Below are 110,305 nucleotides of genomic sequence, written 5' to 3' on the forward strand. Positions count from 1 at the left end.
GGTGCTGTCTGTGTGGAGTTTGCACGTTCTCCCTGTGATTTCAGAGGTTTCCTCTGGGTCCTTTGGTTTCCACACCCCAAAGATGTGCTAGTTGGTAGATTAATTGGCTACTGTAAGTTGTCCATGTTGTTCAGGTGATTGGTAGAATCTGGAAGGAGTTGAAGAGAATGCAGGGAGAATAAAAAGCGGGATTGATGTCGGATTAGTGTAAATGGGTGGTTGATGGTTGGTGTGAACTCAGTGGGCCTGTTTCCATGCTGTACCTCTCTGTGACTCTACCTGAATGGAGTCAATGACCTGGAATGAAAGATCTTATTATTTTAATTGATATTAATGTTTTATTTAACTTATACCAGTTAAACATGTTTTAAATACCTTTCAATAATCATTCTTAATTTTTAATTTATTTAAGTCTACTTCAATTCTGTTTAAATATCTCTGATTACTGGTGTTAGTTGGAAACAGTTGAAAAAGCCTTTAATAACCCAAGCTGTAGGGAGACTGTCAGAGAGGTCTATGTGGAAGGTGAGGCTCAGAATCCACTACCTGAAGCCTAGTTGCTGCTCAGGGACCACTTGTATTGTAGGGTGACCATGACAGTGAGGTGTCCAACTCAGTTGGACCGTGGAACCAGGAAAGTTTGGTCTGGCCATAAGGACTGCATGTCATCTCCTGGAGGCTCGGTGGGATTGTGCTAATGGACAATTCCTTGGATGGACCTATCTGTGTTATTTGTGGAGGAATCAGCCCATTTTGACATTTTATTTCTAGTTTCAGCTATGGCTGAGCTTCTGCGTCAACCTCCACTTTACCTAGGCTGGCACACTGTTGTAGTACCAAGGGAAATGCTGCCTGTTCGAGGTGCCATCATGCAGATGAGATGTTAAACCAATAACCCATCTGGTCTTCCATAAAAGATCCCATACACATGTTTTGGAGAGGAGCAGGAAAGTTATCCCTGGTTTTTTGACCAATATCTATTACTCATTCAACATCACTAAAAGAAGGTTATTTCATTATTTGTTCTAACTATTCATCTTTCAGGACCTGGGCATAACTTGCAAAGGACAGCATTCATTGTTTATTAGTAATTGCCCTTGGGAAATTGGTGGCAAGCCACCTTCTTGAACTGCTGTAGTCTTTCTAGTGAAGACACTGAGATAGTGTAATTGGATAGGAAATTCCAGAATTTATACCCAGTGACAATGAAGAATTAGTAATATACTTTGAAATCAGGTGATTGGGAGGGGAAACTGAAGGAGATAGAGTTACTATGCACATTCTGCCATTATTCTTCTTGCTCTGAGAGGCGGTGCTTTTGGGAGGTGCTGTTGGAGTAGCCTGAGCAAGTAGTGAATTTTGTAGATGTTATACTGTGTGCTGATTGTGCGGAAATGAGTGCTGAGGATGGCTGATGGGGTATCATTCAAAAGGGCTGCTTGTCCCAGACAGTGTTGAGTTTCTTGAGTGTTGTTAGAGCTGTACTCATCCAGACAAGTAGAGAGTGTTCCATCACACTCTTGACTTGTGACATGTAGATGGTGGAAAGGCTTTGGGGTGTTAGGTGGTGAGTCACTCACCACAGGTACCCAACCTTCTGACCCTGCTCTTGTAACCACAGTATTTATGTGGCTGGTCTGATTGAGTTTCTGGTCAATGGTGACACCCCCACCCCCCCATCCATGATATTGATAGTGGGGGATTCAACGATGGTAAAGCCATTGAATGTCAAGCATAATGGTTAGACTCTCCCTTGTTGAAGATGAATTGAACATTGTACAATGATGAGCAAACATTTCTGACCTTATGATGGAAGGAAGGTCACTGGGGAAGCAGCTGAAGATGGTCTGGCCTTGGATATTGTTCCTAGAAACTCCTACAAGTGCTCTCCTGGGACTGGGATGTCTGACCTTCAAAAACCTGACACACTCTCTTTGGGTGAGTATGACTCCGATCACTGGTGCTTTCTCCTCCAACGCCCATTGACTACAGTTTTATCAGAGCTCCTCGATGTTGCATTTAATCAAATGTTGCCCTGATGTTGAGGGAAGGCACCTCATTATCATGTTACTCTTCCTGGCAACTTGATAGTGTACAAGTAGGCTGCGTGTTCCCTACATTCCAATAGAGGCTGCACTTCAACAGTAAAGTACTAGAAGTCTCCATGTAATTGTCAGTCTTTTTGAACTGATGACAGCATTATGCCTGTTAACGTTGTTACCAATTCCACAACTTTTGTCAAATCTGCCAACCCAGCGGATATCTCTTGTCTCATTTCTGCAACACAGTGTATTTTTTGTGAACTGTTTTGCTGGAGCTTATAAAATGATTGAAAATGTCATTTTACCAGTTTAATTTATTCTTTTACTGGACGTGGGTGTCACCTGATGATCCCTGTATTTATTATCCAAACATAATTGCTCCTGAACTGATTGCTACACTGGGCTGTGAGAGGGTGATAGAGTCAACTGCAGTGCTGGCTGTGGATCTGCAAGGCTGACCCAGGATGGTGAGCTAATTTTCTTTCCATGAGAACATGAGTGAATCAAATGGATTTTTACAACAATCCACTAGTTCCACGATCACCATTAAAGATAGAAGCTTTATATTCCAGGTTATTTAATTAACTGTGTTGAAGTTTCCCAAATGTTGGCATTTGATCATTAGTCAGGATAACTGGGTTGCTAGTCCAGCAGTTTAACTGCCCTGCCACCATACCCTCATTACCTATGTTAACACTTTTCCCTTTCTCAACTCTGTCAGTGATGTGATGTATCCCTGTCTGAAAAAACAGATTCAATTTGAACCCACTTTATAAGCTATCATCAAAATATTTAAAGTAGTCAAATTATTTAAAATTATTATACAGAGTAATAAATTTTCATACGAAAAGTCTCTCCACTCTCTATTGGGCCAGCGTCTTTGCTTTCTTAGGAGCTTAAGGAGTTTCAGTGTGTCACCAAAGACTATAACAAGATTCAACAGACGTACTGTTGAAAGTGTCCTACCTGGTTGCATTATGGTCTGGTACAGCATGAAGCTGCAGGGAGTAGTTGACACAGCCCAATACATCATGGGCACATCCCTTCCCACCATCAGTAGTATCTACAGGAGGTGCTGCCTCAAGAAGGCAACAGCCATCATCAAAGATCGTCGCCATCCAGGTCATGCCATCTTCTCACAGTTGTCATCGGGCTAGAGGTACAGAAACTGAAGTCCCACACCACCAGGTTCAAGAACAGCCATTCGGTTCTTGAATCAACCTGCACAACCTTAATCACTACAGTATAGCAACACCATGACCGCTTTAATCACTTTGCACTAAAATGAACCTTGTTTTTTATTTGTTCTAGTGGTGTTCTTCCCTGTAAAAATTGTATATATGTTTAATTTGTTTTTCTTGTCAATGTTGTGTATTTGATGCTATGTGCCTGTGATGCTGCTGCAAGAAAGTTTTTCATTGCACCTGTGCACACATGTTCCAAGGTTCTGAAAGCCAATTGCACAACACAAAATGACCTGCAACTAGTTGTTGATTAGTGCATATTTCAAGGGTTATTCAGCAATAGCCACAGTTTGCTGACATGAGAAATGAACATCAAATTGGCATCATTGGGCATTCTCTGAGGTTGGATCCAAAGCACATTGTTGGTCACAGCAGAAGGAGCTTTACTTGAATGTTACTGAATCTGGAAGTGCCTCATGTTGACACCAGCTGCTTGAAAATGAAGATTTCCATTTCTCAAGACAAACACCTGGTTGAAAATAAAATTCACAAAGAATGAAATAAAGGGAAAGACAATCTCTTTATCAACCTGGTCACCACTAGCACTGAAACATTTGTGCACTTTTCCTCAAGATTTTATCACTTATAGAAACACAAGGGGCAATTTTTCCTTTGATTAGCTGTGCGAATTATTTATTGTCAAGGTACCTTTCATTTTATTGCCTCAGGATTTCCTGTACTGTCCAGAAGAGGTGAACACCATCAGATGCAGACTAGGTGGAATCATTCCTATGTGAAGTGAGTGAGCATTCCCAGCCCTGGCACTTTGTTCATCTGTTTCCTTGTCTGTCAAATGCCATTTTGAAAGCTGCACAGAAGTGGACCTTTTAAACAGCTCCTGAATCTTCTCCAATCACAGCAGGTCTTGGATTAAATTTCATTCATGAAAATAAAATTACTCAGCATTATCCATCCCAATCAACTTGTGCCAATGTAGGAATTTGATCAAATTGCATTCAAGGACATGGAGATAGAGTAGGAAACTGGTATCTGAGCAGAGTTGAGCGGCCAAATGGCCTGTTCAAACTCCTATTTCTTATGTTCTTACGTAATTATTATAAGTATGGAAAATGAATGGCCTTTCAGCATGCTGGATATACAAAGCATTAGGTAAAATGGTTTTAAGATTGCGTGCAGATAAACCCAATAAGTAAATATCTCTAGGGGCCATGTACAGGAGTTAAATAGAACCAGGTGTGAGACTGATTGTTACAACAGGCTGTGGGACTTGGAAGGAAGTTTTTTTTTAATTCCATTGGGAAAAGGAACAGAGCTGACTGGATGCAAGTGCTTGTAATTTTCATTCTCAGTATCCAGTCTTTAAGGAACCCCAAGGAAAATGTAATCTGAAGCACAGCATTCATCTTTTATTACCTGGCAACAGCACTCTTGAAGAAGTAGAAATGCTCTTCAAGAACATCATTTAGTTTCTCATCAATAGAAAAAAACACATTGTGCTGTCCTTTTCATGGTTGTCCCTTTGCGGCTGGGATCTGTGATAATTATATTGTTATTGAGGGTTTGATGGCAAACAAAAACATAACATGTGATACCTTGGGGTTTGTGACTTGGATGAGAGTAGAGTGGTCCATTCTTAGTCACCGTCACAGCACATTCCTGAATTACTCCTTCTTCACCAACCATATTAGAATGCAGAACAGTACAGCACAGGAACAGACCCTTTGGCCCACCATGTCTGCGCCAACCATGATGCCAATCCAACTAATCCCATCTGGACATCAGATAATGAGTGGGAGACCTTGATCTTTCTTTTCGAATGTCATTAGTCAGATGTGCTCAGACCTATTCACTATTAAACCTTCCAGAAACAGTAAAGACTTCTCACCCAGTTACACTTTTTCCTTCCACCTCTTAATCATGTTTGTTTTCTCCATTCTTCAATATTATACCTTTCTGAATACTGATAATTCAATCAAAAATTCAACCAAATGTCAACATTATTTAAGAAGTAATGGGCACATAACACAAGTAACGGGGGAATGAACTCGGGCAACTTTGACTGAAGGGCAGCCTTCAGTGAAAAATTGACTCCTTCAATCAAACTGCCTATTTTCAATTACCACCCACTGACATTTTAAAAGTGTTTTTGCAAACTATCAAACATACCCCAGCAGACACTTGTTGGCTATGATATTGTCAAACATGAAATGGTATTTCCTGAGAATGAAAATCTGCTTGAAAGGTAAACAATTCATTTCCCTATTAATGTGACTGTGTTAAGGGAAAGCATCTAAACAGCTAAAGAATTGAAAATGTTGTTGGACTGGAATCACAGTAATTATAAAGTGGTATTCTAACCTATTCCAAACAGTTCTCTCTATGTTGTGACATCAATCAAAGTATGAAGAAAAGTAAACTCTGCAGCAATTTCTATTTTCTATTCTACGATCTAGAAGAATATTTTCTATTCTGGCATAATGTATTTGAAGGTAAATTGAATCCTTTAATCATAGGTGATGTGCACAGTATTGGATGCTGAACATACTGATGCATTTGAGGATAAATTGGGCTACAAACTGTGTATCTAATAAATATACTCACTTATAAATTATTTCAGACAATCAGTTTAATGAATACATTCATAACAAACACAAGCAACTAAACCTTTAATGAATAACATTAAACAGAAATGAAATCACCAGAGGAGAAAGCACGGAAAATCTTAATAATGTATTATAAAATTCATCTTCATGAAAGATAGTTATAAATAATTCTCAATGGGGATGTTTGGTCTTTAGGTCCCATCACAGCACTCACTTCCTACCTTGACTCCACTCAAATTTTTAGAACTATGTATATCTAACAAATTATTAATTGATCTAAGATCAAAGACTCACATTATACTAATTTGCACTTACCATACAAACTATTGATACAAATTTAATCTAAAAGGTCATTTACATTACTTGCCAGTCAAGAGCAACTCTGCAGGTTAGATTCATTCCCTCGGTGTTACTCCTGAGATAATATATAAAACTTCCACCCATGAAAGTTTATTTACAGTGAAAGCATTCCAGTATTCACAGTCAGGACCATGCCATTCCCTATTTTCTTTAGTTTCTTTCAAATAAACTATTGTTTTAAAGACAGCAATGGATTTACTTGTCAGTCAGAAGAATTGAAACCAGCCTACCCCTTGGGTAAGTGTAAATCATATTGCGGGTATCTTATTTAAGCAGATATTCATATAGTCAGCAAAAATCCTGAAACAGATCATTCTAAAAATGTATACATTGATAAATGAGATTTCATAAAAATTGTAATGAACAACACTGGTTAGATTGACAAACACATAACAACCTAAACCTTACATCTTAATTTACTTGTGTTTCTCTCTTCAAACTGTTATTATTGTGCATTTATCACTTTTTAAGAGGGTACTTACTGGCTTTGAAGTTCTTTTGATACCCATGCTAAACTCCTGTTGGAACCCAGGTGAGTGTACGACTGCATCCTCCAGAGAATAGCAGGCACCAGCAGCTAGAACACCAAGTGAATGGAGTTTTCCCTGGCTCTATAAAGTTGCAGTTTGACCTGAGGAGAATATGGTCCCACTATACATCCAGGTTCTGACCCTGGACACTGCAGAAAGTGAGGGTAGGGGTACCACCAGTAACATATTTCTCATCCATGAATATGGAAACTCTTCCACTCATCAGGCTTTTTGAGGGAGTGCTTGCCCGAGCTTTGCCCAGATCATGGTTATTCTCCCCAGATCTTGGTCATTTTTTGTCCTACTTAACTAGCTTAACACCTGAGTGTGCCTCCAATCACATGACAATGTGGTTGCTGTAGTAACCCCACCCTTTGCTCCATTCCATGAGAATGATTCGTCCCACATAGTTATACTTACAAGGCAGGCAGGATATTACTGTCGATGGCAACAATCTCATTATAGCTGTGAAGAGAGGAATTTAGGGGCTTTACATGAATGGGGAAAGAAATAAAAATGAAATATAAATATGGACCAAAGATTATTTGGAGTACAGAGTTAGAGTGAAGCACTTTTACAGTAAATTATTTTAAATGAAAATGAGATTTCAAACATTATTGACTTTTACAATAAAATTCAGATTTTCATGGTTAAATTGAGCTGTTAAAGCGTAACAGATATTCATAATCAAATTGAACTCTCATGACTGTGTTTTTGTGATATTAAATAATTCTGTAATTAAGCTGAAATGTTTAATGAGATGTCAACATTATAGTAAATTTGATTTTAATGGTAAAATAATTTTTCAATGAGATTAAATTTAATAGCAAAAGTTAAAGTTCTGTTTTTGAACTGAGCTGATTTTGTAAGAATTCCTTTTAAGAACAAGGATGAATTTATGTTGATAAATATTAAGATATTGTTTAGTTGATGAGAGATAAACAAATGGTGTAAATTCAACCTTAAAAATAAGGTCAATATTGTTGTAATCTCACCAATTATTCATAGAGTGAACCTTTGAATCAGACAATGTGCTACAATCTCTTCTATTTTGACTCAACAAACAGTTTCCTGTGCAGACCTTACATTGACCAGATGAGGTGGAATGAATGATTTAACCTAGTTTAATTAGGCCAGTAATCAGACAGAGATTAACTGCTTAAGGATTTGAGGCAGCTGTTTCCATTGATGTGGAATTTATCCCACTGCTTCTTATGGGCTAACAATATTATTACAAAGACATTCACTAACAAGGAATAGTAATTTTATTACGAAATGAGTGTCATTTCTAATTCTGCATTATGGGAGAAGCGTAGAATCAGAAAACTTCCTTCCTGAAGACAGGAGTTTTAGTATACTTGAGTTCAATAAAGACAGACTCCACTGTACTGTTGTGACCTTGCACCTTATTGAACTGCACTTTCTCTGTAGCTGTGACACTTTATTCTGTACTGTTATTGTTTTTACCTGTACTACCTCAATGCACTCTGTACTAACCCAATGTAACTGCACTGTGTAATGAATTGACCTGTTCGATCAGTTTGCAAGACAAGTTTTTCACTGTACCTCGGTACAAGTGACAATAATAAACCAATACCAACACCAATTCCATTTTACAGTGACAACAAAGTCACAATGAACTATATCCAATTATCCATTGTCCTACATACCTTTCAGAATTTCAGAAGAGACAGCTTTAGTGCTTATAGTCATAGAATCATAGAGCACAGAAAAAGATCCTTCAGCTCACTGAATCCCATGTTTCGATTCTTCTTGTCAGTCAGAAGGTCCCAAGGTCAGGATTGAACCTGAGCTGCAGGTGTTGTCAGGCACCAGCTGTACCAGCTGAACCACTGTGCTAATGCAGAACCATTTCTATTTCATCTTTCCTTAATGAATAAAGCTCCATAGTTATTAAATGTGTTTTAATTTTTGTTAAAGGATATCGCTGCATCTCTTGAATAAGAGCAAAGTTTGTTAATGTGATTGCCTGCAAAAGTTCCAGTATCTATCAGATGGGACTTCCCTTCATTGTGTTTGGCAGGAAGGCTCTAGGAGCAGGAGTAGGTCTCATGGCACCTCAAACCTGCTGCACCATTCAATTAGATCATGGCTAATCTGATCTTGGCCACAGTTCCACTTTCTTGCCAGTTCCTGTAATTCTCCTCTATAGATCAAAAATCTGTTTATCTTGACCTTGAACATACCCAACTGTTCAGCCTTCACAGCTCTCTATGGCAAAGGATTCCAACAATTCTCCAGTCTCTGAAAGAGGAAATGATTCCGCATCTATGTCTTAAGCGGACAACCCCTTATTCTGAACCCATGCCTCCTAATTCTAGATACCCCAATGCGGAGAAACATTCCCTCAGCAACTAACCTGTCAAGGCCCCTCAGAATCTTATACGTCTCAATAAGATCACTTTCTATTCTGTACACTCTGATGAGTTTAGGTCTAACCTAGCCAATTATTCATCATAAAGCATCATTTTAATCTCAGGAATTAGCCTGGTGAATCTTCTTCGCACTATCTCAATGCAAGTATACCCCTGAATAAATAGAGACCAATATCTCTCCAGGTATGAGCTTGCAAACTGCTTGTGAAATCCTACAAGAGATTTAATCACCCTGCTGCCTTCCTGTTCTAACCCACTGTCTTAAAAAAGACCTAAAACCTGTCCAATTTATGAGTGAAATTGTATTTTACTGATCACCAAGGTTTAGTCCCCAGTCAGGCTACAGAATTAAGGTTTTTTTTAAGAGACCGGTGGTGAGGACTAAGGAGTTCAATGCATTATTCAGCTTGTCTTAAGTTTCCCTGGGCTACAACACCAACTGCAGCCGAACTGTCAGGAATGCACCTGATCCCAAGCTTCTGCCAGTGCTGATCTGAGCCAGTCGCTAGGAGACCAGAATGTTGATGATCGTCTCTGTGTCTCGTCCTCCTCCTGCAGGGAGTTGCTAGGCTTCAGCAGAGAGTGTGAACAGAACAATCAGAGTTCTAGGCTGGGCACATTGTTCAACCAGCCATGATTTTTTTGCCTGACAGTTTTAATTTCCTAAGTTAATTGTTAGCTTCTCAATATTTCATACATAGTTCATCAGGTAAAAACAAACCTATATTTCTCAATTCTTTCATGATCCAGTCATACATACAAATGGCCATTTCCATGACAATTATGTTGCCTGCCGGCTGTCATTGTACCCAGCTACGCTCTATCCTTTGAAGGTCCAATGGAAGACAAACACTCTGTCTGAGGTTGCCAAGGAAATCAAGGCAATTCAGAGAGGATTGATCACCAGTTTCACCTCCAGTTGTCACAGGCCTGATCCTGCTGTGCCTTGAATGTCTCTATTCTTTAAGGCTCCTGGCTGAAGGTCCAATTTCTAACACTCCTAACTTCCCCAAACCTGGGATCCATTCCTCCAATCACCAACTCAACATCTCAAGCCAACAAATCCATCTACGTAGTGGGAAAGGTAGAGTCTCACCAGAACATGGCCTGGATGGTGTGGGACAGTGCGTTAGATTGATGATATGTGGCAGATTGGACAGTGAGAGGGGGAAGAATCTAAGCAGAAACAGAATAAATAAAATAGTTGGGGCTTTTTACTGCTAATTAGATGTAAATGCCAATAGCTGCAAGTATTAACTAATCAAAACCTTTCAGAAAGAAAATGAGATCTTCATGGATAGAAGACAATGGAGATTTTTGATGTCAAATCCACTATTTCAGAACTCTTACGTTCACAAGATGATCAAAGCATTATCTATGACAGCTTCAGATAACATCAAATTATGTTCATTTCACCCAGCTAAATCAGATTTAGTCCCTTTTGAAGTCTGGCTGTGAAGAGATAATTCACTCTCTTCACCTGTGGAGTGCAGTAAGCGTTTGTTGTCTTTGTAACTGCTGCACTGAGAATGGGCTGAGGAACTGCTGCTGTCACATCACAGTCAGGGGCTCCTGTGCTCCATTTTGGCTCACTCTAAATCAGCACCTTCTTGCACTTGTCCAAACGCAAACTCAGAACCAAATCAGGTACCTGCTGTTATACATTTCACTCAAAAAATTGCAAGGCTCAATGTTTGCCCCATAAAATATTCTTGTAATACTAAAATTAATTCTGCATTAGATTTTATAATGTAAGATTCGGCCTGTGTGACCATACCGGTCTTTCTGTGACACTGAAAATATTTGCTAACTTTGTACTAAACTTGCAAAATGATGGATATGGTTGGTTCACTGAAACAATCTCCTTCTCAGAAACAGAGTTCCGGTTTCAGAATCAGGATCTCTTTCACCTTCAGATTCAGATTCAGATTAGTTTATTGTCACATACATCTGGGTGCAATGAAATTCCTTGCTTGCATGAATCTCAAAGTGTAAACAGTGTACACGGTAACAATGAATACAACAATAAATACAGTGTTGAGCACAAAAACAACTAAATGGTGCATTGCAATGCAAACTGCAGCAGTGCAACAAGAAATGCTAAAGATAACAGGAGGGGCATAATTAAGGACTCGAGAACATGGCAACATCACCGGGAAGGGGATGTGAAAGAAGTGATTGGTTCAGAAGACTGAAAGGAGTTGGGGGAAAAAGCTGTTCTTGAGTTTGGTCACCTCCCCATCAGAGATGTGATAACAGGCAGAAATAAGAAATAAGCAAAAGCCATCTGTGACTGGGCCACTTTGATTTTACCTGACTGAAATGTGATCTTTAGGCTGATGATCTGGCTCAGAGCTTGAGAAGGATTATCAATCAGAGGACTAGGGCTGCTAGGAGTTGTTTGGGGGCTTGAGGGGTTGAGTTGGTGAATGGAGGAATAGTGCCAGAGTTGTAGAGGTGTGCACTGTTAGAGATTGGACCTTCCATCAAAAGTCTTAGAGGATAGGGATATTCAAGGCACAATAGGTTCAGGTTGGGGACAACAGCAGGTGAAACCAGTAGATGTGGGTGATCAGGATTGTGGTTGGGGGCAGAGAAGAGAAAGTAAGCATAAAACTTACCATGAGAGGTCCTGGTCTGGAACTGCGTAATGAAAACATGGAGTGACCAACGATGGCCATTCCCAGGATAATGTGATCTAACTTCTTTGCAAATGCTCCTAAAGGAAGATCCTATGGGAAATTACATCACTCAATGCATATCTGGTACTCAATGTAAATTTCTGGAGAAACACGGAAATGACGATTATCACATTTCACTCTATTTGAAGTGCATTTACAATCATACATCACTCATTTCTACAGCGCTACACTAGTTAATATCTCAGCCACTGAAAGTTTCTGAGAGAAACAGAAGCACAGAAAGGTTACAGTGCAGAAGGCCATTTGGTTCACTGAGTCCCTGCAGGCTGTCCACAAGAACAATCCAGCTAGTCCTATTCTGCTGCCCTCTCCTCAACACTAAAAGCCTCAGGGCAATCCCCAATCCAAGGTTTGGATGGAGGATTGCCATGAGACCGTGTACTTGTTTCTTTGATAAAACAGGGTGTTGGATATGACTAAGCCATGTTCTACCAATTTTGTCAGGAAGAGGACTCCAATGGACTCAGTTTTCCTTACTCTTTCCTTGCCAATCCCACCACTGAACTCACCAAGGAGAATCAGTGTGCTTTACCATTGGATCTGCTAACCTTGGAGTAGATTTCCTCTTTGGCCATATCCTCATTTCCAGGGTCAGGATGAATGAGCTGATGACCGCATCATGCTGCTTCTACATTAGAGTGAGAATTATTTATTTCACGAGGGGTGGGAGTTGGTGGGGAGCAGGTTGGGGGTGCATGGGGATGTGGTCATTGAGATGCCAGACTAGGTTATCCTTCGTAACAAAATCAGACTCATGAAGACAACTATTCTCTCCCAGTATTCCCTTCCAGAAGGTGTACCCACCACTTTATTCTTTGAGCTAGCCATCTCCCGCCCATTGCATGCTGCTCAGACTGGTGTTATCAATGTCGAAGTGTCTGAGTCCCTGGGCTCTGATAGTGCAGTGGCATTCAGTTGGGATTGTCCATCCACTCATTGAATGGTGTTGCTGGGGAAGACTTTCCTGTGTATTCAGAAAGATTATGAGTTATTCCCTCTTTTGCATTATTTATTTATTTTTGTGATTTATAGTAATTTTACGTCTTTGTACTGTACTGCTGCTGCAAAGCAACCAACCTCACATTATCTAAGTCAGTGATAATGAATCTGACTTTGATTCTGACAATTAGTAAAGGAAGCTCATTCTCTTTCTTTGGAAGCACAAATACTTCAAATTGCTCCAGTCCAGCAGTCTAGCCGTTCATTGATAATGCTTTAAGCTACTGATCCTCCTCATCAGGTCTTCTCTTTCATTGAGAAAAGGGCAGAGCTGCTTCATTAAAGAAGTTGCCTTGAATTTATATCTCTGCTGCAAAAGCTGGTGATGATAAAGAAAATGGAAATTTCAAATAGCAGAAAATAAAAAAAATCAGGTGCAGGAGTTTAATACCAGTTTATGTCCAACAATGAAAACAAAAAAAGATGTTAATATTTTAGTTCTTGTGCTAGCTTTCGGCTGACTAAAGACAAGAGTACTTGAAGAACCAAGTTACCGGTCTACCAAGCAGTGACCCTCAGTCTCCTGTATGATTCAGAGATACAAACAACCTACAGTAGGCTCCAACACAGTTTCCACATCCATTGACAAAATAGATAACCCAATGCCATTGTCCTCTCCCAGGCCAACATCCCCAGTATCAAGGATCAGATCATACCCAATCAATTCCCATTGGTGATTCCATTGTCCATAACTTGACACCACCACAGGCACTCTACTCTGAGCTCAGTCATAACAAGGAAGACACAGGAAGCACTTTAAGAATCTTCCCAAAGTCGCCTTGTAGAAATGTCAACATCTAATCAAGCTTATGGGAATACCTGGCTCGCAATTGCCCAAAGGAAAAAAGGAGTATTGATAAAGGCACTGAGGACCTTGGGCCTCTATGATGGGAGAAGGTGGAGGAAGAAGGAGCAGGCAACTTCCAAAACATCCACCAAGCTGTTCTACCAGGCACCACCTACCTCACCTGTAGCAGAGTTTATGGATCCTGCAAAGGATTCTTCAGCTACCTCAGAAACCAGAAATCTGGAATGAAAGCAAGTCACTCCAGATACTGAAGGACTGTTGAGAACTGACTGTTGTTGAACACTTAGCACGATGGTCTGTATTTTTCACAGAGGCATTAACCCCTTTATTTCAAACATGTTAAAGCACCATTGGTTTCATCCCCTAATATCAGTAATGATAATCCCTACATTTTAGAAAATCAGTTCTTTGTAATAATTTCTTTATTTTCCAGCTGGAGGATTTTTAATTCAGGTATGATTTTCGCCAAGACTCCACACCTGAGCAAATAACATAAATAGGCCTCAAAGTAACTCAATTCTGGAAAAAATGTCACTGAAAACTTAGTGTATGCTTGGAGGTCCGCTTGCTCATTGTGTCTTTTGTCAGCCAGGATCATTTCTGTTTCACCTTTGTCCAACACTGCCTAATTGTCAAATACTCCTGAGGCATTCAATTCACTGGGAGAACAAGCAGTTGAATCAATTCCTCAACTGGTATAATTGAAACAAATTTAAGAAACATTTATCCCATCGCTGTTAATGGAACCTGACATTTGCCTACATAATTAACAATGATTACATGTCAAAAGTACTTCATTGGTTTACAAAACTCTTTGTGATGTCCTGGAAATTTGCTATGTAGATGTAAGTTTGTCCCTTCCATTCTTCTAGCTTGGGATATGCCACTCAAGTAATTTGGCGTAATGTATAAATGTTCATCTTTGAGTCCTGACCTGTAGTGAGAATACTAATGTACATTTGAGGTAAGCAACAGAGATGTGAGAAGTGGCAAAATTTACCATAGTTTTAACTGATCAGTTGTAGATTCATGAAATCTAGAAAAAAATGCCAGAAGATTAGTGTAGATGGGTGTTTGATAGTTGGCATAGACAGGGTGGGCTGGAGGACCTTTTCTGAGCCCTATGACAAATTATTTTGTGTTTACTGCTCATCAATTTCAAAATTCAGATTTTCTTAACTATTAATCTACTTAACCCTGAGGTTCATTGCCATAGTGTGAGGTTAAAACTCTTCATTTTATGAGTAAATGAAGATCAGTTATTAAAAGTTAGAATTACGTAACACAAGAAAGTGTGAGGGGAAGATCATAGCATAATGCTTTTATCGTGACCACACATTTTCAAAAGGAGTCAGTAAGTCACAAAGTAATGACCAAATCACTTGCCATTAATGACAAAGATTGATTACTTACACTTAGATGAGATGTACTGCTTCATTATTTTATAAGTCCTTTCTTGGTAACATATTATTGACTATGCCTGTTGCCAAGGTGTCTAGCATGCTAATCATGGTTTTGAGTGTAGAATGAATTGGAAAATGTTGTGCCAGTGTTGTGATGAATATACAGAAATGGAAAGCCTGTATCAAAAACTTTAATCATCCTTTTAGTCTGACAGTACCACATAGTTCCTTTCTCAACTGTTTCTTGTAAAATCAGGATGGTACAAGTCATGAATGTCTCTCTGGTCACCATTAATGCTGTTCTAATACTGGCTGAAGTACAACATCTTTCTTGTGTTGGAACACACCTTTATGTGGAACTCTTGCCTTCACAAGTTATATAACTCTGTATCATGACCCGCCCCTGAGGCAGTGTAGCTCATCCATCAGACAGCAGGGAGATCCAAATACTGATCCGTATAGAACATATACTTCCCTGGGTGTTCGACATCTTCATCAAAGCTTCAGTTACATGAAATGTCATACACCCAAATATGATTGTGTTCAAGCTACTGTCAATGTTAAAGCCAAAATTGGGAACCTAGTCATTTTATCATTCCACAGCGATAAAATGGATTGCCTTTGGGTTTTAGTTAATGCATCTTTAACTTTAAATTAGATGCCCAAAAAGACCTATCAATCAATTCTCCTAACAGCCAACCCGGGAATGACCGTAATTTTCAGCCCAGCTACTTATAAGGGTAGACACAGCCATTCATATCGAAGTAAATGTTCTTTTTGTTCTTCTGTCCCCACTCAAATAATTGAGCTATTCACCCATGGTTGACTGTTATGGGACATAGGCCACAGAAGTTTGTATAGTTATCAAAGAGGTTGTGCTTCTGCTCTCAAGGTAATCCTACCAAGTTACTTGTTTTGTGATGATGGGTGATTTAAGCAAAGGGAAATACTTAAACCAGCTCACACCTTTTTACTCATTCATTTCCCTTCAAAAATGTACAACTTTTGATTACTCCAAAAACGTTGCTCTGAAAAATTCTTATATATAACCTACATTTCATATTCTAACAGTTAACATTCAATATATTTACACAAACTTGGCTTTCAGAGTTCAAAAATGGTTGCTGCCTTCTGGCTGACAAGTAAAGATTATTTGAAAATTATCTCCCTGACCCTGGAGATTCTGCGTGAACAACAGGAGCACACATGGACATACAACAGAGACATAACATTTTACATACACTGGTGTGGAGGAGGGATTTCTCAGTGCAAACAATGGCATTATTTATAATAGCTGAAATACTTGTGCTGTGGTTTGTACTCACATCCTTCAAGTCTTCCTTCCAAATCTTCTTTGTTATCACATGCAGCCAGTAACAGTTCAATAGACCACATCCCTTTTTAACATCTGTGTGCCTTTCTTGAAGAAGTACTAAACTCAAATTTACAGTTTTCTTTTTCCCAGTTCTCACATTCACATAGATAAACTAGAAGTCTATTGTTAATTGTGTGGCAAATGGCTCCTTATGTTCAGAAACATCAGCTGGTTGTAAGATTCCAAGGTGGTTCTTGGCAAATGCATCCACAAACCAACACTGTTCAAGTAAGCAAGAAGTTAAAAGATGGGAAGGAATCTTACAACGTTACAAAGAGAAAAAAAGCAAGCATTGTTACTGACTGAACCTGTTTCTGCATCTTTCTTAATGGTGAGATTCTCTTCTCCTTTCTAAATGCCATGATAAATAATGTAATATTAATTTTGCCTGACCTATAAAACTGATGCAATGAAGACAAGAGGCACATCGGGGACCAGGAGAAATGGAAATTATTAAACAAGACATGTTGGGTGAAAGTGGTTGAGACATGTGGGCACTTTGCATAATATCCATAATTTGTCAGTGTCTTCAGCTAATGGAGGAGGCAGTTATTTAATTATTCATCCATTTTAACATTGATCTAATGTTTTTTTAAACGTAAAATGACTCATAGGTTTCAATATTAAATGTGATTTTAGATGATAATTACAATAATGATTGATCTATCTTTTGCTCTTTCAATATGAATCTGAACTGCCTCTCCTAAATTGATTGCTGATACTGCAGAAATAGATATCAGATGTTGCAGTGTTCCTGGAAAGTTGATACTCTGCATTAGCCTGTATGAGTTTTTTTTTGTGCTGGACATTTTAGATATTTTACTCCCATTTACAGATCTGTCGAATGCTGTAATAACAGGCACGGAACAACTTAACAACAGTTATTAAACTGTAATCACCATGAACCTCAGTTTATGAGCTAACCTGCCAATCACTCCATCTCAGCACATTAATAAAATAAAAGGAACAAATCTCCCCTCCCAAAGCTTTCAACCAGAGGGAAAGTAGGGAGTGTCACTATGGTAATTATAATCAGGACACACTTTCTGCACCAGCCTGTAATCCGTGCTGTAAAATGAAATGTAGATACATATGACTTTAAAGGGCTTGGAACAAATCCAGGACACATGGCTTTGGGTCTGTTCCTGGTAGCAAGTCTTGGACGGGTCATAATTACACAGCGCAGTCTTCTTTGCTCTGTCAATCTTTTCATATTCAATGCGGCAGTTAAATATCTTAGAATCTTTGGCATCAATCGCTGTTTGTTGAGCCAGGTCAAATTCGACCGCTTTTGTGGGTGGCACAAGGCTAACTGATATATTTCCCTGGCCAGTAGAATTATGGCGGAAATACACACTAAAAGTGCCATTTCCATGGTCTACGATTTTCCCAGTGATGAGGAGGTTTAACTTCACGGTTTTGATGTTTGAATAAAAATCACCCCATCCAAACATTTTCTTAAATTTCCCAGTTTTAACAATTGGTCTTCTCTTGACTCTGGAGTTGGGGTCTTCATGTTGATCAGAAATATTTCCCAACCAGTCCCAAATATCCTGCTTGGAGTAGGAGACTGGTGAGGAGAATGGAAATCGCAGAAGTGTCGAGTTCCCTGTGCTTGGTAGTGCGTGCATGACCCACTGACTGAGGGCAGACACTCTGTTGCTCTTGATTAAGACATGCTTTTGTGTGCTTTTAGAGCCACTGGACTTCACATCTTCAGCATCATTTGATGTATTCCCAAGTGTAAATGCAACCTGCAGAAAAAGATAGTAAATGTCATTAAAAGAAGCCTTTCTTAAATGGGCATGATTGACACAATAACTTGTATTGAAAGCAAAATTCTGCAGGTGTGGGGAAGCTGAGTGCACTTGCTGAAAGTGAGGTGCAGGTACATAAGATCAAAAGCTCATCAGAAATAGCAACACGTTGGGCTACATGCTCCCTTGGGAACTGTTCTGCCATTCAATAAGGTCACGGCTGCTCTGAACTTGGCCTTAACTCATCTTCTACCTGATCCATATAACCCTTGTCCCCCCTATAGTCCAATAGTCTATCTCAGACTTGAATATACAGAACGACTCAGTTTCCATAGTCCTCAGGGTAGAAATTCCAAAGATTCCCAAATATCAGAGAAGAGATTCCTCTTTATCTCCATGATTAAATTGCTGAACTTTGATTCTGAAGCTATATCTCTTCGGTCTTATAACCCTGACTAGAGGAAATGTCGTCATGGCATCCACACTGTCAAAGCCTCTCAGAATCTTAAATGTTTCGGTAAGATAGCAATCATTCTTCCAAACATTAATAAATTGTCCCAACTCAGTCACAGGACAACCCTTCATCCCAGGAATCAACCAAGTGAATCTTCTCTGAACTACCTGGAATGCACATACCTCCTTCCTTAAATAAAGAGGCCAAAACTGTATGCAGTACTCCGGGTATGGTCACACCAATGCTCTGCAGAGCTTAGCAAGGATTTCCCACTTTGAACCTAACTCCCTTTTGAATTCAACAGGAATTATCAAAGGGGATTGGATAAACATGTGAGGGCAAAAGTTTCAGGTCCATATGGAATGAGAAATAAAGCAAGAGTAATTGGGTGGTTCTCAAAAAGTTAGCAAAGACAGAATGGATAAGATGGTTTCTTCATCTGCTGTATCATTCAGTGATGCAGCAGAATTATCCAAGCCATATTGCAAGTAATCTTTACTTGAAAGAAACCTTCAGATTCCCCCTTTGATTTACCCTGCCCCTTATCTTGCACAGCCACAAACCAACAAAAACATAAAGACAAATTACTATCAGTGTCCCATAAAACCCTTTCTCAATTGGATGCTGGGTCTTGGGTGGACTGGCCTGTTAGTGATCAGCTGCAAACCTACCTGCTCCCTGAATGCAAATCACAACAGGGCTGTTGGTGCATGGCTGAGATGGGAAACTACCCAAGAGTGCAGCACATTAAAGGCCTGATTTAATTTTGCATTGAGCAGATGCTGCATCATCTTAAGACAACGTGGTGTTGACACTCAAGAATATCTTTTGCCAAACTAACTCAATTACAGGGCAATAGCCCCTGCAGATGGCATTTTTTGTGCACTTCTATTTCATGGCACATTTCTCAGAGAGAGAGAGAGAGAGAGAGAGAGAGAGAGAGAGAGAGAGAGAGAGAGATACATTTTGGAAATCCCACTTCCAAGTATCTGTGTGGGTACATCTGAACGCCTCCCTATTCCTCATTCTTCAAATGGTATTTTTTAGTTTGTATTCCGTCTCCTTATTTCTCTTAGGAAAATGAATCATTTCATGCTTCTCTACATTAAGCCATATCTAGTATACTTCTGCTTGTTTTACTTGTCCTTCAGTGTCCTCCTCTAGTCCATTACCATCATCCTCTTCCTTGAGGAACAACATCTCATCTTCCAGCTGGGCACATTGTGACCCTCTGGACACAATACTGAATACTTGGACTTTGGGTAACACTCCTTCCCGTCCTTCCTCCCTTCCTTTCTCTCTCGTTCTCTATCTCTTTCTTTCTCTAGCTTTTCTCTGTCTGTTTCTCTCTTTCTCTCTTTCCCTCTCTCCCTCTTCCTCTCTCTCTTTCTCTTTCTTTCTCTCTCTTTTTCTCCCTCTCTCTTTCTTTCCCTCTCTCTTCCTCTCTCTCTTTCTCTCTCTTCCTCTCTCTTTCTCTCTCTGTTTCTCTCTCTCTTTCTCTCCCTCTCTCTTTCTCTCTCTCCCCCTTCTCTCTCTCTCGCTCTTTCTTTCTCTTTCTCTATCTCTTTCTCTCTTTCTATTTTTCTCTCTCTCTTTTTCTCTCTCTCTTTCTCTCTCTTTCTCTCTTTCTATCTTTCTCCCTCTTTCTTTCTCTCTTTCTCTCTTTCTCTCTCTCACTCTTCCTCTTTCTTTCTCTCCCCCCCCCCCCTCTCCTTTCTCTCTCTCTGTATCGGAACTGGACTTCTCTGCTTGTTTTCCACCTGTGATTTTGGCTTTTTTTCCCCTCTGCATTGGCATAACCTGAACTGCTGGGCATATGCCACAGCGCTGTTAATAGCAACACATAACACAAACAAAGAAACATAATCTGCATCTAAACGTCATATTAACCCATTTGGTCTCACTCTATCAGAGATAATTCCTTCATCCTTTCCATCACTCTCTCACCTTCTCTATAACTTGAAGCAAACTTGTTTTCTCTCTTTCCTAGTTGTGGTGAGGAGTCTTGGACCTGAAATTTTGAACTGCTGGATGTTTCCAGCATTTCTGTTTTTATTTCAGATTTCCAATATCTGCAGGTTTTTTTATATTTACCACCCTCTTCGTCATTGAGCTACCCATTTGAGTTCTGTTGCAACTGTATGCTGAAGTCTGAGACACAAGTATCAAAAACAGCAGTGATCTTAGGAATGAACAGTGGACAACATCACCGTATACTCCCCCTCCAGTCTGATAAATGATCATTTATCTGCGCTCTTGGTACTTCACCCAATTTCATATCCCTGCAATAGCTGCCTCTTTAATTCTATGGATTTCAATTCATTAACAAGTTTATTGTGTGCTGTAGTTTATCAGAAGCCTTTTGAAGTTGCGCATAACCATGTAAACCATATTACCCTCATCAACCTTTCCATTACGTCACAGATAACTCTATTAAGCAGGATGCACTCTTAGCAAATCCTTGCTGGCTTTTACTTTTATTAACCCACACTTTTCCAAGTGCTACTTCATTTTCCCATGGATTATTGTCTCCAGAAATGTCACTTATCTCCGTCTGGCTGGTGTGGAGTTATGGGATTTCTCTTTCTTTGTTATGAAACAAGAATCCAATTAAACTGAAGGTTTTACAGTCGAATGAATAGAGTGGATTAATAATAGATTGGAAAAGACCAAGAAATAAGCAAAGAATTGAAGATCAAAGAGAAATGGCATTACATCAGAGTCCAAAAATGTGAATGAACTGTATTTACTTTCTGCAGCACAAACTGGAGTTAGCTTTTTAAATTAATCGTACATTTATAAACAATTTATGCAACAGATTTCCTCTCACTTGAACCAAGAGAAGAATTTTTGCTAAAGCGATTAGTCCTATTTCCAGCTCTATCATCTTGCGTACTGGCTTGTCTGTGGAGACAGATAATACCCACTATCTCCTCATACAGTGCATCCACTTTTACTCTTTTGCTGATGATTCAGATTGGCCGTCTGAGAAATGGGGTATGATTAAGTTATGCTGATAATCAGCAAAACTCTTATGGCTGAATTTTATTGGAGGTCATGGCAGCACTAGTGCCAATTTTTAAGCCCAAATGCAGGTATGATTGTATATGTAAACATTTTAATTACTGGTCAGTCTACCTCTGTGCTAATTTCAGCTGTAGTGCAGGATTCAGTTAAAAACACCTCACTAGATTAAAAACATATAAACAATTTTCAGTCCTATTGTATGTTCTCACCCATTGTAGCTAATATTTTGTGTACACCTAAGGTCAGATATAACAACTCAGGACCCACTATGTTCAAAGAAGCAAATGTCATATATTATCCAGCATAATTTGACTAATTATATTTTTTACTCACCAATACTATATAAAACATATAAAATGGAAAGAAAACCTGAATGAAAGGGTTTCACCACAGTGTCGTTTCTGACAGGCGAACTACATGACTCTTGTGAGTGAAAAGAAAATATGCAAAACATCTAAAATAAAAATAAAATAAAATGCTCAGCAGGCCAGGCAGCATCTGTGGAGAGATAAAATCAGAGCAGCAGATCAATGACATTTCATCAGAACTTGTGAAGATAAAGGGGAAGTCCATTTCCATGGAGGGAGAACATTGTGAAGAAGGTTCCTGGCCACAACTCTCATCCCTGCTGTATCTGCCTAAGTACATCATTCACATGGAAGCCCATCAGGGAAGCTTAGTTTTGCTCCAGAATCACTAACCAGGAAAAACAACTCCTCATGGTTCCCTCATTTAAGGAAGCATGCCAAATACAAAAGGCCAATTGCTCTAATCTATAGCTGGCAGTTCTGGAAAAAATTGGTAATTGGTTTATTATCATCACATTTATCGAGATATATTGAAGAAGCTAGTATAAAATGAAATAAAACAGAATGCAGAATAAAGTGTTACAGTTACAGAGAATATGCTGTGAAGGTAGACAACTAAGGTGCAAGGGCCATGACGAGGCAGACTGGGAGATCAAGAGTTCATCTTTCAGTGTATGAAAGTTCCTTTCAAGAGTGATAACAGCAGGATAGAAGCTGTCCTTGAGCCTGGTGGAATGTGTTCTCAAGCTTGTGTATTTTCTGCCTGGTTGGGGGGGGGGGGGGGGGGAGAAGAGAGAATGAGTAGGGTGGGAGAGCTAAAAGTAACACAAGGGTAAGCCCTGCTGAAGTCAGAGACAAACTTGAGGTCAGAAACCAGCCTATCTCACCTTCTGCTAGCCCTTGGACTTAGGACAGAATCCAGGACAAAGCACTTCACATCTGACCCCTCAGCTTTCCACCAGAGATGGCAAACATCAGTTGTGTGACCTAGTCATTTGAATGATTTTAGGAGCAGACATGAAAAGGTAAGTGTAGGCATGTGGTTTGTCTTTTTTTATTATTTATCTTATTGAATCTAAACCTTGTCATTTAATTTCTAGCCCTGTTTTTTAAACAAATCTATTTCTTTATTTTTTTAAATATTTAAATCCATGTGAACAATTATAAATGTCTTGAATCATCAGGAATGTTTAAAAACATTTCAAAATTCTTTTACAGCAGTGGACTATCAAAAGGCCACCAGGGTAGTTCAGGACAGGGTCATGATTTGCCAACTGAGGCCTAGTCACCACTCACAAACCATTTTACTTCATGAAGTGGTTCTGACGGCCAGAAATCTGGCCCACTAATTTAGTCATGAGATTTGGTCAATCCAATAGAATCATCAATATCAGTTCAACGTCCTGCAACATCCATTGTTTATGGGAAGTCTTGTGTACTGGTGGAACATTGTATTTCTCTCTCCAAGGTCACTAAGACGCAAACAATTAAAAGCATCACTAAGAACGGAACCCACAATCAAAGTAATTGCACAACCAGTTTGCCATGGTTCCCAATGGCACAGATTTCCAGATCATAATAAATTTTTCTAACTGTATCTGCCTTTTCCTTTGCTATTCTTCATAATTCTAAATGGATCGCTGAGAATTATGACACTCATCTATAAGCATGAACGGTACAACAGGTTCAAGTGAGGGGCAAATGCTTGGTAAAAGAGGAATATCCTAACACTCTTGTACAAGTCGCACTGTTAGCTTCATGAAAGTGATGTTTCACTGCACATCTCCAATGGAGCTCATTGGAATGCTACGAATTTGCTGTCTGTGTGCAATGGAATGTAGCATATGTACGGTATATAAACGCAACCCACAGATATTTTATGGCTAGCAATTAGTATCATAAATGCCCTCTTAATGATATACTGATATTTGTTCCTTATTGCAAACCAAACCTCCCTAAGCACATAGTGTGTTTACGTTTACTTTTACTTTTTCATCCTTGTTTTCTTCCTCTTTTTGAATCTTTCTTTTCCATCTGTTTATTTCTCTTTCCACAACCGGATTTAACATTGAATTCAGACCCTTTAGTTCAGACCAGTTTAGTTCAGACAGGACCTGGTCATTTCTTCCGTTTAGATGTGATTTCCCAATCCTTCACCTGCAGTGGTGTAAGAAATTATCTCATTTGTTGTCCTGTTCACTCACTGCCCTGATGCCGGTTGCTTTTTGGACTGTCATTATCAACTTGCTCTTTTGACAAGATTGTGGGAATATTGTCTTTCAGCTGATGGAAGTCTAACTGAAAGCAAATGCCATTAAATGCCCTGATACCGCAAAATCAGGCTCAATAGTTGCATCAATATTTTTTTCCTGTAAACCATGGAGTTAAGGAATCATATAGCACAGAAACAGGTAAATCAGCCCATCGAATCCACACTGACCATCGAGAACCCATTTACAACAAACTTACACTAATCCCATTTTATTTTCTTCACATTCCTATCCTGTTACACAGGAGGGAATAAAAGTATTTGAATTATATCATTATATTTTCTGAGTTAAGAAACAATAATTTAAATACAATGCAGGGATTTGGAAAAAGGTGCAAGAAGGAGATAAAAGAGTTAATTCTGCAATCCTGGCAGAAAAGCAAACTTGCTCTGTGACAGGGTTATGACATTACTGGAGCTGAGTGCCTCAAAGGAAATGGAGAATGGCAGAATTAACAGTATTTATCAAAATGATATGTGGGCCGAGATTAAACAAATGGAGATGGAAATCATCACAGACACTTGAATGGCTTTATAACAGCTGATTTAATTGTTCCTATGAACTTTCTAATAACTGGAACTAATCAAATTTTTATAACACCAATATTAAAGTGTTGGACCTTCTCTTAGATTTAATCATCTGCTTATATTCAGTAGTCATATAAATGTTCAGCTCATTTAAGCATTTAGAATGCCAGATAGAAGGTTAATTAATTATAATCACAAAGCAAAGTTTCAGGGGAGAGAAAGGTTTATCCAGAATAATTTGACTAATTATATCTTTTACTTACCAAGGCTTTTACAAAGGACAACTCTAGCCGTGATACATGGACCTGTGAATGATGTTAAAGAACTTTCCAAAGTACTTTCCTTTGGAACATGTAGTTTGTCATGGGGGAGCTGTCTATACCAATGAGTGTCTTGGGTTGAATCTGGATCAATCCAGGCCTGAGGTTAATGCCAGAGAAACAACTGATATTTGGGGACCTCAGTCACATAGGTGATGATGGGGAGGACGGACAATGGGGGCTGTAAGTTGAGCATCCTTCATGGGTAATGGGGGATTGCAGAGGGGCTGGGGGTGGGTGTTGGGGTTGGCTGTGGCTGGTGGTTGAGTTGCTCAGGAAGATCAGAAGTTGCAGGATTGAGGCTTAAACACTATGGCTTAGGAGTGACTTTGGAGGGGATGGGGAGGGGTCAGTGTGGTGTTTTATGGGGAGGGGGTCAAAGGTAAGTAAGGGGCTCACCTTACATGGGTCCCAATCCACTGTTGCAGAATAAAGATCAAGTTATCTCAGGAGGGCACAGTGATGGACCACTCCAGGCCACTGTGCTCTAGTTTCCCCCTGCAATGTTCCAAAAGGAAGTGTTGCTTGGACAATTACATCAGCTTGTGCCCAACTGACTTGGAAATCATATCATGGGCGCAAAGAGTCATCCGTGCCAGGGTGAATTACCTTAGTGACAAGAAATGACTTCGAAATGCCATTATTGCATTTTCACTATGGGAAAAATGATTTCAATTGTATAATACTGAAGGAAAAAACTACAATGTGCTAATGAATTCAAGTCAGACCATTCCTAAATTGTGATATGTGCTCAAATATTCGTGTTTGTTTTGACGTGGAGGATCAGCCAAGTCTGATGTCTTAACTTTTCATCTATGTCACATAGGTCACGCCTTTATTGTTTTGGATGGTACACGTTTCTTTATGACAAGAGAGAGGCCCTGCAGCCCATCAAATCTAAACTGGCTCAAATGCAATCCGTTCCCCCAGTAATTTTCCCTGTAACTTTTCCTCCCCCAGATTCTACCACGCACCTATACATTAGAAGCAATTAACCTATGAATCCACATGTCTTTGGAATATGGGAGGAAACAAGAGCACCTGCAGAAAGCCATACAATCATAGGAAGGACAGATAAACTCCACATAGGCAGCAATGGAAGTCAGGATAGAACCTGAGTCTCTGGAGCTTTGAGGCAGCAGCTCTATTAGCTGTGCTACTGTGCCACCCCAGAGCTCCCCGAAATAGCTTCTGCAACAATGCAATAATGCATTAAACTCACTGACACATATAATTAATAATACAGGAATATGATTATGTGAAAAGTCATGATGCTACATGGTGAACTAAAAAGGTTTCTGACCTTTTGCTTCTAAATTTTACATGACGGGTTTCAATCTGTGATCAATGATTTGAGGTGAGCAAATGATTTCAGCAGTGTTAATTGGTGAAAGTGTGGAGATGCTTCCCTACATCACTACTTTTTGCCCTGATTTTATTTTCCCAGCTACTGTAAAACCAGTGGAAGCCATTTTATGAAGGGATTGTGGACTAGGATTACAGCAACCCATCACAGGCTCTAGTCCTTCCAAATTGGTTTCTCAACTGGAATTTCAGAATTAACCCTTGCATCTCCTTCATGAAGTTCCATCCACCAATGTCCTTTGGATTTCCCCATTAATTTCAAAAGTCAACATAGAGCACTTCTTCAATACAGCACTACTCTTGGGAATTAATTGAAAATGATGTGTATGTGAAAACCCATATATAAATATTTAATACACAAGCACTAGAATGTAAGTTAAAATCTTCTGCGCTGTTGGAAATCAAGCAAATACACTGAGATAAAATTTACTCTGGAGTTTTTCCCAGGCTCTGGCTTTAACTTTCATAGGAGGGGTGGAGAAATATTTAGCCCTTTTCCTTGGTTTTTCTGCAAAGTTGTAGAGTCACACAGCACAGAAACAGGTCCTTCGACCTACCAAGTACCCATCTGTAATTATCTCATTTACCAGCACTTGGTCCACAGCCTTCTATGCACTAATGATTCAAGTGCTCATTCACATACTTTTTATATGTGGTGAGAGTTCTTGCCATCACTACCTTTTCATTCCAGTTTGTAACCATTCCCTGGATGATCCCTTCTAACTCTTTTACTCCTCACCTTAAACCTCTGCTCTCTGGTTTTAGGACATCTCCGTGATGGGGAAGAGTTTCTCATCATCCACTATGCCGCTTATCATTTTGTATACCTCTATTTGGATCCCCTCAGCGTCTTTCTTTGCAAGGAAAACAAGCCTAGCCTATTCAGTCTCTTATCATAAGTAAAGTGTTCTATCCCAGGCAATGTGCTGGTACATGGTAGCATAGTGGTTAGCATAATGCTTTACAGCGCCAGCGACCCAGGTTCAAATCCGGCTACTGTCTGTAAGGAGATTGTACGTTCTCCCCGTGTCTGTGTGGGTTTCCTCCGGGTGCTCCGGTTTCCTCCCACATTCCAAAGACGTACAGGTTAGGAAGTTATGGGCATGTTATGTTGGCGGCGGTAGCGTGGCGACACTTGTGGGCTGCCCCCCAAAATCACTACGCAAAAGATGTATTTCACTGTGTGTTTTGATGTACATGGACTAATAAAGATCTTATCTTATCTTATCTTACATCTCCTCTGCACCCTTTTGAGTGCATTCAACATCCTGCCTGTGGTGCGTTGATCAGAACTGTACACAATATTCTACTTATGGCTGAACCAAATTTTATGGCAGGGGATTGGGAAGATTCCCATGAAATTTCACTTCGTCTGTAAATTTGGAACCTGAATAAAATAAGAGATGCACATGAAAAATCTGTAAACATTAGGAATCCAGAGGCAGTTGTGGTTAATGAAAAACTTCCAAGTTTGATGGCAGCCTGCATTTATATATAAAAAAGGTTTTGTATGTGGATAGGTGGATAGTGCAGCGAGTCACTTGGAATCAAATGCAAACAATGATGAAACAATGATTCCACTATCTGCAGGGTCCACTTGGAAACTGGTTTGATCAGTCTTAAGGTCGGTAGGATGAACTGGCCTCTAACTGGCACGAAACTGCCTCATGTGCAGTGGCACGCTGTTGGAAGTGGAACATTGTCCAGCTTCTGCAGTAGGGAGCCTTGCTCAGAAGTGGGGAAAGGAGCATCCTGCCGAGAGAGACGAGGGGCTTTACCGCCCGAAGTTGGGTGGCAGTCTCGACCTGGCTGTGTGATTTTCCTCAACTATTAGATGTATTCTATTCCCCAAAGGGAACCTTTCTCACCATTATAAAAGTAATGGCATTACGATGTTTTATGTTCTTTTCTGTATCAAAACAATGCATGTTTTTGTAAGCTACTGCTGAGCTGATAACTAAAGAAGATGGCACAGTATTAGTTTCTCTGTCAGTCTCTCTCCTCTTAAATAGTACTTTGTCTTATTTTTAGATTATGAGTGATCAGTGGATGGTGGGAGTGCAGAAGCTTGTGAAGGCACACAGGGACTCACACACAGAGACACTCACATCAACATGCACAGCCATTCAACACGTGCACATGCATACCAACAGACACACACATGTTCATCCAAACACACACACACACACACACACACACACACACACACACACAGTCACACACATCTACTCACACATCCACACATGCATTCAGGCACACAATCTATACTTGCAATGACGTACACATCTACACATGCATCCCCACAAACAAACTATGCACACGTCTACACACGCGCTCAAAGACACATCAACACACCCACCCATACATTCATTTTCATACGTGTCCATACTCCTACACACACACCCTCCCACACAGAAATCCACACACATACCCTGGTACACATTCATACACACACATGCACACCCATACACACAGATCAACATATGAAGCAGCACACACATCCACACGTACGCCCTCACACACAAACCACATGTGTTGTTACACACACAAACCTGAAAATACATCCATACACACACCCAAACACACATCCATATGCACCCACACACACCCATATATGCACCCACACATACATTGAAAATGCAGACACATGCACACCCATGGACACAGATCCACACATGAAATGATACACACATCCACACACACACATCCACATGTGTGCCCACACACAAATCAACACACATCAACATGCACACCTACATGGTCAATATTGGCTTATCTAGAAAGGCTTGAATTCAATGTTGAGCCCAAGGGTTGCAGTGTACTTATATAGAAGGTGAGATGTTGTTCCTCAACTTCACTGGGATTACATGAGAACCAACCCTGAGAGTCTTGACAGGGAAGAATTGGAAAGGGTGTTCCTCTTGCATCTGGAACAAGAAATCATTGTTTAAGAACAAGGGGCTCAACACTGAATTAATCGATTTCAGATAACCAGCCTTTCCAGTTTGTGTCAGAACCTGCTAGTTCTGGGGTTACAGCAGGAAGTGCTGGGGGTGCTCAGTGGATTGGATGCTGTCAATGGGAAGAGGACAGGGTTGCATTTCAGCTGGATGACACTTTGTGGGGAGGTTGTTGATGTGAAGTGTTAGCTCTGTTTCTTTGTTCATAGTTCCAGCACAATTGCTTTTTTTGTTTCTCCCTCTGCTTAAACCTTCTCCAGACAGATTAGGTGGCACTAACAAGCTTTCTTCACCCTGTCGAATGGAGACCCATCTGTCATCCATTTTGTCTTAGTTTCCATTTGGTTACAGATGATTCATTTGTCCTCCCCACCCCTCCCCATCTCTGTAACTTACAACATTCAAGTTCTGATGAAAAGTCATCAACTCTCTGGCACTCTCCAATAAATGTTGCCTGACCTCTGAGAACTTGTAAGATTTTCTGTTTTTATTTTGGATTTACAGTATCTGGAGGGTTTTAAAATCTTCTTTTCAGTCTCTCTGCTGTGCATTGGGCTTCAAAATGAGTTGCTTGACAGCTGCCTATTGGACCACAGTTGGTTTTCTGCAGCAGACCACATTCTACAATATCTGAGACTCCCAAGCATTGTGAACCAGATAGCTTTGGTCATAATAAGACCTAGAAACTAAACTTGTTACAACAGCAACAATCTTCCCATGTCATCCCTGATAGCTCTGAAAGCCAGGTCCCAGGCAGTATCAAACAGACCTGCTCTCTGTGGCTTCAATTATATAAGCTCTGAAAGCAACTGAAAGGATCTTTTCCCATGCCAGCCTGCATCTAAATTCATGGCAAAAGTCAGTGAGGGATCTCTAGAGGGAGAGAATGGGTTCTCCAGATCAACTGAGCAGAAGCAATATTTGTGTTATTCAGTCATTCAGCGATATTTAAATATGTTGCTGTGTTTCTGTACGTGTCAGACACCCATCTGGCCAATACAAGCCAAGAATATTATGTGTGTGTTCATAATTAATGGCTGTACATTCTCTCTTGAATGAGTTGCACCATCAGAGAAATATTAAACTTGTAAATGAAGGTAATGTGTTTCTCTGGCAAGGGACTAATTCTATTAAAGGCCAACTTTGTAATTATTTTTTAGTGTGTTGTCAGAATGAGAAGTCAGCAGACATTTGAGGCAGAGTTATTAGTGGGTCCTGTCTGTCTGTAGCTGAGTCTGAAAGCTCTGTTTGAAAATGATTTATGGCTGCATTGCCTTTAGTAAACCTTTGCATTTGGTAGGAAGTACAGACTGGCTGAGAAAGCTGAAGCCAAAACCATTGCAATTCATTTGAAAAAGCAAATGAAAATAATTTACATGATTTTGGTACATTTTAAATTGTATATCAAGACTACTCGATTGTCACTCAGGACTGTTGAAGATAGCCTTATGCAAAATATGTTATCCATATGTACAATAAAGAAAAGTTAAAGCACAGTCCTAGGATAAAAGATTGGGAACAAGAAACTCTCCATGTTTCTGTTTAAATACAAACACTGACTGCACATTGGAGTTCACCCTTTACTGGTGCACTAAACATGCTGTGTGGAACTTTCTTGGCCAATTGGACCAAAAGAGTCATGGAATTACCTCAAAATACAATAAGAAACAGCTTTAGGGCCACAATCACTTTATTGTGACGAGACCAATAAACAATCTGCTGGAGGAACTCAGCAGGTCGAGCAGCATCTGTGCAGGTGACACACAGATGCTGCTCATTCCACTGAGTTCCTCCAGCGGATTGTTTATTACTCCAGATTCCAGCATCTGCAGTCGCTTGTATCTCTGTGACAGGACCAATGTGATTACCAACAACAGCTGCTTAAAAAGCTCCCAGCTGCTGTGCCTTTGATGTACTGATCTCTGGAAAGGGCAACAATCCCGAAAGGAACTCTCCCCATGGCAGCCCAGAACTGCTGCATAAAAGATGCCTTGGAGCTGAAGGAAAGTACAGGAGAAGGGGAGACATAAGAATCTTCCATGTGTATGGGCAATCATCTGCCCTGTCTGCCCCCATACCTCCAGTCCTGTGTGCCACTGCAAGGTGCAGGATGAACAGTAAGGCAGAGACACAGCATGCAGTTGTTGTATTCACTGTATGAAAGGATTGGATTCAGTGATGGAATAGCAGTCAAATACCCAGAGCATTGAGAACTGAGGCTGGTGAATGTGGCATGCAATATTATCGACATCAGAATGTTGAAACTTTAATTGACAAGTCATTGCCCATCTTGGTGTGAAGTGCTCCTAGTTCTTCTGTTAATGGTCCATGAAACTCCTAGCTTGCAAACAAAAAGCTACAACTTATGCAGGAGTTGAGAAAATCAATGGTGTGTGACCTGCATCATCATTGAGTGGGTTACAGGTGCCTGAAAAATGCAAAGGGTCTTCAGGTGAATTGCAGCTGGAAGTGCCCAGGTTAATACGTGTGACCTTACCCAAGAATAATTGCAGGCACAATTTCTAAGCACTGACTTAGATCTGTAACTGGTTGAATTCTTCAATCATTAAAAATACCTTCAATTGGTTATTTCCATTTTCATTTCAGTTATTTGTCCTGTTAGCTCCATCACTTTGACACCAACACTAGTAACATAGCAACTACACTGTATCAGGAAGCTGTTCCATATCAGTGCCTTTAGTCAAGACAAAAAAAAATGCTTATAACAAAAAATGCTGGCATGTGTTAAAAAAAAAGCAACACCATTCTGAAATAAAATTGCGTGAATTTAGAATTCTCTTGAGCTGCAAGTTGAGTTATATGATTTCCCAGGCCTACTTAAAACTCCTCTGTCAATGCACAGTGAGTGAATCAGGCAAGTGGTTGGTATTGCAGAATTGCAACTCAGACAGATCCTAAACTGTCCTTCTTATCACTGACGTGACTGCTCTCGGAATTTCATCGCTCCTCTAACAATGCCACCCTGGCAAGCAACCTTTACACCCAGCTCCAATATTTACATGATTAATAATTCAGAAGCTTCAACATAAACAACAGAAAACATAATTCTTCCTGGGTTAGTTACAGGGTGTCCAGGAAATCAGCCTGGGGATTACAGGACACTGGAGAGCTGCCAGCCTGTTGTAGTGAGGAAAGAGGTGTCATGCTGATAGCTCTGGGGCTGCAACAGCAGAGGTTGGAGTCAATTTAAAAAGGGTGTAATACCCCCACAAAGACTTCAAAGTATCTGTCTGCTCTTTTATCTAATCTCAGTGAAGACCCTGACTGAGACTAAAGCCTTTAGGAGGCTTCTGCCAAGTTCATTCACTCCATTTGTTGCATGAGAGGCAATTCCCAAAGCAACTTTGTGCAGGCAGTACAGTATTGACAGATTCCTGCCAGTGGATTGGGCTAAAATTATCCCCCAGGTCAGAAGTTTGGTGCCGTTTATCCACAGGCATTCAGACACTGGACCTTAGGGAGCGTGACTTTGTGTCATTCCCTCAACAATGATACAATGGATACAAATGTTGCCTAAGTGACAGACAACTGAGAATGGATATGAATGATTGTTTCTTGGACTGGATGAAGTTGAATCGTGCCATTCCCCAGGGGTTGGTGTTAGAGCCTCTGCTTTTTTGATCTATAACGTGAAGATGTAAGCCACAATTTCTAAATTAGCAGATAATGCAAAATTTGGAGGTATTGCAAACTCTGAAGAGGTTAGTGATAATTGGAACAGATTATAAGCAGGGTAGGGGAATGGGCAGACTTGTGGCAAAGGAAGTTTAATGTAGGGAAATATGAGAAGATGCATTTTGGTAGGAAGGATGAGGATATACTGTATAATATAGAATAAAGGATACCATGATATCACGTTCTGGATTTTTCTTCTAAACCTCTCCAACTCTTTTCCATCTTTAATATCCTCCTTAAAATGTACCTTTTTCACCAAGTCATAAAATGCAACCAGTGTAATTTTTTTTTACTATCTCTCCTCTTAAGTACCTTGGGCCATTTAAACTTTGAAAGTGCCACATCAACTTTTTCATGTCAGCTTAATGCGTAATATCAAACATAGTATATAATATTATAGTAGGACAAATGGCAACCAATGAACAACAACAAGATTGGTTAATGCACTTGGTTAAGGAATAAGCAATGCCCAGGCCACTGGAATGAATCCTGTTCTCTTTCCTTAAGTGTGCTAAGTTATCTTTGACATTCACCTGAGGGCAGATACAGTCACGGTTTATCTGAAGAACAGCACTCTTTACAGCTGCACTCACTTGAGTGCCACAGAGTCATAGAGAAATACGGGACTGAAACAGGCTGGTATTGGTATTGGTTTACTATTGTCAGTTGTACCAAGGTACAGTGAAAAACTTGTCTTGCACACCTTCCTTCATTACACAGTGCTTTGAGGTAGTACAGAGTGCATTGAGGTAGTACAGGGTAAAAACAATAACAGAATACTGAGTAAAGTGTCACAGCTACAGGGAAGTGCATTGCAGGTAGACAATAAGGTGCAAGGTCATAACAAGGTACTGAGTTTGTGCTGATCATTAAGCACCCATTTATACTAATCCTTCGTTAATCCCACTTTATTCTCCTCACATTCCCATCTACTCTCCCAGGGCTCCATCACTCACCTACACATTAGGGGCATTTATAGCAGCCAATTAACCTACCAATCCACGTGTCTTTGGGATGTGGGAGGAAACCGGAGCACCCAAGCAATCACAGGGAGAATGTGCAAACTCCTTACAGATAGCACCCAAGGTCAGGATTGAACCCGGGTCTCTGGTGCTGTGAGGCAGCAGCTCTACCAGCTGCACCACAGTGCCATTTGAATCCACAATCTTTGACAGAAACAAGAACCTTGATGCTGCCTAACTGGCGGTTTTCTGTTTTATTTCATATTTCCAGCATCCGCATAATTTTTTTGATTTTCATTTATGAGGAGAATGTCTGCACTGCACTTATAACTCATTCCATCACCATATCACAGCACTGCAACATATGTGGAGAGAGATAAGTAGAATGGAAGAAGTTGACAGGCTTCATGTGTATGCTTTTCAAGAGTACCATTCTCTCTCTGTTCTTCATTATCAGCCAGCTCCAGCTATTACACATAACCACACTCTGAAAAATTCCTCTTTGGTCTCCAGCATCAATCACTGGCAAGAGTAAAGGCTACAGCTGCACTCACCTCCCAACATTCAGTTTTACACTTTCAACAGAACCAAGCATGTGGAGGTGTCTATAACCAGGGGACATAACTCGCACAGGTGTTTAATATTTGTAGCCACAGAGGAATATTTCCCTCAGGATGCTTCAGTCAGTGTTCAAAGGGAAGCTGCCAGCTTCCTCTTCTTGCTCCAGATCCTTTCCTTATGTTTTTGGTGCAATTACTGGAGTACTATTTGTGGTCAATTCAGATTATTAATGTTGTCAGAGTTAGCTGCAGGCAAGCTTACAAAATTCAAATTCTCTTCCAAATTCTCACAATTACTTTGATTCTTGTATTCCAAGCTTCTATCAGCTGAGTTTATGGCATCTTGGCAGCAGTACCAAAGTCTGAAGTTATTCAAAGTTAGGAAGGTTAGGTCTTTAATTTCAGTCAGTAAATAATGTGCGCACCTTGGATCATGATCTTTTCAAATAATTAATGGCTTGTACATTACTTTTTTGTCATTACTAAATATACCTTGTCCAAACAGAAACCAAACAGTCTTAAGATTCTGAGATTGTCATGGTTCAGGAATCAGTTGAACATGTGACTCACGGAGCAATATTTGGAAAGCTTAGTGTCAGGGATTCCACAGACATCTAGTCATGTAATAATAACACAAGCCAGCATCAGATTGTACTGGGTGACCTGGGTAGGTGGAGCAGAGTCCACGGCCAGATCAGCCATGATCTTATTGAATGGCGGAGCAGGCTTGACGGGCCAGATGGCCTCCTCCTGCTCCTATTTCTTATCTTCTTATGCTCTCATGTAAGATAACAGGCTGGGTAGAACAGCAGTTGGTGTTAGGAGGAAACCAGCAAAACCAAGGGAGCCAGGTGAGTCGTCAGGAACTAAGCGGAGATGGCAAAGGGGAACAGAGGTGTTAAAAGTTAAATTATGATGAAGCAGTTTTCGGAAAGTGTTAACATGAGCCCGAAATACATGAGATTTGTTTCTTTGGTTTATTTTAAACTGCTGGCAATAATAACAAAAAGTGACAGCCTTTAAAAGTAAATGTCTCAAAATTCAGACTGTATGCTAGAAAGAGTAATAAGGACACACCTGATAGTGCACAGAGGAGTGAAGTGATTGTGGCTGAAGAAAAGAAGAAGTGATCACTGATTATTCACTTTGGAGCTGACCACTCTGAAGGGGAGTGTGAGTGATCTGAGTTCTAATTACTTCTGTAATGTAGCAGACAAAGAATTGTAAGTCTGAGGTTTTAAGGCGATAATTAAACCTTAATTAAATTTTCAAATCAGTAGGAAGACCTTTACAGGGTCATTGTCAGTCACACATTGAGGAATGTGCTTGTACCGAAACTTCAGGTCTGGGAGAAGACCACAAGGGAAATTTGGATTTCAATAAATGACTTCAGTTAAGATAATGAAACTGGAACTGGAAATGTCTTCTTGCCTCTGCTGGTTCTTGATAGAAGCTCTCTGCTTCAAGCTGAGAACGTGCCCATGAGAGAAAATTCCTTCCCAAGCTTCATTAGTAGTTAAGAGGCTAAAGGAGTAGTGTGAACAAAAGAACTTCCTGCTCCAGGTTCAATACCCAGCAATTTTGGCAGTGATGTGTAGTCAAACAAAATTCTGACAATGACATACAGTAGCTGAAATGGCAGTGTACTAACTGAAACATTTATATAAAAGCAACAGACTTGTTTTAATTCACATGGTATTGAAAGGTTACATGTTGTAAAAAATATTTACATCTTTCCCATATGTATGCACTGCTCACAGTTTGGTAGCCTTGCATCAAACTATATCAGCCCTGCTCCCCTACACACGCCAACCTCCACATACACTCATCAACTTCCATCCCTTCCCATTCTCCACATAATCAACAGCAGCACGCCCCACCTTCAGCATCACCAATACCCCCAGGATCTAAAATGAAAATAGAAAACATTCAGCAGGTCAGGCAGCATCTGTGGAAGGAGGAACAGTTAAGATTTCTGGTCCAGGACATTTCATCAGAACTGGGAAAGAGAGGAAACGAGTCAGTTTAGATAGCAGAGCGGGTGGAGTGGAATAAGGGGAATATCCCTGATGTGTTGGGACAGGATGTGGCAATTAAGGTCATATTAAGCTCCTATATTTATCTAATGTGTTGTTACTGCTAAGCAGGCTGGACTGCACAGAAAATACATCTGAGCCAAAATGACAGGCAGAAATGGCCAGTTCTGATACAAACAGAAAGAAAGAGTGAGTTACTTAAAGCTGGAGAATTTGATACTGAATTCCACAAACTGCTGGAGGAACTCAGCAGGTCAAGCAGCATCTGTGGGAGAAAAGGAATCAAAAGTCAAAGTCAAGTTCAAAGTCGAGTTTATTGTCATCAGCACATGTGTGCACAGGTGCAGTGAAAAACTTACTTGCAGCAGCATCACAGGCACATGGCATCAGATAAGCAACATTCACAAGAAAAACATAAACATAAATTACACAAAATTTTTGCAAGAAAGGACACAATTAGAACGAAAAATGAGTTTCAACCTGAAATGTTGACAATTACTTGGCCCCCCCCCCACCCCCCACATATGCTGCTCGACCACTGAGCTCCTCCAGCAGATTGTTGCTCTAGATTCCAGCATCTGCAGTCACTTGTGTCCCCTTTATATTGAATTCAGCAGGCTGCAACATTCTCAGATGGAAGATGAGGTGCTTCTCCTCAAGCTTGTATTGGCCCTCATTGTAACAGTGCAGGAGGCCACAGACTGATAGGTCAGAGTGGGAGTGAGACTGTGAATTAAAGTGACAGGCAATGGGAAGCTCACAGTCACTTCTGCAGACTGAGCACAGGTGCTCCACAAAGCAATTAACCAATCTGTGTTTGGTTTCTCTAATGGAGAGGACGCCACATTGTGAACTTTGAATGCAGTACACTAAATTGAAAAAAGTGTAAGTGAATGGCTGCTTCACTGAGAAAGAAAATTTAGGTCCCTGGATGGTGGGGAGGCATAAGATGTTGCACTTCCTATAGTTACATGGGAAAGTGCCATGAGATAGGGGTGGTGGACAGGGAAGGAAGAGTGGACCCAAGAGTTGTGAAGGAGGCAAACCCTTCAAAATGCTGAAAGGGGAGGGGAATATATGTCTCGTAGTGCAATGTGGAGGGTGATCTGTTGAATGTGGAAGCTGGTGGGGTGGAAGGTGAGGACCAGGAAAACTCTGTTCTTGCTCTGTCCCAGAAGGGAAAGGGTAAGAGTAGATATGTAGGAAATAGATGAGATGTGGTCGGGGTCTCAGCTCACTGTGGCAGAGGGGCAGCCACTTCAGAGGCGCCTGTGTGGAATGTCTTATTGTTGAAGCAAATGTGATGGAGGAAAAGGAACTGGGAGAATAGAGTGGAGTCCTTACAGGAGGCAGGGTGGGAGGAGGTATAGTCAGGGTAGCTGTGGAGTCTATGGGCTTGTAGTGAATGTTGGTAGTTAGCCTATCCCCTGGAATGGAGATGGAGGGGTTCATAATGAGAAGGGAAGAGTCAGAGATGGACCACGCAAAGGTGAGAACAGGGTGGAAAGGTGGCTGCAAAAGCAATGACATTTTCACGCAACACCAATGTACTGGAAAAAGAGCTGGGGAGTGGGTCTGAGACTGAAACAGGGACTGTTCCAAGGATCCCACAAAACGGCTTATGTTGAGCGCATGTGAGTGCCTACAGCTACACCTTTCATCAAGATAGAGTGAGTAAAATTGAAGGAGAAGTTGTTCAATGTGAGGACAAGGGCAGCTTGGCAGATGATTGTGTTGACGGAGGGGAACTCATTAGGCCTCTGTTCATGGAAGAAGGAGAGGGTGGTCAGATCTTCCTGATGTGGGATAGTACACCCGTGGTGAAGGTGAACTGATTAGGACCAGGGAACTGGATCCAAGTGGTGAAAGGCATTGAAGTATCATGGATGTAAGTGGGAAGGGACTGGACCTGGGAGAAAGGGTGGAATTGTCCACCAAGATCTGTCTGTGACACACGTTCATCAACCATGGAGCTCCAACGTCAGCACAGCCTGATTCCCACCCAAGCCACCAACCAATCACAGCTCCATAGACCAAAGTTCTGGGCGTGTGCAGATCTGACATTACCCAACCCCCTCTTCTCTGAGTGATGCTGGGCTCTACTTGTTGGATAACATGGACATTTGTTCTGTGCCTGTATCCATGCCTGAAAGGTCCTGATCAACTAGAAAGAGACTTGGCCTCACCAACTACATGTACATTTTGGGTGTTGCCCAGAACCCACTGGATCTCTGGTTCCTCCTGGTTGATGAGGATCTATTGAGTAGCTGAGTATCCAGCAGACCCCATGCCTGTGCCCAAAGTGTCCCTGTCAACCAACTGGGTGGTTGATGGTCAGTGCAGACTCACTGCCCTGTTGTCTCTGTGACTCTATGACGAGATGGAGCTGAGGATCCAGCAAGTCCACCAAATCCTTCTCAGAGAAAAAAAAACATTGGGAAACTTGTCAAAGGTTTAGTTAAAGGCGGGGAAGCTGAAGGGAATAACTTATAGCTATCTACGGAAACCCCCAAATTCACAGACCAGTTATTTGTTTACGTATGGCTTATAGGCATGACCCCACAGTAGATTCTACTTTTTCCCATTTTATTGCCACAAATTTGCAAGCAAAGAGCTGGGATTTCAGTCAAATGTCACCTCTGCACGTGCGTAATGTGTGATTGGATTGAGAATAAGAAAAGGCAGTGCCAGATTATGACTATTTCACATGTTACTGAGTCATCAAGCACTGGAATTGAATTCAGCTCAACAGCTATGAGGTGCAGTGTCAAACTTTTTAGTGTAAAATCACAATGAAATAATTTTGGTTCTTTCTACCAAATATAATTTGTATTATGTAAAATGTTTATTGTAAAAATATGAAATATTAAGTAATCAAATACAAATTAAATTTTAATTTTCGTTAGGTAGGTGCAGCCTGCCCTGACCACACGTCACTGAATTCTGATCACAGTCACTTCACCTCACCCAGAAATCCAACACTTTTGCTTAATATCTTTAACATTATACAATATTTCTTCTTTCATTGAAAATGACTTTTCCACTGTCCTGTCTCTTGACATCAGACAACATGCCCCAGCCAGAATTAATACCGTTCAAATAGGACATTAAACCAAGACTGCTTTCTGCTAAAAGGTCCATTGGCATTATTTCAGAGCAGAGGAGTTATCCCTTGTATTACAGCCAATAATTATCCCAGCAATCAACAGCACTAAACCACAGCTATCTGGGAATGATCATACTGTTTGTAGAAGAATGCCGTGTGCAACTTGGCTTCTCTTTTTCCCTCATTACAAGAGTCTCAGCAAAGCACATTGAATTCCTGAAAGGTACCACTCAAATAGAAATCTTCCTTCTTTATAAGATAGATAGATAGATAGATCTTTATTCGTCACATGTACATCGAAACACACAGTGAAATACATCTTTTTGCGTAGAGTGTTCTGGGGGCAGCCTGCAAGTGTTGCCACTCTTCCGGTGCCAACATAGCATGCCCACAACTTCCTAACCTGTACGTCTTTGGAATGTGGGAGGAAACCGGAGCACCCAGAGGAAACCCACGCAGACACGGGGAGAATGTACAAACTCCTTACAGACAGAGGCCAGATTTGAACTTGGGTCACTGGCACTGTAAAGCCTTATGCTAACCGCTACACTACCGTGCCTGCCAATAAGGTACTTTACAAAATGCATAGCAAGTTCCCACACGCAGTAACACGACAATGATATTATTTATATTTTGTGGTGTGGAGTGATGAATAAGTGTAGGCTATAGCACCGGTGATAACTGAATGACTCAATGAAACAGCACAGAAACAGGTCATTCAGTCCTCTGAGCACTGACCATCACACACCCACTTAATCCTAATCCTACCCACTTTATTCCCCCCATATTCCTATCAACTCCTCCCCCCTCAGATTCTATCACTCAACTACACACCAAGGACAATTTACATTGGCCAATTAACCTATCAACCTGTGTGTTTTGGGATGTAGGAGGAAACCCAAGTGGTAACAGGGAGAATGTGGACAAGATTGAACACGGGTCACTGAAACTGTGAGGCAGCAGCTCCACCAGCTGAGCCATTGTGCCACTCCACTCTTCTGCTCTGCTTCAAAATAGTGTCATGGGATCTTTACATCATCTGGGAAGGTGGGCAGGATCTCAGCTTTAAGTCCCATCCAAAAGTCGGGACTGATGACACTGTGATACTCGCTCAGCAATCCACTGGTTAGAGGCTTGATTTTTGCACCAAAGCCTCCAGAGGTAAACCTACAACCAACCAACTCTGAGGCGAGTGTGGTCCTCATGGAGCCAGGGCTGACAGCTAGCTGCAAAGCATTCTGGGACGTCCAGAGGTCCTAATGAACGCCACATACTTCTTCTTAATGATTTGGAATGTGTCAGCATTGGGATGAAGACTGGGTAGGAATTGGAGCAATTAATCTCCTTTACAGCCGAGCCTTTTATTCAGTGAACATGATGGCCTAGATATTCTAATGAAGCAGATGGGTGTGCTAGGTGGTTGTAGCCATGGGACATGGATTACCATTTCAGTTGTGGTGCCTGAGACACTGGGCAGCTACAGACTGAGACCTGGCGCCTGGGGTCAGGTGGATGAGTAAGGTGGATGCCCTGGGGTGGGATTTGGGAGGCTGGGGAATGGAGTGGAGTGGAGTGCAGTGATGGTTTGCATGCTAGTTGGCTGCTGTGGGTGGAGGCAAAGGGGATCTGTGTTTATGTTTGGGGATACTTGTGGCAGGGAGGTGGGTTCACTGCAGGCAAAATCAGGTCAAGGAATAAAGTGGGTGGGTCTGTAATGAAATAGGGAGGAGGGTCTGCATCAAGAACACAGGTAGGGAGAGGGTCTCCAAGCAAGATCATGGAAAGCAGAGGCACAAGCAGGCAAGAGACTAGAGCAGGATATAAGGATTGGGGCTTCATCCTGCGCCTGGGATTCAGTGAGTCAGGGTTGTGGGGTTTTGGTGCCTTTTGGAGGGGGGGTGAAGAATCAAAGCTCACTCATCCTTATAGCTGTCGGGATCCAAGGTTGTGTTGCAAAGACCTATTTGCCCCAGGAGTGTCCAATGAAGGGTACTCCCGATACAACTTGGTCTAAGTTCTCCCACAACTCTCCAGAAGGAGCATTGCAAGGGTAATACAAGCCATTGACAAGGAAATTATGTAGGCCCGCAAGAGTAAATCACACATGGAAGTGTCAGTTCAAATTTCCAGAGTGATACTAAACATCCAGGACATGCCATTGTCCTGTTTCACTCCATGAAAAATAGATTTCAATTGTGTAAGGTTGAAAAAATCAGAATTAAGTGTTCAAATTTCTTGGCAGGTCCACAGGAGACCCCCACATTATGGGAGAGGGGAGATGCATTCCGAGAAAATGGTCCGTACCATGATTTTCCATGTGAAGCTGCGTCATTTGTGCAGATGTCAAGAAACAGGAGTTTTAAAAAGAAGTGTTTATTTTTTTCACATGAATTCTGTGAGAGTGAATTTTATTCTGTATCCCAAATTTTTGCGTGGTGATTTATGAATTCTGTAAGGGCAAATTTCCTTTACCTGAACAGCTGTAATACAGGGATCACCTGTATTTACACAGCACGCTGCAGGAAATAGTCTACAGTGTCTATTTAAACTGAATATCTTCAAAGTACAGCATAGAACATTGAACATTATAGCACAGTACAGGCCCTTCAGCCCACAATGTTGTGCCGACATTTTATCCTGCTCTAAGATCTATCTAACCCTTCCCTCCCACATAGCCCCCCCCCACCATTTCTCTATCATTCATGTGTCTACCTAAGAGTCTCTTAAATGTCCCTAATGTATCTGCCCCCACAACCTCTGCAGTCAGTGCATTCCACACACCCACCACTCTGTGTAAAAAACTTACCCCTGACACTCCCCTTATACCTTCCTCCAATCACCTTAAAATTATGTCCCCTCATTATTAGCCATCGTCGCCCTGGGACAAAGTCTCTGACTGTCCAATTGTCGCTCTGGGAGAAAGTCTCTGACTGTCCATAAGAAAGCTGTTCAGCAAGCTGAACTTATGACTAACAATGACAGCACGGTCTCCTAATGCGCAGTAAAATTTATGTGTCTTAATTTAGAGCCCAGTTACTTACAGCAGTGCCGTCTTCAGGTGTGATTGAAATTCCTCAATCACCCCCATCTAGTCAGGAATATTGGTGTCAGTATATACAGCCAAAAATAATCAAGACATCCCACTATACAATGGCTCTGAAGCAGAAAGCAGCAAATTTCTACACCAATGAATCAGCTTATTCTAAAGAAAACTTCACTCAGCACAAACATTGCTGAAGGCAGCCACAGTATCAGAGCAGTTTCATTTTAAAATCGAAGAGGAACCCTTGCCATTGATTCTAAACTCAATAGGGACAGAAAATTGGAAGTTCCTTTTGCAAAAACATAGCACTGTAGTTTTAACGTTTCATGGGCTGAGTTCACAGGTACGATCGTATTATGAAGACAGAATACTTTGAGATGCCAATGTCTTTTGGATTTATTGCAAGTAAAGTTCTAAATTTATAAAGCATGTGGGGCGAAAAATTGTACCAAAATCCAGACAAATAGGAAAACAACTGTACAAGAGGTAGACACAGACTAATTACATTACTGACTCCAAAAGGAACCTCCTAATTTGTAAAACTGAAGATAATTAGATACTTAATACAAAGGCAGAGACTTATCACTTCATGTTTAGCAACAGAAAATATTAGTCTGGTTCTTATCTGTGAAGCAGAGATGATTTCTATTGAAACTGCAGCAGAGTTGTAGCCTTATAGATATGGACACAATCTGAGCTCTACATGTGACGCATATGCCAACAGGCAAAATTCAACTGAGACGTTTCTGTTGATTAAAAAACAAAGTCTTTCCCATCCCACTTCTGCATGGCTTGGCATGAGTCTTGCCTTGAGACTGAGCTCATAATTTAAACTGGCTTTCTGGTGCAATATTGAGGGAGTGATTCACAGGTTAAAATGTTAGTGGTAGCTCTCTTCAAATGAGCCCTTACACCAAAGCTCTGTGTTCCTATTCTATTAGGTGGATATTGAATATCCCATTGCACCCTGAGGAGTTGAGGTTCCTGGCCTTACTACTCTTTTAACCATCATTGCCAAATATGGATAAATTGGTATTTAGTTTCCTTACTACATTCTGCAAATTGCTGTGCAAAGAAATAGATGTTGTATGCGGATAAACAAAGAGAAACTTATCTCACAGTCCTGTTTGCCAGGCAGCCACTTGACACTGCCCAGAGAGTGCAGAATTTCAAAGGCAAGGTTTCAATTGGTAATTGGTTTATTATTGTCACATGTACCGAGGTACAGTGAAAAACTTTGTTTTGCATGCAATCCATACAGATCCATACAGGGAATAGCAATAACAGAATGCAGAATATAGTGTTACGGAGAAAGTGTAGTGCAGGCAGACAATAAGGTGCAAGGCCATGACGAGGTAGATTATGTCAAGAGTCCATCTTAACGTACAAGAGGTCTGTTCAATAGTCTTATAACAGTGGGATAGAAGCTGACCTTGAGACTGGTGGTATGTGCTTTCAGGCTTTTGTATCTTCTGCCTGATGGGAGGGGGGAGAAGAGAGAATGTCCAGGGTGAGTGGGGTCTTTGATTATGCTGGCTGCTTTACTGAGGCAATAAGAAGTGTAGACAGAGTCCATGGAGGTTGGTTTTCGTGATGTGCTGAGCTGTGTCCACAACTCTCTGCAGTTTCTTGCGGATGGTTCTTGCACTCTTGCAGCCTCTTCAGCACCAGAGAGGCTGAGGATGGGCCTGAGATGTCACAGAAGTAGTAACCTTGGCAGTGTATAGAGGTGAGCGGAACAGCTGAGGGTTTACTGTGGCTTGATTGTTAGCACTCTCACCTCTACAGAAAGTCTGTGGTTGAAGCCTCACTCTAGAATACTTCTATTAGACTGCTATGTTTCAGGCAAAGTGTTGAAACCAACGCCATTTGTTTGCTGAAAATCAATGTGGAAGGTATTATGACACTATTTCAGAGTGCCCAGGGTCAACATTTATCTCACAACAAACCCCACCAAAATATATATTGTCTATTTATCTTATTGCTGTCTGTAGGAATTTGCTGCAAGGGATTTGGCTCATGGGTTCAATTATATTTAGAATTCCAAATTGATCGGAATCTGCAGAGATTTTGAAATAAACATGAGCACCGATACATTACTGCATATAAGGAACAGAAGAGAAGCAGGTAATTTGGCCAAACTGGTCCATTTTAAATTGTTACAATTCGCAACTATTCGAAAGAATTTGACAGGCAGAATGAAATCAGCTAAAGCTGTTGGAAACATTGCAATCTGTTATTCATGCCTTCGTTCAGCAAAGTGTGAGGAATGTTGCTTGAGGTGCTTTTTACACCACAGGAGTGCAGCCAACTGAGACGCAAAAGAATCCTTCAATCAGCTGCTTTACAGTGTAGTTACTTTTACGTTCAGCATTTCTTTAGAGGATCTTTTTGTATTATCGACCATATGGCCCTTGATCTCCCTGTGCACCAATAGCAAAAAAGGAAATTCAGACAGAGAACCACTAATACAAATTGACCATTGCACATGAGGAGTAGACACAGCATGTGGAGAATGGGGCATTGTGAGGCAGCATGTTCTCTCAGCCCTCACCTTCTGTGCCTCCAGATTCAGATTCAGTGACAGAATTTATAGCTACTTTGATGCTATATGTTTGAATTTTCTACCTAACTCCTACAAATCCTTCAAAAGCCTCCAAACCTTTCTGCCTCGAATGCTAACATTTCTGCCTTGAATGCTCGCTTCATGTCCAAAATTCCTTGACCTGTTTTCTCTACTGTGAGGTGCTATATGAATGCAAGGTTTAAAACTGAGGGGTTGCCCATTTCGGACAGAGATGAGGTGATTTTTTTCTCTGGGGGGGGGGGTGTGAGTTGTTGGATCTCTTTCCCTCAAAGGGATTTGGAAACAGAGTTTTTGAATATTTTTATTTTTAATATTGATAAGCAATATGGTGAAAGGCTACCACAGGTAGATGGGAATACAGAGTTAAAGGTAAAATCAAATCAGCCACAATCTTAGTAAATGGTAGAGAAGGCTTTAGAGATGGAGTGCCCTACTCCTGCTTCTAATTAGTATGCTTGTATCTTCTGCCATTGGATAAAGAGGAATGCAAATATGGGAAGCCAGAACGTATTCACTCCTGAACCAAGCATGCAACAAATTTAAACATATATTTACAAATTCCTGATTCCAGGGAACAACATCATTATCAACCCCAAAAATGAGAGGTCCTTGCAGCACACACATCTTGGGTGTACATGGAGAAACAAGGTGAAAAGGTGTCACTTAATTGAATTCCAAAATGTCAAGTAAGACTGTACTTGGAAATATTAGAACATACAAGAACATAGAACAGTACAGCACAGTATGGGCCCTTCAGCCCACGATGTTGTGCCGACCTATATAAACACCTACTCCTTGATCGATCTAATCCTTCCTTCCTACACAGCCCATAACCCTCCATTGTTCTTTCATCCATGTGCCTATCTAAGAGTCTCTTAAATGTCCCTATTGCATCAGCCTCTACCACCACCCCTGGCAGTGCATTCCAGGAACTCACCACTCTCTGTGTAAAAAACCTATGTCTGATATCTCCCCTAAACTTTCCTCCTCTGACCTTAAACTGATGACTTCTGGTATTGGCCATTGCCACTCTGGGGAAAAGGTGCTGGCTGTCTTCTCTATCTATGCCCTTCATGATCTTATACATCTCTATGAAGTCATCTCTCATCCTGCGTTACTCCAAAGAGAAAAGCCCTGGCTTGCTCAATCTTTCCTCATAAGACATGTTCTCTAATCCAGGCAGCATCCTGGTCAATCTTCTCTGCACCCTTTCTAAAGCTTCCACATTCTTCCTGTAATGAGGAGACCAGAACTGAACACAATACTCTAAGTGTGGTCTAACCAGAGTTTTATAGAGCTGCAATGTTACCTCATGGCTCTTGACCTCAACCCCACGACAAATGAAGGCCAGCACACCATATGCCTTCTTCACCACCCTATCAACTTACGTGGCAACTTTGAGAGATCTATGGACTTGGACCCCAAGATCCCTCTGTTCTTCCACCTTGCTAAGAATCCTGCCATTAACCTTGTATTCTGCCTTCAAGTTCATTATTCCAAAGTGTATCACTTCACACTTTTCCAAATTGAACTCCATCTGCCACTTCTCCGCCCAACTCTGCATCCTGTTATATCCCATTGTGACCTATGACAGCCTTCTACACTATCCACAACACCTCCAATCTTTGTGTCATCTGCAAATTTACTAACCCATCGCTCCACTTCCTCATCCAAGTCATTTATAAAAATCACAAAGAGCAGGGGTCCCAGAACAGATCCCTGTGGAACACCACTGGTCACCGACCTCCATGTTAAGCAAGTGAAATAAATAACAAGCTTTCATTGATATGTGCTTTACAAGTTGATGTGAAACTCCTTTACAAAGAGAGGGTTTACTACAATGAACAGTTGAATGGATTTGCATTGAACACTGTTAAAGAAAAAGTCATTAAATATAACAAGGAAGAAAGTAATAGGGTATGTTGAATGGGTTAGATGAAGACCTGTTGGCAGAGGCTAATGTGGGGAATAAACACAGGCATGGATCCATTGGATTGAAATGCCCATTTCTGTCCTGTAAGTGCAACAAAAAGATGTCCCATATGCCATAAATGAAATAAATGATGTTAAACTTTATTTTTGGTAGAATCAAGATAGATCCTTGCTCTTTGAATAGCTTTGACTTCAGATGAGCACTTGAAGCACCACAGCATAGAAGGCTATGGGCTGAGTGCTGGAAATCATGATGAGGATAGATGGCTGGTACTCTCAGAATGAGGTGCAATGGCTGTTTCCTTGGTGTTTGGCCATATGACCATTCACTATCCACTGAAAAGGCTTTGGCTTAACATCCCCTATAAAAGACATCACATCCAGCAACGTATTGGATTCTTACTGCCCTGAATCCAATCCTGAACGAGGATCATTATCCACAACCCTTTTGAGTTTATAGAGTTATCCAGGCTAGTAAGATTCTGCAGTTGACTGTCTACATAATATGGAAAGACTTTCAGTTGATTCCATCTGGCAAAGAAGCAGGATCTTCATCGTTCAAAGCAATCTAGGATGTGTTGTACTGTTGTACATGTTGTACTATTCCTGATGTAAGCTAGACTGACTATTGTCGGCTCTGTTCCAGTTATAACGCTATAGAAGATGGACAGCTTGGCTGTGTTCTTTGCATTTGGCATGGCAGAACACAACCTCATTATGTCAACTGGTCTGCATGCCTTTGGAGTGTATTGCGTCCAGTGACAACAGATGGGTTTCCACTGCAGCCTGCCAAGCAGCATTGCAGTGTTGTACCACTGAACAGATAATTAGCTTTGGTGGAAAAATATAAACTGGCAGGAAATTCTTATCCTTTAACTATTACAGCACCACTGACTTAGTAACTTGTTTTAATGGAAACCAGCTCAATAGTGAGCTCTCATGATGTGAAAGTTAGGCTGAAAACACAAAAACTCAAATACACCAATTTTAATGTTCAGCCTTCTGATTACCCCTAAAGCATACAATCTTTTGGTTATGTGGGCTCTGGTTCAACAGAAAATGGTGGTAAGCTGGAAAATTAATGTGCAATTGGAAAGTGTGCAGCTCAGAATTCCTTCGAGCTAGCCATTTAATGGTTAAGTGAGATTGCAGTGATCCTTGCAGATGCTGTTGGTTATGTTACTTTTTTTACCACCATGTAATGTCAAAAAAATCTGATTTTAGGTCACACCACACCCATATGCCCCCCACCCCCAAACCCACCAACATCCTTAAAGTCCACAAAGATAAAACATTACTGAAGCTGTCCAGGTAGGGATCAGCCTTCACTTCCAGCTCCAATGAGGGCAGGAGAACTTTCCCTGTATTATGCATTGCTACTGATGAGAGGCTTTTAAACTTTTTATTGTGCTTTGCAAAAGAATCATTGTATTCCAGGGGCTTCCACAGCCTTAATACAAAATCTGATCTACATTACAGACAAATTTCCAGCACTAGATCTTACAGACTCACCTTCAAGGTCCACCTGCAATGCAGTTTGCCACCTGGTTTCAACAAAAGGATTTCTGTGCTAAGTGCTGAGGTTGCCTTCTTCAGCCTGTGTGGCCATTGTCCTTTTATAGGTGTCTTATCCTGCTGACATACCAAGTGTCAAGTCTTATCCAATAAGTTCCAGCCCTTTCATAGATCAGCAACAAACCAATGAAGGAATGTTACAAAATGAGTGATAGCACATGAGAAGTACCTTTTACACTTTTTCATTTACTTCAATTACTTATCACTGATTATCAGCCAATGTCTAAGATTTATTTCATCCCCAATATTTAGCTTTAGAAGTGCTGAGTATCTGATCTGGTTTAGGTTGCAATTCAACAGTGTAATGCAACATGCTTATTATCTTTCAAAGAAACATGGTTAAGTATTACTGCGCCGTAACTACAGAGCACACCGTTACTTTTGCTCACACTCGTTGACAGTTCAATAAATCTGGTTGGCAGTTTATGGCCTAATTCACTTTAACAGAATTGATTTTACCACCTTCTGAAATCAAAGACCATTAAGTGAATGACAGAAGAGAAGTCAGTACACTGAACTACACGATTGGTAGTGGTGGTGAGCGGAGGGGTGGGGAGCAGTGAAGGACAGGGAGGGAGAGTTTAATCCCTGGGCAAGAAAAGACAAATCAGTTTCTAACCAATAAAGTACTTCTGAAGTACAGTACTGATGTTATGTAGTTAATTTGTGCACAAATGTTGTGGTTACTGTGCAATTATGTTAAATCATCGAGACTTACTGTATCTGCTGGGTAAGTTCTGAGACATGAAACAAGAGAAAGAATAGCTGGAGAAACCCAAAAATACAAGAAGTTTTAAGTCTCCACCATCAAAAGATTTTGTCTTTCTTTCTTTTTCAATCTTTTTATTAGTTTTCAAATTAATACAGATTAATATATAACATCAATGTTTGTACATGTAATACAAAGAGATCAGGAGAACAAGATTTTGTTAGCTATAATTCAATTTTTGGGTAATTCAATTTTCACTTAGCTATAATTTCAATTTTCACTTTCCACTTCAGCACATTGTCTGAAATCCATTGAGTCCACCAGCCCAGTGTTCCTTTAACTTCCAATGATCATTTATCAGAGTAGCTTTCTTAATCTTTTAGTAAATTCTTAAGCTCCATTATTCCCCAAAAATTGACTTCAGTGTCAGATAAACCAGGGGGCAGGAATTCTGCTTCAGCAACTTGCGCCAAATCTGTTATATGACGGTGACTGTGTGTTATATACAATCTCTGAAATTTGCTTCCATTGAAGGCAATGGAACTGAATTTTATGAGCGGAATACATATGTAGTCACTGCTGTCGTGAGTGCTTAGCACAAGCAACTAGGGGTGGATTTTTACTCCAGGAACTTCCTCTGTGAACGGCATGAAAAAGGGACTGGATTTGGTGTGGGATCACAGAAACATGGCAACAGAAGAAGGCCATTCCGCTCCTTGAGTTTGTTTTGCTATTCAATAAAATAAATACTGATCAGTGTCCGAATTTCAACCAACCTTCTTGACATCCAATCCCTTAAAATGTCCAGCTACCAAAAATCTACAAAACTCAGATTTAAAATTAATAACTAGCAGCCTGTGGAAGATCATTCCACATTGCTACCACTCTTTCCTAATTTCCACCTTGAATGCACTAACTCTGATTTTAAGGTTTGATCTTCCTGTTGTAAGCACGCCTACTAAAGTCTCCCCATTGGCTCAAAACTCATCTGCAAAATCTGAAAAATCTGTCTAAAGAATCTGCAGCCCTGACGTCCCAAACGTGCCAAATTAACAGAGATTTACTGCATCTTATTGATTCCTTTAGAAGTCCTATCAAACTCAACAAATCAACCATTAACACAGTCCAGGGGCAACAGCCCCCTATATAACCTCTCCTCATGTTCTAACCTATGAAACCCAGTTAATATTGTGCCAAATGTGAGCTTCACTCAATCCAGGGCAAAATACCCTTTCTAGAGTGCAGTGTGATATATTTGGTATTGCTTTGTCATTTAATAAGTACAATCTTTGAGGTCCTTCAACATTTGTTTCAACACTTGCTTTTCTACCAGCTTGTGCAATAGATATCCTGGACATTTCCTGCTGTTGTCATTTCATTTTTTATCTTAACTCTTGTAACCCTCCTTGCATTATGCTAATGTATTCTTTTCATTTTTAACTCTATAATTCAGAAATAATCTTGTTTGTTCTTACTCTCTCTGAAATGTTATCAGAATCAATCTAGAATGTTGGATACCTAAGTGCATGTCCTTGAAATGCAACCTGGTTACCTCCATAGGTCTTAGAACTGAATTGCATCAACATAGGGACGTAACTTGGAGTGCATGCCAAAAGATACTGACAGTAGTTTTACAGGAAGATAAGATAAGATTAAGATTTCTTTATTAGTCACATGTATATTGAAACACACAGTGAAACGATCTTTGCGTAGAATGTTTGGGGGGCAGTCCGCAAGTGTCGCCGAACTTCCGGTGCCAACAGAGCATGCCCACAACTTCCTAGCCCGTACGTCTTTGGAATGTGGGAGGAAACGGAGCACCCGGAGGAAACCCACGCAGACACGGGGAGAACGTACAAACTCCTTACAGACAGTGGCCAGAATTGAACCCGGGTCGCTGACACTGTAATAGCGTTACACTAACCACTGCACTAATCATTACATTTCAATAACACTGACGAGTCAGGATGTTAACTGCAGACCCAACACAATTCATCAGTTGTGTGGAGTGAGGGAGAGTAGGATTTGCTGGATTAGATGAGTTGATTTAATCACTTAAATTCAGTTAAATGTTCTGGAAAAGCAGACTTAAGACCAGCTTCAAGAAGACCAGGACCCCTAACCATTATGGTATATGAACCACTTCTGGCATAGACTGAGTATCACATTCCAAATTGGATCCTATAATGTCTCTGTCTTGCCCAAGATACAGCCACTGATTTAAATTTCTTCAGTAATTAGTTCTTCAGGAGTTGCATCTGCATCAAAGAATGACCTACACAAGGAAATTTGCAAAATAAGCCTCAAGGAAGAAAGATGCTAATCCTGATGACATCGAGTAGGAAAACTGTGACACATTAGTTATCGCTGCTGCCTCATAGCTTCAGTGACCCAGGGTCATTCCTCACCTCAGGTGTTGTTTGAGTGGAGTTTGCACCTTCTCCCTGTGACTGTGTGGATTTGCCCTAAGTAGTTCACTTTCCTCCAGCATCCCAAAGACGTGCGGGTTGGTCGGTTGCTGGGCTGATGTAAATTGTACCTGGTGTAGGTGGTTGAAAGAGAATTGGAGGAAATGGACGGGAGTATGAGAGAAAACAGGAGTTACTGTGAAATAAATGGTAGATTGATCTGAAAACTGGCAGAAACTTGATGGGCTAAATGGCCTCTTTCTATGTTCTGAGAAATATGAAAAAATGAGAATTTCTGCATTAGCTGAATGTTATTCATTGTTTTTTAGCATTTAGCAAACGTGGAAAAAGACAGCATGTATTGCTCAACTCTTAACTGCCCTGGCGAAGGTGGTAGTGAGCACTACCATCCCACGTGGTAAGGTACTCCCACCGTGCCATGGGTAGTTTGTGCAACACTTTGACATGGCGCCAATGAAGGACCAGTGAAATGTTCTAAGTCAGGTTGGTGGTTATCTAGTGGGGAAGTTCCTCGGCTGGCTGTCCCACATAAGGTCCTGATGCAGGGTCTCCACCCAAAATGTCGACAATTCCTCCCCTTCCTCCCACCACCCCCCCCCCCAAACAGATGCTGCTCGATCCGCTGAGTTCCTCCAGCAGGTTGTTTGTTGCTCCATGTGCCTTGTCCTGCTGTGGTTGAGATTGCGGGTTTGTGAACTGTTCTTATGACTTTAGTGTTTGACAGTAGACTGGCGGGGCAATAACTAGACAGATTTCATTTGTCTTACCCCTCATGGACAGGGCATGGCATTTTTCCTATTGTTGGTTAAATATCATTGTAGTAACTGCACTGGAAGAGGTGGCTCGTTCTAGAGCATAAGTCTTCGCAAATGCAGCCTCGATAATGTCATTTGCTCATCACTTGTGTTGTATCCACAGCATAACTATTTCTCAATCACCAAAAGTGACCCAAATTGGCTAAGGACCGAAGTGGAATATGCATGGTTGAACAGTACCTACAGGGTAAGTAATTGCTACACTTTAATAAGTGTTACAGGCATGATTGCCAAAATAAATTATATTTTAGCACTCCTGATATATGCCTTTGTCATAGCTGAGGTCATTATCAGGTGGCCTGTCTAGTTTCATATTTATTGCTTTTCCAGGTGGTTTGATACAACTATGTGGCTTGCATGGCCATTTCAAGAGACTATTAAGAGTCAATCAAATCAACGAAGTTCTAAAGTTACATTTAACTAGACAGGGCAAGGTCAGCAATTTCGCTCCCAAAAGAATATGACTGAACTAGATGACTTTCACATCCTTTCTGAGTTTCATGTTCACAATTAATGATACTAATCTTTTGTTGCAGATTTATTAAATTAACAGAAATTGTATTCCAGAGCTACCGTTATAAAAACATAAAATTCTGAAAACCCTCAGTGGGTCATGTGGAAAGAGAAAACGAGTGGAGACACAGGAGACTGCAGACGCTGGAATCTGCAGCAAAAAACAAACTGCTGGAGGAACTCAGCAGGTCAGGCAGAATCTGTAGAGCAAACTGGATGGTCAATATTTCGGGTCAAGACCCTTCATCTGAACTGAAAGGTAAAGAAGGGAAATGGCCAGTGTAAAGAGAAGAGGAGAAGGGGTGGAACAAGGGCCTGCAAGTGATAGGTGGATCCAGCTGAGGAGGGGTGATGGGCAGATGGAGGAGGGGAGGGTGCAAATAGCAACTGAGGCTGGGAGGTGATAGGTGGAGGCAACAAAGGTCTGCAGATGATGGAAAAGAGTGTATGAGCTGTCGAGTTTACTAAATCAACACGTAACTACATCCATTACGTGAGAATCTTTGAACACTGCAGTGCAGTCTATGAAGTGGTAACTGACTGGTTCTGGCTACAGAATAAGGAGCTGCTATATTTTAATAAATGTTATGGATATCATTGCCAAAATAAACTATTCCTGAACAATTCTGATATATGTCTGCTGGTGTTGATTAAACACAGACATTAAACTCCTTGTATTGTGTGTACATTTACAACCATTCACAAGGTAAACACCTTCCAGTGTTAACAGCTGCCTTGTCTTCCTTAACACACAAACCAGCTGTTTCTGAAGAACTATGTGGTCTGCCTTTAATAATTGCCATCTGGCCTGGTATTCACCTGATGGTATCTCTATGCTGGATCAGACCAACTTAAATACCTTGGGGTTACAGCAGCCAGTCAGCAGATACTGGATTCAGAAACGACCAGATGTCACCCAACAATTAAGTGAAAGCAACTAATGAGTTAGCATCCGCTGCTCTGTGCAAATTGTTGATGCTGTAAAGTGTGGTCTAGCTTCGAGGGGTTCTATAATAAGGCTCAGCTCTTTAGAAGTAAAGCCAAAAGGGGCCCTCCAGGAATTTCAAACCATAGGTCTGCAGAACAGCTCTTTAAATTCAGCAGATTTTCTTCCCCATCATTCATTTAGATGGGTTTAAATGCTTGACAATTCCCAGTCTTCTGTGCAATATGAGACTCATGTGGAAAAAAAATCACATTCTCACTAATACAAGATGGGCAATACTACAGTGTACCTTCATCTGATCATCTGGGGCACAATTCTTCAATCCTTTTAACATGCTAAAGGGAGAAATTCCCAAGAATTCTGTGTTCCAAAAGCTCATTGCATTGTTTCTTTTCAAACTTATTCTTCCTTAGAATCCCAAAACTGAGAAACGTCTTTCCTTCCTAACTCCTCCATTGCCCTTCTGATTTTGTTCAGCTCGTCACTCCTCACCAAGTCATGTCTCGTTCATTCTAGGGCCCTTTATTCCAGCTGCCCCATTTCAAAAACTCATTGAAATTGTGGGAAAATATCATTTCTCCATCAAGCCATTTGTGAATTGTTCAATTAGCCCAACTCTCCCATTTTAAGTCCACGTGGAATAAGTCAGTGCTGAAGGTATTTGCTGAGGAGAATCCAGCTCTAAAAGTGAAATAACCAAATATAAGAAGGGAAACAGAAAGGATCATTTCTGAGGAAAGCTCCTGACCTGAAACGTTAACTCTCTTCACGAAGTTAACTGACCTGTTCTGTAGTTTTCAAACATAAATTAATAATCGAGTGACAATTCTCACTCCTCCAATGTATAAGAATTGCACTGGCAGTACAAGAAAGACTCTTGATTTACCTACTCTTCAAAACTAACAAGCGTGTTAAAAACAAGCAACTATTGTTACCAGAATATAACATGTCTACAGAGACAGTGAGAGCTTCGTTGTCAAGGGGTTACTTCCTATGGCTGGGAATTCTAAACCAATAGATTTTTGCTTCAGGTAAAGATGCAAATCATTTCAGACTGAGCTGGGAGAAGCTTCTACACCTAATGGGATTGTGACTCTTTGAAACTCTCTGCCCCAGTTGGTCATGGATACTTAGTTGGGGAACATTTAAGGCTGAGATCTATGGATGTAGAAAATCAAGGGATGTAGGGACTGAGCAGGAAAGTGGATTTGAGGTTGAGGATTAGCTGTGTTACTGAACAGTAGATGAAGCCTTATGGCCAATACTTGCTTCTATTTCTTATGTATGTGTTCCTTTTTTCTTACTGCCACTCTAAAGCACAATTGTAGCTTATTTGCTTCAATAGAAATGAAAGTTATAATTTAAAGCTTTTTTAGACCATAAGACATAGGAACAGAATCAGGCCATTCAACCCATAGGGTCTGCTCCGCCTTTCGACCATGGCTGATTTATTTTCCCCTCTCAACCCCCCATTCTCCTGCCTTCAAACATAGTTTCTTCTAATCTGACCAGCTATTTACAATCTGCTGAAAGAAATATAATAAATTCCCCGATGGGTTGTGCGTGTGCATATTCAGCCATCTGTAACATTGAATGATTCACATCAGGACTGTTCCAGGTTGCATCACTAGTGTGTGCTGATTTGTTGGGAGCAACAGTTGGTGCATCTCAAACAGCAGTCCACTGAGGGGTTAAAAATGGTTCCTGTGTCTTATTTCTGTTCAGTGCTTCATTTCATATGTTTGCCTTGGAATCAGACTCTGTTAAAGTAGCCTCTTTAGTTAAATTGCTGAAGCTTAATCTCAAACATTGAGGAAGGAAGGTTCAACCAATCAGCGCATCTGACGTATTGCCAGTGAAGTAAAAGCACTCAGATAATATTACACAGGGAATCCCACATACAAGTTCTTACCTGTAATAACAGCTGTAATTATGTAATTAGCTCCAGTGCCATCGATTGAATTTTTGTCTCAGCCCAATGTCCTCCCACATTTCTATCTCATGATCCATGTTGGAAAGCAGGTGTGAGTGCGCATGTGTGTGTGTGTGTGTGTGTGAGAGACAGTCCTGTGCACATGTGTACGTGTTTCTCCATATGTACATTTGTGTGTGAGGGTGTACATCTTTCTGGTGTGTCTGTGTGTGTCTGTGCATTTTTGTAAAAGTATTTGTGTGTATGTAATTTTTGAAAAAGAGTTTGCATTTTGTGTGTGTGTTGGACAGAGTCTGCTTACGTGTGTGAGTATTGTGCGTGTGTGTGTGTGCATGCGGGACTGCGTGTGTCTGTTCATCTGTGTGTGTGATTAAAATTGACTTGGCTGCTTTGTAAAGCATGGTTGGATTGTCCAGGATTATGTGTGAAGAATGGCCCATCAATGTGCTAATGGAGGATTGATGCACTTGAAGCAGTGTCATGGGAGAGAGAAGGTTCTTATCAAAATTTTATGTGATTTGGGTTTTCAGTCATTTTGTCATAGGTCAGCATATTACACCTAGCAGAGCTTTGATCCAGACCAAAGTGATCAGCAGTTCAAATCACCTTGATTTGTGTCTAAAGCAACCTATTACTGGGCAGAGCAGTACATGGACAGGAATGAGTCAACTTCTTGCGCTGGCTGGTCACAGAGGGCGAGAAGTATTCAGGACTGTGAGGGAGCAGCATTTGAGTGGGAGGGGAACAGTAAATAATTAAAAATGGATGGATGCAAATAAAATATAAAAAATTATTTTAAAAAGTCCTGTGCTTACCCAGTCTTGTTGGAACCTACTGAGGGCTGGAATCACAATGAGCTGTACATTTAAACAGCATTTTCAAAGATGTGGTTGGCAGACTTCAAGTGTCAGGCAGTTCTGGCATTCAAACTTGGAGACATCTGGTTACAAACGGGGTCCTACGTGATTGGGTTGCCTCCTGCTTTCTCAGAGATTTCACTCCCCGAACTCATAGACGTTTAAGTCCCCGAAGCAAAATCTAATGCATTTTAAGCTTCAATTCAAGCTTTGCCTATATTCGGACAATTGGACAATTGGAAAGATAAGTACCCCCGAGAGTGAGCTTTTATCTGTCAGTTTAATGAACAAATGAACAGAAAAGGCTGATTTCAGGTAGAAGCAGACAGTGCAGAGTTTCTCTCTCTCTCTCTCCCCCTCTCCCTCCCTCCCTCTCTCTCTCTCTCTCGCTCTCTCTCTCTCTCTCTCTCTCTCTGCACTGTGCACAGGCCAGATGGAAAATATCCAGGGTTGGCAATGAGCTTATGAGTAGATGGAGATAAGCGATGAGGAGGCAGAGGAGACAAGCTCCCAGCACGAGAGATCTGGTGAACAAACGTAAAATTTATAATAAGACCACAGGGAATTGATGCAACTCTTTACTTATCTTTATATTATCATAAGGTATGTGAATCCCAAATAAATTCCTTCAAAATAATTCTTCAGAAATTGACCATGTTTTCCATAATCATTTGGAACACTGGATGCAACTTTAACAAAGGAGATGGAGAGTTTGCAGGTCATGAACCACCGACCCTGCGTGATCTAACTCTCCAATGATGAAGCTTAGCTTTATTCGTCAGGTGGGCATCCATTCTTTAATGACACCTGACAATTGTTTCTGTGGTAAATCATTTAAAAACAGCTTCCTCTATGCCACACTCACACCCTTCAACAATACACATAGGGAAGCACATACAGGAAAAAACCACAAAACAACTCTTACATACAAATACATACATAGAATGATCCATATATAGAATTACAGAGATGGAAACACTTAGGGAAACAGTTAAATGTAGAATATGCATACAGTGGAAAACACATGCAGTTCACATGAAAGCATTCAGATATAGGACTATGGTTTGTAAGGGCCAGATATTGAATACAATTATATATGGAGACCTGGATTGAGCTACCTTTTGAATAACCTAGTACAATGTATTTTTGCAGCCACCATTTTATTCATTTCAGCATCCATACATTATATTAAAATACAAGTCTGATGGTCAAACACCACAAGCTAAATGTGTTGCCTTTTATTCAGCAAAATCAGCCTCACCATAGTCCAGCATGACTCATGGATGCAACTGAGGGCTGAACCACAAAATAAGGGCCAATATCTTTGAGGGGATTATTCTGCTTTTTTTCAAATAACTACACTATTTCTGGTAGATGTTGATTTTAATCTTTGACTAGGCTGTTTGGATACAGCTCAGGCAAACGTGGTTCCCTCACACAACTCATTAGAGCTATGGCAGAATCTGCAATGAAATACAACTGTGGATGTAATTTCATCACAGTCAAATGAATTATTATTGATTAATGATTACACTTCATCAACTGTAACTAACCAAATTAGTAGTCATCCCTGTTATCACAGCCATGTGAGCATACATGTGTAGATTAATGCCATTTCCATGGTGAAATAAAAGTCAAAACATTAACTTTCTTCTCCAATGTATCTTATCCTAATTTAAGTATTCTGTATGATACATGTACTCTGAAATGAGCAGAATTCCTTTAAAAGAGTGGCACACTTTTTCACCTTGTGAAGGACGTTTCTCCCCACACAACTCAGGTGAATAAACAGTACCCCTTGACTCCAATTCTCCTGCCATTGGCCATACTAGATTCTCTTATTCCCATTCAGGGGGAGGCTCTCTGCTACTGTAGGGCAGCACCACCTAATGGCCTGTTTAAATATTGAGCATTCTTGCTCAAGATGTGTTTGACGGACTGATAACCGAGCATATTCAGGCCTCTGAGCTTCCCAAGCCCTAGTCCTTGATAAGGAAAATCAGCACTCCAGCCAATGACTGGTGCAAAATCACTGCAGTACCTGATGTGACAAGATACTGATCTCAGTCAGTTTGTCCCAGGAGCTTCATCTCACTCTCTCTTGTCTCCTGGTGGCTCATTAGAGCCCAGACTTGGAACAGTCTGCCTACATCCTCCTATGCTGGTGGATTTTTTTTTCTCTTATTCAGATAAGGGATATGGGCATTACTAGCAAGTCCAGCATTTATTGCCCATCAAGGGACAATGTGTAAAATGGATTTAAAGAGGGCAATATCAATCTACACAACAGACAGGGGAGAAGGATTTCTTAAAATCTGCTTGTTTTGCAATATTTTCTCTGTTAACTCTCAAAAATTTTGAACATGGTCAAAAATATTGCTTGATTGTCCATTACCAGCTTTTGTCTTTTCACTTCTGATGTAGATTATTTACAGTTTTCATCCACATCTGCAGGATTGACCAGGGATAGGTTTACATGTTTAGCTGTAAATTCAGCAAAATCAGCTTCTCCAATGGAGCAACAAGACTCATGGATACAATTCCAGAATTTTGTGTGCTGGAGGTCCATGCCTGGAACTCAGGATCAGCCATTCTTTATAGGGTGAAAACCCTGCTGGGCAGATTGGAATTGGAATTGGTTTATTATTGTCACATGTACTGAGGTACAGTGAAAAACTTGTCTTGCATACCCATCGTACAGATCAATTCATTACACAGTGCATTGAGGTAGTCCAAGGTAAAACAATAACAGAACGCAGAATAAAGTGCAGCAGCTACAGAGAAAGTGCAGTGCAGGCAGACAATAAGGCGCAAGGTCAACCTCCAGATTTAAATCTCCATGAAATGCTCCCTCCATGAAAGGTCTGTTCCAAGAGGTGGCATTCATAAAAAACCTACCCAACGCAATCTGAAATCCCTCCTAGTGGCAAAGTAGTGCAGCTGGTAGAGCTGCTGCCTCACAGCTCCAGTGACCCAGGTTCATTCCTGACTTCTGGTGCTACGATTTCTTCCTAAGTGCACTTCCTCCAGGTGCTCTGGTTTCCTCCCATATCCCAAAGACATTCAGATTGAAAGGTTATATGGGCACTGTAAGTTGCTCCTAGTGTGTAGGTGAGAGGTAGAAGTTGGTGGGGAGGGAAGGGGGAATTGATGAGGATATAGGGAGAATAAAAGGGGATGAGTGTAGGATTATTTTAACAGGGTTTGAAGGTCCCAGTGGACTCGGTGAACTGAAGGGCTTGTGTCTGCGCTGTATGACTCTATGAAACTGGAGGGAGGTTGAATTGCTTGGAATCTAAGTGACTTGTTTCATGAAAAGCAGAAAGTAAGCCACACTAACAGCAAAGAACAGGGAAGGCCTGTGGAATGTAGGCCTTAAATTTCAAGAAGGCTGGGATGTAAGGGTAAGGAAGTCTTGATACATTGATGCATTGGGCTTTAGCAAAACCTTACCTGGAATATCTCTTGCACTGAGGTGTGGGGGACAGTTTGAATGCTGATGTATGCCTTAGTCTTCTGAAAATTCATTGAAAAACTTGCATAATATATACTGTCACATCATGAATCATATTTAAAACCAATTTTTCTTGTTTCATTTATATTTCAGAAACATCCCAACTTCCTATACAGAAATTGAACTTTCCACTTCAAATCCACACAGATGGTACCTTTCCTTCTATCTTTTCAGTTGCCATCACAATGTTTGAGTCTTAGACATTTGCTCTTACCCTGTTGTCTTGGTCGCTCCTGTGAATGACTTAGTGTCCATGCTGCCTGACATCCAACTATACAATAGGATCTTACAGGATATACTCATTGTATTTCTTTGCGATACAAATCATTATGCTGTCTTTATTTCATAGCAAGGGAGCATATGGAACATATCAGTTATGATTGGTTTCTTCTAATTCAAACTGTACAGCTTGCCTTTATATAGTAGTACAAATAATAAATTTATAATGCTTCAAACATGAATGGGTCATCATACCCAGAATGACCAACAGCTCTCCTACATGCTAAACTCACGAACCTTGTGGCAATCAGGACCTAACTCAATTAAAGACTTTGCTGAACCAGATATGTTAGTATTCTGCAATCATGTCTTGAAAGAGCCTTACACCATCTCAATCCACGTAGTGCGAGATACTGAAATAAATGTCTTATTATTTACCGTTAATGGGGAATATCACCAATCCTTGGTTAATTATCAAACCTCAGTTAATAAGCATCATTGGCCAAAAAATAATACTGTTCCAAAAAAAATGGGGAAAATACATTTGAAAAATCCAATGCAACACACAAAATGCTGGAGGAACTCAGCCGGTCAGGCAGCATCTATGGAGGGAAACGGACAGTCAATGTTTCAGGTTGAGACCCTTCATCAGGACCCTCCAGCATTTTGTATGTTGCTCCAGATTTCCAGCATACGCAATCTTTCTTGTGTCTCAAAAATCCAATGATTTTTTTCTGTAATGCACCATTTCTATGGAAAAGTGTCAAAAAATCTTGGACAGTGAAACTAGCTTGAAACTATATTTAGGTTTGATGGAACTGCATTTTAAATAGAACTCACCTTTATTTGGCTTTTTTTGTGGTTTTATTTACTTTGTTTAGCCGATCAAGTTTCATCTTTGATTGACATTCTGCACACAACGCACAGGTCCAATGTGATAATGTAAGGTCAGCAAAATTATTAAAATAATCTACAGTAATTAACACAAAGTGTGACAACATCATAGAATCACACTAACTCCAGCTCTGTGTTTTACCATGAACTTTAAAAGGGATTATTTAAACATTTCAGCTCTTATTGACCTAAAATTGGTCCCACTAAATGTTCAAACACACTTCCAAAGGATTTTTGATATAAACCCAGATTTATTTTTTCCCAAAGAAAAGCTCCAGCCATCAAGCCCAATCCTTGCCAATAACAGAAAAAGCCCAGAAAGGATTTCCATATTTACTGAGAAATGAGGACATTAAGCCGAGATTCTATTTTCTGAAAGCCAGTCAAACACACAATGGCTGGGGGAATTAAAATAATCATTTACATTTTAAAAGCTCACAGCATTATGAATTAAAACCGCATTGGAAATAAACACAGGATCCAGGTTATTGTTTTGATTGATATTCGTTTCAGAAACTTATGAATGCAGATGAGTGGAATGTTCTGAATTGTACATTTTCAGGAAGCATTCTTTGGCTGCCCTCAGTTACCTGCTACATATAAGCAATGGGAAGCTCTACGTTGGTTAACTAATCGAAGCAGTGGATGCAGTTAGTTGGCTACAGTAACCCTGTCTTTTGGAGATGGAGACAGTGGGGGGGACAGTGCTCTCATTCCCATAGAATGAACACTTTCTGCCTTAATAAAAAATGTTGGTCTGAATCGTCTTTCAATACCCTCAACAAAGTATGCTCAGCACCTTGTATTGTACTTAAGTCAAAGTTAGGCAAAAGTCTTTGTTGGACTTTGATGCTGTACGTTATTCCATCTGAGAGATATCATTACATAAATGCATGTCCATTCTTTTCTGTTGAACCAGTTCATGTTGCAACTTCTCTTTGACTCCACCCTCAAGCCATGTCAGTAGTCACGTTTGGTTTTCCTGAGTTTACACTGGTTGCCTTTTCCCCCTCCCACATTCCACAGGCAATTCCTTATGTACCTCTTCTGGCCCCTATTTTCCAGTCTAGTTCAGGAAAGCTAACACCACTGCAGGAACTAATACTTTTGCAACTCCTGCCTGCATTGTGCAGCAGAGTCCAGTTCCTTGAAATAACAAGAGGAAGCAGACTCAAGGATGACTCTGATGATCATTTATAAACATAATGTTTATTGAGAAACCTACCGAATATTGAAAGGCCTAGATCGAGTGGATGTGGAGAGAATGTTTCCAGTAGTGGGAGAGTCTAGGACCAGAGGGCACAGCCTCAGAATAGAAGGGCATCCCTTCAGAACAGAGATGAGGGGAAGTTCATTAGCCAGAGGGTAGTGAATCTGTTGAATTCATTGCCACAGACTTCTGTGGAGGCCAAGTCATTGGGTATACTTAAAGCAGAGGTTGATAGGTTCTTGATTAGTAAGGGCAACAAAGGTTATGGGGAGAAGGCAGGAGAATGGGGTTGAGGGGGAAAAATAAATCAGCCATGATTGATGGCGGAGCAGACTCGATGGGCTGAATGGCCTAATTCTGCTCCAATGTATTTTGGTCTTATGGATAAGTGGGCATTGTTTGAAATGATCAACTATCAGAATGTCTCGCAAACAACATGAACGAGTTTTTCACTCTGGGAATAAGTTGTACTAAATCCTAGTTTTTGATGTTCCTGCCTTTCTCCTGAGTTTTCTCCCCTCAGTTCCTGGAGTACAGATGTACAGGTGCAGGTCTGTCTTTGACTGAAGTGACAAATCATCATGTGGGGATGAACCAGAGCTGAGCCCAATCCCACCTTCATCCCACATAACCACACAAGTGATCACATAACAGGAGCTGCAAGACCTGGTGTAGCAGTCCCTAGGACAAGCAAACAGTGCAGTCTGGCACTTAAAGCCAGAGCTTCCTTGACTTCCAGAGTGTCATATCCATCTTCTCGACCCCTCGAGCTCATATTCTGCAGATGGACAGACACTCTAGCCGGCAGTTGTACTCTGCAGGCAACGTTCAACCCACCTATTTTTCACTTCTACTAAACAACCAAATCCTTACTGGAAAAGTTTAACTTCTACCCATGGGAAGTGGAGGGCCAATGTTATCTGAGATTAAGGTTTGACCTACGATTCTCAACTTAACTTTCCAATATCATCTTAACCATTACAGTACCAGGCTGGGGAAGTGCTGGGGTATCAAAGGGAGCTTTGGGGATCTGATAAGATTACTGTGGAATTTTATTACATCCAGACTAATAGTAACACCATCTCACTGGCCCTATAATTGAAATGCAGTGTGATAAACTATTCAATATGACTTACATTGCACTTGCAAGTATGATCTCTGTAACCCACTGCTAATTACCTGCTTGTGAGTTAACAAAGTCATTTCTACCCATGCAAGATAAATCATGGTCAATAAAACTTTGGATTTACCTCATTCAACGAAAGGCAGCTGTGAGCAAGAGAGTATAGTGTGACTTTAGATTCATAGAGTTATGAAGGATGGAAATATCTCCACAGCCCACTGAGTCCACCCAGACAGTAAAGCACCCATTTTTACTCTAATCCTTTTTTTCATTCCCCCCATAAACCCATCAACTACCCCAGATCCTACCACCCCACCTACAAACTGGGGGCAATTTTACAATGGCAATATCAATCACAATTACAGTATCAATCTGCAAGTCTTTGAGACGTGAAAAGAAACTGGGACACCTGAAGGAAATACACACATCATAGGCAGAAGGTGCAAACCCCACAAAGACAGCACTAGAATTCAGGTCCAAACCTGGATCATTGGAACTGTGAGGTAGCACACGACTGTGTCACTTTGGACATAGGTAAAGATTTCCCTGTCACTCCAAAAAATGGAACGGAAGAAATAAATGGAAGAAGAGGGAAAATAATTTGAATAATATGCAAAACAATTAACCTTCAAGAGACTGCATGACCCACTGCTGTACCAATATTCTTTCCTGAATTGACCTGCCTAAATAACCCTCTAATATTGCTGATCCATTCATATAATCTATCTTCAAGGCTTATTTCATAAAACTAATGATCTATTTTATCCTGTATCGTAATAGGTTTGGGCTTCAAATACTATTAAGAAAAATTCCATGTTGAACAGACTTCATTTTAACTGTGACTAAACCCTCAAGAAAGTCAGTAAAACTCTGCTATGTAAAACACAAAATAAAAAAGATAACTGTGTAAGTATAATGCAACAATTTAATCCTGAGATTTGGATAATGTTAATCCAGCTCAGATTTCACTTTGATGGTTTATGTTATTTGAACCCCTGATTGAAATACTGCCGAGTAATTCATTTGCAGAGATCCATCATCATTGAGGTGGCTGATGGAAACACATTTGTCTTCCGCAAGGTGGAAAGGGGAATTCATCACTCAAGGATTTAAATGTCACTTGACTTGTGTGGCATTCAGAACCGACACTTGGAAGTGATTTTGCTCATTACCATTTTAGTTGGCAAATACAAATGGTTTGGGAATTCTAGGTACACAGTTAACCTCCCATTGTCAGTCAAAATGGATAGGAAGGTTTAATGTGAAAAGGCAATCTAATTGTTTTATATGGATGAAAATATTCAACCCATTTTTATTGTCATCTCTGGTGATTTACTGTTCAAATAATGTGTGCTAATAATATTATGAAGGTAAATGGCTGGGAGAAAAGACTGCAGCTGACCGTCTACTGAAACTATATTAAGATACATACAACTAAAAGCATGCAATCATCAAGAACACTGTGGGTTAATGATTGTACCCACTTGCTCATTCAGTACCCCCAGACTCATAGTTTGTTTATACCGCTACTTTTATCACCATTGTAAAAAAAACAATTATGACTCTGTATCACCATCAGTAGGATGGGCGAACAGAGGTTCACTAAAGATGAGAAATGTGAGCCCCCCCCCCCCCCCCTTTTCTGGAGAATCCTCTTGATCTGGTCTGAATTTGCAGCTGGCACATTGTAACTCCCACCTCAATATCTCAACTCAGGCACTTCATCCGATTAGGTCACAAATGCTGTTTAAAAAAGAACCAGACCAAAAATGGATAAAATTAAGTAGGTTAAAATTAATCCCAATTATTTATAGTGCTTATTAAAGCAATGATGATGGGCACTGGGATTAACGTGCTCTTGTTTTTCCTCTTAATGGCCTATATTTTATCATGGTAAATTCATTGCCTTTCTATCACTCACATTCAGTAAGTTAATAAATGCAGTCTATAAACGACATCCCAGGAATTCTCAGTCTTAACCCAAATCCTTGCTGAAATTCCAATGCGCCCGGTGACGCTACAAACACCTTTGCCTCAGGGTGGACCTCCGTGTGTGAAGGCTCAGTTACTGAGGATCGGCCAATGAGTCCGCCGTCGCCCCAAGGATTCCGGTGGGGTGACCTGATGTGCTGGGGTGGTGCGGGGGGGGGGGGGGAGTCGGAGGTGTTGTGAAGACACGGGCACCCCCTCCTCACTCCGTCCCTGGGTTGGATGTCCACTAAGCGGGGTAACTCCGAAACCTGGAGGGAGTCTGTTCGGTTAACCCCTTCGGCTGCTCCTTCTGAAAGCCAAGCGAGTGGTCAGACAGTCCGGGCGCACAGCGGGACTCTGGCTGACGGACAAAGAGGTGAACTTTGTCCAGCCTGACAGAGAATATCGGGACGGACTGAAGTTGGTGATTCCAGTGACGCCGGATTAAAGAGAAGCAGGGAGACCTCCGTTCCCTTCCCAGGGATGGGAGCCCACCCCCTGCGACCACAAGCAGCGTGTGAGCCCGCTCGGTGCATCAACACAGCGCGCTGGCTTTGTCTGCCGGGAGGTGGCCGTGGGACGGGGGGACTTACCGAGCTGCGCTCCACAGGACGCACCGCGGTTTCCCGGAGCCGGAGCCACCTGCCAAGCTGTAACCCCAGCCTCCTGCCCAAGGCACGCCCATGAACACCTCCGTCTGGGCAGTGGGCGCCCATCTGGAACAGCAGCTCGGGATTGCAACACACAAAATCCCAAATGAAACTTTAACGCTCAAAACCCAGAAACACTTCCCAGTGACCGCACTGCAGGGATCTCAACGACCTCGAACTTGGGTCCCTCTCAACCCGCTTCCTCACTCGGGGCTGAAATGAACCGGCTTCGACAGTGTTGGGGAGAGCCACAGTCACGCTGTCCTCCAAATTGATGTTAAGAATTCACTCATTCCAACCATTCAAATGCATTTGTTTTAAAGTTTTTTGTATATTTGTATGTGGAAGTCGCAGCAGCGCGTTAAATAGACGCGGTTTAGTTTGGTTACAGATAGGTGTGTGTAACAAACCGCGACTGCGTTGCACAGACACCGTCGGCAGGAGTTCAGGTGGAACGGGCGGTGTTTCCACCAGCCACCAGTAACCCCGGGCTCTCTTACCAGGTGCAGACTGCGGTGAAGCAGCAGGACAACGAACCAGTGTTGGGGTCGCATCTTCCTTCCAACTCGCTGGCTTATCCGCTGCGGCTTCTTTCACAGGTGGCACCTGGTATCCAGATTGTGCTCAGACAGTAAGGTGGGCGCGGGCGGACGGGGAATTATCCATCCCATTGTCACGCAGCTTCAAGAACAGACGGGCAGAGCACTTCGCCCTTTAGGGTAGGTAGGTCTGAGGCAGAGTTAGTTCCCCTCGGCTCCCTTCTCCAGTAATTTTCCCGAACCTTGCCTGTGAGGCGAAGATGTGCAGAGCCAATTGCCAGTCAACCCTTCTCCCTCTAACACTCAGCCCAAGTCCCATCTCTCCCTCCACAGCCAAACTCATAGACAGCGTGCTGGATCATCACTGGATCCCCGAGGCGTCTCGCTCTACGATCTCAGCACCTGATTGGCGCTTCAGCCGGCAGCTGGGGAGCTGGGAAACCAATAGTTTTACTCTCGAAATCCTCTAACACTCTGGAGCAAGTGCACAAGACCGGGAGGAGGCGATTCCCACTCAGGTCTGTTCTGTAATTACAAGACGTTGCCAAATTTATATACATTCCACGTGATCGCATAATGGTGTCAAGACAATTCCCAGAGAAAGATTGCATGAAAGTCAATGGTCTGCCTAAATATAGCACCTATTAAAAAAATTTATTCCTGTAGATGTTAGGAAAGATGTTGGCGATTTCACAGCGCGACTCTTCAAAAGTTTCGAGGGTTTTGGCCTTAGATCTCAGGTGTTGGAAGGGTGACCGATCAGACTGAGAGAGCGCGGCGCGGCTCCTTTGAAATCCCCCCGTTTATCTCCCGTGGAGAGAAGCCGCCAGGGGTGCACCGGCCACGCGTGTCAGACTTCAGGGCTCAGTCTGAGCGTTTCATCACCACGGAACGCTCTGCTAACCAGCTCGAAATTGTTCCTAAATTCAGGCACCTAAGCATCCTTCAATCTCTGCCTGTTATACTGAACATTGAAGCCAGCGTTATGTCTCACCTTATGACGGCGATCCCAGTCCCGCTCCACGTACCCCGCTGAACCAGACTGGGTCGGTCTCCCCGACATCGCCACAGCACACACAGTCAATCAGATTGCAACTGATGGCTTTTTATAGCCGCGCTTAAAACTGATGGATTCAGTCATAAAGGATCGGCTTTCGGAAGAGTTTGCAGGCGCTTTAATAAAGGCAGAGGTTTGAAGTGATTATCAGAGCGGCGTGTTGCACACTAAATATTGACAATGCATCCCGAAGTTTAGCAACAGGCCACAGTGTGAAGGTGAAACGGGTGTTCAATGTTATCTTTCTCAGTCGCTGTATACCGCCTGCTCTCTCGTCAGGTACAAGCTGCAGCGGGAGAGCGTCCTGCACATGTGGTAAATCCGCTCCTCCCTTCACACACTTTTTTATGGCGTGACTTCTTCTGTCCCTCGCTTCTGGTATTCAGGTAGGTGAATGGACGCGGAATCAGACACACGGGTACTCGCCTTTCCCTTAACCACTGGTATCCGTTTGTAGTTCACCTCCACCCACAGTCAACCCAAACCAGCCTCCACTTCTCGGATGCATCACTTGCCCGGATACAGAGTAAGCATTGAGCTGATACGCACGGTTGGCTCGACACTCAAGTGCCACTTTTTTACTCATGTATCCACTCACGTTACCGCCAAATACAATCGGAGCATCTCAACATATTCATTTCAAGCACCCGTGTTACAAACGAGCCTCTTCGCCTGTTGTCGACAGCTCTCTCACCATCTGGTCAGAAGATCTTGAAAGGCCGTTTTGGGCAAGTTACATACTTTCCGGAATTTATTTTTTTTCACACAGAAGGGACCAAGTGTAAATTTACAATGAAAACACAACAGAAATCTTTGGCAGCATTCAACCGGTCCGGAAGTATTTCTGGGGAGATAGAACTGGTGAAACTTGCAACTCAGGAAAGATCTGCGGACACCAGGACAATTGAAACATTCGAAACTGGGGTCTATCTGTTAACGTTCGGGCGGGGGTATCAGGAATATGGAGGACAGTGGACTAAGGAGTTGGCCAGACCAACCACAGAGGAAAGAGCTGAATGGCATCCTCCTGTACCCCTATTGCCCTCTTCCCTTGCACTTATCTTAACCATTTCCAACTGGAAAGTTTCAAAGACAGTGCACTCAAATATGATTGCAGTAGAATCCTAAAGAAAGCGAAGTTGAAAGAACAGGCACAGCATCTGGCACTCAATGCAGTTTTCAGCCAGGTTTTCGGGACACTAAAGAATGATGAAGAGCAACTGATGCACAACAAGATGCTCAATCCTAACTTCAGTCAGGACAGTTTCACCCAGGCTACAAGTTCCAGAATTTTCTCTTCCGTGAATTGTAGCTCATGCGTTATACATCAACAGGTGACCTTGCGCTGTAGATTGAGGCTATTCTAATTCCAAATCAGAGCCAGATCTCTAAAAGACTTTTCCAAACTCTCTTAACCACTTAAACACCGACGTATTCTCCAGAAAGTCCCAGCATCTTATACCAACTTACTTTGAATGATGTTTTATTGTCCATCCTCACTGCCATGTAATGTACTAATGATCTACTTCTTTATAGAAGATTCTGCCAAGAAAATCATCCCTGCCACCCTACTCTCAAAGTAATCGAGAGTGGAGTAGCAGGGATGATTTTCTTGGTGTTAATCATCGTCTCTGTGTCACTATTTTTCTAGCCATTCTGGAAGCCATTTTCTCAAGGTGGGATGTTGGCTGAAATCTGAGCTTTCTGTGGTGCATTTCAATCTAACAGGGTCAATGGGACTCTCTGAGGGAGAGTGACACCAGTGGACACTGATGTTGCTAGTGATGTGCTCCTGTTCAGCATATGGACAAACAATGTAAACTTGCACTTATGCAGCTCCTTTAATGTTGCATGATTCCCCAAAACATTTTACAGGTGCATTATAAAACAATTCTTAATACCAAGCCACCTAAGTGAACATTGGGATAGTTGATCAAAAGCTTAGCCAAGTAGCTTTTTTTAAAATAACTTTTTAAAAGAGATAAGATAAAGTGAAAGTGCTTTATTAATTGACCAAATGTAGGGAATCAAATAATGAAACAGTTGGCCTCCTGAAGCTTCTTGAAAACCACTTAAGTCCAAAATATTCTTTTCACTTTCAGCACTTAATTTGCAATGTGGAATGCTACAGAATGGAACTGAGTATAGGAACATAAAGCATCATATAAAAATTAACTCACTGAATTAATCATCTTTCAATCTTATTCTTTGTTCCATTCCTACTTTATTGAAATACACACAGTATTCCTGGAAAAAACACAATTTTTGACAAAACTTTCAACTGTTTTTGCCAAAATTATGATGTGATAGAACAATTTGTGTAGTGTCAATGCATGATTTGTTTCTTCGATGAAGTTATCTCAACTGTCTTACTCCCCAGCAATTAAAGTTGCTTTTGAAGCCTACAATTCAGCATTGTTACCATTTTCTTTGGAAACCACCACATTGAGATGTTATTAAACTAGAAATTGTGCAGAAAAGATTTACCAGGATGTTGCCTGGTCTTGGGTGCCTGAGTTACAAGGAGAGGTTGTGTAGACTAAAATTTTATTCCCTGGAATGTAGGAGATTAAGGGGTGACCTCAGCCACCAGAAATAGTGGTTGAGGCGGGCACATTAGCAATGTTTAAAAGCCATCTAGATAAATACATGGATAGGAGAGGTTTAGAGGACTATGGGCCAAATGCAGGCAGATGGGACTAGCTCGCTGGGCAACACAGTCTGGATGAGTTGGGCTGAAGGGCCTGCTTCCATGCTGTAACACTCTATGACTCTATGAACACATGAAGACACAGCTGCATTTGAGTCATAAAAGAGAAAGAACTGCATTTCTCCGGCACTTTTCATTATACCAGGACATCCCAAATTACAGTCAATTACTGACTTTTGCTATCATAAAATAGAAAATGTGGCTGTTTCTTTGTGAACAAACAACATCACAAAAAAAGAGCAGGAATAGAAAATGCAGCTGCTGAAATTGTTCCATTATTCCATAAGATCATAGCTTCCAGTATCTGAGCTCCCTTTGATCCATATCCCTCAATATTCTAACCTATTGAAACCTTCAGTTAATCTGCACCCAATGTCTTGTCAGGGAGAGAACTTCAGATTTATCCAGCCCTTTCGTGAAGGAATTTTTCCTGATTTCAGACCTCGGTGGTTTGACTCTATTTTAAAGTCAATGTTCTGAATATTTCTCAATGCATTAATAATTTTGGACCAGTTTAGGCCAGTTGGTCTAGCATCAGTTGGCAGCAATTTGCTGGAACCCATTACAGATGATGTGGTAAGAGAAAATCAAAATTTGCTTTGGCATAGTCAACATGGTTTTATTTTTCGTGCTACCTTATAACATAGGAGGAGGCAAGTGAAAAATAAAAAAAAACTGCAGATGCTGGAAATCAGAAAATGCTGGAAATATTAAATAGAGCTCATGTTTCACGTTGAAGAAGCTTCATCAGACTCTGTTTCTCTTCCCACTGATGTGGCCTGATCTGCTGAGTATTTCTATAGAAGAAGGCCATTTGACTCATCCAGTTTATGCCAGCTCTCAAAGCAATTCCATTAGTCCCCTTCTCCCACTTACTTCCCTGTATCCTGTTCTCCAGTGGTTTGAGATACCCGCTCTAGGTAGTCACATGCTGTAATGAAAATATTTTAAAATTCGTTCCTTGTTCTTTCCTGATTCAACAGCATGAGGTATTCGCAAACAAAGGAGGCACTGTACATGTGTTAAAGGTTATAGAAACTACTTTATTAGAATTATATGAAGGATAAAATAAAGAAAGGAAGAAGAATACTTAAAATACAGAAGGAAGCAAAATAATCCTTATCGACCAATCAATGAACTGATCTATATAGTGCTGGAGGGAACCTCAGGTGTCTGACAGCCTTTCACACAGTCTCTGTCTGTGTTATAGCATCGGTCGCGACCCAACCTAAGGGAAGGTCCCGACTTGCACAAAGAAGGTGCCCCCTTTTATACCCCTCAAAAACATAACTTTTACCCCGGTACTTTTCCATTCCTTAGTGGTCCCAGCCTGTACCTCCTTATCACTCGTGACCTTCGGCCTAAATACCAAACTTAGAAACAGAGATGACAGGTCTGTAAAGAAGAAAACGTTCTTCACCGGACTCTAATCTCAAGGATGTGCATCAGTACTCTCGTAAATTCTCAAAACATTCCCACATTCCGAGCTGACACCATTTTGTCTTACAACCACATTTTGTGCCACACACTACCTCACATACTAAGGAGGAATCAGAAATGACTTTTCGCTCATTTAACTCTTTCCTGACAAATGCCCAGTAGCATTCCTCTGATTCTTGTATTGGAGTAACTTACAGTAGTCAATTAACCTACCAACCAGCACAACTTTCGAGTGTGAGAGGGAACTGGAGCATCCAAGGAAAACCCATACGTTCTTAGGGAATTCCACCCAAACAGCACTGGAGGTCAGCATTGATCCCAAGTTGGTGGAGCTGTCAGGCAACAGCTCCACTATTGTGCCACTGTGCTGCTCGTGCTACAACCCTGCATGTCTTTGGGATGTGGAAGGAAATCAGAGCACCCAGGGGAAACTCACACAGTCACAGGAGAATGTACAAACTCCACAGGGAAATCACGTTTGCCAATTGTAAAAAACATTTCTCAAATTCTGAAGGTATAAACTGGAGATGAGAATGAACCAGTGGATTTTTAAAGGAGAGGTAATAAGATACCACATTAAAAAAATTGTTGCCTAACTAAAAGCTCCATTAGGTTTGGTCTTCTGGTAGCATGGATCTCCATATCCTTCTCCCTTAGGCAGTCCCTCGGGGTTGAGGATGACCTGCACCTACATGTTTAGAGGTGACTGATGAGGCCAATATGGGATCTGCAGACTCTGCCAAGGATGGGGCAGGAGGTTCTTGGTGGGATAGGTGGGCGGGAAGTACAGGAGGTGATGCGCCCCATCGCCATCTTCACTGGGCTTCCAATGTGCTCTTGATGAATAGGCTTGAGGTTCTCAGTTCCATCCAGCATGCTCGTGCCTCATGTTGAGTGGTCACTGGCCAGGGATTCACATGAGTTAGTGAGGATGTTAGTGAGGCTTTGAGAACAGACTCAAAGCATTTCCTCTGTCCTCTGGGTAACCTCTTCCAGTGATGGAGCTTGGAGTCGAGTGCCTGTTTTGGGAGTATAGTGGCACAACTAGTAGAACTACTGCTTCACAGTGCCAGAGACCCGGGTTCAATCCTGACCTTGGGTGCTGTCTGTGTGAAGTTTACACACTGGCGGCATGGTAGTATTGTGGTTGGTGTAACCCGGGTTCAATTCCCACCACTGTCTGTAAGGAGTTTGTATGTTCTCCCCATGTCTGCATGGGTTTCATCTGGGTGCTCCAGTTCCCTCCCACATTCCAAACATGTACAGGTTAGGAACTGTGGGCATGCTATGTTGGTGACGGAAGAGTGGTGACACTTGTGGGCACATTCCCAGTAACACAAAAAGATGCATTTCACTGTGTGTTTTGATGTACATGTGACGAATAAATAAGTATCTTTTCTTATCTTAGAGTTGGGCACATGAATAATATGGCCTGCCCATTGGAGCCAGATGAGTGTAATTGAAGCTTTAGTACTGGGAATGTAAAAGGGCAACATCATTGGTTTGTTTACCCTGCCAATGAAATTTGGAGGGTATTGCAGAGACAGTGTCAGCATTATTCTAACGGTTTGATCTGCCCACTGTAGGTACTCCATGTCTCAGGAAGATAAGGATAAGTGGGATCACTGCTACCTGGTAGACCATGGGCTTCATGCCAGGTTTGAGGTCTTGATCTACAAACACTCTTTTCCTCAGTTGGCCAAATTCTCTGCTGGTGCCTTGGTGGTGGCAAATTTCATCATTGATGTGTCTGTCTTTGCTGAGACATGGTTTCTAAGGTATAGAAAGTGGGCCACATTTTCCAGATTCTTTTCCTAGAGGGTCATGTTCAGTGGGGGCAAATTGGTAAAGGACCTCTGTTTTGCAGATACTTAGTAAAAGGCCCATTCTATGATACACTTTGTGAACAAGTCAACAATGACTTGGAACATGCACACATCGGTAAAAATCTGTGTACTGCAGCCTGGGTAACCTTGGTTCTGGAGTAGAGGTAACTAGGCCGAACAACTTTACATTCATCCTCGAGATTAGCTTTACCCCAGTGGGACGTGAGATGCCATATTATAGTGAGAAAGATTGAGAAAAGGGTTGGAACAATCACAAGGCTTACTTGAAGATTGGTTAAAGGGCAGATAATGCTGATAGGAAGAAATGAGTGTTTTTCATTATTATTATGGGAAGCCAAAAGAATTGATACTTGGACTGCAGCCATTTATGGTGTATTTTCATGACTGAGTTCCAAGGACAGAGTTTAACATAAAGTTTTGTGAAGAAGTGAAAAGGAAAGTGAAGCAATCTGAAAAGGAGCACAGACAGGGTACTAAAGTGGCAGATGGAAAAGTGTGAAGTTATTCACTTTTGGTAGGGCGATTAGGAAAAAAGAATGGGTTAGGAAGTCTTGAGGGGTCAAGTTGGGTGCCCTAGATGGCCATAGCAGTGACAGCCTATGACTGATTTGCGTGTAGACCTGCCAAGAGTTGGGGCCTGGGGATTGGAGAACTGGGGTCATGATCAGGTCCAGTACTATTTGGAGAGGTTGGGGTGCTTTAGTGGGTTGTAGTCAATACTATGGTGGTTTGTGTGTGTGTGTGTGTGTGTGTGTGTGTGTGTGTGTGTGTGCGCGCGCGCGTGTGTGTGCACATGCATGTGTGTGTGTGCGTGTGTGTTGGGGGGTGGTCTGTGGATACCCAAAAGATTGAATATCGAACCTCCATTAGTGAAGTCCCAATCCCCCACCATTTCTCTGTGAAAACCTTCTTGTCCTAGAAGTGCCCAACAATGCTCACTCTGATGACAATTTGATCGAATTACCCCATGCAATACTCCAAATGAGCAATACACTGGGAATAGTACAATTAGATGGTTATAATGCAAAACCACTGGGAGATGGTTACTGATGTGTTTCATTTTGTGGTATGTCCATTTTTAATTGTACTAAAGTAAGCAGTCCCACATAACCTAATGTCTAAGGAAGTAATCTTTTTAAATCTTGACAAACTAGTAAATCTTGATGTATGGGAGATCTTGATGTACAGTTGATGTGTGGATACAGGTGCAGCAAGCAATCATTGAGGAAATGGTCTTTCGGGCTTTATTGCAAGAAGCTGGAGTATAAAAGTGAGGATTTTGGTGGATATTGTTGGTTGGAAGCAATTCAGTGTAAATTCACCAGATTGATTTCAAGGTTGAGCAAGCTACATTAGTGGTTGTTAAATCTACAAGAAAAGATAATGAGAATCAATTTCCAAAGTACGATTAGAGGCTAGATTTCAAGAGAAGTTTCAATATCAATATCAGCTGATTTACATCAGTGCAGCATCTTTCTTCATAACAAGTTATATTTTAAATTCATGTAAATTTCAGTCAATGATGGGCATTCTTTCACACTGAAAATTGGTTGGATTTCTGGTGTTGTAGATAACTGTTAGTCAGGAGATACAGTCTGCTGATTTGATACTTGTCAGCCTTTGAAACACTCAGAATACCATTTGTAGGTAGTTGATATGTCCTGAATTATTTAATCTGTTGTTTAAGTCCTTTGGACCTGCCATGCTTAGTATTTCATGAATAGGATGCTAGAGAAAAGTGAAGAGTAATCCTGGGAGGTATAAAAATGAATGTGAGCTTTTGTGTGCAAGATCCTTCCTGCTAACAGTCCATCACAGTGAGTTAAATGAAAGTTACCCTGTCAATGTCTATAAAAATCCCACAGGTGCTGGAAATCTGAAGCTGAAACAGAAAATGCTGGAAATACTCTGCAAGACAGGCAGCGTCCGTGGAGAGAGAAAAGAGTTAACACTTTAGAGCGGTGACCTTTACTGAAGTCTATAACTGCGATGTGAAAAAATATGGAGAGCTCTCCCTGCACTGCAGGTGGTGTGTGCAATCTAGCAAGCAATGTAAATGGCTCCATTCACGCATAATTCCACAAAGCTGTTCTGCAACATAATTGTACCATTAGTTATGACATTCTTTTGCATTAGTGATGATGTTCTTTTAACACACCATCAGTGGTGTTATCATGGTCCATTCATTACATGGGTTCGCCTCCCAATACATCCTGAAGTCTGCTGCATGGTGCAGGCTGTTATGTGATAATTGACTTCAGTTAGTTATCATTTGTATTTTTACTGCAGCTAATTATCACCTTCCCAGGCTATGGAATCATCACTAATTGCTGCCGAATAATTGCCAATAACAGCTCTACAGGAAAGGATGGCAGAAATCATCTCATAAATAGTGATTAGGAGTTAGACTTCAATAGTAGCTTCAACACTATTATCAGTTGATTCACATTTGTGATCCCAGCAGCAACACTGTTTCGTATCAAAGTTATATTTGAATGTAATGGTTTTTAATTCTTAATTATTCCTGAATCTCATTCCATTTTCATTGTATTTTTTTCAATGCACAGAGCTTGTTGTAACTAAATTAGCAACTAAATATCTATAGCAGTTTAACTCTTCTAGGTTATCAGTATCATCTGAAAACAGTGAAAATGAATATCTTCACAGAATTTAAGGTTTCTCTACATATTTTATTTTCACCACAAAACTTTCAAATGAGAAATTTTTAAAAAGGAGAACTTATCTTTTAATAATCACTTCATAGCCATCATGTCCTGGACTGATTTAGATGGCTCTATTTTTATTGGTCGGACAGTGATTGGATGTTGACAGTATACGGGTGGATCTTCTGCTCAAGAGGGGCTTATGCTAAATGTTTTTGATGTACAGAGGGATCTTGGGGTGCAAGTCCAGAGCTCTCTGAAAGTGGCAACACAAGTGGATAGGGTGGTAAAGGAGGCATAAGGCATGCTTGCCTTCTTCAGTCGGGGCATTGAGTATAAAAGTTGGGAGGTCATGTTGCAGCTGTATAAAGCTTTGGTTAGGCCATATTTGGAGTATTATGTTTAGTTCTGGTTGCCACACAATAGGAAGGATGTGGGGGCTTTGGACAAGATGCTAAGAGGTTCACAGGATGTTGCCTAGATTGGGGAGTATTAGCTATAAGGGAAGGTTGGACAAACTGGGATTGTTTTCACTGGAGCGCTGGGAGGCTGAGGGGATGATATGATAGAAGAATGGAAATGTAAAAAATCAGAGGGCATAGGTTTAAGGTGAGAGGGGTAAAGTTTAAAGGAGATTTACAAGGCAAGTTTGTTACATAGCAGTTGGTATGTGCCTGGAACATGCTGCCTGGGGAACTGGTAGAAGCAGATATGAGAGCAATGTTTAAGAAGTGTTTAGACAGACACATGAGTGGGCAGGGAATAGAGGGATGTGGACCTTGTGCAAGGAATAGTTTAGATTGGCAGCATGGTCCGCGCAGACATTGTGGGCTGAAGGGCCTGTTCCTGCACAGTATTGTTCAATGTTCTATGTTCTAAGAAGATTTCAATACTGATTTCTCAGAATTTACAAACTCCAGTAGGACACGATGCCAGTAACTGAAAGATAAAGCACAATGTAATAAAATTCTAAACCTGATAGTGCCCTTGTGTAGTAATTATAATAGGTCATCAGCTGTAATAACATCACGCCCAAGCAAGCCAACCCTTTATTTCTGAAAGTAACTCAGTACCAAAATTAGAATTATAAATATAGTAGCTATATTATTACTCAGGATTTTGGTTGCAAAATTATCATTGCATTTGCACCTTATTCTGACGTATCACCACAGCTGCAAATCCTTTGAGAGGATGGAACTGAATTTATCTGGTGCAATCTCTGTTGGGGCTATTGCGGGTTTAATCGGCATGGGTGGTATAAACCATTTACAGGTTACATTTACATCAATTACATCAATAGGGGTAGCAGAATATACATATTATACCATGGGGCTGGAAAAATAGATATTGTTGGTATAATCCATATAGTTGATCAAAGCTACATGGCTCACAATATGCTCATAGCTGGTAGAATCCATGTAACTGATGTAGTCTGTGTGGCAGCTTTAATCCATGATGCTTGCACAAATGATATGACTGATTGACATTTCTGTGGTAATTTAATGTTGAAGTTGCATATTGAAGTAAATTGTACAAGAATTTTAATATCAAATTATTTTGAGAAGTTATTTGAAATTAAGTAGGGAAATAACACAGGCAATCAAAATATATTTGAGCTACATTGAATGGCAGGATGTGATTATTTAGTATTTGAACACACCAAAGCCTTTTGGGAATCAGATGAAGATGGCATAACTGGAGCTAAGTTCTCCCACACCCCACCCCTGACACACACTCTCTCTCTCTCTCTCTCTCTTTCTCACTCTCTCTCTCTCTCTCTCTCTCTCTCTCTCTCTCTTTCTCTCTCTGTCTGAGAGCATTAGCTCTGTAAATAGGGGTAGAAGTCACTTGTGATGGCTACAGCTTTGAATCAATTGTTTTTCTTTATAAATCAGTAAATAGGTAACAGAATCTAATAACAATAATGAAATGAAAGGCATCCAGCATTATGTAGGAATATATTTACATCTGTATTCACTTTCTGTACCAGTTTTTCAGTTCTCAATTCATCAAGATTCATAATGGAAATAATCTATCAATTTGGCATGCTGTAGCACTATAGTATCTAACTTTACATATGTGCTACAATTATCTTTGTTTGCTTTCTATATTATTTAGTCAAGTTTTGAAAATACTTAAAGAGTAAATGAATGACCTTTCTCTGGGAATTTAATTCCTGCCCAGTATAATTAAATCCATCCTCTAATGACCCTTACTTCATGTGTACAGCAACACCGGGGGATGTTTGTACTAAAATATCTAAGAATTGAACCACATTCTATATGCAGACTGTAGTGTTATATCCTATATGGTGATGAGAGTTGTGTATTAATATTTCAATTATTCTGCTGACAATTTGACAAATATGTATTTTTTGTTTGATTTTAAATGGAATAATGACCCCAAACAAACCAAGAACACAAATTTGCAAAGTGCACATTATAACTCTGTTTCTTAGTTATCAGAAAATGTGGGCAGAGATCTGTCGAGTTCACATTTTTATTTGTTACCGAACAAGGTGTGAGGGTCACAGTGAATCAGGCAAAATCATTGAAATTGGGGGTGGGGGTGGGGGTGGGGGTGGGGGTGGGTCAGGGTCAGTATTTTAAGCTCATTCACCTAACAGGAAGCCAATGAGATTGGCTGGCTCAATATCACTGATTGTTGGTTTCAGGAGGGAGTAAAATGGGTCAGGGACTGAGCCCATCATCAACTGAATCTCAACAGTTTCTTGATGAGCAAGTTAGGTTAAGATTGTCCACAAATTATCTTTCCTTCTAAAGAGAATAAAAACAAGTTTATAAATTATATATTGAAGATAAGTGACTTGGAAGTGCATTTCACCTATAAAATGGAGGATATCAATTCTTAATGTGTCCTATTTTGCTAATTAAAAATGGCTTGCAATTTTTACAGTTCGTTTCATAATCTCAAGATATTCCAAAGACCTCCAGAGCCAAAGAAATAGTCATCAAATGTAGTCAGTGCTGCAATGCAGGAATCACAGCAGGGAATTTACATTCTGCAAGTCAGGAAGGTAATAACATCCAGATTATCTGCTTTAGTGATGCTGAGAGTATGACAGGATAAAAGTTCTCACTCAAACTTGAGAATGCTACAAGCTAAAGAAGGAATTACCTTGATAAGGATTCCATATGCTACTCAGAGCACCATCAGTAGTCTGCTAGGCAAGGATGTGGCTGCAACATTGAGCTGTGAGGACCAGAAGATGCTGGGTTTGAGCTGTGGTTCATGTTAAACTGAAGAACTGAATGGGGTGGCTGCAGTGAGCTGCAGTGATCCTAGTGAGAAAAAGCAAAAATCACTCTGGCTTTCCATTTTTGATTGGCAAGTGTGTATGACAAAGTCATTCATGAAGAGTGCCTAAGGTACCAGTATCTATGTAGTCATTGCAGGCAAGGAGGAAGTGCATTAACCACCAATGTGGACCATTGGTGAGACTCTCAGCTCTCTGACCAGGATTTGTGGCGGTGTCGTTCCCACTAATATTTTGGGATCATGAAATGACTCTAACCATCCCTGTATGAGTCAGAACCTTCAGGAGAAAAATCAGTAAAAATGGGATGTAACTCCATCTTTTCTCTGTAGCTCTGACATTAGAGGTGGGCCCAACATGGAAGGATTTATTTTACAGTTTGTTTTACAGCTGCTTTGTTTACAACAGCACAGTCAGTGTTGGGAGTGAAAAGTATATAATAATACCAAACACCAAATAACCCTATAATTTGCTTTAAAAAAACCTTATGAGGAATATAATCAACACTTAAAAGAGAGCATTTCTTTTTACTTTTTTTAGCAATGAAGATAAATGCTTTCTCATTAACTCTTTCTTATTCAAAAAGTAGCCTGGTGGTACATATGGATTTGTTCGTGGTTTTCAAAAGGGAATTGACTAAACAATTGAGGAAAATGCACATCGCTTCAAGCACTATTTTCCAGGCCACTAGCAACCGTGAATTGCAAGATGTGTTGGGAGTTTATGCTAATTCTTTAAATAAATAATGCCCAACAATGAGTGGTCAGCCCTGGACTAAATTCATGCCAGCAGCCAATTTTCACAATAAATAAATTTAAATTTGCCAGGAGAACTAAACAAAGGCTTGGTTATAAAATTCTTTGAGAATATGACCATTTATCACATAGATAATATTTTAATCTAATTGCTATTGCTTTTGATTGGGAGTAGGAGGGATGCTAATATGATATCGGAGTTATCCAGCCATATCAGAAGCCTTGACAGTTTAATGCTGATTTAAACTGTGCAGCATTTTGCTGTCATGTTGCTGCTGAAGAATTGGTGCCAATAGGCTTGTGATTCTATCAAAGTGTGGACTTCTGAAAATTAATTGGTCACTTCAGAACTCACACAGATTTCTATTACATTTTCTTTAAACCGATGTCTTCTTAATCTAATACATCTCTTGTACCACTTTGTTTGCAGCATGCAGCATATTATTACCTGTCATGGAATAAAAGTGGAAACATTTGGTATGTCACAATGAATCTGCAAACCACACCAAGCACTTCCATTAACTGTCATGGAATTAAATTACATTTTTCTGTGAGCCGCATTGAGTCTTTCATACACTGAACATTGCTAAGTGTTGCAGGGGGAAGCTGATCTGATCAGTGACCTTTAGCCATCGATATTGTGTGGTTATTATTGTGGAAGGACGTAAGACAGTAATGAATGAAAAGATTAGGGATTATCACAAGCATTATCCCATCAAGGGCTGATTAAGTCTATTGCTTCATTCAACACAAAACAAAAGCCATTACATACTACAACTGGCTCATGCTGTTTTACAAAGTCAATTGAAGAGAAGAATTAACTGAACAAACTTTAAACGAATGTGGAGAAAACCAATCAAAAGATTATTTAAAACACACTTCATTAATTGTAAAATCTTTCAAAATAATCTGAGATCATGAAAGATGATGCAAGAATGCAATGTTTTATTAACACCTTCACCACTTTAGATTTGTAAACGCCTTCACTGTCAATTCCTATGACTGCTATTTATAAATGACGATGAATATTGAGCAATTGACCAAGTTATTCACTTCACTCATCATCAGTGTGATGGTCCAGAGTTTTTCCAGCAACCCTTCCTCCTGAAGCACACAGTGACGGTTTCTGTAAACAGATTGCTCTCCTTAGATAAAAAAGGAATGATTGCATTGAGCTGACTGGCCCAGATCTAACTCTAACCAATAACTTATGTTGTAAAGTACAGATTCTTATGACTTTTTCTATCAATACAGAAGATGAAAAATACTTGTGATACTAAATATCTTTTATTGCTGGCTAATCTACTGTTCATTTAGTGATAGAACAGTGGAAGAACCACAGCCAAAATTTAACCCTTCAGTGCCTTGAGAGGGAAGTATTAATCACAAAGTTCTATTCATTTTCTGCAGCCGTAACAACATTGATAAACTGAAATGGGTTAGAGAAGGTAACTTGCCATGTTAAATCACTTCTTTGAAGATTGGCCATTGAGCAGCAACACCTTATAGTGCTATTTAGAGTTACAATGATCTTAATTCCAAGTTCTATGTTATGATGACTGTTTGTTCAAGAAGTTTGGGAACAATTTGATTGCTCACTGCTACTGGGATGCCATTCCTATAGATCGTTAGTGATGCACAATCCAACAGAATAGACATCTACACAATTTAAATTACTTCCAGAAGCAGTGCAATCAAATATCAGTTTACATTTCCCATGGAATTCCACACAAGGATGCAAGATACAAACAGCATTCCTGTCCTTGTGTTCTTCAAGAAAACCTACAATTTTGCTCAGTTTCTGGCCCAGTGATTCAGGCAAACTGGCCCCAACACTAAATTGCGTAGTGCTGTTTATTTTCAGAACACATGATTCAAAGTAGGCTTAACACTGAATAAAATACATTTAATGACTATTCCCACATCATACTTTGTTACTCTAGAAATTTGACAGCATTTCTCAGTAGACCCGCCTATTAGGAGCATTGCCGGGGAAATTAGACCTCCTTATTCCTGGAGTGACCTTCATTGATTTATAGAGATTCATAAAGTTATAGAGCATGGAAACAGGCCCTTCATCCCATCTCGTCCATGCCGACAAAGATGCCTATCTAACCTAATCCCATCAGTTTATGTTTGGCCCATGTCTCCAAATTTATCCTATCTATGTACTGATCCAATTTTTAAAAATGTAATTGTCCCTGCCTCTGCCACCTCTTCTGGTAGCTTGTTCACATAACCACTACCCTCAGTGTGAAAACTGGTCCTTCAGGTCCCCTTTAAGTCTTTCCCTCTCACTTTAAACCTATGCCCTCTAGTTTTAGACTCCCCAACCATGGGGAAAAGACTGTGACTACCTACCCTATCTGTGCCCCTCATAGTTTTATAAACCTTTATAAGGTCACCCCTCAGCCTCCTTCGCTCCAGGGAAAACAGTCCCAAGCTATCCAGTCTCTCCTTATATCTCAAGCCCTCCAGTCTAGGCAACATCCTTGTGAATCTTTTCTGCAACCTCTCCAGCTAAATCACATCCTTCATACAGTGTGACGACCAGAACTGCCCACAATACTCCAAGTGCAGTCTGACCGATGTTTTGTACAACTGTAACAACCTGTGGCAGTGAGCAATGAACTTGTTCCCGAACTTCCTGAACAAACATTCATCACAATAGACTGTTTGGAATTAACATTGTTATAACTCTAAATAACACCACACATTGTTGCTGCTTAATGCCCAGTCTTCAAAGAAATGATTTAACATGGAAAATGATCTTCCCTAAATTCTTCTACCATGCAATCGTTTACTGTTCCCTGTGGCAACCAAGTCGTTGTAGAACAGTGTGGGAGGGAGCCACGGTAAGGTATATTTATCCTATGAACCACTCCACCCAGCAGTACAAATTTCCTGCCCTTCCCACCACCCAGTGATCCTCCCCCTACTATCATTGCAGTCGATCCAGGATTTGAAGTCACTCACTCATTATCTCCCTGCAGTCCTCCAATGACCCCTGACTAGAAAACCCTTGAGGCTCCCAATGACTTCCAATCCTGATCAGACCTACAACAGCCAACTTATCCTCCCCTTCTGACACTCCAGACTTGACCTCAGTTCCAGGCAACACATTTTCTTATCCTTGCTAAAATGTTATAGGCATTTCAGTGGCAACTAAAACTGTCACTAGCCTGACATTCAATGGCTATATGGCATTTGCAATAGAATTTCTAGGCAACTGTCTTAGAGGCGATCTCTACTAATTGGCATTTACTCAGCAATAACCTATTTTTGACAACAGGTAGATGGTCAAGTGCTGGAAATCTGAAACAGAAATGTGAAATGGTAGAGGTGATTAGCAGATCAGTGAGCGTTTATGAAAAGAGACAAAGAATTACTGGCCAATGGGCTTTCCTCATTTATTATTTGGTAAAGTCGGGTCTGGGTTTCTCCAGCATCACTCAGCTTCACATCTCACCCTAGTCTTGGTCTAAACATGCACAAAGGACCAAATTCAGAATCAGAATCAGGTTTATTATCACTGACGTGTGTGGGAAATTTGTTGTTTTGCGGCAGCAGTACATTACAAGACATAATAATTACAATAAATTACAAAATAAATCAATAGTGCAAAAAAAGAAATAATGAGGAATAGTGTTCATGGGTTCATGGACCATTCAGAAATCTGATGGTGGAGGGGAAGAAGCTGTTCCTAAGTCTGTTCCAGGAGGCAGATTAAATTTTCTGTCTCAGGTATTCAGGCTGCATTTGATCAAATGTAGTAGAGGGTTCCAGAGTAAAACTGAAGCCAATGGGAATCAAGGAGAAAAATCTCGCATCATGTCTAACACAGCAATGATTATGGATGCTGGAGGTTAATTATGACAGCAGGAGCCCCTTGGGGATCTTAGGCTCAACCACCTTAAGCTGCTTCATCAATATCATTTCCTCTATCATAGGGTCAAAAATGGGAAAAAATGGGCAAAATGACTTTTCCTCTACATCCAATCGCATTTCAATCATTGAATCCTGCCATCGGCACTCAGGTAGTCAATGTTCAGTGGGAACTTAACAGGATCAAGTGTGTATCCTGGTATCCTGTGGTGAGTGACTCTCCAAAGCCTTTAAGTCATTGCAGATCCCAAACCTGGATTGTGATGGAATATTCTGCAGTGCCTGGATGAATGTTGTTACAGCACCACTCAAGAAGTTCAGCACTAGCTTTGACAAAGCGGGCTAGTTAATTATAACTTTAATGAGAAAGTTCAGGAAAATTGCCATTTCTGTCTCTGATGAATGAATATTATCCAGAAAGTTTCAGTGAAGAAAGCAATGAGGCTGTGAGGGTGAGTTTTGTAAGATGTCAGGTTACAGACAAGCAGAGAAACAGAAAGCAATGACAGCAAAAGACAGCAAAAGAGATGGACAGAAAACTAATCACAGAAAAGAGAACTCTTTCTAGATTTAATATCTTCTATAATATCTTTAAAATGATAAATTTAGTAGCCTAATTCCAAAAAAATCTCCAAGTCATTTATCTAGTCAAGGCTGCTCAGTAAGTGCTCAAGGTCTCTGGCTACCTTTGGTTAGGAGTCAGATACATGCAGATAAGTGACACATGTAATCTGGAGTCAAGTCTTTAAGATACAGGAGGATGCCCTGAGTGCATTGGAGTACAGAAACAATAAAACGTTTGCAAAAGCCGTGTTACTCTGCATGGCTACTCTGTACACGGAGATTTTATCTCAGCTATTGAAGTCTAGCCAGACTTGTCCTGATGACCTGTAAGAAAAAGTCTGGATCCTGTTAGTTTATTTTCCTGCATGAGCAGCCTATTCACTGCTGCCCAACATCCCTCATTGTGGGAAATTCTGGGTTAATTAAAAATCCACCCAAGTCTTGCTGAGAATAAATAATTTCATTCAGCATTGAACTCCACTGATCCCATATGCATAGAAATCCAGAAAATTATAGGAGGCTTGTGTCGTCAGTGGAAGTTTGTTCCTGTAAAAGGGCAAAGACATGCATTTGCAATTTTCAAGGCGCAATTCACATTCTGCATTCATTTTTTTTTTGATAGCATGTATTTTAAGCAACCTGGGCTAGAAGTTTGTGCTAAAATGACCTGTTTGCTCCAGTTTCTTTTGAGGCAGTAATTTTTGTATGTATGGTCACAGACAGTAACGGGGTAAAACTTCAGGAGTCATAAAGGAATCATAACTTTGCTTGTACCATCATGGAGAGAGATCATGACGTAATGATTCTCAATGGGAAATACTGCTGCACGTCGTGGGCCAAGTCAAACCTGCCTACAAAAGGACTGGTGGGACAGACATGAGGGTATGCACCCTGCTTCTCCAAAACCCATTGAGGCAATGGAAGTGGCCACCCAGGGCAAGAACCACAACCCACACAAAAGAAAGGAGGGCTTAGGAACAAAGTATTGATACATTTAGTCCAGTGGTACATCAGAGGAGGATCCATTGTTGCCTTCTTCAGTTTATATTCTTGCCTTCAGTTTATATTTGAGCTGTTTTTGAATCTCCAAAAGTGGCTCAAATATAAACTGTCCTGGATGGGGCTTTCATCCTTCATAAATATCTGCTTCCCTGTTTGAAGCTCAGGCTGTTTCCCAGTCACATTTGCATATTTCAGTTTTCCAGCCGAGACTTTACTGCAAACCAGTCAATGTGTTTTCAGCCAACTCTGGGTCACATGCATGGAAACAGGCAATTCAATTTCCCACATCGTGCCGTGTGTACTCAAAGGTACAAATGTGATGGATTTGGCATTTCAAGTGCAGAGAAAGCAAAGCAGCACGAGGTTGAGTTTCTGGACCTGGTATATGCCCTGTCTCGGCAGCAGACACTAGTGTTTTGTTGCTTCTGTTTAAAAGCATTAAATTTTAATGGAACAAATTCAGATCAGGACCTGAACAGCCAACTTTACTGTTGCTCTCAAGGGGGTCTGAATACAGTCTCAGTGATAGTGTGTTACACATATTAAGATGGGAATTTGCCCTGCTCTTCTTTTGCAGAACATCATAAACATTCGAGAGAAGTAGCTGGTGGGAGATGGGACCCAGATTTGATATCCTATTATTTGCAGCTGTAGTGGAACGATTTTGTCCAGAGGCCCCAGCTTGGTTCAGTGTGAACAATGCAGTATCTTCCCACATCTTACACATGCAAACTTTCAGCTCTGGAATGTTGTCGCTCAAACTTAATTTCTGCACAAAGGAAAGGCTTAAAACGGGAATAATTTTTTCATTCTCTGTCACAAAATTCGAGACTTGCATCACTCAAGGTGCAATATGATTAACGTTTGCACACTCGAGCATCCCTGTGCATTTAATTTATCCACAGTATAGCCATCCTCCTGCACAAACAGTGGGTACTGGTGCTCACCGTTCGTGCAAGAGTACGGCTATACTGCTGGATAAATTAAATGTCCAGGGATGCTCAAGTGTGCAAATGGCATTAAATTCCTGATATTGATTAGACAAGATACACTTGGTTGGAAGGCCCTCTGTGTGATATGGTCTGCCAATTCCAAATCTGTGATGCCTGCTCAGCACAGATGACATAATCAGCATCACTTACACCAGTGACAACAACAACAAACAACCTAAGGTGGTTAGCACCATAAAATAAAACGACACAATGACAAATAAAGAGATCTTAAAGACAAAGTATGGTCAAAGAGACAATTAGATTCAGCAATGATCAGGAAGTTAACACTGGAGGGTTATCATTGATAAAAATGACAGAAGTAAAGAGGCAGTGAGACCATGTAGGGATTTGAAGAGTAGGCGGAGAATTTTGAAGCTGAGGGTTCATTTAGCAGGGAATTAATGCTGGTTTGCAAACTGGGGCAGTGGGTGAATGGGACCTAGTGTAATTAGGAGATGGGGAGCAGTGTTTCAGATGGACACAAGTTAACGGAAAATCGAAGAAGGAAGTGGCCCAGGGGTGTTTTGGAACGGTCAGATCTGGAAGTAAGGTAGATATGGATGCAGCAGAAATAGTGGCAGGATATGGTGATGGTGCAGAGATGGACATAAGCAGTCTTAGTTAAGCCACCAATTTCTATTCTAAAGCTCATCTCAAATTCATAAATGACATTGAAGATGTGAACATTCTGATTCAGTTTCAGGTAGGTGAGACTTGAGTCTTCCTGATATTTAGTTGGAGGGAATTTCTACTTATTCAGTACTGGATATTGCAAGCAGTCAGAAAATTTGGTCTTGCTATTCGGCATAATCCTGGGTAATTATCCAATGCCTCTAAGGTTTCAGTTCCAGTGCTGTTATTTTCCAAATGTTCTTACTGGTGGAATATGAGTTTCAGGCAAGGGTTCCCCCCACCACAAATCTCCCCCCACTAAATGCACCTGACACCTTATTTCATCAGTAACATTCAGTTCTTACACCTTACAGTCAGGAGTTACTGGGTGGTGGTACACTTGTAACAGACCGATGAAGTAAAATCAATCTCAGGAAAGCTGCCAGCCTTGGGTGCACTCCATTTCTGGAATATTAAACAGATATAAAATTCTATGGTATGGACCTCTATAATAGGATTAGCATTCAAAGAGAAAGCACTTCATCCAGAAAGCATCCTATTCAAAGCTATCTTAGACTGTTTGTATTTTACCCCTTCCTCCTCTGCATGGGAAAGGAGGTGAAGGCAGAAAGTTGTGTTTCTTTCATCTTGTTGCAGAGGCAGAGAACTCAGGCTGAGAGAGGAATATAGAATTATGAGAGGCAGAGATGGTAAGACTGTCTAAAACTAGAGGGCATAAGTTTAAACTGAGAGGGAGGAGATTTAAAAGGGATCGGAGAGGTAAATTTTTCACACAAAGCATATTTGGTTTCTGGAAGTGGCAGAGGCAGGACCAGTAACAACAATTAAGAAGCATATTGACAGGTACTTGAATGAGCAAGGCACAGAGGAACATGGAATTAATGCAGGCAAGTGGGATTAGTAAAGAAAGGCGTGATGGTTGGCATAGACATGGTGGGCTTTCTATGTGTACAACTCTGTGACTCTATGAGTGGAAAGAATGGGATGAGTGGGCAGTATGAGGTGGAGAGAGCAGTGAGATGAAGCAGTATATTTAGTTCTCTGTGTAAACTAAGTAATCCCAAAGTTGGATCACCTGGTGCAAATCACAGATAAGATAGTGATCATTTTTGGTGCCATTGACCCAACAGGAAATTGAATCAGGCACTTCTGTATGCCATTCCTGTTAGCAGGTCTGATATTTTTTCAGCATGAGGTATGTCCCCAGTGAAACACTTCCACCCTTACTGACATAAATTGGGGAACTCATAGAGCCACCTCTTTCGATGGTGCTCCTGGCAGGTCTCCTGGCAACCTCCCTCCCCTGACAGTCCCAGCACCTCCCTCCTGCCACTTACCTCACTGATAATTCCAGGAATCTTTCATTAAATCTAAGGACTCTTTCCCTCTCCCCTGCAGTCTCAGTCCCTAGTACATTGTATCTACAGTTTGTGCCCACTGGTGTTGCTGCTGTTGAGCTGCAACGAGGAGTGTGCCTTAAGAGACTGGGGCCCTTCCCTGACTGCAAAATACTTGGAAGGTGCACTAAATTGGGTGAGGTGTCATTGGGAACTACGCACACCCTGCTTTAGTGCGTGTTTTTGGGTGTAAACTATCCTACTCTAGCTTCTTCTTAAATGCCTTCTTGGAAACCTTTGCCATTTTTTGTGGGGAGAGCAAATGGCCCTCATGCAACAAAAAAAGGTACCGTTCAATTTCTCGGCAAATGTCTTTTATTAAACTGATACATCTAAAGAAGGTTCTAAACTTTTGTTTCATTTGATAAATGTGTGAAGCAGTTGCTTCTGTTAATGCCTAAAAGTTGGAGCAACCTTATCTCTGAGGGCACACAGCTGTGGGTTCAATTCCCCATTCCAGATACATGAGCACATAATCTAAACTTACGTGCTGCAGTTAACAGTGTACTGTACTGAGGGAGGTGCTGACCATTGAGAGGACAATTACACAGAGACCCTATCTGCTCTGCTAAATGAAGGTAAAAGATCCCATGGTGCTATTCAAGCAGCAGAGGAGACCCCCCCTTGGTTTTCTGAACAATATTTTTTTTGCAGTCATGAAAAGAATAAAACATTATCTTGGCGGTGGCGTAATGATATTTGAGGGATCATTCTGTGAATACAACAATGACAGAGGTTCAAAATGAACTTTCTTCATTGTGAAGTACTTGTCAACATTGCCCTGTAAGTGCTAAATCTTTCTTTTGCTGATATTCTTGTCTGTGACTGAGATCAAGCCTCCAGCCGCAGGACGAGCGTGTTCAACGATTTGTGGCCACAGTGTTTTGTTTATTTCTAATGCTGTGTCTTTTGTCTTTCATTAAAACCCTTATGTACACACACACGTACAAGAACACACACACACACACACACACACACACACACACACACACACACACACACACACAGAAACACATACATAAACAGAAGCACACACTTGTACACACAGAAACATAACACACACAGAAACACACACACACATAGACACACATACGCACACACACAGAAACACATACATAAACAGAAGCACACACTTGTACACACAGAAACATAACACACACAGAAACACACACATACATTGATTTTAATTGGATTTTTGGGTGAAAATTTAGGAGACAAAGAGAAATTAGGTTACTTCTTTAGAATGTTATGAGAAATTACTTTGTTTCACTTTAATATTTTTAATCCTTTAAATATGTTTTTATTTAACTTTACAAATTCACACACAGGCATTGGTAATTGGTAACTGGTTTATATTGTCATATGAATTGACTTACAATGAAAACCTCTGTTTTGCACACCATCCATACAGATCATTTCACCACTAGTACATCGAGGTAGTACAAGGGAAGTGCAGTAACAGAATGCAGAATACGGTGTTACAGTTACAGAGAAAGTGCAGTGCAGGCAGGCAATAGGGTGCAAGGCTGTGACAAGGTAAATTGTGAGGTCAAGAGTCCATCTTATCATACAAGAGGTCTGTTCAATAGTCTTATAACAGTGGGAGAGAAGCTGTCCTTGAGCCTGGTGGTACGTGCTTTCAAGCTCTTGTATCTTCTGCCTGATGGGAGGGGGGAGAAGGGAGAATGTCCAGGGTGGGTGGGGTCTTTGATTATGTTGGTTGTTTTCCAAGGCAATGAGAACTGGAGAAGAAAGTCATCTTCGACCTCAAGGAACTGCCTAAGAAATGGAAGATTTAAAAAAAAAGACTTGTTAATTTGCTTAATTGTTCACCTTAATTGTAATAATTATTACATATTTCTGAATATCAGAGACATAAAAATTATGAAAAGCCTCACATACAGCTTTGACAGCTTTCAAAGGTTTTCTGGGGTGTTGCCACTGAACTGCCCAAAGCCCAGTCCCTCCTGAGAGTTCACCGCTGGACTCTGGGAAATAGAGGGCAACTGAGACAGATATTCTGCATTCATATAAGGGAAGCATGGATGTGGAGGGATTACAGGCAGGGATTCCAAATGAGGAGACTGGACCAGCCAGAGCTGGTTCAATGTCACTGTTATTGGATCAGGTATCTACAGATCAGAAGTATGAAAGTGGAGAATGCAATGTGTTTATCACACGGTTAAAAACGGGCAGATGCAGTTAGAAATCATGACGCACCCTTTGCTACAAAACCAACAATTAAAGGACTTGAAAGGAAAATATTGCAGACATTGTAAATCCAAAATACAAACAGAAAATGTTGGAAATACTCAGTAGGACAGACAGCACCTGTGGAGAGAGAAATATAGTTCAGAGCCACACTACGGGGTGGACTTGTCCACTGAGATACCAAAGAAGAGATACCAAAGAACAATCTATTTGTTCCATTGATTCAGTCAGAGGAGTTTCCTGACCATAAACTAGGAAAGATCAGAATGCCTTGGATGTTCCTTTATTGTCCATGGGTCAAAGTCCTGGAACTCCCTGCCTAACAGAGGTGTGAGACTACCTTCACCGCATGGGTTACATCAGCTCAAGATGAAGATGCATCACCGCCTCTGCAAGGGTAATTAGGGATGGCAATAAACGTCAATCTTGCCAGTGACACCCACATCCCAACAATTAACAAAAAAAACTTGACTGAGTCATATATTACAGGAGAGGACATGTCATAGGGAGCACAACTATAATAATATCCTTTCAAATAAAGTTCAGTTTTGATACGTTTTGCAGAGGTGGAGAAGGTTGCTACGAGTAGGATCTTATAGATAAAGCAGAATAATTAAGAAGATTGAAAACACTAAATATTCTTGGTATAAAATGGAATAACCTTCCAGAGGAAGGAGGAGGTGGATGTGAGAAAGTTGTGCATTGGTGCCACTTAGTGGTAAAAATTGGCATTACCACTAGTCAACACAAACAACTAGCTCGGGGCTGCCACCCAGAGGAGACCAAGTGCAAGCATTTCCATCGGTGGTAACAGAAGATGGAGAGAAATGGACAAGCGATTGTGGAATTTATTCAACAAATGTTCTTAGTTATTGTGTTTCAATTGGTTTTTTCCATCACTAGGATCTGAACAGTTTACTCCTGCTCCTGTGTTCCAATTGTTTTGATCAATCACTGTTGCAGACTGTTTGACGTCTCAAAGATCCATCCGGTACTGGCACGGAACCAGGACCTGTAGTACTTTATTGGTGACAGATGGTGCCCAGATCCATTACTGCATTAATACATGTAAATTAAAGCTTCTATATTTGCACCACAGCTTATTAGCAAGGGATCACCAGCAGACTGAAAGAAACAATTAGCACATACCTCAAACAGTAACCTGGACTGACTTAGCTCTGTGTTGCTATTTTGGAACAGTATGGCAGGTGGTATTAGCCAGACCTGCAGACCATACACCACAGTGGTTTCACCTTTGCTGAGCTCAGACCTAACACATGTAGGAAGCGGGATAGAGAAGAGCCAATAGTAGACCAGATTTTGGTGCTGGATGGGAGACCGAAGGTTACTGGGAGGGCTGAGCAGCTCACATATTGTCAAAGTCAAGTTTATTGTCATATGCACAAGTACCATGTGGAACAAATATAAGATGGAGATGAATTTCAGTGGGCAGCTCAACTTAAGGAGGGAGTTCCACAGTTCCTCCTGATTGATGAAGTCAAAAGCTTTAGTGAGGTTAAAGAACACCGTGTATTTTATTGAAGTCAAAGTCAAGTTTATTGCCATCTGCACAAGTACATGTGTACACAGGTGCAATGAAAAACTTACTTGCAGCATCATCACAGGCACATAGTATCAGATAAGCAGCATTTACAAGAAAAACATAAATTAAACATAAATTATTCACAATTTTTACAGGAAAGAACACAATTAGAACCAAAAAAAAAACTAAGTCCAGTGCACTGCAAAGTACTCAACATGGTCATAGTGTTGCTATACTGAGGTAGTGATTAGGGTTGTGCAGGTTTACCAAGACCCAAAAGGTTGAAGGGAAATAACTGTTCTTAAACCTGGTGGTGTGGGACTTCAGGATTCTGAAGGAAGAACCCATATCTCAATGATAACTGATGAGAAACGTGCTGGCAAAATGGAGGGAACAAATCAAGCACTGAGTCAGTTGGGAACAGAAAATTCAGGAGACACTCAGCAGGTCAGGCAGCATCTGTGGAAAGAGAAACAGAGTGAAATCTTCAGATTAAACACCTCCATTTTCTGTTTCAGTTTCAGGTTTCCAGCATCTCCAGTTTTTTTGAATTTCACTTAGGATCTGAAAGTCACAGCTGTATCAAAGGCGTTACATTCTGTCAGCAGTGGCTGAATGAGTGGTGTTCACACCACTCAGTCAGAAGGTCATGGTTGCAGTCCCTAGACTTACACACAAAGGCTGAAATTGTGGTGCCTTACTGCACGGGGTGTTACACTGCAGGATGTGTTGTCTTTCAGGCGAGATGTTAAACTCAGGTGAATGAAGTGATCTCATAAAATTGAAAGGGCCTTGTCCCAGCGAACTAGCCAATACTTTTTCCACATCCCTTATCCCTAGGGATGGCACAGCAGGGCAGCAGTTAGAGCAGCTGCCGCAAAATTCCAGAGACTCAGGCTCGATCCTGACCTTGGGCACTGTCTGGTACATTTTCTCTCTGTGACTGCATGGATTTTGTCTTGGTGTTCCAGTTTCCTCATACATCCTAAGAACTGTTGGTACGTTAATTGGCTACTGTAAATTACCTCCAGTAGAGGTGGGTGGTAGGAAAATTGGGGGAAGTCGATGCCAAGTAAGAGAGGATAGGTACAGGGAAATAAGTGAGGTGATGGGGATTGTTCTGAGAGCTGGAGAAGATGTATCGGGCTGAATAGCCTTCTTCTATGCCGTAAGAAAAAAATGAAACAACAGTAAAATAGAATTTTAGGTCTTCATTACAATACTGCTTGTAAGCCTGCTGTGTACAATCTAGCTGTCATATTTCTTACACTACTGCAGTGACTCCATGAAAAGTACTAAATTGGCTTCAGAATGTCCTGGTGTCACGAAAAGCGCCATGTAAAAAGCAAACTCCTTCTACATCAGATGTCGACAGAATTTCAGACCTGAGCAGGGGAAAGCATTCGTTGACAAGTACTTTACTGAAATTGAGCAGAATCCTGGAGTTCGCCCACACATTGCCCAAGGATAGGTTCATCGTGTAAAGCTGAAAAGCTCTGACAAGCAAGGCCAGGTTGTGTCTAAACTGCTTGACCTGAGCCATACACGGGACTGTGCAGAATGAAGGTGATGCAAACCTCCAACCAATAGGATTATTCAATTATAAGCAAGGACCATGCAATGAGAAATTGAGATCTGGATCAACCGAGAGTTAAGAATTAGGATGCATCTACATTGTATGAAACATATTTATTGAAGGGGTCTCGCAACACTTGGCTCAGTATACTTTAAGTATTCAGCAAATTAAAATGGTACATTAAGAATGAAGTATGGCTTTGTATGTATAGTTGGGTTCATTAGTTTCCTCAGAGCCCACAGAACTAGAATGAAAACAAATCATTCTCAATTCCAAGAGACTGCCTGAGAAGATATATTAAAGACTTGATTTTGATATATCATATTATGTGTTGAATATGGACTAAGATTTGATATTGTATGATAAAGATGTTTTTGATGTTTCTGTTTTTAATATTCGATGTTAAAGATGAAAAAAATTGTTTGGTGTATAGCATTATGAGTTAAAGATGTTTAGACCTCAGGGCTGTTTTTGCAATGAATATAATGTTTAATGATTTTGACTGCAGTGTTAAGTTGCTGTGTTGCACGTTTCTTGTAGGTGTCACACTTATTTCCTCTAAAGCATTTTCCTGTCATTCTGCTGCTTTCACCTACTTTGATATATTCAGTAACGATAAATCAGTAACTGTGACATCATGTATTACAGGATTAAACTCCTCTATTATAAAAGCCGTTGATTAGTTGTGAGATAGTGAGTTAAATGCAGAAATATCTGCTGGCTACACATTTTAAATTGCCACTTCCTTAGCTGTATAGAAATTTTGTGAAGGTTTGGTCCTTTTTCCAATCAGACAGCAATAACTATTGATTTGCGTCAGGTCGTCTCATTGTACATGGGGAAATCTTAACTCGTGAACTATTAAGATTGAAGGTTAATAAAGAGATTAATAATGAGGTTAATTAAGAGTGAGGGTTGTAGACTCAGCCAGCTCCATTATGGGCACAACCCTCCCTTCCACCAAGGACATCTTCAATATCAGAACTTGAGTGACTCGTTATTTTCCATTCACCGACAATGAATATTCACAACAAAATATGTACATGTAATCACTGAAAGCAGAATCTTTAGAGAGGGAAGTGAACATCTGCCTGAAATGTTTCTCTGCTGACTCCCATTGCATCGGCTGAATTGGTGCTCATACTCCATTAGAATGGGCCAGAAAACAAGGGATACCTCTGGGCTGCAATAATATTTTTGTTATGTCTGAAGGAAAGAGGGAGCTGAAGCAGAAAATTATGATTAGTTATCCCAGATTGTTCCAAATAGATCTTTTGATAAGAAAATAAAACACACATTATGTTTGTACAGACGTACCCAAGAATGCACTGGTGCCTCATGCGTTGAAGGTTAAAATATACAGCATGATCCCTGACAAATCAAATGGACAAAGCACTCCATTATATCTAGAAAACATGACAGGAATTATAATTATACAGTTGCAACAATAAAGGAACTAATTAGGATCTGTCCATAATTACATGTTTTGCGGCCGATATTACAGCCTGATTAACAGACGGTAGTTAAGGGGACGCACTCACAAGTTTGGCCCTTTACCCTTTAGGTGATGCATGGGGAGCAACGAGGAAAACCTAGACATCTGCTACAACAGTTGAGAGCAAACAATGACTGAGTAGCAGATGTCAATGTCAAGTTGGTGAATAGAGCTTAATTCTAGATGTTATTAAAAATGTGAGAGGGAAAAGACATAGTTAAATCACTCTAAGTATGAATTCTGTTAAAAGAAAAAGATTTACTAAGTCTAATTTGGTCCCCAACACTTCTGCAATGCTGATTCTGACAGAACAATAGCATTTTACATGTGTTCTTTCAGATGTAGACCTTTGTCTGTGATGGGAGATTTGAGGTCTTTCATGGTGATGTGGCGACTCACCGTTTAGTCGGGCGAACCGGCTCGGCAGTCGGGTCGCGCGGCGTCGGAGCGACGAGGTCCAAGATGGCGGCGGGCCTCGTCTTTCTGAGCGATGGGGAGAACCTGCGCGTGGGAAAGTCTTGATGACGTAGTACTTACGTCATTGCCGGTTGTTTTGGGCGGGAACAATCTCCCTTAAAGGGCCCGCGCAAGGCGGGAAAATAAACCAGTTCTTGTTTGGCAATCCTCCGACTAGTGTCTTGTTTAATTCCGCGGTAGTAACCGCTACATTGGTGACCCCGATGGTCCAAACGGCTTTTGGACCCGCGCAATGGATGACAGCGCAGCAGCCAACGCAGTGGCCCTCAAGCTGCCCACCTTTTGGACACTTCGGCCCAGCATCTGGTTTGACCAGGCCGAAGCGCAATTCCACCTTCGGCAGATCACCTCCGACTCCACGAAGTACTACCATGTAGTTAGCTCTCTGGACCAAGAGACAGCTGCCCAGGTTGGAGACTTCATCCAGTCGCCTCCAGAGGAAGATAAGTACCCGGCTTTCAAAGACCTTTTGATTAAGACCTTCGGCCTCTCCCATCGTGAGCGCGCCGCCCGCCTGCTTCATCTGGATGGCCTGGGGGACAGATCCCCATCCGCCCTAATGAATGAGATGCTGGCATTGGCCGAGGGACACAAGCCATGCCTGATGTTCGAACAGGCCTTCCTCGAACAGCTCCCCGATGACATCCACTTGTTGTTAGCTGACGCCGACTTCAGCAACCCCCGTGAGGTGGCCGCCCGGGCAGATGTCCTGTGGAGGGCCAAGCGCGAGAGCGGTTCATCCGTCAGTCAAATCACCAGGCCGCGAGCCCAACGCCCGCCTCGCCCGGCCCCAGCAACCGAGCAGCCACGCCCCAGGAACGCAGATGACGACACGGGTGACCAGCTGTGCTTCTACCATCAGAGGTGGGGTGCGGAGGCCCGTCGATGCCGCCCACCCTGCAAGTTTCAGGGAAATGCCAGGGCCAGCCGCCGCTGATGGCTACGGCGGCTGGCCGCCGACAGAGCCTCCTCTTCGTTCAGGACGAGAAACCTGGACGGCATTTCCTCGTTGATACTGGAGCGGAGGTCAGTATTTTGCCCCCGACCGGCCGCGACACTCGTGACAGGCCACCAGGTCCTCTACTCAATGCCGCCAACGGTACAACGATACGGTCTTTCAGCACCCGTACACTTCAATCACAATTTGGCAGCAGCCGTTTTACCTGGACCTTTACCCTTGCCACCGTCGCCTGACCACTCCTAGGAGCCGATTTCCTTCGAGCCCACAACCTGTTAGTCGACCTGCGAAGGAAGCGGTTAGTCCACTCTAGCAGTCTCCAGACCTATCCCCTGGGAGAAATCAGCCCACCAGCCCCGCGCCTGGACTCCATTTCCCTTTCTGGCGACGATTTCGCCAAGCTCCTAGCCAAATTCCCGTCGATTTTGGCACCTTCGTTTACAAATTCTAGGCCCAAACACGGGGTTCGACACCACATCATTACTACAGGGCCACCCCTTCATGCCCGAGCACGACGATTACCTCCAGACAAGCTCCGCCTGGCAAAGGAAGAGTTCCGTCACATGGAGGAGCTGGGGATTGTTCCCAGGTCAGACAGCCCCTGGGCCTCCCCCCTGCACATGGTCCCCAAAGCCACCGGAGGGTGGAGGCCCTGCGGCGACTACCGCAGGCTGAATGACTCCACCACCCCGGACCGCTATCCCATCCCTCACATCTAGGACTTCGCAGCGAACTTACACGGGGCCCGCATCTTTTCCGAAGTGGACCTCGTTAGGGGATACCACCAAATCCCGGTCCATCCGGTGGACGTCCCCAAAACTGCGATTATCACTCCATTCGGCCTGTTCGAATTCCTCCGGATGCCGTTCGGCCTTAAGAACGCCGCGCAGACCTTCCAGCGGCTGATGGACGCGGTAGGCCGAGACCTGGACTTCGTGTTCATTTACTTAGACGACATACTGATCGCCAGCCGTAACCGCCAGGAACACCTTTCCCACCTCCGCCAGCTGTATTCCCGCCTCCGCGATTTCGGCCTCACGATCAACCCGTCCAAGTGCCAATTCAGACTTGACTCTATCGATTTCCTCGGCCACAAAATCACCAGCGACGGGGCAACACCCCTACCCGCCAAGGTGGACGCTATCCGCCATTTTGCCCGCCCCGACACAGTCAAAGGCCTACAGGAATTCCTTGGGATGGTCAACTTTTACCATCGTTTCATCCCTGCAGCAGCCCGTATCATGCGCCCTCTGTTCTCGCTGCTGGCTGGTAAGGGCAAGGAAATCACCTGGACTGACGAGGCTGCGGCTGCTTTCGTTACGGCCAAAGACGTCCTGGCAGACGCCACGATGCTTGTACACCCCAGGACTGACGTCCTGACTACCCTCACAGTAGACACGTCCAACACCGCGGTGGGTGGGGTACTGGAACAGCTACTCGAAGGCCGCTGGCGACCCTTGGCATTTTTCAGCAAGCACCTTAGACCGCCCGAACTGAAGTACAGCGCTTTTGATCGGGAACTTCTAGCACTGTATCTGGCGGTCCGGCATTTCCGATACTTTCTAGAAGGCAGGCCTTTCACCGCTTTCACCGATCATTAGCCTCTGTCCTTTGCCTTCTCCAAAGTCTCCGATCCCTGGTCAGCTCGTCAGCAGAGACATTCATCCTACATTTCCGAATTCACAACTGACATCCAACATGTCTCCGGAAAGGATAATGTCATTGCTGATGCACTTTCCAGACCAACCATCCACAACCTATCCTTGGGTGTCGACTACACGGTCCTAGCTGACGCACAGCAAGCCGACGACGAACTGCCCAGCTACAGAACCGCAGTCTCGGGTCTGCAGCTCCGAGATTTCTTGGTTGGTCCAGGTCAGCGGACCCTACTTTGCGACGTTGCGACGGGTCAGCCCCGCCCTATAGTCCCTGCAGCCTGGCGGAGACGCGTTTTTGACTCGGTACATGGGTTGGCGCACCCATCCATCAGATCTATTGTCCGACTGGTCGCCAGCAAGTTTGTCTGGCATGGCCTGCGCAAACAGGTCAGTGAGTGGGCCAGGACTTGTCCGCACTGCCAGACGTCAAAAATCCAGCGACACACCAAGGTCCCACCACAGCAGTTCGAGCCTACCCGTAGGAGGTTCGACCACATACACGTCGACCTCGTGGGCCCTCTGCCAGTTTCAAGAGGAGCCCGGTACCTCCTTACCATCGTGGACCGGTTCACGAGGTGGCCTGAGGCAACCCCCCTGACTGACAGCACAACTGATTCCTGTGCCCGGGCGCTGCTCACAACTTGGGTCTCACGTTTTGGCGTTCCGGCCCACATCACTTCAGACAGAGGCACCCAATTCACTTCCAGTCTCTGGGCTGCATTAGCGAACCTGCTAGGGACGCAGCTGCACACCACCACGGCCTACCATCCTCAATCAAACGGGTTGGTGGAACGTTTTCACCGCCATCTGAAATCAGCCTTGATGGCCCGCCTGAAGGGTCCTAACTGGGTTGACGAGCTGCCTTGGGTCCTGCTCGGCATACGCACTGCCCCCAAAGAAGACCTCCGCACTTCGTCAGCTGAGCTTGTGTACGGGGTGCCCCTAGTTGTCCCCGGGGATTTCATACCTGCCCTTTGGGACCAAGGGGAACAACCCCCAGCCGTCCTACAAAGACTGCGCGAGAAGCTTGGCAACTTGGCCCCGATTCCCACCTCATGGCACGGTCAAGCCCCATCCTGCCAGCCCAAGGAACTACGGGACTGTAAGTTTGTTTTCGTTCGCAGGGGCACACCTCGGGCGCCATTGCAACGACCATATGAGGGACCGTTCCGAGTCATACGGAATATCGGATCCACCTTTATTTTGGACATTGGAGGCAGGGAACAGGTTTTCACGGCGGACCGCCTCAAACCGGCCCATTTGGATCTGCGACAACTTGTCGAGGTTGCAACGCCGCGACGCAGAGGCCGGCCCCCTAAGCGGCAGCTGGCACAGCCCATGGACCTTGGGGACTGTATCGCCAGTTCTGGGGGGGGTTGTGTGGCGACTCACCGTTTAATCAGGCGAACTGGCTCGGCAGTCGGGTCGCGCGGCGTCGGAGCGACGAGGCCCAAGATGGCGGCGGGCCTCGTCTTTCCGAGCGACGGGGAGAACCCGCGCGTGGGAAAGTCTTGATGACGTAGTACTTACGTCATTGCTGGTTGTTTTGGGCGGGAACATTCTCCCTTAAAGGGCCAGCGCAAGGCGGGAAAATAAACCAGTTCTTGTTTGGCAATCCTCCGACTAGTGTCTTGTTTTATTCCGTGGTAGCAACCGCTACAGTGATAATATTGTGGGCCTGTCCTATAAACAATTGGAGGTACTCAATTTGTGGTAATGAAATAACGAAGGTGACTGATTTGGGCAAAAAGCCTAAAAGGGGAAAATATAAATTCTCACATCTGACATGGGCTTGTTAACAGTAATAATCAGAAAAGAGAATTTTTAAAAATTTTTCATTTTGAAGGAATATTGGCCGAGATCTAAGGACTGCTGCCTTTAATAGCACTTGTTGATAACCTGCAAGTAATCGAGCAAGTTATGGGGAGGAAGACCTCCCCCATCATTGACACGAAATGACTGAATTTGCATGTTAATTGTTGACTGAACTCACCATGGAATATTGCAGTTATAACCCAACGATATAAGCAGTTATTTAATGATGAAGTTTATGTCCCTGCAGTACAAACTCTCCGACATAGAAAGGGAGCAAGTGAAAAGGTGGAGCATTGATCCTAAATGCAGTTGCTAGAGGTTTTATATACTTAAAATGGGAAAGGTTTCCTCTTTTATAGTTCATTTTAAAATCACTCTCATTTAATGTTCCTTTACCTCATTTCAATTTCTCTGCCTGTTTTAATAATTTACCCCATAACCTTCTTCCCCTTTCACATTCTTTTTCCCTTTATGCTTACATTGTGTTAAGGATGGAGCAATCAGTCACCAATATCGACCTGGGTGTGTGTAACCTATTCACACTTTCAAGGAAAAGGGTAAAAGTCTAACCAAGGGGGATTGCCCTGGGATATGTGGAGGAAACTCCACTCCTGCACAACCAAGCCCAGCTATTGTGCAGTACGTTGTAAATGAAGGTGAGCCTTGTCTGGCGTAATGTTCTTGGTTCATTAGGGATCTGTGTCCCAGGGTGTAGGGGCATGATGTACCAACTCCGAACCAGGCCAGACACAACCTAAAGCTAATAATGAAAGGGCAGGCAGTCACTTCTTACAATTAACAGGTGCCCAGTGGTAGGATTGTTTCTGACCCCACACTGGAATGCATGATCAAGGGAATGTTGCTTCTTCCTCTTAGGCAATGCTGCAGGATTGAGGGTGACTAGTTTCTACTCCAGTTCCGAGGTGGCTCCTGAGGACAATGTGGGAACTGCAGACTCCTCCACAGATGGCACAGGAGGTGGCTGACATATTCTGTAAGAAGGTGGACTCCTTTGGCCACTCACTCAGGGCAACTGTCTGCTCCTGATCTGTGGCCTTGAGGTTCTCAATACCATGCTGAATTCTCCTTCTCCACTTGGATCGGTCATGGACCAGAGATTCCCAGGAATAAGTTGGGAGAAGGCATTCCTTCAGAGAAGCCTTGAGCATATGCTTGTATCTCTTCCTCCATCTGCCTGGTAACCTCGTCCCACAACAGAACGTGGAACTGAGTGGCAGATTCAGCAGTCCAGTGTTGGGCATGTGAGTGAGGTGGCCTTTCCAACGTAGGCAGCTGAGTGTAACCAGCACCTCGATACTGGGGATATCGGCCTGGGGGAGGGCACTGACATTGGTTCACTTGTCCTTCAGTAACTTTGGAGGATTTTGCAGACAGCATCGGTGGTAGCTTTTCAGTACCTGGTGTTGGTCTCAGAAGCATAAAGGAGGGCAGGGGTTACTGTTGCCCAGTCGACTGTGCGTTTTGTGCCAGGTCTGAGGTCTTGATCTTCAAATTACCTTTTTCTCAATTAACCACTTTCTGTGTGAATCCCTTCGCTGAGACATGGAACCTGAGGTACATATTACAGGGTCTCACTATGAACCTTTACTGGCAGAGAACAGTGTGGAGAAGTGAGTGCAGGTTGGTAAAGGACCTTGGTCTTGTGAATGTTAAGTATCAAGTCCATCTTCTCTTATACTTGGATGAATGAGTCAATGATGTCTTGGAGGTGATCTCCAAGCATGTGTAAAGGCAAAGATCGCCTGCATACTGCAGCTTGACTACTGAAGTTCTGGTGACAGTGGTTCCGGATTGTAGTCACTGTAGACTGAACAATTTTCCATCAGTTCCACTCCCACAGGAAGTTTGTTAGAGGTGAATTGCAACATAGCAGAAAGAAAGATTGAGGGAAGTACCAGGGCAATGATGCTAGTGTTCACTGAGAACGATTCTGTTGTAGGCTGTTGGTTAGTACCTTGGCTTGTATGCTATTGTGGAACAAACATAAGGTGGAGATGAATTTCAGTGGGCAGCTTAGTTTGAGGAGGGAGTTCCACAGTCCCTCCTGATTGATGAAGTCAAAAGTTTTAGTGAGGTCGAAGAAGACCATGTGTTATAGCTGGTGCCCCTCCCCTCCTCTGCATTTTCATGGAGTCCAAGTCAAAGTCTAGTTTATTGTCATACATGCATGGACAGGTGAAATAAGAAACTTACTTGCAGCAGCATCACAGGCACATAGCATCAGATACACAACATTCACAAGAAAAAAAAATTAAACATATGTTACACACAATTTTTACAAGAAAGAACACAATCAGAACAAAAAAAATCAAAGTCCATTGTCGTGCAAACTGATCGAAGTGGTCATAGTGTTGCTGTACTGAGGTAGTGATTAGGGTGTGCAGGTTGTTCAAGAACTGAATGTCTGAAGGGGGGTAACTGTTCTTGAACCTGGTGGTGTGGGACTTCAGGCTTCTGTATCTCCTGCCAAGGGCAGCTGCGAGAAGATGGCATGGCCCAGATGGTGGGGATCTTTGATGACAGATGTTGCCTTCTTGAAGTAGTACCTCCTGTAGATACTATTGATGGTAGGGAGAGATGTGCCTGTGATATATTAGACTGAGTCCACTACACTCTGCAGCTTCTTACATTTTCCTGCGCATTCAAATTGCTGTACCAGACCATGATGCAACCAGTCAGGATAATTTCAATAGTACATCTGTAGAAGCTTGTTAGAGTGTTCGGTGACATGCCAAACCTTCTTACCTTCTAAGAAAGTAAAGAAGCTGGCGCACCTTCCTTATGATTTCATCTTTGTGCTGGGCCCAGGACAGGTCATCCGATATGTTAATGCCCAGGAATTCAAAGCTGCTGACCCACTCCACCGCATCCACACAGTGAAAGCAGTTGCCATGCAGTGAAGAACATTGTCCCTCTAGTACAGAATCCACACTATAATTTTGAAAACAGCTCTTCGACCATGGCAGGGAGACCCCTCTATAGATACCACAGATGGACTTGTTTCCTTTCTTGAAGATCTTCACAACTATAGCATCTCTGGAAACATACCCAAGAGGGAAATCGACATTAACTAAAGTATTTAAATCTAGGATCGGAACAAGAAATGAGAATCCATGAGAACAGCTCAGATAAAAAGACTTTTATCCCAATGCAAGGACTTGTGCAAGGTGTGAGGGTGGGGAAGACCTAGCAGAGGTATGCATTGCCCTCCTATAAACAAATCAATGATACGTGTGCATATGTTTGTGCACGATATATATGTCTTTAACATCCCCTTCCAAAAGTGGTGAAATGAAATACAGGTGATGCTTCAGTCCCAGTGGGCTGTGGAATGAGGGTTTGTTCTTCATGTGGATGAATACTTCGTTCATTAAGGAAAGAACTGCCTGGTCTTCAGCATGTTGTTGTCTCTACATTTGTCCTTCACATCAAGTTCCAGGCCCAAAACTAGACCCAGTGGTGGGACACTGCAGCCAGACTTGCTAAAATTAATATGTAATCCTTCATGTAAATAACTTAAAACCTATAAGCAGGTTTATAATAGCAGAGGAAAATGCCAGTAAGAATGAAAAGCTGAAAAAGGAAGCAAAAAAACCCCATTACATTCTGCATTTTGTTTCTAGCTACTTTCTTCTATCTTCAGGTTTAGTTGCAAACTGGTGACTTGTATTGTAAACAACACTTCCAGATTTTTTCATTATCACAGTATAGTAAAGCTGCAAATACTTGAAAGTCATGAACACTGATTGATCAGGAGTCCTGTATGACACCCAATGTGTCATGAAAATGAAATGTACAGGAGCAAAACTCATATTAGACAGAATCAGGAATCTGCAGCAATTGCTTAAGGAAGTTTGTATATCTGCTCTCTTCCAGTCTGTTTTGTACAGATGCCCACCTATCAGTGGTTCCTTAAGAGTCCACTTTCTTGGTAATTGGAAAGTAACAGACTAGCAATTTCAAGTCAAAGCTCCATAACAAGTAAGTTAATATTGTCATCTGCACAATTATTAGAAAAATAGATAACGGCTAATTTTATGGTTTGGCAACAAATTGTAAATAGTGCACTGATATCTGGCTGAAATACACAGTTAAAAGTGCTCATTCATAAAACCTAGTTCTACACCATCTAATATGTAGTTAAATGGCATGTTTTTCTGCCAGTGTTTTGCATTATAATTCCCTTACCTGTAGTCAAAATGCAAATGTCAGATGAAAGATGCCTTCCTGTGGTTACACTTCCAACCAGTGCTGATAATGTGTTTCTCAGATTTATGCTTTCCAGTTCCTTAAACAATGCTGGTCTGAAACACCAACCAATTCTACTCACCTATTTCCCAACTTTTCATATTTGACTGTTAATTAAACTATTCAAACGTAAGATCAAAATGAATGACTTCAAAATGAGGAGTGACTCATTCCTTGCAATCCTTGGTCCAAAGGTTCTCTTCTCCTGATCCCATTTCACCAGAAGATTACTCTTGGCCTTATCTTGATCTGCATAACAACATGGATTAGTGAATAATATAAATCAGTTTAATTAAAACATTGCAGGCTTAAGTAAACCAACAAAGAAAAGCAAAAACTGTAATAGAAAATGTGCAATGTTTGGTCTCCTTAAAGTGCTCCATTGGTATCCGAAACTGCCCTTCCTTTTTAAAATGGATTTCAACAGGGAAAAAGTGGCATCTTCCTTTAAGAGCTGAAAAATTGGATTAGTATTCAAGCGAATATGTTTTCACCATTTTTGGGACTCTAACCAGTTTGTAGCATAGAATGTTCAAAATAAGTAAAATGCAACCACATAGAAAATTACAGGAAGAAAGAATTGGTGCAAAAATATTTTGCACAGGATTGTTTCTGAATCTGCAATTTTCCCTGTGGTAATCAAGAAATCCTCCATCAAATGCCACAGGGAAATCAGCCCTTAAATTATAAGGTTTCACTTTGGGCAGCATTAAAGTAAAGCTGTTTTACAGCTGGAATGCATGTTAGTGGGGAGAATGATGTGAAGCTGCCAGGAATTTTGATGGATGACATCATTATTTCCCACCTTCCCTCTTCCTGTTCTTATTAGCGATATCCTCATAAGTGAGGATGGTATACACTGTGACTCACCTCCACCCTTGTTTTAGCAGAAATCTCAGTGATAGAAAGAGAATGAAACTGCATTTGTATAGTGCCCTACGCATCCCAAAGACGTTCAGGTAGATTAATTGGCTCCTGCAAATTGACCTTCAGTGTAGTTAATGGCAAAAAGAATCAAATGGCTGTTGATGAGCATGAGTGAGAAAGAATAAGTAGCAGGGATGCAGGAAAATAAGAGGAGAGGCAATGGGATTAATGGGCTTGTTCTCCTGGGAGCCTGCATAGACCCAATGGGACAAATGGTCTCCTGGTTAGTTGTAAATTCCAAAGGGTATCCTAAAGAGCTCTGCAGCCAATAAAATGTACTGTAGATGCTGTTGTAATATGGGGAAATGTGTCTAGGAAAGATCCCAACAAACAACAAAAGATGCCAGACCAGATAAGCTGCTTTTGCTAACGCAGGGGCAAACATGGGTAGCAATTCAGAGGGAGATGCAGCATAACTGTGCCTTGGCGGAATTTCTGCTTCACCTGGGTGGATAACAGCAACAAAGCACTCTGAGGTATCAGAATTCCAAACCTGGCATTTGGCAGTAGTATTACAGCGCCAGCGACCTGGGTTCAATTCCCGCTGCTGCCTGTAAGGAGTTTGTACGTTCTCCCCGTGTCTGCATGGGTTTCCTCTGGATGCTCCGGTTTCCTCCCACATGTTGGTGTCACAAGAGCAGTGACACTTGCGGGCTGCCCCCAGCACATTCTTAGCAATGCAAAAAGATGTATTTCACTGTGTGTTTCGATGTACATGTAACAAATAACTATCTATATCCATCTATATTTTCTAACCTCAGTCTGTACCCAGGAAGCTGATGTTACTGTTACACATGCATTGCTCCCAATGTATATGTGACCATAATAATAAACTGATAGACCTAATCATTTCACCTCAGCACCATTACAGACAACTTAAACATTATTGTGCAGTAAAATAGTAATGTGGACTTAGTTACCTTTATCTGAGGCAGTAAGTAGGTACATGGTATGTAAAACATTTTTACGAAAGTCTATTGCTACTTTGCATGAAGTCAACAAACCGTTCAACAGATTGAAGTGAAATAAATGATTGGGTACACTAGGAGACGCAAGAGACTGCAGACGTTGGAATCTGGAGCAACAGATAATGTGCTGGAGGAACTCAATGGGTTGAGCAGCATCTGTGGGAGGAAAGGAATTGTTGATGTTTCAGGTCGAAACCCTGCATCAAGACTGAGACTGGAGAGGCAAGGTGGCCAATACAAAGAGGGCAAGGGGAGTGGTGAGACAGGAGCCTGAGGTGATTGGTGGACCAAGGAAGGGTGTAAGATGACAGGCAGGTGATGCCAGGTAGGGGAGTTGGGAGAAGTGGCAGGGGGATGATAGATGGAGGCAGACAATGAGAGAGAGAGAAAGAGAGAGTTGAGTACACTAGGGTTGTGTTAGTGGCAGGACAGACATTGGGAGTTTGTTCTGATTAACAACCACATCATCTTCTTGGATGTTGGGGAGAAATCATCATGATTGTGTGATCTAGTCCAGAGATCTAGGAAAGTAAGATCTTAGGATGAGAAACAGACCATTCAACCCCTTCAGATGGTTCCCGCATTCAATGAGATCAAGGTTGGCTTGTGACCTAACTCCACTTATCAGTTTTTCTTTATATCCTAGAAAACCAGTGGTTACAAAATCTATCAAGTTCAATTCTAGAGTTAGCAATTGACCCTAGCATCAATTGCCACTTGTGGAAGAGAGTTTCCAATTCCTCTGCTAGGCTGACTAGAAGCCCCAATAATATCAGGAACATTCCCATACTGAGGATTTGTCCCCTGTCTCATCAAGGCCCAGTCAGGATGTCAATTACCCAGATTTTTATTTGTATAACCCAACATACATTATCAAGCCTCAAGAAAGGCAAAATGACCAGGCCAATGGGATGATTGTGCTGCTTTTATATCAACATAAAGGTGTGGAGAGAGGAAGGTTGAGAGTGTGGGGAGAGAGATAAACTATGAAAAGAACAGAAGAAAAAGACAAGAAGAAAACAAGAAACTTCTTTAATATATGAGCTATAATCCACAGAATGCTAACTTATATTCTGATAGTCGTGTAGATCGAGACACAGAAGTGAGTAGCAAACACTGAAGAAGCAGATGCTGAAATGAGTCTGTGACACTTGTACTAAAGCACCAAATGAATGAAATGACAAGCTTTAGTGGAACAGTGATCTGCTAAATCTGAGGCACTGATGTTCTGGAAAAGGACAAAAGGGAGAAGGGCTGGGTGATAGGCTGCACATGAAATTGCAATCAGAAGGAGTATTTGAAAGCATAAAGTAATCTTTGTGACACAATGCCATTCAAATGTTGAGGTAATGTTCCTGTCAAGGATAATTAAAGCATCATGAACTCTCTTGTGTACTCTGCCTCGAAAGCACATGACAAAACCAAGGGCAGTCACTGAACTGTGAGTCGAGTTTTCATATCAGTAAGACTTCAACACTGACAAACACCAGGCCTGGGGATTCTGTACATCAGAAGCACCCTTCATATTAATGAGATTCTCAGTCCATGAAAATCTCCTTGAGCACTGTCAGCAGTACTTGTTTGTTGAATAGCCATTTTCTCTCACTGACTTGGTTTCTAACCACTACAGTGAACTTGTTTGTACTTTCATGACAAATCCTTTTGAAGACAACAGGGAACATCAAAGATTCCACAATGTAGCCCAGCCAAGGCAGGGGTAGATATTCTAAAGAAGTCATGACATTTGTCTCACCAATTGTACCAGAAAATAATTTGGTCTGTAACTAATGAATACAGATTGACAGAATATCCTCCAAATAAACTGATGTACCCAGCAATATTCTAGAAGAGCAAGGAAAAAAATAATGGTGAAGGAAATTTGCATACAGCATTAATCAATATGAACACACAGCAATATTCTTACACAATGACATAGTCGCACCCAAACTCACACAATAACATACAAGCACTAATATACACATTAAAACATACATCGGTATAAGGCCTGTCTGTATTTTACGTTGTTTGTAATGGATTTGCAACAATTCCCATGGACAGCAATGCCCCAGTTGTTCACATTAGTTGTGCAGCTCCCTATTCCCTGAGTGTGAAAGTGTTTCCTAACTTCATTCTTGAGAAGCCTCAGTGTAATTTTGAACAATGCCCTCTGGTTCTGGATATGCCAGTTAACAGAAAGAATTCATTCTTTTTATCCCATCAGTTCCCCTCAATATTTTGAAAATTTAAATCAAATTACCCTATTAATCTTTTGAATTCCACGAATACAACCATAGTTTCTATAATCTCTATCCATAATTTACCATTGGGAGTATAGATATGATTGGTATATCACTCCTTCCTTTGGCTATCTGACCTAAGGCTGCTCACAGTATCCAGGTGTGGTCTAACCAGAGTTTTGTAAAGTTACATCACTACCTCTTGCCCTTTGAAATCTAGTCCTCCAGAAATAAAGGACAAAAATCCATGAGATTTTGGTTGTTCTCTAACCTAAAATAACCTCTTTTCTATTTATGCATTTGTGAAAAAGTGGGAATGTGACCCACAGGATTGGCGAGAGTGAGGGCAACGGGAAAGGTGGTTTCTGCTGCCGAAGGTAATTTAATATCCTGTTTATTTCAGTTCAGTGCTATTGACTGTGTTTAATTTGACTTCACAAGGACTGATGTAAATGAGCCAGCCAGATTAAAACCATTTCTTTTAGTCAATGACCAAGTGTATCTAAATAAATATGCCTTTAATATTAAAAAAGCATTCCAAGGTTGATTTGTCGACTTACGTGAAAAAGAGTTCCATTTCTGAACTGAAACAAGAGAGTAATTTAAAAAATACGCAACAAATATCCATCAAGTATCTGAGGGTGAACCTAATTTTTGTATTTTTTCCTTTTTCAAGATCTGGGAATCACTGGCTAAACCAGCCTTTATAACCCATCCTC

General features: G+C 41.6%; 1 protein-coding gene across 1 annotated transcript; it reads right to left on the minus strand.

Annotated features, from left to right (window-relative positions):
* Positions 1 to 17,412: 17,412 nt before the first annotated feature.
* On the minus strand, positions 17,413 to 67,510 carry LOC127583032 (neurexophilin-1-like). The gene is made up of 2 exons (XM_052038733.1): positions 67,192 to 67,510; positions 17,413 to 18,177 (listed from the first exon to the last, which is right to left on the minus strand). The coding sequence occupies exons 1-2, from the start codon at positions 67,243 to 67,245 to the stop codon at positions 17,413 to 17,415; spliced, it is 819 nt and encodes a 272-aa protein (XP_051894693.1). The 5' UTR covers positions 67,246 to 67,510.
* Between the last annotated feature and the right edge of the window lie 42,795 nt (positions 67,511 to 110,305).

Source organism: Pristis pectinata, chromosome 25, assembly GCF_009764475.1.
Source record: "Pristis pectinata isolate sPriPec2 chromosome 25, sPriPec2.1.pri, whole genome shotgun sequence".
Taxonomy (NCBI): Eukaryota; Metazoa; Chordata; class Chondrichthyes; order Rhinopristiformes; family Pristidae; genus Pristis; species Pristis pectinata.

Excerpts from the sequence above, each read along its gene's own strand:
- LOC127583032 (XM_052038733.1), bottom strand. The coding sequence starts at position 67,245 with ATGCGACCCCAACACTGGTTCGTTGTCCTGCTGCTTCACCGCAGTCTG. Across the intron at positions 18,178-67,191 it reads TTCACCGCAGTCTGCACCTG|GTTGCATTTACACTTGGGAA; the intron begins GTAAGAGAGCCC and ends CTTTTTCTGCAG.